Genomic DNA, 144,179 nt, shown 5'->3' on the forward strand with positions numbered 1-144,179 from the left:
TGGTGAGGAGATAGTGGGGTTAGGGATGGGAGGAGAGGGATAGGATGGTGAGGGAGATAGGATGGTGAGGGAGATAGTGGGGAGGATGGAGAGGGAGATAGGATGGTGATGGATATAGGATGGTGAGGGAGATAGCGGGGATAGGATGGTGAGGGATATAGTGGGGGATAGGATGGTGAGAGAGATAGGATGTTGAGGGAGATGGGATGGTGAGGGAGATAGTGGGGGATAGGATGGTGAGGGATATAGTGGGGGATAGGATGGTGAGGGAGATGGGGATAGGATGGTGAGGGAGTGGGGGATAGGATGGTGAGGGAGATAGGATGGTGATGGATATAGGATGGTGAGGGAGATAGCGAGGGATAGGATGGTGAGGGATAGGATGGTAAGGGGATAGGATGGTAAGGGAGATAGGATGGTGAGGGAGATAGTGGGGGATAGGATGGTGGGGATATAGTGGGGATAGGATGGTGGGGAGAGTGGGGAGGATGGTGAAGGATGGTGGGGATAGGATGGTGAGGAGATGGGATGGAGAGGGGATGAGGAGAGGATGGTGGGGAGATGGGATGGGGGGGGATGGTGGGGGATAGGATGGTGAGGATATGGTGGGATAGGATGGTGGGGAGATGTGGGGGATAGGATGGTGAGGATAGGATGGTGGGGGAGATGGAGGGGATAGGATGGTGAGGAGATGGGATGGTGATGGGGGATAGTGGGGGGATAGGATGGTGAGGGAGATAGTGGGATAGGATGGTGAGGGGATAGGATGGTGAGGGGAGATAGGATGGTGAGGGAGATAGTGGGGGATGGGATGATAGGATGGGGAGATAGGATGGACAGGATGTAGAGGGATATAGGATGGTGAGGGAGATAGCGGGGGATAGGATGGTGAGGGATATAGTTGGGGATAGGATGGTGAGGGAGAGATAGGATGTTGAGGGGGATGGGATGGTGAGGGAGATAGTGGGGGATAGGATGGTGAGGGATATAGTGGGGATAGGATGGTGGGGGAGATAGGGGGGATGAGGATGGTGATAGGATAGTGGGGATAGGATGGTGAGGGATATATGGAGGGGGATAGGATGGTGAGGGAGATAGGATGGAGAGGGAGATAGGATGGTGAGGGAGATAGGATGGTGAGGGAGATAGGATGGTGAGGGAGATAGGGGATAGGATGGTGAGGGAGATAGTGGGGGATAGGATGGTGAGGGATATAGTGGGGGATAGGATGGTGAGGGAGATAGCGGGGATAGGATGGTGAGGGAGATAGGATGGTTAGGGATCTAGTGGGGGGTATGATGTAGAGGGAGATAGGATGGTGATGGATATAGGATGGTGAGGGAGATAGTGGGGGATAGGATGGTGAGGGATATAGTTGGGGATAGGATGGTGAGGGAGATAGGATGTTGAGGGAGATGGGATGGTGAGGGAGATAGTGGGGGATAGGATGGTGAGGGATATGGGGGGATAGGATGGTGAGGGAGATAGTGGGGGATAGGATGGTGAGGGATATAGTGGGGGATAGGATGGTGAGGGAAATAGGATGGTGAGGGAGATGGGATGGTGAGGGAGATAGCGGGGGATAGGATGGTGAGGGAGATAGGATGGAGAGGGAGATAGGATGGTTAGGGAGATAGTGGGGGATAGGATGGTGAGGGATATAGTGGGGGATAGGATGGTGAGGGAGATAGTGGGGGAGGGATGAGGGGAGAGGAGATAGGATGGTGAGGGAGATAGTGGGGGATAGGATGGTGAGGGATATAGTGGGGGATAGGATGGTGAGGGATATAGTGGGGGATAGGATGGTGAGGGAGATAGGATGGTGAGGGAGGTGGGATGGTGGGATATAGGATGGTGAGGGGTGATAGTGGGGATGGGATGGTGAGGGAGATGGGATGGTGAGGGATATGGGATGGTGAGGGAGATAGTGGGGATAGGATGGTGGGGAGATAGTGGGGGATAGGATGGTGAGGGATATAGTGGGGATAGGATGGTGAGGGAGATAGTGGGGGATAGGATGGTGAGGGGATAGGATGGTTAGGGATCTAGTGGGGGGTATGATGTAGAGGGAGATAGGATGGTGATGGATATAGGATGGTGAGGGAGATAGTGGGGGATAGGATGGTGAGGGATATAGTTGGGGATAGGATGGTGAGAGAGATAGGATGTTGAGGGAGATGGGATGGTGAGGGAGATAGTGGGGATAGGATGGTGAGGGATATAGTGGGGATAGGATGGTGAGGGAGATAGTGGGGGATAGGATGGTGAGGGATATAGTGGGGGATAGGATGGTGAGGGAAATAGGATGGTGAGGGAGATGGGATGGTGAGGGAGATAGGGGGGATAGGATGGTGAGGGAGATAGGATGGAGAGGGAGAGGATGGGGGGGGGGAGATAGTGGGGGATAGGATGGTGAGGGATATAGTGGGGATAGGATGGTGAGGGAGATAGGATGGAGGGGAGATGGGATGGTGAGGGAGATAGTGGGGGATAGGATGGTGAGGGATATAGTGGGGGATAGGATGGTGAGGGAGATAGGATGGTGAGGGAGATAGGATGGTGATGGATATAGGATGGTGAGGGTGATAGCGAGGGATAGGATGGTGAGGGAGATGGGATGGTGAGGGAGATAGGATGGTTAGGGATCTAGTGGGGGGTATGATGTAGAGGGAGATAGGATGGTGATGGATATAGGATGGTGAGGGAGATAGCGGGGGATAGGATGGTGAGGGATATAGTTGGGGATAGGATGGTGAGAGAGATAGGATGGTGAGGGAGACGGGATGGTGAGGGAGATAGTGGGGGATAGGATAGTGGGGGATAGGATGGTGAGGGAGATAGTGGGGGATAGGATGGTGAGGGATATAGTGGGGGATAGGATGGTGAGGGAGATAGGATGGAGAGGTAGATAGGATGGTGATGGATATAGGATGGTGAGGGAGATAGCAAGGGATAGGATGGTGAGGGAGATAGTGTGGGATAGGATGGTGAGGGAGATAATGAGGGAGATAGGATGGTGAGGGAGATAGCGGGGATAGGATGGTGAGGGAGATAGGATGGTTAGGGATCTAGTGGGGGGTAGGATGTAGAGGGAGATAGGATGGTGATGGATATAGGATGGTGAGGGAGATAGTGGGGGATAGGATGGTGAGGGAGTTGGGGATGGGATGGTGAGAGATAGGATGGAGAGGGAGATAGGATGGTGAGGGAGATGGGATGGTGAGGGAGATAGTGGGGGATAGGATGGTGAGGGAGATAGCGGGGATAGGATGGTGAGGGATATAGTTGGGGATAGGATGGTGAGAGAGATAGGATGGAGAGGGAGATAGGATGGTGAGGGAGATGGGATGGTGAGGGAGATAGTGGGAGATAGGATGGAGAGGGAGATAGGATGGTGATGGATATAGGATGGTGAGGGAGATAGCGAGGGATAGGATGGTGAGGGATAGGATGGTAAGGGAGATAGGATGGTGAGGGAGATAGTGGGGGATAGGATGGTGAGGGATATAGTGAGGGAGATAGGATGGTTAGGGAGATAGGATGGTGAGGGAGCTAGTGGGGGGTAGGATGTGGAGGGAGATAGGATGGAGAGGGGGATAGGATGGTGAGGGAGATAGTGGGGGATAGGATGGTGAGGGATATAGTGGGGGATAGGATGGTGAGGGAGATAGGATGGTGAGGGAGATAGTGGGGGGTAGGATGGTAGAGGGAGATAGGATGGAGAGGGAGATAGGATGGTGAGGGAGATAGTGGGGATAGGATGGTGAGGGATATAGTGGGGGATAGGATGGTGAGGAGATAAGATGGAGAGGGAGATAGGATGGTGGAGGGCTAGCCGGGGATAGGATGGTGAGGGAGATCACTTGGGATAGGATGGTGAGGGAGATAGGATGGGATGGAGCTAGGGAGGATGTTGAGGATGGTTAGGGATCTAGTGGGTGGCAAATGCCATAAAAGAAAGCCTAGGATGGTGATGGAGTTGGCAGTAACGAATAACGGATGGTGATGGGAGATTTTCGGGGAATCCAATGTGAGGGATACAGTGAATGCAGCACGAGATGACGCTAGGATGGGAGAGAGAGGGGGATGGTCAGAAGGAGATCATGGGATTTTGTTGCTAACTGGCCATCACCTCCTGTTGGCATTCCGCTGGATTTTTTTTTTGAGGGACTTGGTTAATAACTTTACATCTGAAGGGTTAAAGACTCTATTTGTCCGTTGTTTAGTTCCAATGGACAATGGGAAAAGGGATTACCTTGATGGTGATGGAGATAGCAGGATTTTGTAAAAATAGGATGGTGATTGTGGATAACCAAGGGACTTACTGTCGGATAGTAGAGGAATTGGGGATAGGACAGGAGAAGGTGCAGGGGATACATGAAATGTTTAGGTTTAAGATAATGTTAACTAGGATGGTGAGGGATAGGTGCCCATGTTATCTCCTTACATACATACAGGATGGTGATGGAGATAGAATGATTGAGATTTAGGCACAGCTACCAGAAGAGATGGGGATAGGATGGTCACGGAGATTCTCTCAGGGGAGATAAGGATGGTGATGGAGGATAGGATGGTGAGGGAGAATATTGGTCCATTATATACTGTCTATGGAGAGAGCCTGTTGGGAAATGAGTGGGTGAGGGGAGGGAGCCAGGAGGATGGTGAATGGAGACACAGAGGAGGATGGAGGTCAAAACGGATTAACATGTATCAAGAAATGATAGGGTAATGGGATGCACAGTGCTAGCATAGTTGCAGTGCTGATTTTGAGATGATAAAAATCAGGTTGAAGAACATTACTTCGCCAATTATACATTTAGGGCCCTATTTTAACGATCTGAAACGCAAGTATGAAACGCAAAACGCAAGTATCTTTGTGGGCGGATCTCGGGCGCTGTTGCTATTATACTGGCGGGATAAATGAGTCTTGCGCCCGACGCAAATCTAAAATGGGTTGGTTTGAAGTAGCTAGGTGCTGTTTGGGCGTAACATGAAAATAACCAATCAGAGCGTCATCTCACATTCCCTTTAAGAGCAGGCGCGCTTGTTCCATGGCGGATTGCTATTATGACGGCGGATTTGCCTGGCGAACGCCAGCGGGAGCTGTCTGGGATGCGGCAAAGTAATAAATGCCCGTCTTGACCGGGTGGCGAAGTTGCTGCGGCCTCTCGGGCGCATCTCTTCAAGTCTGGAGAGGATTGCTGCAGCCATGGAGCATGGGCCTCCAAACGCACCACCTGCTCCTGTTGTGCCCCTTCCTCCTCCCCCCACTCCATCTCCGTCCACCCGCTCCATCAGGAGTGCATCGCGCATTACTCCCGGACCAGATCCCGCCGGAGTGTCCAATCCCACCGTAGTTCAACATCACGTCTCCTTAAGTCCTCTGATATTTCCTCATTTATGTCATCAACACATCCATTGATTCATGGAAATGTTGTGTAAAACACAACAAGCCACAAAGAATGCTGGGACTTTTTGAGGACTGCACTGTAAAGTTCCTCCTGATCTATCCAAACACCTGAAGCGCATTTTCAGTAATATTTTCCTTTGTAATTATGTATGGTTTGCAAAAATGGGAACTGCTGCGTCCGTTTAGATGAGAGAAGTGTATGCGCGTTGTGCCCACGCTACATTATGGCCAAGCATGCGCCCCTAAAATAGCATCTGAATAACGCGCTACTGATTTTAGATTAGCGCCACTGACTTTAGACCAGGTTTTTCCTGGTCAGTGGTGGAATTGTTTTCTGAAACTGCAAAATAGCACCAATAACGTTAGCGCCGGAACACGCCTCCTCTTTTCGCTGAACCGCCCCCGGGAGCGCAAATACATTCCCTATTTTACCGACGTGCGTCTGTGGAGGGAAAAGTCCGCCATGCGTCGGGTGCAAAATAGGAATGATACATGCGTCGGTGTACAAAGGCAATTGCGCTGAGTGCAAGATAGGGCCCATAATGTTAGTTAGGTCTGACGTTTGTTCTGTGTAAAGTAGGCTAAAAAATCTAATATTGATTCAACGTCTGTCAAGGAAAACATTGTTACTTTAAATCTTACAGAAATGAAGAGGAAAGGTAGTATATTCAGTTTTTGTCTCCAAAGAGAAAGGCGAGAGAAATAGAAAATGAACAAGTGAGCAAGGTAGACGGAGAAGATGAGGTGGAAGGAGAGAGAAAAGAGGTGGAAGGAGAGAGAGAAGACGAGGTGGAGAGAAAAGGGCCACAGAAATGTAACAGAGCTAGGATACAAAGCCAAGGCGACCAGGGCCAGGAGGAGGTGGGAGAACACGACAGCGGTGACGATATGGAGGGAGAGCATCACCAAGATATGGACGGAGAAAGCGAGAGACAAGATAACGAGCAGGGCTAAGACAGTGAAAGGGAAAGCAGAGGGCCTGGGCCATCACCAACCATCTCCAGTCGAGCTGGTCCACAAGGTATGGAAACTGTTGCTGCATAGTATACTAAGTTACATATGATAAGAACAAGAAATGACTTGAATAATTAGGGAAAGTTGTCAGTGTGAAAGTGTGATGAGATGGGGAGATGAGTTTTTATATTTTGTGTAGAATGTATTTTAGATCTATTGCTCAGATTAAATATAAAAAATATATATAAATAAAACAAAAAATAAACAAATGAACCTAAAAAATACTCTCCCAGGCTAAAATGTTAGTGTGTGTTAACACAGTCTGATGGTTATAACTAATTCATGACAGTTCCTAATCTTGTACAAATGCTGCCTGCATCGCTGCCTCTCTGACACAGTCAAAAACTGTTTGATTCCCCTCTCACACATCTGCCACTCATCGCATGTGTCTTACCTTAATGCCTTTCCTGTGATAATGCCCTTTACTTCTATCATACTTCTATCTCTTAAGTGAGATTTTATTGTATGGTTACTTATTCCTAATATGAACTGCTTCAAATGAAACCTCAAATGCAGGACATTGATTGCATGAGATTACTGTAAGTTTGTCTGTATGAGTTTGTAAATGGCAGCCTGTGCCCTTTTGTACTGTACTGTGTAGCCTACTGTATATACTATTTCTCATCAAACTGTGATAACTGATTAAATTCAGTATATATACGTTTGCCATACGTTGCCACCCCTCAAAAATTCCTGCCCCCCTCTCGCCACCCCATAAATATTTTTCTAGATCCGCCCCTGCCGATCACATCAAAAAGTTGGCCGAGCAGTTCCATGGTCTCACTCCAAAGAAATGCTGTGAACTGGCATTCCAGTATGTACAGAAAAACATCCCTGTCCCCAACAACTGGAAAGAGAAGCGTCTAGCGGGTAGGGTGTGCAGGAAATTACACTATTCATTAAGACAGGAAAGGCTGACGTCTGGTTTCGTGCTACAGTATCTAAATAGAATTAATTCTATTTTGTTAGGTCGAGATTGGTTCAAGAACTTTATGGCACGCCACCATCTCTCCTGTCGTATGCCTGAAGCAACATCTTTGGGAAGAGCTACAGCCTTCAACAAATACAGTCAGGGAGTTCTTTGACAATCTGACCAAAGTGATGGACAGGTGACAGAATTAATAATATTAATACAATTTAACGGCAACTATAGGAAGATACAAGAGTAAAGTATATTTACTGTCAAAGAAATTGGCATGTTAACTTATCAGCCACAGTTACCAGGATATGTATTCAGGGCTGTTTTAGTATATTTCTTTTTTTTTAGCATTGTTTGAAAAGTTTAACAATTTTCTTTTTTTCATCATGGCTTTTGTCTTTGTTTTTATAAGTTTAAATTCCCTCCAAACATCACTTCCCTGGATGTGTCTCCCACTGAAATTCTACCCTTACCCAAAAGTCAGCAGCCTAGGGCACAGACAAAGAGAAAGTGGGTGAAGACAAGGATCCTGACTGATACAACTGAAAATCAGGCAAAAGAAATGGAACATGAAAAGAGAAAAAACAAACTGAAGGGGAAACAAGTAACCAACATCAAAGAACAAGGAAAGTCCAAGAAGAAACAACCCAAGAAGAAGTTACAGTATACAGCAGCTCTGAGGAGAGTGATGATCCCATCCCATCTCAGATCTGTCAGTTGGTGACTTTATCATTGTGAATTTTGCGACCAAATGCAACAGCTACCAGTATTCAAAAATAGGCTAGTAGCTAGGCTAATAGTGATCTCAAACAGTGGTCCTGGTGACACCTACGCAGGAACTACCACAAAGGCGGTTTGGAGTACTTTGCCAGGCGTTTGTCATTTTTCAGATTTTGTCACCGGGATAGCGTCACAACCATGCAAGATGCAATCACGAATCTTTACAGGTGTCTAGTTGAGATCCAAATAGAGGCAGAGTTTGAAGATGGGTGTGGTCCGAGCAAGCACACCGGAAGTAGAGGGGTAGGAAGGAAATGGGGCGTTGCAGCTAGTGTGATCCCAGCACTTGCTTAGTCTGGATCAACAATAGTACACTTCCAGGATACTTGCCGGATGTCTCTTGCCTTCCGCTCGATGTTGCCGTTCTCAAACTCCATTCCCTTCGGGAAACAACAAAAAACCGTCGAACTAGCAAGCTACATGCTGAAAATGGCAAGTTTTGAAGATTTGGATCGTGCAACAAGGCAGTCCTGCTTGATTCTTTCGGGGAATGATTGTAAACCTTAGTTTTAAAATTAAGGTTTACAACATTTACTAATTCTAACTGGGACATTTTGGAACCGATTGGTGGGATTGCGGTCAACGAAGTACACACGGCAATACACTGGTAAGAGCAAATTACGTTTAGCCATGTATCCAGCTAATTTTAAATAGCTCCCGTTACTGTATACTGTACCCCCAAATGAAAACAGGTTTTTGTTTTTTTTCCTATCCTGGAATGTCTGTGTGGTGTAGCCAGCATTGCCAGAGATAGGTCTGGCAATGCGAGACTAGCACTTGTTTATAAAGGCAGGACTAAAAGCATTGCTTCATACCTTCTTAGAATGGTGTATTAAAAATGAATATAATGCAGTTAATATTGAAAAACGGCAACAAGCTGATGTTTTTAATTATATTTATGGGTCACAGTATAGAAAACAGTAGTGACATCCTGACTTCAAACACATCACTCAGGCACTGCAAATGTTCAATATATTACATCTCTGCACAGCAGAGGAAAATATGAGAGAATAGAGAAGGGAGAGAAACTTGGATAACTGCTCTGTAATAAACACAAGCGCAGATGCAGCCGATCTTTTTAAAGGTTAAGGATTAAAGACATGATTTAGTCTATAATCTTACATTTTTTTTAATAAGACCGTTTTTATAAGGCACTTGTAAATCTCCCAATACGACATACAGCACATGTACTGTCTACTGTTAAATGATTAAAGCTTGACCGCAAAAGAAACTCCACAAATTATCAGCATTACAAACTTTTTTTCTTCTATAACTTGTAGGCAACAGACACAAGAATAAGTACAGTTCAACAAGGAAACTGTAAAATGTAAATACTGATGATTATGGCTACAAATATTTGATAAATGTTCATAAAAATGGGTTCAGCAGACGTAGTGTTTGAACAATGATTTCATCGTTATTAACAGACTGCTGAGATCAAGTGCAGCTTAAATCAGATGAAATGCACAACAGACCACAGCTAAGGAGGTTTAGATCGTGTTTTTCTTACTTTAGTGTTAGGCAGTAAATTACTTATTCTAAAAACATTAGTTTGTGTTTCTCCCCATTTGTATATTTCATTTTGTTATATTGTGTTCTCACATTTTGGCTCAAAAGCTATGAGAACGCAAACAAACACTCGCACAAGTCCAGATTTAAAAGAGGACTAATACCACTCATGTCGGAGTATGTGTCCACCCTCTTACAGTGTTAAGAAGAATTTCTCCCAGAGGTGTGTTTGCCAGATCTCTACCCCCCCTCATGTGTCACAGTCTCTACTTCAGTCTCTGAGTGTTGCTCTAGCTGAGCGGTCAGGAAGGGGTTGAAGAAGAAGTCAAAACCAAACTGCAGGGCGCTCTGAGCCGTGCGCCTCCAGTCGTGTTCAATCTTGAACTGCCTGCTGCTGGGCAATCGGGCATCGCCGCAAGACATGCAGTGAATGGCTTTCAGTTCAAACACGGGCCATTTGGAGCCTAAATGACCCTCCAGTATGGTGCTGAACTCCACCAGGCTCCCTGTTTTTAAGTATAAAAGCATAGACTTGAACTCATTACTAGCCCGCAGAACTATGTCTTTAGTCGCATCTTCGTCCTCTATGATTGTCCCGTTCTTGGTCTTCCTCTCCAGCGGCATACCCATTGTGACTTCGAATTTGTATCGATCAAATCGTTTGATGTGACATTCGTGCTTGGCCAGTTTTTTAAGTTTACAGAGGGGATCTTCTGGAGGAGGAGCCGGGGCAGGCAGAGGCTGGGGCTCAGCCGTGACGTTTTTCACCTCCTCACACAAAGGATACGGCTCACCATACAGGCACCGCATCCAGTTCCCCATAAATACAGGCAGCAGGTTGACAACCGACTGTGGCCCATTCTCAATTTCGGTCACACGGACGTATTTGAAGCGTCCAGTCCAGGTGACACGATGTCCCTCAAGATGAGAGCAGAGAATCTGAGTTTGGGCCATGTTGGCCTCTTTCCAGGCCAGAGGGCCGCAGAGGCTGCTGTACTCGGGCCACGTCAGGGTGGAGTTATAAACCTTCATGCCTTCAGACCGGTAGACGTACATCCAGCAGAAAAGCACCACCGCACTGAGCCAAACTAGGATGAGCTTCACGATGCTGCTCCGTGACAAAGACCGAAAAACCCCGATCGGGTTGAGGCTGAAGCGAGTCCAAAGCCTCAACACTACTGGCACGAAGCAAATGGTCAAGGTGACCACCATCTTGGTCACCTCCAGGGCGAGAAACCACTGCAGTAACTGGATGATGAGCATCGCAGCCATTCCCAGTGAGAGTATAGGAAGGGCAAACAGGAAGAGGAAGTAGCCAACGCATGTGCGGATGAGTCCTATTGCAGTAGCGTTATTAAGGAACACCAAGCTGAGCTCACACCAGGTGAAGCAAACCAGGTAGGGCACCAGGCACAGGTAGCTGCCCTTGTAGCCTCTCAGCTGGGCCATACGAAAGAGCAGATAGAAAAGGTGTCCATATAGCAGACATGGCACCCCAAGGTTCAATGCCACCATGTCCCCTAAAGGCACCGTGATGAACGTCATCCCAAAAACCCTGAGGAACCAGGGGAGGGAGTCTGGCAGGAGGTGGGTGAGGGAGCACGCTCCGGAGAGGACCTCTGTGAGGAGGGCTCTACGAGCAAACAGCTGAGCAGAGGCTTGAAGGCTGAGGAAGGCGGTGACGGTGAAGAAGAGAGCGACCGCAGCCAACTCTGAGCAGGGGATCCAGGATTTATCAGCAACAGGGAAAGAGAAAACCACAAAGACCACCGAGAGCAGGAAGTACCTGGAACACAAAGATACGGGATCTATTCATTTTGCTGCAGAAGCATTTTTTTTTATTTTTTTTTATTTTGCATAATATTTGTATTTATCATCTTGCTTTCATTAATTTTAATTTACATCTTTTCTACTTCTGTTTTACAGTTCTCTTCTTTAAAACAAATGAGCCTAAACTGAAGCAGAAACTGCATGATTGTATCAACAAGACCATGTCAAGTCTTAATCCTAAATGGAAATTTTATCAAAACAGAGTAAACTAAAGTAAAAAAAGGAAAGTAATGGAAATATGGAAAGAACATGGCTTCATGTGAATAGATGTTCTTACAGATAAGGCTCCAAGTGTGTCCATCCAAAGTTGGTCTCAGCCTGCTCCAGATCAAGACCAGGTTCAAAGTGAGACAGCAGGTCTGTCAGGGCCCGGAAGTTTTCCCATGCTTTTGAATTCTGTAGAAAAATATGCAAATTAATGTTTACTTTTACCTCCTCAAATCTGTACTCTAGTACACGAACCTAAAGGAAGTAATCTGCTTTAAATAAAAAAGCTTCCATTTACAAAGATTCAATAAGGAAACAATAAAACTGAGCTCTATACAAAGTGTACATCTTCAACAGGAGCCATCGCTAACCTGAAACACCCGCAGTGTGCAGATGACCATGGAGAAGAATGAGAGGTAGAAGACCAGCAGAGGGATGAGGAAGATGAAGAACTCGACTGTGAGGTTGGAGATGATGAAGAAGAAGATAAGTGCGTTGACGTGGTGCGTGGGGATCAGGGTGCTGAGCCACTGCATGCCGGCCCGTGACGCCCAGTCAATGAGGTGCTCCTTGATCTCCAGCAGAGCGAACAGAGGGAACTTCAGCATCTGGGGGAACAACAAGAATGAAGGACTTTAGTTATTTAGAGAGCTGAAACAAAAATTAATCAGAAACCAGTTTGCTGATTGTCAAATGTCAAACAAAATGCCAAACGTTCACTAGTTGCAATGTGAGAATTTGATGCTTGTCTTTTTGACATTTTTGAGTGGAGGGGGACCTCAAACAAACCCACACAGAGAGCATGGAGCCTAATGGACAGCAGTCACATCCTTACACATTCTGAGAGCTTCCTACCTTTTGGTGTAAGGGCAATTCATCTGGATTCTTCACTACTACATCATCGTCGTCGTCATCATCACCTCCTGCTGCATTCATGACTGAAGGTGCAACACCCTGAGCGTACTTCTTAGTCATCTCAACAAAGTCGTCAAGACCCACGTGGCATCCGGCTACAAAGACAAAGATTTTTTATTTTTATTTTTTTTCTATTGTAGCTGTGATTTCATCTCTTAAAACTTGAATACACAAATAGGTTTACCATGTTTACGTTTATTTCACACGTCATCAATGTATCATTAAACACAATTTCATAAGGTACAATGATCATATATAAGCCGCATGAAATGGGGGAACCGCAAATAAGCTAGGGACCGTTCGGTATTTATGGAATGGACCACTGGAGGAAAATAGGGGAGGGTCATGTCTTTTTATCTTTTGAGGGGAGGGTCATCCAACATTTTTCAGTCCAGGGGGGGTCACCCAACTTTTGTATTCATGAAACAGCTACATTTCAAAGTGGCTTGTTTGGTGCATATTTTTCCATGTAGCTCTTAGTCTCAGCCCCCGCTACCAGATGGGTCTGACCCATGAGTTTGCTGGGGGCAGGGGGAGCTGTCCCCCTGGTGGCTAAAACGGAAAATTGCATTGTTTAAAAAATGAGTGGAATAATTAAGTCTGGCGTGATCAGATATTTTATAAATATCTTATCTTAAATAACACAAAACAACTAAATGGTGGTAGGTAATACATCTGATTTCATATACTGCTTTAGTAAAAAAAAGTATTTCCTGGCTGATGATGGAAGCAGCAGGACGCAAAAACCGAAAATGACTGTTACACTATCTGACATTTGATGTCAGCTTATTAACTGATTGCGGGTTTTGTGTAGATTTTGACTTTTATACGTTTATTCCACTTTGTTTAAACGGCGAAGTGGAGGAAGCCTAGTGACGAGTCCATAGCAACCAGTTTGTGTGTTGAATGTTACCCAGAGTGCCTTGCTGAATGGTCTCAATATTTTATTGTTTTATTTCATGTGAATACTAGTTTACTAGGAGGAGTAACTTAGTATTTGAAGTAATGCAGTAATGCAGGAAGTGTGCATTTAGTGTCCATGCTTATTGTGTTTCCACAACAACGTTGGTGAGTAAATCTCCTGAAATGGCCACCACACCATAACAGAGGAGTGAGATGTGTCAGATGAGAATGCAGAGGTTTAGTCACGTATGTCATGGCTGTAATAAAACAATGGGAATCTGTATATATTTGCCAAGCGCAAACCAGTACAGTAGGTATCATAAGTTGTTGGCGGCCAAATCGTTTTGGAGAGTCAGAGAAATTTTTTTTTACTGGTGAGGGGAAGGTCATGTCTATTTTGGCTAAAGGTCCCAAAACTCCTCCGGTGGCCCCTTAAATAAATAACAAACAGTCCCCTACTTAAAGCTTTTTGGAGGGGGCCCGATAACAAACATATAATATACAAACCAAAACTCAATTTACCATAGACACAAAATTGCCAATACAAAATACAGATCCTTAGACCAGACTTAGACATACTTAGACTAACATAGACAAATACTACAGACAGTCCCAGCACAAACTATAGCATTTAAAGAATAATCAACAATCATATGTTATTAGCAATTTTTCCTTGAGAATTTTCTTGAAGATGGAGACAGAATACGACACTTTCAAGTTTTCCTCAAGCTCATTCCAAATCTGCGGTCCCTTACAAACTATACTCAAGCTTGTACACTTTAACCGTCGTTTTTTGCCAGTGATTAGGTGTTTTTTCCTTGTGTCATAAGTGTGCAGGGGATGACTGATTGAAATAATGTATTTACTCCCCCCTTAGGCAAGAGGAATAAGCTACAAAGTAAAAATTGTATTATCAAACACTTTTTACAAATTGGAGTGTTTTTTTTTTTTCTTTTTAAACCACACCCACCTCCACTGGTGACCATATTCTCCAGGACTCTCCTCTGTTTCTTGGCAGAGCTGTTTAGTGGGCCTGGGGACACTGGTTTGCCTGTAAATGGAGGGTAAAACAAATCTCCTTAACATACATCTAGTCTGTATTTTTTACCTCTTTAAAACAATCTGGACCTTGTTGAGTATACTATTATTACTACACAATTGTTTTAATAAGCAACAAAACTGTACAAAAGCAGTGTTAAATTTCAATACATCTCCTCCCGTACCCGGCTCTGCATGGACGTGTTCAACGTTCTCGAGCATCTCAGATACAGCCACCGACTTCTTCCTCTCTGGGTTCAACTTCCAGTACATTAGCAGAGCTGCTTTCCTGACTCCTCTCTCAAAGCGTGTCTCCGTACACAACTTCTTCACCTCCTCAAAGTTCTCCAGAGTGATGCCTGAAAGAAAGAACACGTGATGATGGACAACTATTCTCAGCATCAGTTAAAGGGTAGTCTAACCAATTCATAACACCAAACCAATGATACTACAATATTTTTGCTAATAGCCATAGATTGATAGCCTAGAAATCTAGACTCCCCCTAGTGGCAGCAAATTTATTTGGCAGCCAGGGGGGGTCTAGGCACTCTCCGTTGACTTTCAAGCTGCAAAAACCAAATTTTGGTCAGGCCAATCACATTGTGTATAGAGTCGGTGGGCGGGGCTTATGGCTGCTGCTGCTGGGAACAGCGGTCTTCTGGAAGACTTGGAGTTAAGCTTTTCTTTGATAAAAGAACAAAGAACGACACAGAAATCATTCTTAAAAAAGGAAGATGTGTTCTGAGTTTTGCCGACCGGATACGGCAAAAGTTTAATCTATCAACTAGCTTCGCTACCTTCTTCGTTGCTCTGCCTGGTTGTAGCGCCATCCTATTACGTGCAGAGGGAATTTGAAAGACAACCGTTTATCCCGCCCCTCCGATCGAGCTCCGTCAAAGGTGAGATCCCAGACCCTACATCTGGATGTGGGTCTGGCTTGTCAGGCTAATAGATTGAGGGTAGCAGTGGGAGATGTTGGTACCTTTTCTGGAGGCTAAGCACTGCTGCAGCTGTTTGACGGCGTCCTTGCGGCCTTGTTTAGCAGCCTGGACTAGCCAAGTGACCGCTGTACAGTTGTTCAACTCCTCATCTCTTTCTTCTGCCAGCGCCAGAAAGTAAAGACCCATCTGGACGGACACACACACACACACACACACACACACACACACACACACACACACACACACACACACACACACACACACACACACACACACACACACACACACACACACACACACACACACACACACACTTAGACTTGCGAGGCAAGCATTTCTGTGACTTTGTGACTAATGATCTGTCTTTCCCATCAAATGTCCCTCTAAAATGACATGTCATTAGTTGGATGATCTGTTCTGTGCCCACCATATGGTCATTAAGGTCAATAGTATTTATATCGGCAATATGTTCATCGACACTGACCTTGATCTGTGCTTTAGCATCTCCTGACTTTGCTCTCTCCTCCCAATCCTCAAGACTGACCTCTTCTGGCTCTTTTGAAGGAAACAGAATTATTTACAACAACAAAAAATCAACAAAATGCCTGATTGTGTAACATTTGTGGCCGTTATTGATTTAGTAAACACAAAGGGACAGTTAATTCAATATTTATTTCTTCTTGTGGGATGTAAAGATTTGAACTGAACATGAAAAAGTGATGTCTTTGGTCCCAGTTGCAGCTGTTCTTGACATGGCAAGTGTATTTGTACAGCACCTTTCAACAACATGAAGACACCATATAAAATAACACCAGACAAACTAAGCTTGGGCGCCCACAACACACACCCACAAACATGACTTCCTGACCCAGCTGTCTAATTACGACACAGTGAAGCGAAAGCGGAGCGTCCAAGTTACTGAAACTGTTGACCAAGCTGTTTCCATTTCAAGTTGTGTCTACAAATAAACGATATGACTGTGAAAACACTTTACCTTAAACTAAATAATTTATTTGTCATGCCTATAGCCTGAAGTTTAAGAAAAATATTTTAACTTAATTTCTTCAAGTGACTAAAGTATAATCACTCTTGTTTGGTTTTAAAATACTCGGCATATGGAAACAGTCCCGATCTGTGTGCCAGTCGGTGGCATGAGTGATCCTCAACAGAAACCCTAAAATAACAGCAGCTGCTAGCTTCCCTGATGTAACGCACACACTTACACAGTGATACAATTTGTCTCCCGTTTTTACTTTCATTTGCTACATTATGATTATCTAAACAACTGGACACCTGGTGACTGGTGTGTATTTTATTTTTGTAGAGACAAGACTGAGTGTGAGTCCAAACTGTGGTTCAAATTAAATGACTGAGGTGTTAGATTTCACGTTCCAGTAATACTCCATATTTACATATTTAGACATCACCGCAAAGTCATGCAACAATTTAAAATGGAACAGATCTCATACTAACTACTAGGAGTTGAAATAGTCTGAAAAGACAGGGATGAGACAGGGTTTTTCCATTAAGTCAGCAGAGTGGGAGGGGCTGCTTTACATGATAAATAAATGTCTATGGTTGTCATGGAGACACTGCAGTACACACTGTAAACTGGGAACGTTGCCTGCACTGATTGGTGGAGGAGAGTGAGACAGTGAAGAAAAGGTTTTGTAATAAAAAGTGTAAAAGGTCAAAGCTCAGAGTTTGAGTCTCACCTGGTTCTGGTGTGGGGGGAGGCTGTGGAGCCATGGCAGCAGCTCCAGCAGCTGTAGATCCAGTCGGGCGAGTCTGCGTAGAGGCTGCATTAAGCTGAGATCTGCCCACCTGAGAGGGGCTCCTGATGGGCTGGCGGAGAGGGGAGGCAGGCGGTGTGGACAGAGAGGAAGAACGGGAGGAAAGACCAGGAGAAGTCCGAGGGGAGGCGATGGAGGGAGAAGGTGAGGGTGTGGTTAGAGGTTTTGGCATGGTGAGTTTAGGTTTAGGGCGTTCGGAGGTTGGTGCGGTCGTGGTAGAAGATGAGCTGGAAGAAGAAAGGCCTGGCCTCAGGATGGTGGGAGATGAGGGGCTGGGTTTTGGGGTGGCTGGGTTGCCGTTCAGCGACGGATCCATGGCTGAAAATCCCATCAGACAAGAAAATCAGTCAAAAAGAAAACTCTAGGATTTAAGCACATGTTCAAGGGGAGAGGGTATGAAGGAGAAGGGAGGGACAGTGTCTGCACTGACACCTGTGGTGAAGTAACAGCTGTTGTGAAACAGCCTTTCCTCTTTTCATTTCAACACTGAACGGCCTCACCAAAAAACTCAGTCAGTCAGTGAAATAATATGGATAAATCAAAGGTATTACATTTTGTGTGAGGATATTGTATTGATACACCAATGCCAACAAGTGAAGCAAAAAAAAATGGCATACAATATAATTATTTAATTATCAAGTGATTATTAAAACTCGAGTTTACAATAATTAGATACAAGCTACAAGGTCTTTCTGATGGAAACATGACTTAAAGATAATAAACGTACAGCTTCAGCATTAACACAGTACTATGTGCCAGCAGATTACTGACAGCAGATGAGTCATTAGGCTGGAGAAGTGTTTGCTTGAACAGTAATTGGCCTGCAGAATTATCTGCCTCCACATAGCCGAGTATTGACCTGTGCTGACTTTACAGCCCAATTCCTTTTTACTTAACGGTTAATATCCTTACTACAGATCCATGTTGTGTTTGAGTTTAGTTTAGTAAAGCTGTGTAAAACCTTTTGGCATGTGGTCGGCAGTCTATTTTAGACATCTGAAGTGAGCCCTGAGCCGCTATATTGAGAAGGTGACATCCTTGAAGTGCCCTGACTGGAAACGTGATGTGTCCTGTTGTATTTTAGGGGAACCCCCTGGCCAGCAAAAATAGGCTCCAATTAAACTGATTTAACCTGCGGAGTGGACATGCAAAAATCCTAATTTAGCTACAGTTTATACACGTTTTTTATTAATGTAATGCACGTGTTTATACAGCGCCACAGTCATCATGTAACCGACAAAATAGCTGACAGTGACAGATGTAGCAGGTAGCTAAAATAACCGGTGGTTTTGTTGCTAATATGCTAACACGTCAGTACTGTCCGCTCACCTTTCCCACGAACACACCAGTTTATTTTAAATCCTCCAAGTTAAATGGACTCGAGAAATATCTGTTTCTTTGCTATTCCGTGTCCCAAGTCATTCTTCTCTTTCGCTTTTGTAAAATCAGCCTGTCCGCTGGCTCTATGTGGTCAAACTCAAAACACACACAACGTACAGGAAAGTCTGCTGTCAGCTGCTCCACTTGGCGTCCACGCCCACTTCGTCTTCTGAGTTTTGTGATTCGACAAAGCTGAGGACACACTTTTTTTTTAAGTAAATTTGATTGGCTGTGAAGGTAGGAAGTTAAAATAAATGATCTCAGCCAAGAGCAATCAACCGTCGATATGCCTTATTTTACGTTTTGCTGAATACGATGTAATTCCTTGAACAGTTTTTAAAGTTGATTGGACATATAACACCCGTTTAAATGGGTTGAATTCTAAAACATGTTTATATAATTGAGATTGAGGCATTTTAACGTCTGCTTTGTTTTAAATCAATTATGTTTTCTGCAACAACGTAATAGATGTTTTCTACCAAGAGATGGCAGTATACGACATATTTTAATTTACAAATATTAAAAGAATACATTATTATTTTTCTTGAATATTTCACAATCGTTAAAATTACATAAACGAAAATCTAATTTAAAATATTATAAATATATTATATATTTTTTGTAATTGGTTTTCTTTAGGAGAACGTTTACAGTTTTGTTCTTTTGCTAAACGACAGTGGGCACAATTGGAGTCACATGTGCAAAACTCAAACCACAGCCTGCACTACCAACAGTCACCTGAGCTAAACAATTCACATCACCTGCAAAACTCATTCCAAGCAACACAACTCTTAACACACGTCTCCAAACAGGCTCAGTGCAGCCAAACATTATGCACAGTCCTCACTGAGATAACACACACTGTCACAAACTTTCTTATCTTTACAGTTTGAACAATTTGAGTGACTTAACACTACTCAATAGTTTATTTAAGGAAAAGATATAGATTGTATAATATACCAATTTTTACGTAAGGTAAACAAGAAGGAATGAATATCAGCAGTTGGCTTCAATATAGTATTTTGTCTCTAGTAATTTATGGAAAAACTAAAGGTACATACGTAACAACGTATTACGTGTTACAACAGTAACAAAGAATAGTGTGACTACTGTAATCCTGCCTCTCTCCAGCATAATTTGGCAAGTTTTCTTCATCACATTGGATGTCTGCATCATCTCTAAATACAAATGAATGTGGTGTTTCCATTGCTTTCACCTCCATTATTTTCTGAAAAAACGGTAAGAACGCAGTTTTACTAAAGATATAGTATTTTCCACTTTTTTATAGCTGTGTACATAACCTCAGACATCTTACCTGGACATATTGGTATATTTGCTCTTTTACCTGTTTCTCTCAAACAGTACAGTGTATAATTGTTTCATTCTTATTTGGTGTTTGTATACAAAAAAAGGCTTTCTGAGCTTCTCTATATAAATACCATATATGTTCACTAACTAGTCTAAAACAAGACACCTGCTTAGGCTTTCAGCTAAAATTCCAATCAGCAGTGTTTGATAGGCACCAGACTGAAACCTATTCTGTTTTGAATGTGTGGTTAACAGTTTTGACAGCAGTGTGTTAGCATTTGAACAAAGTGCTGTAAATCTACAGTGTTGTGCACGTTGTGGTTAAAGTCATGGGATAATTGTGTAGAGTTTTGAAAACTGTGTTCAAGCAATGAGAAACAAACTAGAGTTTGGTCCACATGAACTGCTGCTGTGCAGACTGTAGTTAGAGTTTTGCACATGTGACTCCAGTTGTGCCCATTGTTGTTTAGCTATCGAAAAAAAAAAACTCTGCAGTATGATTTGCTCATAGAGTACAGGCAAAAGCAGCTCAAGTTATTTATTCAGCAAAACAAACCACTAAATCTGGGATTTGGGTGTAATATTTCTGACAATAATATAGGCCTATTTATTGTGCCCAAACATAAGGGTATGTAACGATGCTCGGGAGTATAGCTTGTTTTGTTTATAGGCCTATATGTAAAATGCAACCTGCCATAAGGAGCAAGAGAAAAAAGAAAGGAAAACATTAAAAGAGGGGGACCCAGGCGATAAAGGAAGGAGAGCAGACAAGGATTTACAAAGGGGGTAAACAAACAGACTCGGGACAGGAGTGAGATTAAAGTTTTAGTCTGGGAATGAGGGTAGATACCACATTGTGGGGAAAATGAGGAGATGGGGACAGTAATTGCTTAACTGCAGCTGCATTGAAGCAGTTATGTAAATGGCTCTCGATTAGTAGATTAACACAATCCAGTTGAGGGGATAAGCATGACCCTTATACTGGTTTTGGTCTTTCACATGCACACCTTTAATCTATATTAGGCAATCTGTCTTTGACTTAGACACACATGCATTCACAGACGCAATTCCCATTTAAATTAGGCAAAGCAGCTCAAACAAGATATTTATAATAATGAGCTTGTTATGAGTCCAAATCTTTTGATTATGCAAATCTCCAAGTAGCTGCAGGTTTGGACTGTGATGTCATTACTTAAAAATTGAAACAAGCTGGTCTTTTTACTTCAGTCTGCTTGTTTTCTTTCTCTATATCCTCTCAAAGTAGTCATGACTTATTCTACAGCTCAAGTGATGGAGACTTTCCCATCATCTTTTCTAATATCATAACTCACAAGCCTACTATGTCATTTACACTCATTAAAACACAACAAAATAGAGAGAGTTGAGTCCGAAATGCACTCAACCCTTGTTATACAGCGCAGGCCTCACCCACTGTCTCACCTGGCATTACCAATGACTCTAACAGAAAGAGAGACCTGAAGAGGTATAGTCAGTAACCATAGCTACAAAAAGGGTTATGTGAAAACCAACATTGACTGCAGTGAAGATGAGTATTTCCATCACAAATGCAACCCAGTAGCTATTCTGACCTTAAACGTTTCTCTCTGCAGGCAAATGGGATGTAATGCTGGATGGATGTTAGCCAGCTGCTACTTGTCTGGTCAAATTCCTTCTAATCAAACAAACTATGTATTCTATAGATATAATACCAGCTGATTTATGTTATGCTACTGATAAAAGAACAGACAACCTGTTGTCATCAATAATCAGCTACAGATTTCACTTTGGGGAAATTCTCAGACATGGAGATAATCCAACTCTCGTAATGTTGGTGCCACTGACTAATCATCTTAGAACATGAACCATCTTTTATACAAGCCTGTTAACTCTTCAATGCTTAAATCATTGGTACTTCCTACACACTTTAAGTGGGGAAAACTCAACTCCTTCCTGTGGCTTATGTCCCTTCTTCAGCTGCCAGCCGATGTATGATCTGTAGCTATTTTTTCGGCCTGTGTGGAAAAGAAGAAGCAGAGAGAGGAAAATTAAGTAAAAGAAAAGATGAAGAATTATGAATAACTGTCTGCATAGTGGCCTTTAGTCCCAACCCTTTAGGTCTGGGATCATGTTCATTTTGTCTTAAAGGGGTTCCCAAGAGATTTAATATTGCAATATATTTAATATTGGGTTTTTTAATTGTCAAAATTGAAGGAGCAGAGGCCAAGATATCCTGACTTTTAGACTCTAGTAGGCCTATGGTCGAGCTCCAGAAATGCTGGAACCTACATGTTACAATACATTGTTTATCTATATTTCAGGCCCCTGGAACTACACTGTAATTCTAATACAGCTATATAAATCTCCTTGTTAAGTCATACTAATTGTACTGTGGCTACATTATACAGCTTGTATTATGATTCTGGGTGTGGGCAGTCATAGTGTACTTGGACAGCAAAGTACTAGACTGTCTCATGGAACATTTAACAACATTCCCAATAAACACATAATAGCTTAACCAGAAGGTCAGAAACAAAAAAATCCTTGTCAATAAATGCTTTACAGATCAAAAAAACTTCACTTTACACACAGGGTTGTCATCTTGCTGTGTTTATGTTATGAATTAAGGTTTTTGGGGATTCACAATGGAACATCGGGCTCAGATTTTTTTACTGACTAACAGTGGTGACTCATGTACGGAAACCCTAATTACCTACATATGAAAGTTTTACGTCAACACAAGCACTCCAGACTGGGGGCTTGGGGTTACACTGTGGAAAATAGGTCAGTTTGGTGACTGGCTTCAGAAATGGATGCAAAAGTGTCTAATGTTTTTTATCTATATGCTCAAAATAAATGCTGTATAGATGGAACATTAGCTATATATATATATATTTCTCATTTGATCCTCTGGCCCTCTCTGAATACCAAAGGCGGGCTCTAAAAAGCTATAATAAGTTTAATCTGCCAGCAGTCATGAATATGTTAAGCTTATTATGGACAGCTCTCATGGATATTCAGAAAACCTAAGATGATTATGTTAAGTTAATAAAAACAGTGACTCCTGTTACTCATAACTGGGCTGAAGAGATGGAAATAGGCTGACTGACTAGAGATAGTTTCTTTCTTACCATTAAAAACAATCTGTGATTAAGATGCTTGTATAACTTGACCATTCAGTGTAGTAAGTAAGCTTTCTCTATGAAGCATATAACAGGCTCAGAATGTGTTTTACCTATACCTACCGTCACATTTAAACTATCACTTAACTATCACCAATATTATCACCTGAATCTTATAACACCTCGGGTTGTTCTCTTATCACAAGACATCACAAGGCCTAATCACAAGGTTATTGTGACGTCAAAGAAAATAAAGTTTCCTTCATCCTTTTTTTCTGTGAAATCTCCTGTTCAGAAAGAGCATGATGCAAATACAGAAGACCCACTAAATGCCATGCTGCGGAGAACAGTAAAGATACCTCAGGCAAAAACAATTAATAGAAACGCTCATTACCGCTCTCTGACACACATTCACTCTCTGAATCAATCTTTCACCAAAACAAAGCAGGGCACACATCCCTCCCTCTCCTCATCTCTCTCTGCCTGCAAACACAATGTTTTTTCACTTTATCTCTCCATCTGGATGTCTGTTTGCTGGCGTCAGCAGGAACCTGAATGGAGTGCAGCTTAATACTCCAAACCCACCCCCTTTGCTTCTCTGCTTTACCTTACTCAAAAATGTTCCATACATATGAAGAGCACAAGCCTATACCTGGAAAAATGCCCACTGGGACTCCAATTCTGGATGAGTGAGTCTCCACTGCAGGAGAGGACATGATGTAGACAATTGAAACTTATCAATGACTGTGTGCTCTTCTTCCTCCACTTCCTGGCCTACGTTGCCCTGCAGCAATGGGCTGCATATGCTGCATCTATGAAAGGGTGTGTGTGTGTGTGTGTGTGTGTGTGTGTGTGTGTGTGGTGCTGCTTGTGAATGGCAAACGGACAGGCGCAGTGTGGAGAGGCAGAGACAGGCAGCTGTGCGTAAGTAATGCATCCTCCAGAATCTGGGTCACACTCGCATCACTTTCATATTGTCAGATTTTTTTTACCCAGTTTTATGATTTGACGAATCATTTTGTCCTAGATGAATATACCGAATTAGAAGGCCCGCGCTACCTGTAATTTAAGTTTATTAGTTACAATGAATCACAATTACACAAAAGAAGACGATATAGACAGTGAGTTTTTTATTAATGATGATGATGATGATGATGGTTATACAATGATGGCTGGCAATAGGCACAGTGGTTCTTATTTGGCCTAAAATATATTGGTAGGCTAAATCATCATCATCAACTCATGTTCAAAGTGTACACAGCACATCGGGTACAAAACAAGTACACAATACAACATAAAGGAGTGCTGATAGCATATTCCACATAATAGTGTAAAAGTATTCTTACAATAAAATATATTAAATAAGTAAAATACTGTATCGACAATTAAATGAAAGACAAATATGAACAAAGAAATACATTATAGCTAAAAAGGAAAACCTAAAAATATATTTTAGCTTTATAAAGACATAATTTGTTGCTGTAAGTAACCAATCAATAAAATATATTGAGTTTCTTATTTTTCAATAAACATATTATTCACATACAGAAACGTCGGTTCCCAATCTTCTTTCCATCCTTTGTTAATTGAGTTAATAACTTACTATTTAATTGCTCTTACAGACCATTAAAGCAATTTGTCTTTAAAATAATTATCTTTCTGTGTGAGTGGTCTGTAGTCTGTAGCCCTTACGCCCTGACGACGCACGTTTCTCCCTCACCGGCGGCGTGTCCACGCATTAACCGCGCGCGGTGTCATTCTTGAACACGCAGTCAGGTGTCGCGCTTCTATCACGCTACCGGCGACGCCCGACCGGCGTTTTTCCCCTCCCCATGTTCACGTCGACACGGGCATCGAGACGGTCTTAATTATTTATCTATTTTTTCACTCATGTGTTTGAAATGTATAGGGACGGATGACGTCGTGCGTGCACTCAAGTGTGTGTGTGTGGGCGTGGATGAAAATGCCAATGTGCGGCGCGAGAGAAGGAGAAGCGTGAAGCTGAATCTGCAGCTAGAGATAATATCCAATATCACTGGGGGAAACACAACTTCAAAATGTTGGTGATATCTGAGGAATGAAGTTGTAAACGGTCGCTGTTTGCAGTTAGCCGAGCTCGGCATCTTTGAAGAGCTGGAGGGGAGTTAATTCAGCTCGTCACTCACCCAAGCCTCTCTTCCTGAATGGGAAGCAAATAAGGCAGCGACGCTTCTTCAATATCAGGCCACTTGCGACCACCGGACCTCCATTTCAGGTAAGTTTGCTCAGTCTGTGATAATAAGACAGCAAACGGGACGGATAGACAGGGATGTGAATTTTGTCTGTACCGTGAACCTGTGTGACATCTCTGCTCGACTCTGACAGCTAGCCAAAGAGGAAGTATGCAGCGTGATGATAACGTTACCCGACACGAGTGATTAACGTTCAACTGCTTTCACTGTTCTCGTCTTCTTGATACGTTACTTAGCCGTTACAGTGCCGATGTTTCTTCCCGTGTCCTGCACATAGGTCCGGCACGGTATAAGGGAGGCCCCCGGCCCCTGGTGAAATATGGACCACATTAGTGTAGGTGGTCACACCAGTGCAGCACGGTGGAAATGCTACATAACAGTCCCTTACACAGAAACACCAACACATTACAGCCTGAGAGTGCAAGGACATCCGACCTCTGTGGCTGGAGGATGCTGCAGCAGCCCCCCATGCATGTAGCCTATCCGTGGGGTGTGGTTGGCGAGCTGGACAGGCATGCTGTCAGCAGTGTAAAAGCGCTCCCTGGAAGCATTCTAGCCTATAATCTCCCATTTGACAGCTCATTAGAGAGCTGGCCACCTCGCATTAAGCCATCCCCAACATCTCCACCATAACCCTTTTACCACACAGTCCCCTGGCATGCATGTAGGCTGCTGCCCCTCCGCTGTGTTTACCGGCGGGGTCTGCCTGTCATAACAGCTCTGCAGCTGCAGCGGGCGGCTCCAGAGGCTCGTAAATCTGCCCCAGTGGACAGCCAACATGTGTTGCACACTCACTTCTGTTTGATCAGCCTGCTCAGGGCATACTGTAAAAACGATGATGCATGCTGTGCTCATTGTAGGCCTATGTGTTGTTTTAACTGATCCTAAGTAAGCGATGGCTCTCATGTGGAGATTGGAACAACATCATTATTATTGTGACAGGAAGATGGGATCACTGTCTATTTATGTTTTGTTTGTTTTTCTTTTGTTTGTTTTTCACCCTGACCTCAACCTGTCAGTCTATGTTAGGTATAACATCAATGAATACAGACATTCATCCTGCTTACATCATAAGTTCCCCCCCCTTTTTTCCCCTCACCCCTACCTTTATCCACACTCCTCTCCCTAACTTAATTCATCCCAATTATTCTTCATTCATAATCCTATCTCTGCCTGCATACTCCTGCTTTCCTGAGCATAACGCTTTGAGTAACAGGCTTCTATCAGTATAATCCCTGTGTGCATACCTCTCTCATTGCTTCACTTCTTTCTTTATAACCCTCTCTTGAAGGCATAGGATAGTTCACCCTATATTGTTAATGCATAGATTGAGACAGATGGAATAATACTGTGCATTAATGTTTGTGTAAGTCAGTGGGTAAGTAGTAACTAGACAATTCTGATTAATGTGCTGTGTACTCATAGAGAGAGGCAAGGTTAATCACATCTCTGAATGTGCTATCATGTCTTTCTGAGGGGAGAGAGTCCATCACTGCTACACAGATGCACCCAGGCATGCTAAAGCATACAGTACATGCGTGCATAGATGTAGGCTACATGCACAGACCAAAAACACACCTCCATCAATGCATGACAAGGGTGACCAAATTCACACATTCGTTGGTACTAAATCTAATAAAACTAACAACAGAGGCACAGCGCGACAGAGAGAATTATTGTTTATCTGTTTGGGTTGACTAGTCAATGAGGTCAGTAACTTGTAGTCATTCTGCTGGCATAGTAGTTTGTAGGTCATATGCTGCACTTGGCTGGGTTACTCACCCTCTCAGTAGGATCTTTACAGTGTCTTGGAGTATCACTAGTGTGTGTGTGTGTGTGTGTGTGTGTGTGTGTGTGTGTGTGTGTGTGTGTGTGTGTGTGTGTGTGTGTGTGTGTGTGTGTGTGTGTGTGTGTGTGTGTGTGTGTGTGTGTGTGTGTGTGTGTGTGTGTGTGTGTGTGTGTGTGTGTGTGTGTGTGTGTGTGTGTGTGTGTGTGTGTGTCATGGCTGTGGAGGGATGTCTGAAGTGTGTTCAGACCTGTTCTGGCAATCTACACTCTCCTGATGCGACCACAATGAGTATATAGTGTGTTATGTCCGTATATAAGCCTATGAGGCATTGTAACGAATGTGCCATATAAACAGGAGTATATCTCAGTCTGTCCTCACCCTCCCTATTAGATTTTTTATCTAGACAGAGAAGCAATGACTCTTTGTTTTAGCTCCTAGTTGCAGCTCTTTTATGTATTTATTGGGCCTGCATGTCTCACTGAAGTCTAGTTAATGTTTGATTGTGTGTGTGTGTGTGTGTGTGTGTGTGTGTGTGTGGTCTGTCTAGCTTCGAGGAGGTCCATCTGTTAGTGTGTAATAAGCTTGAGTTGTGACCATTGCAAATACGTCTGTCTACCAACATTTTATAACCCATAAAACACCTATAATTACAAAAAAAAATATATATATATATATATATATATATATATATATATATATATATATATATATATATATATATACACACACATACACACAGTTTACTTAACCTCTGCTAAAGAACAAAGTTAGCATTTATAGTGCATTATTACATATTTTGATATGGCTTAATTTTTTTGATGTCCATCAAGGACAGGTTTATTTCAAACCTATAATTTTTACCGCACTTGTTGTAAATAGATCACTTCATTAATAAAGAATTAATATGACTTTTGAGGGGTGATAAAGTCACTTAAAAACAGTTAGTTTGTGGAGAGCAATTTGCATTTTAATAGGAAGCAACTAGAACTGAAACAATGGACCTTTTTCACAGGAGACATTTTGACTTGTCATAGTAGGAAAAGCACAGCTGAAATTGATAACCTTAACGATGGCTCAGTTCCATCAAGTGTCCCAGTAAGATATTTCAGTGAGTCAGCATGTACAATACCAGGGCCGCTCCTGAGTGGAATGCAGCCATCAACGATGGTTTTGAAAACAACTGTGCTTTTCCTACTATGACATGTCAACATGTCTGCCATGATAAAGGTCATTTGATCTATTAGGCGAACGGACAGAAATGAATCGGCAACTATTTTGATAATCTGTTTATCATTCGAGTTACTTTTCAAGAAGAGATGCCAAACATTTGATGGTTGCAGCTTTTTCATGTGAGGAATTGCTGCTTTTATCTTTGGGGTTTGAACTGATGGGTGAACAAAAGTCATTTTTTGCTGTTTTCTGATGGTTTATGGAGCAAATGACTAATTATGATTGGCGGATGCAACAACATAGGACAAAGTGGGAAAAAACTTTTTCTTTTTTTAATACTGCCACTATATGTTTTGCCAACCGGTGAGCGGACATTTTTCTTCTTGTTTCAAACAATCAAAACAGTCTCCAGCTGTTGAAGTAGGTTACTTAAGAATGTACTGCCCTACCACTTGCTTTTTGCAAACTACCACTGTCCACTATATTGAACAGTTCACTGCTGATGTTTATTGCAAAATTCCTATTGCAGAGAAGAAAACAAACATTGTCACGTTCTACATTTAAATCTTCCAACTAAAAGACAAAGCATAGGAACCCCAATCTGCCACTGTACTGTTGTAACCCTAAACAGGGCAGTGTCATCATTTCACAGAGAGAGAACCGGAATTTCCTGAGGCACTGATGAAACTACCTCTAAGTTTGTCACACTTTTCTCAGCCTCGTTTTGAAGGTTTTAAGATTTCAACATCAGCGAATCGTAGCTAGGTACCAGCATAAAGCCTTGATTACGCTATGCTAGAATTAATATTCTTATGCTGTATTGATGCTGATAGACAGATTTTGTTTTTAGACTTTTTTTAGGGTCTCATTCTCAAGCAGCAATTAGCTTAATTGTTAGCAGTTGCAGGATTTCTTAATCACTTTTTTTCTTGCAGTCACCATCGAGTGATTTAGCTCCATTGTTTGTTTAAGCTGATTGCATCAGCGCTACATTCACTGCATTTACTGTAAATAGGCCTTTGTTGTTAAATTTGTTGTTGCTGTATTATCAAATGCATCTTTTACCCGTTGCAAAATATGACTTGTGATTGAACTGACGAGTCATAGTCTTTTTCTTGAATTACGAACACTGGATTATATCGGCTATATGTGGGTGATAGCAGGGTCAATGATGACTCCTCGGTCATGGCCATCAGTTTTATCTGTTAAAAGGTTTTTGTTTTTAACATTTGGGCTTTCTCGTGCAATAAAAAAGTAACTGTAGTGGATCAGGTAATTTAAGGTCTATGACCTGTGCTGGCTTTTGTTTGCTTCTGTGAACATTAAAGGAGCGTGTTTGCTTCTTGGTGCCCCTATAAAATGTTCCAGTTTCCCCTATAAACACTTAGAGTTTGGTTCTGCCTGGCAGCTTGGGAACATGTGGCTCTAGCGGGTGGGGGTTTGTGGTAACTGTGTGTGGTTGAGAGATAGATAGATAGATAGATAGATAGATAGATAGATAGATAGATAGAGATATATATATATATATATATATATATATATATATATATATAAATATAAATTCAATGTGTTTCCTTTATTTTCATGACTATTTCCATTGTAGATTCTCACTGAAGGCATCAAAACTATGAATGAACACATGTGGAATTATGTACTTAACAAAAAAGTGTGAAATAACTGAAAACATGTCTTATATTCTAGTTTCTTCAAAGGAGCCACACTTTGCTCTGATTACTGCTTTGCACACTCTTGACATTCTCTTGATGAGCTTCAAGAAGTAGTCACCTGAAATGGTTTTCCAACAGTCTTGAAGGAGTTCCCAGAGATGCTTAGCACTTGTTGGCCCTTTTGCCTTCACTCTGCGGTCCAGCTCACCCCAAACCATCTCGATTGGGTTCAGGTCCGGGGACTGTGGAGGCCAGGTCATCTGGTGCAGCACTCCATCACTCTCCTTCTTGGTCAAATAGCCTTTACACAGCCTGGAGGTGTGTTTGGGGTCATTGTCCTGTTGAAAAATAAATGATGGTCCAACTAAACGCAAACCGGATGGGATGGCATGTCGCTGCAGGATGCTGTGGTAGCCATGCTTGGACTCATCAGACCAAAGCACAGATTTCCACTGGTCTAATGTCCATTCCTTGTGTATCTTGGCCCAAACAAATCTCTTCTGCTTGTTGCCTCTCCTTAGCAGTGGTTTCCTAGCAGCTATTTGACCATGAAGGCCTGATTCGGGCAGTCTCCTCTTAACAGTTGTTCTAGAGATGTGTCTGCTGCTAGAACTCTGTGTGGCATTCATCTGGTCTCTAATCTGAGCTGCTGTTAACTTACGATTTCTGAGGCTGGTGACTGGGATGAACTTATCCTCAGCAGCAGAGGTGACTCCTGGTCTTCCTTTCCTGGGGCGGTCCTCATGTGAGCCAGTTTCGTTGTAGCGCTTGATGGTTTTTGCGACTGCACTTGGGGACACATTCAAAGTTTTTGCAATTTTCCGGACTGACTGACCTTCATTTGTTAAAGTAATGGTGGCCACTCGTTTCTCTTTACTTAGCTGATTGGTTCTTGCCATAATATGAATTCTAACAGTTGTCCAATAGGGCTGTCGGCTGTGTATCAACCTGACTTCTGCACAACACAACTGATGGTCCCAACCCCATTAATAAGGGAAAAAAATCCACTAATTAACCCTGACAAAGCACACCTGTGAAGTGAAAACCATTTCAGGTGACTACCTCCTGAAGCTCATTGAGAGAACACCAAGGGTTTGCATTGCTATCAAAAAAGCAAAGACTGGCTACTTTGAGGAATCTAAAATATAAGACATGTTTTCAGTTATTTCACACTTTTTTGTTAAGTACATAATTCCATATGTGTTCATTCATAGTTTTGATGCCTCCAGTGAGAATCTACAATGTAAATAGTCATGAAAATAAAGGAAATGCATTGAATGAGAAGGTGTGTCCAAACTTTTGGCCTGTACTGTGTGTGTGTTGTGAGTCAAGTCAAATTGAGCTCCACTAAATAAATATATGTTTGTTGAGAGCTTTTGTGTGAATAGATGTCAGCTGTATCTGTCCCAATGTTGTTCTGTTTAAGACTCATGTCAGTGCTTTCTGTGTGCGAATGATCTCTCTCTCTCTCATTCTTTCTCTGTGAATGGGAGTGAGATCACTGATTGCTTCAGCTCGGAAACATCCCCATGCCAGCAAGTGGGGGTGGACTTGAGGGATGTAAGAGGAGAACGGGGAGATGGTTGGAGGTTGGTTTCTCTGGTAGAGGTCTGCCTGTTTTCTTTTCCACTTTGCTCCTGCTCTTTCCTCTTCTCTGCCTCTCTCGTATTGGCTTAATCCTCCTCCATCCTGTCTCTCATTCTTTTTCTCTCCCATCCCCACTGGTTCCCAACGTTTGACTGTGCGTACTGTGTAAGAACCCATGTGGAAGAAAGCTTCCTTGCCCTCCAGTTTAAATGCATTTCTGTCTCTCAGTCAACCTCGTCTCAGAGATTGAACCAGATAACGAAATCGTGTGTGTGTTTTTTTTTTTTTCTTTCAAATGCCGCTTCTGTGTGTGTGTGTGTGTGTGTGTGTGTGTGTGTGTGTGTGTGTGTGTGTGTGTGTGTGTGTGTGTGTGTGTGTGTGTGTGTGTGTGTGTGTGTGTGTGTGTGTGTGTGTGTGTGTGTGTGTGTGTGTGTGTGTGTGTGTGTGTGTGTGTGTGTGTGTGTGTGACTACCGTGAGACTCCTCCCGTCATCCTTTGCTGTATGAGAGGAATAGAGTTTTTAAGAGCAATGGTTGCCTTGGTAACTATTGCTGCATTCTGTGTGTTGTATGAATGTTTGGTGATTTGTGTGTAAAAAAAGATGGCGGACTTAATGCTTTAGCTCCCTTATCGTTGCATTATTTATTTAATAGTCAACAGAAAGACTGGAAGGTTACTGGGTTACAATCTATTGCAGGAAGAGATTAGAAGATTCCTCTTTTAAGATCAGTGTATGTGTGTCATAGTAACAACAAACCCATAACAAAATGTTATATATGTTATAAATACACCTGCTACTAAACTAATCATCAATTTAAATCCGTGTTTTTCTTGTGTTTTTGGAGGTCACCCTTTTTTCCAGCTTAGCCAATGCATGTCAATGATAACCTTATTAGTTTGACATTAAAGCTCAGGGGCGGGTCTAGAGGGGGGGCCGTGGTGGCACTACCCCCTCCACACGCCCCCCCAAAACATGATTGCCCTCCCAATCCAATGGGCTATAGTGCTGTTAAATTTGATTTCCATTGGATCAAAGTACTTTCACTTTGCTGCCTGTTCTGCCATTGGCTAAATGGATATATACTTATAATACACATTGTATGGCAACTGTGCACTTTGTTAAAATTTTGAGGCCAGTTTAGAAGTAGAAACATATTGAACTCACTGTAGAGCACTTGATGCTGTTAGAAATAAATTGTGTATTGCACTCCCGGCCCTTGTCACGTGACCAATAGATGTTTCCATGGTGACTATCCATATTTTTCCTTTAGGAGCCCATAGAAAATGTGTATTATATTTGGACACACAATGTGTTTAAAGTGCTCATTTTCAGGTTCATAATTGTATTTAGAGGTTATATCAGAATAGGTTTATGTGGTTTAAAGGTCCAATATGTAATATTTGTACTGTAATAAATCCAAAAATGACACCAATGCCTCATCAGATATTAAGGAAACATGTTAAACTGAAATACTATCTTTTCTGACAACAATGCTAATGTCAGTATTTTTTCTTTTTGAAATTTACATTCCGTGACGGAATTTATGTTTATGTTTTGATCTGTGTGTTGTTATCAACGGCCCAGTTTGACAGGCAGGCCGGGTTGCCAGATATACCTGTAAAAATGTAAACCCAGCACGCTACAGCTGTAACGGTAGTACAGCCATGAAAGCAGCAAACAAGCAAACAGGATCAACGGAGATAGATTCTACATGACATAAAAAAAAGAAAACAGCATGTTTCTAACAGTTGCGTGACCAGAGACGTAACAACCCCCTGGTAAATATTGGAGATGTATTTGAAAGATGGAGACAGCTTAGATCCCAAAAGGACGCAGAGTTGGCTTATTTTCTCCTGAACAGGTAAGCATTAGCTTCATGCTAATTTATCACAGCTACTAGGGACGGCATTTTTTGTCATTTCAACATTTGTGTACTCACATTGAATTATATAGCAAGAGTACCCGAGTTGGTTACTCACAAAAACAGAGACATAGCCAGTAAAGTTATCCCGACTGGTCCTGGCTAACGCCGCCATGCTAACGTTACCGGGAGGACCAGGGAAGCAGCCCATGGCTGTTTACAGCGTGTAGCCTCTTCAGCGACTGCAGCCGACAACGGTGAGTTATTTTAAACCACGAGAGGGGGGCTGTAAATCGGAAAGAGAGGACTGTGAGTTTGCAGTGTGTTTAGCGATTGTTGCCGTAATTCTAAGCCAATGAAGTGTGTTTCGTCGGCAAGGTAGTGGTATTTTTAGCGGTTCGTATTGTAATTCTAAGCCGAGGAAGTGTGCCTGACTGGCGTGTGGAGAGGACAGTGAGGTTGTTGTGTTTTTAGCGGTTCATACTGTAATTTTAAACCAAAAAAGTGTGTCTGTCAGTTGGTTACAGAGCTCCGCGTGAGCACGGGCTTTTATGACTGTCAATATAGCCAGCATCTACCGTTAGCTACTCCGCTGTGCTGTGGAGTAATGTCTGGCTATGTGAGAAAAGTGTCTAGCAACATTGTTGTGAATGCTGCGGTCTTAGCCTGGCAACCCCCGTGAACTTCGAGTCTGGGCAGGAGGGGGCGGGGGAGACAACTCTCCAATATTTTGAATTGGTAGTGCAGTAACTATTTTAACTGCTAGCTGCCAGTATTACATACAATATTACATATTGCACCTTTAATTTTCAAAAAACACCATATTTTTGTTGTACTGCACATTGCTGCAGCTCCTCTTTTCACCCTGTGTGTTGGGCTCTCTGTTTTAGCTACAGAGTGAGGCATCTCACTTTTGTTCCATCTTTGTTGGGAGTCGCACATGCGCAGTACCTAGGTCAGCACTACAAGCTAGTCAGTTGCAGAGTAGGAGGGCGTGCCATGCTAGCAGCTAGGCGAGCATTATAACGTGTGTTACAAAGTGACGCATGTTTGTCACGGAAGTAAAGGCTGGACTACAATAGAGCTGTTTGGAGCAGTTTGTGAACAGCGTTTTCTGTTGGAGATGGTAAGTCCCTTTGGGGTGGACTTTGGGCTTTTTCACTTTATAACATGCACAAAAAAAGGAACACAATAAAGGAAAGGGAAAAGCCAAAAAACATAATATGAGCACTTTAAAATAAAAACCAGGAAGGAACATTAATAATGAATGCAATGTTTTATTTAGCAAAATTACATTGTGTTGTTCCATCCTATCCAATATTTCCTATGTTTCTAAGCAGATTTTCTATGCTGTATTCTGATAAAATTCCCCTTGGTCCCCCCTGTGCCACCCCACTTAAAAAATCCTGGAATCGCCCCTGTTAAAGCTGAAACTATTACTCAAATAATCTGTTAGTCGAGCGTCTATTTTGGATCTAATTATAACTACAAAAATAATACCAGTGGCCACTCTTTCTGGTATATCCAGCATGTTTAGAAAGTAGGGCTGTCCACGATTAAAGAAATTCTTATTCGATTTTGTCGACTAATCGATTATTTGTTTTAATCGACAGATCTGTAAAGCTAAGTTTCTCCACAAAGAATCCTGCAAAAGCACCACTTTACATCTTGTGTGTTTACCACAGCTGAATAATTGACTAAAGAAATGACCGAAATGACCGATTAGTCGACTAATCCACTAGGAGGGGGCAGCCCTATTAGAAAAGGAAAGGTGGAGACAAATCTTGCAATTGTTTGGCACTGATTGATAAATAATATCTATTTGTCATTTATTTATTTAGAATGTGGGAAGACCAAAAAAAGGCAATAGAAAAGAGACAATTGAAGCAAAGATTTCTCGATTCAATTTTCCAAGAAGACTTCTCGTGAACGTGGAAAAACAAATCATCAAAGTAAATCATTCATTTATTAGTCTACTGAAAGAGAGACGTGTTAGAGAGATGGCGGTCAGACACATTTTCATGCACTATGGTGCTTTTAAGTACAGCCCAGGGACTGGAATGGGATGATGATAAATGGCCAACGTGTATATGTTAGAGAGGAGAGGGTGACAGAGGAGAGTGTAAATGTTAGTCCTAAAAATAGTCTGTTTTCCCCAGGCTGTAGTGCGTCATGTGGCTTGGGCCCAGTGCATTGTGCAGAGTAGTTTGTTGTATCCCAGTCACTTACTCACCCTTTTTCTTTTTGTCCGTCTATCTCTCTCAAATAGAAATTCTCAGTAACCTCCAGCAATGATGTAGACTTGACAACGATACGATGATGATGCAGGGCCTCGCACGGAGGAGGAGCAGCGACTGACTCTCTCCTCCTTTTTGCCACACCTGGCACTCTATGTCTGTCCTGATTGGGCGGCCAGAGAGCGATGTCCTCAACCACACCTCTTGCAGCCCCAACCCTTAAGAAGGGAAGGAAGCCGGAGAAAACAGAGGTAATGACTGACTCGGTGCCGGCCACCAACGAGGAACTGAGGAGCAAACTCATGGACACCCAAATTGAGCTGCAGCAGGAGCGGGCCAAGGTGAGCGGGAAGATGTGGAGGCCTTACTAGAAAAATGATGACAGTGACCGTAGAGAGGTAGTCCCCTTTTAATCATCAAAATAGAGGCAGAAAAAGGAGAGGGTGGCCAATTTCAATTAATTATTTATATACTATTTACTTTTTTATGCAGGGTCACGGTCACAAAGTTGTAAATACTTATTTTCCACTGCAGCTAATATTCAATACAAGCACACATATTAAGAAGTAATTATTATTTAAATGTTTTTATTCACCCTTATTTAACCAGGAAGAGACTCAAGATTAAAGATCTCTTGTTCAAGAGTGTCCTGGCCAAGAAATTGAGCAGTACAGCCACACATACATACAAACACAAAATACACAAACCCTAAAAACATAAAACAACTAAAACAGCAAATCCCTCAAAGTCAACCACATTCCTAAACGTATCAGGCAAAACATCTACAGCCAGATGTGGCTGCCTCCAAGTCAATCAACATCCTCTTAAAAGCAACTAATGACACCTCATTAAGTTTAATGGATTTCTGTAACTTGTTCCATGTGAAGGGAACAACAAACTTAAACGCCTTTTTCCCCAGCTCAGTTCTAAACTTTGGAACAGACAGAAGGAAAAGATCCTGGGAACGAAGGTTGTAAGTCCCGATACTATTTACACTGATATAGGTCAGAAGGTAGGATAGAAGTAGACCTAAAATAGCCTTGTATATGAAGATATGCCAGTGTTGTCTCCGTGTTGATAGAGAAGGCCATCCAACACGTTCATACAGTTCACAATGGTGAGTGAGGGCTTTAAAGCAGTGATGTACCTCAGAGATCCATGGTATACAGTCCAGTGCAGAAACTTTGAGACAAAGCATGCATGTATAAAGCATCACCATAGTCAAGTACCAATAAAAGGTAGGATTGGATTCTAAAATAAAACCCTAGTTTAAGTTTTAATCTTTTTGCTTGCTGCTGAATATGAAGTGTAAATAAAGAGATTCACCTACTTCTAGTAGGAGCTGTAATAATGGTGATTACACAGTATGAGATTATACCTATACTTAGTTCCACAAGTTGGACTTTCACTAGATGTTAATAGTTGTTTCCAGTGTCTCATTACCAAGGTGTTATTGATGCACACATTGTCATCAGTGTACACACATGGCCTACCAGCATTATATGTATTCAGTGCCTGTTTGGCCTGCCCTTCTAACCCTGTACACAGTTTGGAGAAGGTGTCAAGGTAGTTTGTCTTGCCTTGTGTCTTGTTATTGACACAATATGCTCTCCTTCCCCTTCTTTGCATGGTTGTACTTGGAGAAGGGCAGTAACCGTATTGGGATTCGGTTCTTACAGGGAAAAGCCATGCTTTAAATGTATGCATTAAAAACATCTGCAAGATTGCATCTGGAGCAATACATGTAAGAATGTCAACAGCAGTGCATAAAGTATAATATTGACAGTCTGGGTGTGACAGTTATCATGATAAAATTAATCTGAGCAGATTAAGCTATAAGTAGGTGCATGCAAGGAAAAATATATTTATTTAAGCCTTCCCAGGCAACATAACTGTTCTCCATTTGAGTGTCTTCCTAATAAATATAATACAGTGTAATAAATCACCACTCAATATAGCTGTTTATCTGTTTTGTTTAAGACTGCCAGGTCTTGAAGCACAAACTTGCAAATGAAGTCATCGTAGTGGTGCACACAGTCTGGGAGCAAATGGATGAACACGCTGGCGGCCTGTAATTGGTATGTCAATGTCTGGTAGATTGGATTCTTATGCAACTCTAATGGCAAAATGTTTTCGCTCTCCCAGATATGTAAGCTCCGTGAGCGGCTCCAGGAGCAGCGGCAGGCTCGGGAACTTGAGCAGCACAAGCATGCTGTGGCACTAACTGACCTGCGCGCCAAACTCCATGAAGAAAAGCTACGTGAGATAGCAGCTGCCCGTGAGACCCTGGCACGGCAGCATGAAGTCGAACAGGCCCGGGCCATCAAGATCCGCGATGCTGAGGTGCAGAGGCTCCAGGGGCTTGTAAACGCACTGAGAGATGGAGCCGCTGACAAGCTAAAAAATGCTCTTCTCGGAGAGGCTCGGGAGGAGGCCAGAAGAGCTTTTGATGGGGAGAGGATAAAGCTACAGCAGGAGGTAGGTTGCAGCACGTATTTAGGGGACAGTAATGCACCGTACCATATTCAAAGCACTTAGACTGTGAACTGTGGTGGTTTGTTTGTTTTTCTGTTGTATTTAGGCTGAGACCTCTCAGGATTGTAAAATATGTGTTGCAGATTGGACATCTTATGAGGGCATTGTATGTTATTTGATAAAGAAAAACATTTTTTAACGTGTGTGTGTGTGTGTGTGTGTGTGTGTGTGTGTGTGTGTGTGTGTGTGTGTGTGTGTGTGTGTGTGTGTGTGTGTGTGTGTGTGTGTGTGTGTGTGTGTGTGTGTGTGTGTGTGTGTGTGAGTGAGACTGTGTAAACCTTGTAAAATTTGCTGCTGAAAAACAGGAAGCAGGATGGAAAAGCCCGTTGCCAAGCTATTGTTTCGTTGTAGTCTTTCCAGACAAACAGGGCATCTATCATTCCAACTGTTTAATGAGATAGGATGTGTGTTTATAAATGCACAAGTGTCACTCTCTTTGTTGTTTTTGGATTTGTGTGAATTCATATTATTGTGTATATGTGTGTTTTTTTTTTTTTTTTTTAGATCCAGGAGCATAAGACAGCCAGGAAGCAAGCTGAGGAGGCGCATGCAAATGCTCTGCAGGCCGATAAAGCCAAAGCAGTAGATCTCCGCACGGCCTACCAACAGCACCAGGATGAGGTGAATCGCATCAAACGGGACTGTGAGAGAGACATCCGCCGACTGGTGAGACCACATGCTGCTGGGAAGACACACACTAGAGACACTATACAAGTCTTATCTTAAACTGGCATGGTCACTAGCTAAATCTTTAGATAAATCTAATAATTCAAAAGATTGCCTAAAGACACTGTTGATGATATACTTGCTTGTGACTCTATAATATGATATAATATGTTACACAACAAATCCTTTAAATTTATTAGAAATTAGAAATTATTTATTCTATTTAACCTTTATTTACCTTGGTGTGCCAGTTAAAGTAACTTTAAATATTCACGGCCAAATTAGAAACAATCCCGCCCTTGGTGTTTAACACTGAAGAACTGAGCTAATGTGCCTCATCAGGACTTGGTGGGTGTGGCTTGATCACATTTCATTGCCAGTGGTCTGGCAAAAAAAGCCAACCAAACAAACTCCCACAACTCTCATCACATTTAAATTAAAATGTTGTTAAATCCCTGTTGCAAAAAAAACAGACAGAAATCTCGGAATTGAAATAACCAAAACTCTTCTAACTTTACAGTAATGCTCAGTAAGTAAGAAGCTGATTGATAAAATTTAGTTTTAGGGCCTTTAAACTTCAACACCATATATGATTACTTCCCTGTTGAGCCTCTGTTGGAGAGTGTCCTGTTCGTCCATCACAACAAGCTAACCTTAATTAAATTACAAAATGTGGAACAACTAAAAACAGATCTTACATTGCCCTATTGGCCTGTAAACCATCTATTATTATTCCTTACCTTGACAAACCTAGCAGCTGTTATTTTTATAGTCCTTGTCTGTCTCAACCACATTTGAATATCACCAAGAGTCCCTCACACGCTGACATCTGCTTTCCTGCTTATCTCACGGACATTGTATGAAGGTTAGAGGCTAATTGCTGTACTGTCTGTCTTAGCCTATCTCACCATGTGGTGCTTATCTGCAAAAATAAAAGTCTGAATACCTGCCGCAGGTACTCATTGACCCTTTTACATACAGTAGGGCTACATCAGGCATTATTGTTAGTAAAGGAATGTTTGAACAGGGAGACTTAATAATATTTGGAATCAGAGTGGTAAAAGAGTAAAGCATGGCCGGCTCAGTGATGGATAGCAGGCAGCGCAGGAAATACCAGTGTTAAAGAACAAAATACGGAGGGAAGTAGTAGCGGGAACATTATCAGAAGAAGTTGTGTGAATGCAGAGCAAGAACAAAGCTTCATAAATTAATAACCGCTAAAGCACTTTATTTTAAAAGTTAAAACACTGTCGCTCTCTTATTCTATTCTCGGCCATACAGGTGTAGACAGTGTTGGACTTAAGGTCACATCACATTAAACCTAAGTGTTTGCACATAAATAACAATAACAATGTATTTCATGTAAACAAGATACTCACAATTTTTGCTGAATTTCATAAACATTTGTGATGTACTGTAACACGATCTCAGAAATATCTGCACTATGTATTATTTATTGTGAAAAGTTTCAGTGATTAATATGGGCTGTAACTGGATTTAATGGAAGACAGACTCACTCACTTACTCTTTCCACCACCCACCATCATGTTCTTATCCATCCCTTTTTTAGATGGATGAGTTGAAGGCAAAGGACCGGGTGATGTGTGCCCTGGAGAGGGAGCTGGGGGTGCAGGCCGGCTTCACCCAGAAGCTTCAGCTTCAGAAGGAAGCCCTGGATGAGCAGCTGGGTCAGGTACGGGAGGCTGAGAGACACAACCACGGCAGCCCCAAGAGAGAGCTGGTGCCTGGGCTGGGGGACAATTCAGACCTGCTCAGCAACCAGGTATACACGTGCATCTGTACATGTGCATAATTGCATTAATATTATGGGCACTCTAAAAGTGCACATGCTCTACATGCATATATATTTTCAGGGATACATTCCGACTTTGAGTTCATAACTATTATTTTTTTTAATGAAAGGATGCAAAATATTACATTGTAGGTGGCAAAACTATGATTGAACTATAATGCTATCTAAAATAGCATTGAAATTAAAGTAAGAACACTGGCTTTAGATTGGTTCTTCGCATTAGCTGCCAGTACCTTGACTTTAGGTATCATAGAGTAAAAGTGTAATTGTTGTAATTCCTGATTGAAAGTTTAATTAGACTCAAAATAAATGTAAAAAAAAATAATAATAAAATTATACTGCATGTGTTCTTGTTTCTTTAGCAGGTCTTTATGGCAGGCAGACTCATCCCGCCATTTACATTTTTAGGGATACTTTCAGACTTTAAGTACATAATTTATTTTCCCCTAGTGACCAGGAAAAACCTCAATCATATGTCATATGTAGATGTACAACATCGTATATATGTACATTAAGTCACACCTGCAGATACAGCTCATCCATTCATGAGAAGCTGGATGTGTATGCTGCACATACAGGTTCACAGTGGCACAGTGAAATGGCATCTCATCCTTTATCCCATCACTTCCTCTTTCCCATCCACCTCAATTAATTACCTGCCTGTCTGCATGTACTCCCTTTTTTTAGTTTTTATCTTCCTCCTCCTCTCCCCTCCCCCCTGCTCCACAGGAGGTGGAGGAGCGTGACATAAGGAGGTTCCAGCTGAAGATTGCAGAGCTCCACTCGGTCATCAGGAAACTGGAGGACAGAAATGCACTGCTGGCGGATGAGAGGAATGAACTAGTGAGAAACACACACACACACACACACACACACACAGTTACACTAATACACTTAACGAGTACTTAAAACATTTAATTTTCTAAGCTGTCCAGCCTCGATCTTGCCCCTCCTGCTCAAACTGGAAATTCTGTCACTAGAAGACTTAATACTACATTGTTTCCCCTCCCTGTTTCCTTCCTCTGTCCAGTTGAAGCGGGTGCGAGAAGCCGAGAGCCAGATGAAGCCCATGTTTGAGAAGAACAAGCGGCTGTCCAAGAAGAATGACGACCTCCTGCAAACGCTGCAACGCATGGAGGAGAAACTGAAGAACCTGAGCCGAGACAACGCTGAGATGGTGAGATGCACCCAGTAAATGTTTTACTACTTCTACTCTCTGTTGTTTTCTTCTTCTCTCTAGTTAAAGATTCATCCAAAGTTCAAATACTACTAGAAAATAGCAGATATTTTAGATAGCAGATGTGTTGTAATCTGTAAAGGAAGTGGGATTGTGTTACTGTACTTTGAGTGTCCCTGAAATTATGATCAAAAAAGGAAGCAGGACCTCTACTGGCCATTTGAGGAGAAGCATTTCTCTGCACGACCATAATTTGGCCTCTCTCTCTGTCTCCCTCCCTCAGAAGGAAAAAGCCGCCTCCTCTCGGCCCCCCTCACAGCAACAATCCATTCAGTCCCAGCTGAAGCGGCCAAGCTCCCTCACAGACCTGAGCCATGCCCACGAGGAACAGGAAGTGGAGTTCCTCAAGCTGCAGGTTTCTGAGCAGCGTGGCATCATCGATGAGCTCACGCAGGTCAGGATTTTACTCAAACCAGATTCAATTTTGTGACGAAATCAATCAATTCTAATTGGTTTTAGTGTGTGTCAAGTTAGTGTCACTGTTTTTAACATAGGAGTATATGTTTCTTTTATGAGGACTGATATCTCGCACTTTGTTCTCTAAAATAATCAAAGATTGTACTAAAATGGGATAGGGCTGGGCGATTTAACGATATATGCTGTCAGATAATATGAATTTGTCTCCTGTCAGACATTTTGCCATGTGAAAGCACTTTTCCTGCTCCTCTCTTCCTTTTGGATGCCTCTGGCTTGGGGAATACTTTATATTTTCAGAAGGAGCAGTTGTAGCGTTTGGTGGAATGTATTATTGGTTTAAGAACCTTTCTACACAATCTCTGATTCAGCAGAGAATGTCTCATGTATTCATCTCCACCCGTCTTTCCCCTCCCACACGATTTTCTTTACCTTCCCATCACAGCCCGACTCATCTAAGTGCTTCAACCCACATTCTTGATTCTATTGATTGAATTGTTTGCTGTCCACTGTTACCACTAGAATCTCAATTATCAGTACAGTTTGATTTTCAATTTCCTGCATTCTTATTTGACCTGCAATTCTGTAGAAAAAGACCAAATTTCACATGGCTGCATGAAATATTTTGATGACAGTTATTGTTTTGATTGAGTTGTGTGAAACCTTTGCAGCTCTCCGAGTCTTGATCTTGATCTACTGTGCGTTTGTCTTAAGGAACGTGACCGATTGGTGATGAGCAAAAAGAACAGGAGGAAACCTTTCAAACTGTCTAAAGTAAGTGTCCATGAGTGTTTTAAAATCCAGTGGTGCATAACTAAGCAACTACCTTATCTGTGGTTGACTGATCCTAAAGACCTGTTTTTAATTGAGTGTGTGTGCATCTCTTTGTGCATACGTTTGTGTTTAATTGGGCTCAGGAGACAATGATGGCAGTTTCACTCAACGCTGAGAGCATCACGCTGAGCACACACGCAACTCCTACATCAATCAATCACCACAGCTAGTGGAAATGTTTGTTCATTTCGGTTTTATTTTATTTTATTTTGTGTATTTAGTATTATTGTGGTCATGAATACATGTTATTGCAAAAATGGCAAGCTTAATTTGTGCACAACAGTTTGTGTCTTTTTTATCTGTGCTTCCTTGTGTGTGTGAATAAAGAGGAGAAGGGATTATGAAACCTAATAAGGTGAGGTGACTATGTTGGAAAAATAAATGACTGTGATATGGGTGTGTGCATGTTTGGGCTAATACACCAGGGGACATTTTAGTGTCTATGATGTTGCTAGGAGGGGGAGTTTGTAGATACTTGTCATATATTTTCTCCTACCTCTTCTGCTGGAACTAGTTTGTCACCTTGGCGAGGTTGGTACAGGGTTGGACACAGCGGCTTGGCTCTTGGACTTGCACATGGAAATTTGTCTCTCTTTTTTTGGAATTTTTAATGTAGTGGGTATATGAGTTTGGAGACAAAAACCACAAGCTGCCTTTTTGGTTTTTCTGGAGGAGTACTTTGATTGTAACCAGAACCTTTGTTGTCTGCTTTTTCATTTTGTGTTGGAGTGCAACAATTGTGCTTTTTGGACGGCCTGCACAGCTCTATATAAATCAGCTAGTATAGTCCAAGATAAGACCGACGTATTTTGGGAAGATTCTTTATAGTATTGTGTTGTTTTTGGTCTCGAAGCAACATGACGGAGTACATTCTCCTTGTCCTCTACTTCTCGTCCTTCATTTGCCTCTGTGCCTTAGTCTGCCTTTACTTCTCTGGTTGCCAGGAGATGACTTATAAACATGATGGTAAGGACTCTGTGGGGTTTGGAAAAGTTAATAAGAAGAAAGACGTAAACAAACACCCAGAGATATGATCAGACTTACTTTGCCTTTATAAACCGGTACCTAGTTTGGACAAGTTTTAGACAGAATGTTGGTGAATAAACTATTACTGTAAAAAATAAGCAGACATATGTGGTGGATTTAAGAGCTTTATTGAATTACAAATATTTTTTTTAAACCTAAATCCGGAGGGATATAATCCGGATGAATGTTGGATTTCTAAACAGGCAGTCTGGCTTTCTATAGCTTGGGCAACAAAATGTAAATCACGGTTTTATACAACAATGTGCATATCTTCGGTTCTCCTTCTCTGCAGAGGCATGTTGTGGAGACATATTTTGGATTTGATGAGGAGTCGATTGACTCTGAGACCTCCTCTCTGACCTCCTACAACACTGACCTCACTGACCGCACGCCTGCAACCCCAGAGGAAGATTTGGAAGAGGTAAGAAAATCATACATTGAAATAAATAATTTAAACTATATTCTATACAGCTGAAAGATGTATTGCATTCATGAGAGATAGCTGACAGGACAGAACATTAAAGATAATTTAGGGTTATTTAGGTAAAGGTTTGTGTGTGTGTGTTTGACCCGGTCTCTTTTTAATGTCTTTCATTTCTATTTTTCTTAAATAAAGATTATTTCCCGTGAAGAGTCCGAGCTTCGCTTCCGTCAGTTGACCAGAGAGTACCAGGCTCTCCAGCGGGCCTACGCCCTTCTCCAAGAGCAGACGGGGGGCTCTGTGGACGCTGAGAGGGAGGCCAGGGTACTATTACTTTTTACCTCTCTTCCCCGTTTAGCCATGGTCCAAATGGTTCTCAAACATTTTTCTTTACAACAAAAACTATACATACTTGGGGCATAAGAAGTCAAAATACTGTAACTTCCAAGTCTAGTAAATTATTGAAATGTATATTTTTCAGTAATACCACATAAAGTTTTTAGAATCGGTTCTTGTGTTGTCTAGCCAATTTTTGAAATTGGTCCCCGATGGCTCATCTTCCCTTCCACAGACACGTGAGCAGCTGCAGATGGAGCTCAGCGGCTGCCAGGCTAAGATGGTGGACCTGGAGAAGGCCCTGGCCGAGAGGGGGCAGGTAACAAAGAAAAGGGATGGTGACAGGAGCTCACTGGTCCTGCTCTCACTGGCCCTCCTGCATGTCTGTCTGGCTGCTCTGCTCCTGGGCTGGCTTCTATGCTGACCAGGTCTGCCGCAGAATTCTGTGATGTCACGTCTGCATGCTCCTCTGCACCCTCTATCCCTCCTTGTTGGTTCTGTTCATTATTGGGCCTTTCAGCAATGTCGAGCCATCAGAGGAGGCTTAAACCACTTTTGATTCCTGTCAGCCATAGATTGATATACAAGATCATAATCCAGTAGTGTCTCACCTTTTTTTGATATGAAAATACAGTTTACATTGATTTTAGTTTATTTAATATGTACAAAAGTCCTAATAAAATATCTTGGTCTCGGGAACCAAATTTAGCATTTTGTGTAGTAGAAAAGCCTCGGCTGTTTTGTCAAAACTAAGTAGATTGAAATAACTTCTGACATATGGCTTAATTATTACCTATACTGAATATCACGAGGATCACTGAAATTATTCTGATGAATTCATATCACTTCTCTTCACGTTGCCTGCTCCACTGTGGCTTGATCCAGCTGTTAATTTGATTTGCTGTTCGTCTGTTTTTCACCTCTCCGATCTCATTCTTCTCCTGTTACTTTGAACTCTGGATAACTGTGAATGCAGTTCCTTTGGCTGTTAGCTCAGGAGAGGTCTTCATTTCTCTGGATCAATAAACATGTGCCACTGCCACTCTGTTCCTGTCTATTTGTATCTATGGTACATTTGCATGTGTCATTTGGAAATACAATAGATGTTATCGGGGATAACATTGGGGATCTTTTCCCACTTGTGTCATTTCTTGCTGATGTTGTGTTTGATTGTTATGGCAGGATTCAAAGTGGGTGGAGGAGAAGCAGTACTTGCTCAGGACCAACCAGGAACTTCACGAGAAGGTAGTTTGCATTAGCCTGTACTGACTTCAGATGCATCACTTTATTGACAACCGATACTATGTCACGATACTACATCATTGCAGACTTAATGCCATAGAGCTTGGTATTGTTTAATATTTTTCAGTTTTGCTATTGCTATAATAAAAAGTTAGAAACTATTTTAATAGAAAATTAAAAAGATCAAAACCGAAACTGATGATGTAATTCCTAGGAAACAATTATGAGTGTTTAAGGCTAAATCAGAAGCAGAGTTTAAGTAAACCTAATAGTTTTTTAAAGTGGATTTAAAAGTTTTGAATTTTATGGAAGTTTGTTCCATCTATAGAGCATAGTAGTCATAGACAAAATAAATAAAAATAAATACGATCCCAAAAAGCTTTGAGAACCAGCCTTGTGGTGAGTGCTGACGCTTTGGTGATCTATGACCTTCTTATATGATAAACCAGAAAAGCACAACCAGTAATATAAGTTGGCCATATTTTGTAGATAAAAGTGAATTCAAATTTGAGCAGATTCAATGCTATTATGAGATTGTTAATTTGGGATGATTCTTGGGATGCTACCTGAGTTTCTTTTAAATTATGATAACTTCAGGACATCCATTATTCAGAGTATTCATAATGCTTTGTAAAACATGCCAAACCATTATAAAAGAGGGTGTGTGTGTGTCTGTGTGTGTGTGTGTGCAGATATGTGCGTTGCAGCAGGCGGAGTCGCGGCTGCAGGCTGAGGTTCAGGACGCCCACGATCAGAATGAGCTGCTGGAATTCAGAGTGCTGGAACTGGAAGTAAGAGACTGTACCAACATCAAACTGTCACCAGGAGGCGACAACAACAATCTCAGTTCCAGGCGCAAGACCTACATACAGTGACTCGACAGACAGACAGACAGACAGATGCACTGTTCACTTATACACACTTGAGCCCTCCTCTGTATGCATCTTTGTTTTGCATTGTTTTGCATGGCAGCTGTGTGCACACCCCCTCCACTGAACTGGAATATTTTTTAAATGAAAGAATGTTGTTTTTAAGATGAATATAATTTTTAATTGAATAAAATGCATTCAGTTTCAATATTCAATCCCATCGTTGTTCATTTTGTTTATCATTGTTGCATGTGTGTCCTACATTTTGTTTACATTTTCCATAAGATAAGAGCTTACTGTATGTCCATGGATATTTACGGAACAATGTAGTGTAATTTAGGGATTTTTATAGTTTATCTGCTCAGTATTATTTCTTTAATTAAAGTTAGAAATGGAGATGTACCAGGGAAAAAAATTAGGTTACTGACCTAAAGGTTTAATAGGCATGTAGCATTGCTCATATCCGTTGATATTGCATCTATTAATGTAGTAGATGTGCCTAAATTTCTGTTTGAGATCACGTTCTCAGTTTTGAGTTTCAGCATGCGTTTTCATACTCCCTATTGGTTTGGTTTGGTTTCCCATTTAAATCTATGGGTTTCCACCTTCCTCATTTTGGCAGATCCTGACCATGTTTTCAGTGTCATGTAAGTAAATCCCTCATTCACTCCCTTTTCACTCTCATTTACATTCAGTATCTGTCATTCACTGTACACTGCCATCACTGTTATGATGAACTATTACGCGACTGTAGGACTTGTAGAAATGTTAGTTTGGCTGATGTCATGATGTTTTTTTTGTGTGTGTGTGTGTGTGTGTGTGTGTGTGTGTGTGTGTGTGTGTGTGCATATATTAGTATTAACATGGTGTGTACTTTCTGTAGGAGAGGGAGCGCAGATCTCCTGCCCTCAATCTCCACATGTCAGCTTTCCCTGAGAACAGTAGCAGCGCCCTGCAGATCTACTGCCACCAGCAGGGAGTCAAGGTGATAACACACTTACACAAACGCAGACTATTTTCCTTTTAAGACTGTACACCGTCAATTTGATGTCTGACTTTCACTTGCAGGATGTAATCATTCCTGACCTGATGAAGAAACTGGATATCCTAGGGGATAATGGGGTTAGTTCAAACATACTGTTAGATTAAAATAAGATCTTTTCTTTTTTAAATATATTGTATTCTTATAATGTCTGATAACTCCTTGTGTTTTTTTTTGTAGAATCTCCGAAATGAGGAGCAGGTGGCGGTGATCCAAGCAGGGACAGTGATCTCACTGTGTGAAAAGGTGAGTGAAAGTGTTTTTACTGGCACTCAGTGGACTCACATTGCCATAACACTTCATTTATTTTGAAAACAGCCAATACATTTGAGTCATTTTTGTTAAGTAAAATATGGATGAAAATAATAGTTATCTTAGCTTCTGAGAAAGCATTAATCCCTCGTCTTTCCTCTTTCGCTCCAATCCTCCCTGTACAGTGGTTGAAGCAGATAGATAGCACAGAGGTTGCCCTTACACAGAAGATGATCGACCTGGAAAATGAGAAGGTGAAACATCTATTTACCATTAGAGTATGCAATACTCTAACATTTTGACTATCTGTTTAAATTTAAGAGGATCATATACCTGACTTTTCACTGTCATATACCCAAAACAAGCTGTTGATCTGTTTTCTGCTGTTTTAATGTCAAAAAGCCTGCCCAAATGTAAAATGTTACCACTCAGTTTTCCTGATTGTACAGTATGTTATGAGCTCTACCATTCAGTTGTGATACCACATCATGTATTATATATTATCACATCTTGTTGCAGGAGCTGTTCAGTAAGCAGAAGGGATTCCTCGAGGAAGAGTTGGACTACAGGAAGCAGGCCTTGGATCAGGCCTACATGGTACGCAGCCTGAAGCAGTATGACCTTGTCCCTTTATATAAAAGTTGGCCAAAGCCTCTCAAACAGACAAAATGCACTCATGTATATAAATTGCAAGAATAACCAAGGTTGTGTACAAGAAATAATGGTTCATGAAAAAGTGAGTGAGTAATGCAGGGGTGCCACATTGCCATTCCAGTGTGACACATAAACATTTGGAACCCCATTAAACATCATGAATGCAACATCCTCCATAAAGATTTGTAAATTTGTTGCATTGTGTTGGGATACTGCATCTTTTACCACTGAAGTCTAAATTCAACAATGTAAGCCTCTGAAATTGTATTTGGCTTCTTGTTTTTTGGCCGATTGCTCTTACATCTTCTGAGGTATCACTGATTAAAAAAAATCACTGATTTACTCTCTAAAATTGTAGAAAATATGAAGATATATTGCCTTTATGAATATCCTGTGTAACTTGGTTCAAGTAGATAACTATCAGAGTTAAAGAAAAATGTTAGACAGAATGGGTTTAATAAGATTTTAATGTTAGATTTTGTTAGCATTAATGATCTTAAAACATTCTTCCCTCCCAATGACCATAGACCATACCCAGGAAACCGAAGTTAACACTTGCGTCACTTTCCACATAGTTCTAACCATTAGATTTGGTCAGTTTTGGGTTTGGTTTGTGTTTATGGTCCCACTTTATATTGTGCTGGTGAAAGCTTGTTTTTTACATGGTAACTTTGCAGGAACAGTCAGGCATCTGTAGGAGACTGAGAATAAAAAGATGGTTTGTGTTGTTAAAGTTACCATGTGAAGGTCAAGCCTAAATAACCCCCAATTTAAAGTGGAACAGTGTTCCTCATATCTGCCATGGTCACAGTGGTGTGTGTGTGTGTGCGTGTGTTTGCGTGAGTATGTGTATCTGTTTGTGTGCGTGCCTCCATGTGTGTGCTTGTGCATGCCTGTGTGTGTGTGTGTGTGTGTGTGTGTTTTGCATGCGCATGTGCACATCCACGTGTGTGTCTGTGTGTGTGTCTGTATATGTGTGTATGTGGCTGGCTGTGCAGAGGATCGAGGAGCTGGAGGCCACGCTGTATAGCGCTCTGCAGCAGGAGCAGCCAGCCTGCCAGGCGGTGGCCGAGTCGCTGACAGACAGGCAGAGGGAGGAGCTGAGGCTAGCTGTGGAGAAGCTGCGGCGTCAGATTCTCCGGCAGAGCCGGCAGTTTGACAGTCAGATCTTACAGGAGCGCATGGAGCTCCTACAGCAGGCCCAGGAGGTAAGGCTTAAAATAAATCGAGTCAGGTTACTGCGTCCCGCCATCCCTCAATCTGACCCCTGGTACCTGTCTGAAATGTCTGACCCCACCAGACCTCTGGTGCTATGAGAAAGATGCAGTATCCCTGTGCGCTGCCCTCACATTAGTTTTACACCCATGGCTCGAACAGTATATGTGATTCATTGAGTACGTCAACAATCACTGCACCTTAAACTTCATCTGAATCAGTTCTACTGTAACATACTAACATTGCTTTTTAATCTCTAACCACAAAACACTTAAAACAATATACTAACTAACTAAATACATCTATGGGAACTACTGATTTGATAATTTATAGATGGATCCAAAAGTCCAGTAAAATTGTTCCCTTTCTAACAGTTGGGCTTTAGTTTACACACTTTCACATTCTCCTGGCTGACTCAGTGGTCTAATAATTAAGACTTAAGCCACTTGTTTTTATGAAAGATTAAGCTGTGTTTGGTTGTAGCATTTAGCATCAGCCCCACCAAAGATTCATTTGGAGCAGATGATATTAAATTAAAAAGCCAGTGTTTTAGTTTTATAATTCCATGTCTGTCCTTTTGTGTTTGCCAATTAATTTGCATCCTCCTTTTTGAACCCTGAACACACTTACAGACACTGTAGCTAGGTAAAAGGGTGAACACTATGTTATTCCGCAGGTTTAAAGTCTCAAAGATGGAGTCACTTCCACTGTTCAATGTTAAAATTGCTCTTCAGTTGCCATGGCAGCTCATTCTTACCCAGCACAGCTACCATGGAGACAGAGGCATCATGGGAAAGAGGCAGTAGGAGTATTTGGAGCATATACAGGAATAGTTGGATCACGGTCTTATTAACAGTTTAACAACCGTTTCTTTTGTTAGATTGTATGAGATCTGGCCAAATGGTCTTAGTTTTATACTAACCTATACCTAACCGCATCTGTCTTTGCCTTGCAGAGAATTAGAGAGCTGGAGACCAGGCTTGACTTGCAAAAGAGACAGATAAAAGAAATAGAGGAAAAGGTACATATTAACATATTTGTTTCTTTCTAAGAAAGCTTTCTGTTGTGGCTGGTGGAGTATGTGTGAACTGTAACGTGACTAGACAAAGATTAGCAAGAGAGAATGTGAAGGAGTTTACATCTACCGTACTCATGATGTGTGTTATTTTATTAACAACTTGACACTCTTTTTCTTCTCTCCCTTTTTTTCACCTGCTTATTAAACCCCTTGTGTTCGTTTTTAGTTTTTGTTCCTATTTTTGTTTTTCTCTTTAGCATTTATTCTTTGGCCTTAATGAAAGTGACCGTGGACCCACATCAGGTAGCACCTTTATTCGCTGTATCATATCAGTTTTTTAACACAGTTATAGTGGTGATGATAACAGCGCTAATGATGCGGGAATCATTTAACAATTTTTCCTTTCTCTTAGGTATTAAGGTGCTGTGGAGGCAAGCGAGGACGGAACAAAACCTAATTGTTTTTTATGCATTTGTAGACAGCTCACAAAAACCCCATGGCCTTTTTGAAAAATGTGCACTTTTGACCCTTACCTGGAATGCAGACATATTTGAAACTATAATAAGTAAACAAATATACACAAGATTAAAGTGAGATTTATTTATAAATAACATATACTATAGTGGTTCTTGGACCTGGAACATAAAAACTCCTCTGTGAGAAGCAAACAAGTGGATTTACTGAGAGAAAACTCTGAATCAGAGGATTTATTAAAGGGAGAAGAGCCACAGCCTCGGTTGAAAGAATGCCCAGTCGCACAATAGAAAAGGAGAGATGGAGGGAGGAGAGGAAGAAGAGCGAAAACACAGTGCTGACGAAGGGGGTGAACAAGCTGAGTGCCAACTGGATATGGAGGCTTCTGGCAAAGTCCAATGTTCCGTGGTGTTTCTAAGGAAACAACAGCAAAACTAAGTTCACAGAGCAGAAGCTGAACTTTGTGGAAGTTCGTTGCTGCATTAAGGAGTTGAAACTACAATCAGTGGAGCGCAAAAAACAGGTTGTTATTTAAGTTTACCTTTGAGAATTTACACCTTTTGTACATGGATTTTTACAACAGCTTATTTAAGTTTGTGCGATTTTTATGTTTTTAGAATACAAAATCTGCAAATTAATACTTTTCTCATTATACAAACGTGAATTGGTTATTCATTGACTTATGTTTTCTTGCTTGTATTTAGTTATGCATTAGCCAGACTTGCTTGCTAGCTTACTTGCTTATTAGGTAGCAATAGTCAGCTACCCATATCTCTTAACGGGTAGTATGAATGGGGAATGATTACAGCGACAAGAAAACTTCGGTGCACATACGAGCACGTGAGTACAAATGTGAACCTATCCTTTGAGCGTTTTGGGTTGGAGGGTTTGTGAGATGTGGTGGGCGGTGCAGGAGGAGACAGGGTGATTAGGAAGCAGGGTAACCTGAGAGATACCTGTGCTCGACAACTTGCTACCAAGCTGTTGACTTGGTGAATAATAGATGACTGTATTTTATGCTTGTGTATCTTTTCCTATGTCTGTTTTTATCTTTGCCAACAGCTGTGGGTTTATGACGGATGTGTAGATACAAACCAAAACAAAACCAGCATCACAAAGAACGTGTAACAGTTTTACTTTTTTTGCTTACTGAACTGAGTAAGTCTGACTCCATCAGTTCCTGTGCCATAGGTACATAGTTGGCACAGGCTGACCAATGGAGGATCACAAGACCTCATCAGACGTGATGAGCACCGGAAGCAGTTCTGTTATCGTGGTAACAAACTCAATGTTAACTGAGCTGGAGCATAGTGCACATTCAACCCTCCACTTTGACAGCTACCTGAGGAACAGGTGAGAGACTGGGGGAGAGGGGATCCAGTGACACACACACACACACACACACACACACACACACACACACACACACACACACACACACACACACACACACACACACACACACACACACACACACACCTACCTGCTACTATATACTCACTTTTGGCCAAGGTGATATCGCATATCACACACACACACACACACACACACACACACACACACACACCTGACTGCACTGCACAATTGCATGCGAGCACGCTGCTACTAACGTCTCCCCTGGAATTAATCGCTGTGGGAGATTTTATTTGCATGTTTTCATCTGTTCTTCTCGCATTGGGAGGTAAAACTGAATCAAATTTGTAAATATTTAGATTGAATTAAAATATTAAGTTATTCAACCTTACAGCTTTATGTCAATGTGCAAACTTGTGTGAACTTATTAAGATGATGTAATGTTAGCTTGTCTGTGTTGTGGTGTGATGTTAGGATCAGAGAGTTAGAGAGGTCAGAGAGGAGCCTGCTGCTACAGCTCTATCAGCTAGCCTCTGCCTCCCACCTCCCCAGCATGCAACACTCCCAGAGGCTGGACCAGAGACTCCACATGCTCAGGGAGGAGGTCAGGACCATGGTGAGTGCTTGGGATCTCAAGCATCAATAGGCACGGGTGTACAAACTGAAGCTGTAAGGGATGTGTGAGTCTTGTAGGTTAACTTTAGTCACACAGGTTTTACCTTCCATAGGTCTGGACTAAATGCCTGTTCAGTGTACAAAGGATATAGACAAAATAATGGACAAGGACCTTCACTCTGGAGTAATTTAATTAAAATTGCAAGCAGTGCTACAAAGGCAAGGTTATGTTAAAATGGATTTTGATATGCAAGTTTAAAGCTAAATGTGACAAATCTTTTTTGTCTGTAGATCAGTCAAAAACATGGCAAAAAGTGACAGATACAACATATATAGTATACGTTTTTTGTCTCTTCTTATGAATTGATAAAGTATTTATCTTATTTTGTTTTTGCCATATAAAGTTTAATTTTGCCTGAAAAAAAAAAGGAAAAACACTTTCCGTTTCCAAGTAAAATTTTCCTTTTCAATTTAAAATTTTGAGACTTTCTGTAATTTTAGGGATAATAATCATATATCTGCATTTAAGTAATTACACTGTGGTGGTTCAATAGATAGATAACTTTATTAATTGCCAGTGGGCAAACTGGTTTGTTTGGTCATGCACAGTAAAATAGACAAAGGTCACAACAAATAACATCTACAGTAAAGACAACTAGTTTTGCAATACTAACACCAACACACAAACGAATCCATATTCTAAGAGGACATTAATGTTCAGGAGACCATCAGGGTTAAAACATGTTGTAAAGCAAGCTTTGAGTAACCGTGTTGGCATAATGAGGATAACTCAGGAGCTGGTTTTCCAGACTTCACTGTTGTATCTCTCTCTTTAATATTTCTCTCCGTCTCAATCCTTCTCTCTTCCCTCCTGTCCAGACCCAGGACAAGGAGCGAGGGGAGCGGGTTTGGAGGGATCGACTGCAGCGCTGTCAGAGGCAGCTGAAGGCCAAAGAGGAGGAGATGAGTCGCCAGTCCCAGTACTTTGAGAATTATAAAACCCAACTCCAGCACAAGCTCAGCCTGGCCCGGGACAGAGAGCAGAGCCTACAGAACCGGATCTACACTTTAGAAAAACAGCTAGTGGACATGACTGTGAGTGCCGCCACTGGCATGGCAACAATCAGTGCAGTCAGATTTACTGCCGAGACTGTAACACACTGGGAAGAACAAGGGAGGCTGCCTCCCATGAGAGGAGAGGGTGAAGGAGAGGAGGAGAAAAAGGAGGAGAGGAGGAGGCAATGGCAGCCAAGTGTGGGAATTGAGAGGGAAGGAGGGCGAGGAGTTGAGAAAGAAATACAGGGGGGGAGAGTTAAAGACCCAAAACAAAACTCAAATGAAGCCAGGCTGCAGGGCTTCATCCTGAGCCTGCAGGAGGATCTCAGGGTGCTGCTGGAGAGAGAGGAGGATGGGATGACAGAGCGGAGGGGACTGGTGGAGCAGCTCCAGGAGGCCCAGGAGAACAGCCACTTCCTAGGCTGCAAGGTGGAGGAGATGAAGGCAGAGGTGCACCAGCTGAAGCTGTCTGAAAACTCCTTGATGGAGGAGGTTGAAGAGCTGAAAGAGGAGAACCACAGACTCCAGCAGAGTCTTACCGACGCATCTAACCAAACATCCACGGTGCCTGAGTTCACATACCTGGGTCCTGGGTCCAGCACTCTCTCCTATACCACTGCCATGGGACTTTCCTCAGTGGGGAGTTCTGGAGAGGTCTGTAAGACATGATTATTATTAGAACTTTTATTTAAATCAGTTAGTCTCATTGAGATCACTACCGGAGTACAGCAAAACAACAAAACAGCCATCTCTAAAAAGTTCCAAAATTAAAGTTTGAACTCATCCAATGTGATGAGACTTTATAGTTTTAATGTCATATTTAGTTCAAAGTACTGGAAGGCAGTCTTCTCATGTTCAGTATTTATTTGTGGGGTATCTAGATTCAGCTAGTCCTGATCTTCATCTGATGATCTGTTGTTTTAATCGGAGAAGAGATGTGATATGCTGAGGTAGCTTTAGTAGGAGACATGTATTAACAAACATGCTAGTGTGTATAGCTCAGCTTCTTGTTGCTAGTGAGGACCAGCCTACTTTTTCACACAATACACAGTGATGAATACAATATTTATCTCCTATAATAATATGCAGGGCACAGAGGTGAATGACATAAAGGTGGAATGATTAGCGTGAGAGTACAGGATATCTCACAAGCACAATTCAAAAACAGACATGATGGTTGACTGCACAATGGGTGTCCTGTTCTCAAGAGACAAACATGCTCTATCGTGATATTAGAAAGACATTTTCTATTGTCAGATCTTTCCACATGTCATTTAAAAGTAAAACTGCTACTGTATCTAACCAACTTCACATATTTTTATAATACTGCCGTGTATATATTTATGTATGTCCATAAATATTAAATCTGTTGTTATTTTTGGCTTAATGTAAATTCCTTCTGGTTATTTCATGAGAAGGTATTACAGCATGAAAAGGGTGAATGCTCCCGGAGAGAGAACGCTCTGTTGCGAGGATTTAGGGTTACATAACCACCACCTCTATTGTAAATGCTTATACAGGTGTATCCAAATACCAATATTTCACTATAGTTGACTGAGAGACATGCATTTGGATTATGGAATATTATTAAGTGTTTTGTCATTTTAATTTTTACATTCATGATTCACAACTTTTGACCCACAACTGTGATCCCTGTGTAGGAACATCTTATGTCGGCTGAGGGAACAGGCCAGCCTCATTCCTCTGCAGTTCCACCTGTTCACCACCAGGCCACAGCAGAGATCATGCAGAATAACACAGAGGATTACTCCTCATCTGCCAAATCAGAAACTCCATCTAAAATCTTTCGCCACCTCGGTTCCAAAACCAACCCAAGCCTCCAGTCACTCTCCCTTACTACAGAGACACTAGATGAGTTTAAACTGGGGACCTGGTGCTCCAAAGGGATGGTAAACCTGGAGGAAAGCCCTAGTGAGGAATCTGATGCCCTTAGGGACGCCTACAGGAGCTTGGGGTTGGGGGAGGATCTTGAAGCACTTCAAGATCAACGTGACCGGCTGGAGGTCTCTCTGGAGCACATACAGGAGCAGCTGCAGAGGATGGCTCAAGAGAATACACAACTGAAATTACAACTCAGGAAAGAGGAACAAGAAGCAGAGGCGGAGCAGGGGTCTTCAAGAGAAAAGGTATGTCACAGGGGTTGCATTGTTCCCAAATTTCTTATACAGCTGAAATGACCAACTTACAGTTACACACTATTCCAGTAAATGACAAATTGTATCTCTTTGCATACTCAGATTAGCCTACTACCCACCAGTGTTGGAGCTGAAGATAACACCATTCTCGCCTTCGCCCAGGACGATCTCGTCCAGGCCCTGAATCGGGAGAACCGGGCCTTGGCAGACCGGATCCAGGAGCTTCTGGCTCACATTGAGCTCAGAGATGAGGAGCTCAAGAGGAAGCAAACACAGCTGAGGGAGCATATCTCCGAGCTGGAGGCAGACAGAGTCAGGCTGGAGCAGGACAACCAGGAACAAGAGTGTTTGATTACTGAACTCAACAAGAAGACTGAGGATGATCTTAATACCATCATGGAGCTACAGCAAAGGTTACTGGAGAGTGAACAGCGTACGGAGGAATCACAGGTTGGCAAGGAACTTGGTGGATTTCAATTGAAAAGTGAATCTACAGCTGCAATATTAGGACATTTTCAACAGAAGAACCTAGAAGAATATGGGGACAGTTTGGTGGAAAGTGGGCTAAAAGAGGAAGAACCACAGTTGGTGTCCAGTCAACAACCAGACGATTTGAGTGCAGCTTCTGCACTTGGTTCTCAAAATGTTAATCACTATGATCCGTTGCAGAATAGCCTGCAAAGCAGTCTGCATGTTAGTTCACTGACTGATCAAGTGGGCCAGCTGACCAAGTCTGTCCAGAGTCTCAAAACCGAAGAAGAGGAACTGTCAGGCTGCATAAAGGCTCTCAGGGAGCAGCAGAGAGAAGTAGCTCTTTCAGTCCAAACACAGACAGAAGTGAAACAGCAGTTAACCCGGGCAGTTTGGGGACTGAAAGAGGAGAAAGACAGTATCTCTCAGTCTCTGGCTGGTCTCAAACAAGAGAGAGAGCAGCTTACCAGGACAGTCCGTGGGCTTAAGGATGAGAGAGACCAGTTTAAACGATCTATGGGTAGCCTGAAAGAGGAGACAGAGTCTTTATCTGGTCTCGAAAGAGAGAAAGAGAAACTGTTAGAATCTCTCTCAAGTGGAAAAGAAGAGAGAGATCAAATCATGCAGTCACTGCACCGTTTACAGAAAGAGAGTGACCAGTTAAGCCAGATGGTGATCCTTTTGAAACAAGAGAGGGACAAACTAACTGATTCCCTTAAGTGTCTGAAGGAACAGAGAGACAAGGAACCTTCACAAGAAGACCGGGACAAGTTAGTAAAATCAGTTAGCAGTTTGAGAGAAGATGAAGAACGAATTGAACATTCAATCAGTTGTTTGAAACAGGAAGAAAAGCAGATAAAGCTGTTACTTCAAGGCTTAAGAGAGGAAAGAAACAGCCTCCCCGTGGCTCTGCCCAGCCAAACACAAACAGAGGGGAGGAATCAGAAGCAGCATCTGCTGAATCCAAACAGTGCTGTTACCACAAAGAAGACTGAGACTCTTGATGGAACAGGAGCTGCACAAAGATCTCTGACTCATGACCACAGGGAAAGCTCTGCACAGGTATTAAGAGTGGTGTGATTAATGCATGTATGCATTACATTAGTGTCACTTTTAAATATCCTTTAAGCAATGTGGTTCATCGTGTATCATTATGTTGGATCACTTTGTACTTATGCAACACGGATGGACTACAGGAGCAAAGTGATCTGATAAGGGAGATTGAAGATTTGGGAGCAGAACTAAAGATGTAACGAGACAAACTTGACCAGAGCAACGTAGATGCGAGTTTACACATAAACATTAACCATTTGTGGACATTTGTTATAAATGAAGAGAATATTTACTTGAGACACAAGAATACTAGTTAGACCAAACAACCCTGACTCAAAGTCCACTCACAAGCTTTAGGGGATAGAGAACTCAGTAGAACTTGAGATGGGATTGGAGATTTCACTACGTAACTTAATGTGTTCGTGTTTATGTTTGTGGCATGTTCAGACCAAGAGGCTGCACAGTGAATTGTGTCAATCAGAAGTCAGGAGGGAGGAGGCAGAGAGAAAGTCAGCCCAAGCAGCTGAGAAGGTGGTGAGGCTGACAGATGTAGCCAATCAAATGGAAGAAACCAGAAAGGAAAATGACAGCCTCATAACGCAGGTATTTAACCAAATAGACATTACAAAAATGCCAAATCCCTCACTCTGACATCTCTCCATTAGTGCATGTATAGGTTCTGAGCATGTGTGTGTAATTCAGACCTGTGTGTAATAACAATCGAGTGAAAACATTGGAATTTCCCCTTGCGGGATTAATAAAGTATAAATTATTATTATTATTATTATTATTATTATTATTATTATAAGCAAAAAAACAAAAAACACAACATGCACACATTACATATACACACATAGAGTTAAAGCTCTAAATATGCCGCATATTTCGGACTCCCTGTTGTTTTTGGTATTGCTTTTCACCAACTTTACCTCCAGGTGTACACCCAAAGTAATGCATTGTTATTTGTGTCTGTCTCTTATTTATTTGTTAGACCTAACCGGTGTTTATGTCTGCCGCAGGTGAAGGAGCTGCAGAGCAAACTGACAGGCCTGGTCAGGGAGAAGACTGATGCTTTGTCACTCAAGGCACAAATAGAGGAGCAATACAACATCCTTACAGCTCAGCTCAAGGCTAAGGTAAGGAAAGACAGAATATCTTTCTTTTTCATTTGATTACATTACATTATATGTCATTTAGCTGACGCTTTTATCCAAAGCGACTTACAATATATATGTCAGAGGTCGCACGCCTCTGGAGCAACTAGGGGTTAAGTGTCTTGCTCAGGGACACATTGGTTGATGTATTGCAGTGGGAATAGAACCCGGATCTCCCACACCAAAGGCATGTGTCATATCCACTGCGCCATCACCACTATTTACCATAGATTAGCTCTAAGTGCCTGTACTGTATATACAACGGTTACAAATTTGATTCTTGAATCTGAACAAAGACTATGTAAAACATGTGTGGCACAAAAGCTGGTCCAATGTGTTCCTCCTGTTTTAATAGAAATGTATAGAAAAGTCTATGGAAACCTCAAATTCATCTTCGAAATCAACCTTGCAAGACTCAATTTTAATCAGCAGCATGTTTAAGTGTTGATGCTTCAAACATACAACACATCCACTGTAGTGCAGACAGACCAGATTGTAACTCTGTGTGTGTGTGTGTGTGTGTGTGTGTGTGTCCACGTCCACATCCACAGACGGTGGCTCTAGAGGAGCTCAACTCAGAGTATATTGCTCTAAAACGAGGGCAGAGCAGCAAGGATGATCTGAGTGCTGTTCTCATCTTACTCAGGACACGTTACAACGACATCAGAGCTAAGGTGGCAACAGTCAGTTGTGGCTTTGCACTCAAAGCAGTTAGTTGTGTGTTATGTGCTGATGAGTTGTTATCTGTATCTTGTAAACAGTAGTTATCATGTGTGTTTTTTTTATTTGTTTTGTTTGTACTGTAGTATGATGCACTCCTGAAAAAGAGGAGCCAGACGGATCTGGAAATAGCTCCTTTAAAGGTGAGGAAAGAGAGATACAGCTTTTATTGTCATGTGTCAATACCTCTGTTGAAACTGCTCTGAGCTGTTGAGTTTGACTGACATCCAATAACAGGCCAAGCTGTCTTGCCTGGTGGCGAAGTGTCAGGAGAGGAACAGCTTGTTGGTTCAGATGATGAAGGCCATGCACAGACGAGGCTGTGTGGACTCTACACTCACGCAGCAGGTTGAGCAGCTGCTCAGTGACGCTGCTCTGCAGGACTACACTGCAGCGTTCACACCAGGGAGCAGCGGGAAGACCCAGGATTACGGCACTGGGTTTACACCAGGATTTATTTCCAAATTCCAAGACTACGCTAGTGGATTCACACCTGATCAGACCTGCTCTACTATATCCCCACTTGTAAATCAGCAACACCAAAATGGACTCACTTCTGAATCTGGGGTAAACTGTAGAGAACTAAAAAGTGATAAACACACATCTTTAATCACAGCTAAATCCACAACAAATCGTGAAGACTGCAGTAGTGAAGTCACTCATGCACCAACAGGACCACTAAAGAAAAACTCACCTGTGCCAACCTCAGCAGTGGATGAGCATGCCCGTGTCCAAGCGACACCATCACCTGTTCCAGCACTGAAAGAGCGCTTCATCAACAATACAGCACAGGTGGGAAATTACATACTCATTTATGTTCAAGTATGTTTTCATTTTCAAAGCTTGTTTCATTTCTTGGGCTAGCATTTTAACAGCAATACACCATAACTGCATTCATTTTGTCAGGACAATCACTTCTGACATCTTTATTATTTTAAGTACAGCAAAAATCTTTGACTGTCCAAATATTTTTATTGAGCATGTTAATATGCACACAGTGAATGTGAACCAGAATGTAAAATGCTCTCTTTCGTTTTCTAGAACATATAAAGAACAGAAGTAATATCTAAACATTAGCTAAATAATTAGAAACAAAATATAGAAAATACACTCCTCCTGCCACTATGTGGCATCAGAAAATATATATATATATATATATATATATATATATATATATATATATATATATATATATATATATATATATATATATATATATATATATATATATTGATGCCATATATATATATATATATATATATATATATATATATATATATATATATATATATATTTGCTTTGTGGTAGTTTGTATTCACTCTGTATCTGCACAAAAGAAGCAAAGGTGCCCCCTCGATGTACAGATCTCCTATTGTATGGACGCCCGCCTTTTTTCAGTTTAAAAGTATTATCTAAATTTGCTGATGCAAAGGAAGAGTTTCTAACAATAGGTAGAGCATAGAATATGGGCTTCAGATTAAAATGTGATTTTAATTTGTTTCCAAATGCGCAGGATATTGTGAACTACTACATTACAATTCAAAAATCTTTGACCAAAGTAGCAAACATCCTGTTTGCACCTGGGTTTATGGGAAATGTGGTCCTAATTAAAGCACTGGCATTTTATGATAAATTCTCAATTTTTCAAGTATGTCTTAAAACAGTGATCAGATGCCAACATTGAAACAGGTTTTGCTTGCTGTAATCATTCCCCTTGTTCATAAGCAAAAATGTTTCTATGTACATGTGAGCACGAAGCTGCCGTAGAGTAATTTCTTTTCTGTCATCTTTACAAGTTATCACAGTTAATTTGACATTAACATATCAGTGTTTAAAAATGTTAGACATCAATTGTTTGCACTTTAAATTGAATTGGGAGAAACACTATATGCACACTGAAGCAGTGATATGCCTTTTCTTGATCCCACCACAGCTGTCTGCCTCAGCCAGTGGACCAGAGAAATTTGGATTTCATCACCAGGATAGGAAAGGGAAGTCCTCCCCTGATCCGCCCAGTTCGACTCGATCCTCACTGAGTCCGACTCCTCGCTCCTCCAGCACACCTGTCAGTCCGAGCAGGAGGCTCAGTAGTCCTGAGAAGATCATCAATCTACAAGAGCAACTGCAGAAGACTCTAATGAGCAGCTATCAGGTACACTGAAGCGCATTTTTAACATTTGTCATTACACAGACGCAGCTTAGTATGTAAGTCTCACCAGACGTGAAGATGTATGCACACAAGGTTACATTTAGCCAGATTTTATGTTTGTATGCGTCTAATAAATGTTTTTCTCTTCATTTCAAGGATCCAGTGAACAGAGGAAGAGGACAGCAGCCCAGGAGAAGTCTCTCATTTTCAGCTCCTGCAGACCTGAGACCAGCCTCTCAGACAAAGAAGCAGGGCCTCGGTTCCAATATACCACATATCAACTCTCTCCCAGTCTCTGCTGCTGCGAGCCAAGCTAAGCACACTCCAGCAGCAATGACCACAAATAAGTCAACAACACTTTTTAATGCAGTCGCCTCTAGATCTGCTAATGTTGCATTCAGTCCCAACATGTTTACTAACCAACACTTTAAAGCAGATACATCTAAAGCTACAATATCTGCTCTTTCTAGCGCTTCTAACTTTCCTTTTGCCACTATGGCGCCTTGCAAAGCCAAATCCACCTCAAGCAGTCACATTAATGTAACAACATCCCCAAAACTGACACTGAAAACAACTGCTATCCCTGACATATCTGATGCTAAACATACAGCTTCTACTCCTCTAACTCTGAGGACCACTACCTTTGACTCTGGTGTCTTAATATGTTCTGACACTGATCCGAAAACCACTGCCTCAGACACAACTGCCCCTAACATATCAACTTACTCCGAGGCTAATTGTTCGAACATGCTTTCTAAAACGGATGGTGCTGCCCCAGCATTTCATGGACTTGTATTTGCTGCATCCTGCACTCAACCTGCTCATTGTTCTCCTGAGAGATCCAACAAGTCAGCCAGAAAGTCCACTGCTGCTCTAGAAAAGACCAAGACTGCAAGACCCAAACCAGGTAATGCACATATTCAATATTCAAGATTATTTACACAAAGGCAGAACACACCATTACTAAAAGTCCTGGTAGAAGAAATTCTTGTTTTTATAAAAAGTTGAAATGCCTTTATTGATTTGACAATAAAACAGCATTTGCTGAAACTTTGCACATGTATGAGTTATATCTTCGGTGCACAATATTGCAGTTTACGATTGTGGAATATTACTTTTTGCTTGTACACACCTGCAATGTGATTATACCCAGTTTAGATACTGTATGGACCATTCTCTGTTTCTGTCTCTTGCATTTGAAATGTTGTATAAAATGCCAGCACAAATTCGGGCAGTTTGATGTTGTCCTCTTTATTACACACATACAGTAAGACACTGGAGTACATGACTAAACATTTAATAAACCGCTTGGCTTCATTAGCAAGCTCTTTTTTCTTTGTTGGTATGATTTATTTGTGGGATTTTGAGCATAACAGGTACATATTACATCTCATCCATGAAGTGAAATTAATACAAAGATTCATTCTGTGAAACAAGGTACTAACAAAGAGACGGTTTACCCCCCAACAAACCACCCCCCACCCCCATTCCCTCCCTTTTCATTAGTAAATTCAGTATACAGTGAGTCCTGTTATATTATTTTATTATGGTATAATTTTAAAGTTAAGATAGATAGATAGATAGATAGATAGATAGATAGATTAGAGTGCCTTGTATTGTACCCTGTGTTTACAGTATTACAAGCATTGTACAAGCAAGAGAGGGTAATGTGCTTGATCTTTCTTTGTCTGATCACCTCCAGAGGCTCCAGCTGAGGTTCGCTCTGTTGAGGTCATCAAAACAGTGGGCCAGAGCAGCCTCATGATTGGCTGGGAGAGGCCGCCACTCGACGAGCTGGGCTGCAGCAACGGCACATTTGTCTATGGATACAGGGTAGGCAGAGCGAACTACATGGACTTTATTATTAGTTTGTTCTTGTACTTATTATTTCTTGTCACCTCTCAGGTGTTTGTCGATGGGGACTTCCACAAATCGGTCATGAGCTCAGCGTGCACCAAGGTATCGCTCTCTTTAAAAGCTGTGCATTATTGTGTCCTGTTATCACTCTAAAAAATTAAACGTGTTAACAGAAATTCATGTACTGCATACTTGGTTTCTCTTTCTACAGTGCATTCTGGAGAATGTCGATCTGAGTGTCCCAGTCCACATCAGTGTCCAAACGCTGGGCTCTAATGGTCTCAGTTCAAACTTTGTCCACACCATGTACAGGACTTCAGTCAGAACAGAACACCACTGCCTCTCTGTGTCCTGACTACAACAAAGGTAATGTTCGCAAAGGTCAACAAGGAAGTATTTGCAAAGGTAGTTCTCAAGCTGTGGGTGGAGATACTCAGAAGAGGGGCGACATGTGACATAGGAAAGGGAGCCAAATCTGAATGGCTGGCGGAATGTCATGTTTCCTGATCTAGGCAGCTCACACAAAATTGACGGGTTTTTCTTATATCACAGATTATGGGTTGGTAGGCACTCTAGATACACAAATGTGTGTGCACAGGCACTGAAAATTGAGTTTTTCATGATGTGTCCTCTTTAATGATACATTTTCATACCAACACTATTCATTCTCCTCTGTTCTGTGTGATAATCTATTTTTCCCTTTGTCCTGTGTCCGCCCTTCAGTGCACAGCCATCTATAGCTGCAGCTCTCTGAGGGGCCGTCCTAACCTCCACCTCAGCAGACAGCGAGGGAGATACACCGTCACACTGCTGGGATACCCTCAGGCTCAGGTCAACCAATCAGAGAAATCTCACGTTGTCTCACTTCATACTTTATTTACACATAGTGACCAGTGGCTGGCCGCTATACCTCAAAACAATGTCATACAAAATAAGACCCTTGTTTTTGCGCTGAGAGTTAATCTGCATTTAAAAGCAGGTGAAAATTGCTTGATCCTTGTTGGAAGAACATCCTGATTCAGAGTCCCACCCGCTGGATTCACCTTTTGAATGGTTTGGGATGTTGTGACTGCCAGGTGAAAGGCCAGAGTGGCTGCCAATCAAACAAATCCTGACAAACTGATAACAAAAGTCAATCACATTGTCAAAAGCTGCGTGTGACACCAACATTTGCTAACATTGTTAGAAAGAAAATGTTGGTGGGACGTCTGCATCTGCTGCACATTTTAACACTGTGTTTAACACCGAGAGATCATGTGTCATGTTGCTTCATCGGAGATCCCCGCTGCTGCCTCTCTGGATTCTGGGACATTGAGAGCTGGCTAAAGGGACTCTTACTGTATCAAAAGCCTTTTTTAAAGCAACACATGCTGTAAAATGTGCCGAAGCAACATTGTACCCGCAGGTCATCTTACTTGATTTTTTTACACATGAAGCCAAATATGAGAAAAAAAATGATGCACTCCAAAGACTTATGTTTCCTTCTCCTCACAGGTCTATGGGATTACTTCAAACACAGGTTTATTTAAGTTATGAAATTTGCACACAGTCGTTACTGATATCTAGAAGATTAAATAAAAAAAAATGAGATTGTCACTGATATTTTTTTGTAAAGAATATTATAAAAAATATGTACATGTACCACAAACTGTATGTCTTTTTGTCGGAGTGACACTTTTTTTCATACCTAATAGATGTCATGTTTGCACGCTCCTATTGTTTAATACAATGTTCACAACACATATGATGTTCTTTTGCTACTTTACTGGATGTACGGGTGTGGAGTGATCATGGTGCAGCAAAAGTATTTTTCTATCAGTAACAGAAAATATTGATTCCTTACGACTGTACAGAGAATAAATGTTTATATAATATTAACTGTCATTCCAGTGTCTGTGTGTGTGTGTGTGTGTGTATGTAAACTGATACAAGAGGTGAAAACATCCGTTTTGGTTCACGGATTTTTGTGAAAATCAGAGTAGAATCAATAGAGTTGAGATTTGGCAATAGGATTAATGTGTTGCTGTCCAGAAAAACAAACAAACATGCATCTCGCAATTTGGTGATTAAGAATTTTTCCAATAAACTGAAGTGTTTATTTTTGGGCTTCTTAAGCTAAATAAACCATTTTAACCCCATTCGATTATGTGAAAAATGCATTGTCACAAAGCTGAAAATGTGTCTTATCTCATGAAAAGTTGATGTTTGGAGATGTATGGTTTTCATATGACCGGGACAATACATTTGTCTAATTAAACTTGCTGTGTAGTGTAGATTATTAAATATGAAACTCTTAACTTTACTTCTGACTATTCAACCTTAACACTTCCCACTAATGAACACTAGATGGCAGGTGTGTGTGTGTGTGTGTGTGTGTGTGTGTGTGTGTGTGTGTGTGTGTGTGTGTGTGTGTGTGTGTGTGTGTGTGTGTGTGTGTGTGTGTGTGTGTGTGTGTGTGTGTGTGTGTGTGTGTGTGTGTGTGTGTGTCTGTGTGTGTGTGTGTGTGTGTCTGTGTGTGTGTGTGTGTGTGTGTGTGTGTGTGTGTCTGTGTGTGTGTGTGTGTGTCTGTGTGTGTGTCTGTGTGTGTGTCTGTGTGTGTCTGTGTGTGTCTGTGTCTGTGAGAACTCAGTCACTTTATCTGAAAGGTGCTTTTACCAGAGCAGAGAGATACAAAGACATGCTCAAGTAGTCTAAAACATCTTAGTGTCTGCTCTCCCATTCAACACAAACCAGGCACAACACCAAAAACCTAAGTGAGAGAAGAAGAAGTATCCGCAGCTATTTTAAAAAAAAGAAAAAGAAAAAGGAGCTTAATAATCACCTGCTTGTCTCATCCACTTTGGGAATTCCTCTGAGAACGTCATTGCTCATGCTCAGCAGCTCTTCTTGCTCTTTTCCTTTCTTACTCTCAGTATACTCTGTATGAACATCACACACAACAAAAACGTCTCATACAGATGAACCAAAAGATTTTAAAATAAAAGTTAGACGTCTTATCCCTTATGTTTCTACACCATGTCAGTTTATTGCAGTGTTGGAAAGTAAATAAGTAGTATCTCGAGTACTGTACTTAAGTACAAATTTGAGATACTAGTTGTGATTTACATTTTATTGCACTTTATACTTCAACTCCTATACAATTCAGAGGAATATCTTGCAATTTCTTCCGCTATATTTATTTGACAGCTTCACAAAATATGATGCAGTTCTAGATTAAACTACCTGACATGTAAAATAGTTCAAATTAGCTCCACTTGGACCACGTACAACACTAAAATGCTACTGACACATTAATGCATCAGTATTAATTATCCAATAATATTTTAAATAATACACACAAGGGCCATTTTTCTGCATTATGAGTACTTTTGCTTGGTAAAAATACTTAAGTACTTTTACTTAAGTGATTTTTTTATTACAGGTCTTATACTTGTAATGGAGTATTTTTATATTGCAGTAGTGCTACTTTTACTTAAGTAAAGTATTTTAATACATACTTCACCATGCATGTATGAACATCACAGAAACAACAAAAAATATCAAACTGGAGATCTGTAAAGGAAGCCCGATAGTGTATTTACCTATTCTATTAATTATATTGTATATTATACAGTATACATAAAACATTTTTAAATTTGTAGTTGCGTATTTATTTTCCGTACAACAGTTGTCCAAATCCTACATAAGTTGACCTCATTTATGCAAAAGAATGGGGTGCATTTTTTGCTGCATTGCATGTTGGCTCTTTTACACCTGTCATATACCTGCTGGGTTTAGTCTCGCTTTGCCAGACCCTTCTAGTGGGTCCTGCACTGCACCAACTAAAGAAGCTGCAATAAAAACTGCAGTGCAGTTGCTTGACACAACCAGCCCCTGAATCAGCCTACAAAAAGCTCAGCTGGACCCACGGGACTCTCATTACACTCTCCTTCATTATTAACACACAATCCAACATATAGGATACCATATAGGATATGGAGCTTTGACTCTACCCATGTAGGCCAACATTGGAGTTACAGTAGAGAGTTATAGAGGAGATGGGAGGAAAACAGGAGCTGTAGTTAAAAGTAAGTGTGCATGCATGACTTGTCAGGGGGGTGTCAATGACAGATGGGCTCAAGCTTCCTGTGAGAATATTCTGCTGTGACGTTTAAAGACACTTCTGGAGCTTTCTGTGGCTGTGTGTGTGTGTGTGTGTGTGTGTGTGTGTGTGTGTGTGCTCTGCATATGTGGCTGAGAGTTTATTAGCACTTCAGGGGATATCTCCCTCTTGCAGGAGAGTGTGTGTGTGTGTGTGTGTGTGTGTGTGTGTGTGTGTGTGTGTGTGTGTGTGTGTGTGTGTGTGGTGTGTGTCATTAGCAGGGTGGGGTAGGGGGGGCAGATAAGAAAGAGGAGAGGGAGCGATGGTGTGGTGAGTTTTTAATTTCATCCAGAGGGGACGTTGTCACTCCATCATGCCACAGACACCCTGAGCGTCCTGGGCTCAAGTGGGGTGGCGATCTGAAGTCGACTTCCGGACCTCCAGGGCAATGTTTGCTGCTCACACCCACAGATAAACTCTAAAAGTGGGTTTCTCCCGCTGCTGTGTCTGGGCAGATGGGTCTTGATGCTGGAAGGTTTTGTTTTGGTGTGTTGAGTTGGCATACAGCAGTGTTGTGGTTGTTATTCTGTTGTGTGTAGTGAATGCTGGAACTTGCATGGATATTGTCACATTACACAAACACATTATGACACAAAAAATGTCATCAAAAGACAATTACCAACCGCCGAGCACTTATGCTTTTTGTATGTGAACAGATGCCATTTTGTATCCCGTCTTTCTCTCCTCGGTGTTAAGATGCCTCTTTTATTCTCACCATTTCTGTGTCTGTTGTTGTGGCCGTATCAGTCCATCTCAGTGCCTGTTATATTTAGAGGCAAAGCACTATCAGAGCTTACAGCTGGCCGCCAGTGATTCAATTCTGACAGATCTACAGCGTTCAAAGCAATCTCCTCTCTTTTTGTCTTGCTCATTTTTTCTGCCCATTTCCACCCTCCCCCCCCCTTCTGTTTTTCTCTCACTGTCCTCTGTTCTTTTCACTCTGTCTCTTCTTCTCGTCCTCTTCTTCTATACTTTCACCTTCATACTTCAAGCCAGTCTTCCTTGTTTGCATCGTTTCTTTATACACCTTAATCTCTCTATTTCAACTCATAGACTTCATCTTTACCATTTTCTCACCCAAGTATTTTATATTACTGCCTTTTTTCTCTTTTATTTGCCCCATTTTTCCAGTTCAATTTGAAGGGCTTTATTGCCGTCATGAAACTCTATCTCTCCTCCAGCTCCTCTTGTTTCTTCTCTTCTCCACTCTAGTTCTCTTTTAGTTTTCACCACATCTTCATCATCCAAAGTGCCCATCAGGTATTCGCCAGCTCCTACCAGGCCGAGAAACAAAAGCTTTATCACTTTGAGCTAATCCATGTTGAAACAAACATCAAACAGTGCAACTTCTAATTTGGGAAGAGACAAGCAATTAGCTGCTATTACATCCTTGAATCTGTGCGCAAAGGCAACCCAAATCTCATTAATCATGAACAATGGGGGCGGTAATAGAGAAGCATGTTTATGCTAATTCCCCCACACAGTAATCTTCTTCATGCTTAATAGCCAAAACAGCAGTGGCGCCTCAGAAAACAATCCTCCCCCTTATTTTTCTCCGCTCAACCGCTTGACTTGTTTCTATTTCCCCCACCTCTCCTCTTCCTTTGATGTTTTCCTTTCACTCTGCTCTCATGTTGTCTTTATCCCACCTTCCTCTGCTTTCATGAAGTGTGGAACTTCAGAGTCTGCCTAACCATTCCATGGCAAACAACCCAGAGATTGTTTGGGACTTTTACAACCCCCTTGTTTTGGCAGACCCCACAGCTCCTTCCCCTTCTTCTCCATTAATTCTCTCTATTTCTTCTCTTTTTTATGCCTTTCATTTGCATTTATATTGTTTCATTGCTTGCCTCTCTCTCCACCCCATAGTGTCTGTTTAGATATATTTCTTCATTTCTCCTCCTCTTAAATTTGCTGTTATTGCCGTTTTCCCCCCACATTTTGCGTGCTAGCCCTCAGTCCAGTATATGTGATGCAGGACTAAATATAGCCCAGAAGGACATGATAAGATTACGTCTCTGCATCCTCTTTCTCTGTTCTTCTCTCCTCTTTCTTTTCCATTTTTTAGTCACAGTATTTATCTTGAGTTATGTGTAGATTGATTAGAGGCCTGGTAAAGGTCAACAACATGTGGTGCATTACAAGATCTGTCAAATACAACTTGATACATTGATTGGCAGTCCTGTTGTCTGGCTGGAGGTATATTAACGAGCTGAGATTGGGATCAAAGGAATCAATAAAGTAGAGGGTTTAGTGTAGGATTGTAGCAGTGGCAGAGAGTAGCTATGTACATTTACTCAAGTACTGTACGATTCCAGGCTTCCTGTACTTGATTTTTTCCATGTTGTGCAACTTTTCACTCCACAACATTTCTCTCAGCCACAATTATAGTTACTTTGCAGATTTTACACACAAAATATGTGATCACCTTTTAAACTTTCCTTACATTGTAACCTTTTTCCACCACAAACTTAGCTATAAGTCCAAAGCATAAAATACAGGCTCCTATTAGAAATGTACAAATACCTAATCATAATTACACCAAATATTATTATATAGCAGTTCTACTGAAAGTCTATGTATGCCTGTAAATCACACATGTTGATGATTTAAAGACATGAGCAGTTTCAACTGATTTTCTCTGCATGGCTCTACATGCTACTGTATATAAATACAGTTTTATTATTTTAAATTAAACCTGCTCAGTGTTTTCACAGATGAATAGATAGATTCCAGAGGGTTAATGTAATAATAATACTAACCCAGTAGGATGATATATATATTAAAAACACCCTGAAAAGGTGCCATTCTGCCTAATAAATACTTCTACTTCTGGATACTTTAGGTTTATTTTAATTATACTATTTTATGTCTCATAATACTGAGTATAAGAAGTATATAGTAGTATAATAATTCTATTTTGTATTGAGGACAGTATCTTTACATTGCAGTTTTATGTAAATGATCTGAGTACTTCTACTATATTTAATGACCTTACTGTTCCTGGTTATTCTTTAAAAATATTATATATATTATTTCTTTTTTCACTTTATTTATGCAGCAATCAGCTCATATGTGAATAGTATGTCAAATGTTTTTTCCTCTGAACACTTTTAAAAAAAGAAATTATTTGTGAATGTATTTAGTCATAAGTATATGACTTTAAATAGTCATAAATAGACACACAGCTAATTTTTCAACTGATGAAGAGTATTTATGTGTAATAAGGAATGTGGGAGGGGTTGAAGGAGGAGGCTATGTGTGTGTGTTTGTGTGTGTGTGTGTGTGTGTGTGTGTGTGTGTTTGTGTGTGTGTTTGCCTAGAGAGAGAAACAGAACGAGCTCAGTGTGTTTGCTCTGCATTGTGAGGAGCTGTCCATTGTCACTGGTGCTGAAAGTGGATTACTGCTTCCCTATTTAAAAGGGGGAATACATTTGATAAGCAGGAGGAATGAAAAGAAGAAGATGAAGGGAGAGAAATCCAAGAAGAGCTCATGAGATTGCTTCATTAAAATGATGCAATCTCACAGGCTGCCTGGAGATTGGAAGGAAGTTTTCTTTGAAACTTAGGTTGTAACTAGCTATAGTTGTCTCGCTTTGACACTAAGTTTATTTCTTCAACACACTTCCTCTCTCGCTCGCTCTCTCTCTATCTCGCTCTCTCTCTCTCTCTCTCTATCTCTCTCTCCATGCTCACCTCGCTCCCAAGCAGTCACTAACTTGGCCGTTGAACATTCAGAGGTGGGATGGAGAAGGCGGAAAAGAAGGAGTGGGGGAGGGAAAGCAGGGGGGGATCATTGTTTCCTTTTTTTTCTCCCTCCAGCACAGCAGGACGAAAGGCGACACAGTAAGAGGAGCACGCTCTCCTCTGCTTCTTTCACTCTGTTGAATTCATATACTCCACGAGAAGAAGTTGTATTGATTGCTATTTTGATCTGAAAGTGCTGATTTGGACCTGGAAACCCCTGGCCCTGCTAAGCCCGCCGTGTCCCAGGTCGCTGTCAGGATGGCGGGGTGCGCCAAGCGTTGCAAACAGGGACTTGTCAAGTTTGCTTTGTCCCTGCACAAACTGGTCACTGGGAATCTCAATAAAGGTATGTCAGTGCTTAAATATGTCTTTATTGGTTTGTATTTGTGCAAGTGCACGCACATGTTTATGTGTGTACGTTTTTTTAACATGAATTCATATTAGTTGCAAGCACTGAAAGAAGTCCTAAGTGTTTTGTGAACAGTTATTTTGTTGCAGGCATTAGTGTCACAAAAGCAGAAGTGAAGTCCAATCCACCTCATCTTTCACCTTCAGCTCGTACAACTCTTTTCTTTACTCTCTCCGTCTCCACTCTTGTCTGCAGTTGACCTCGTTCTGTTCAGTATGTTCTCCAGAGAGGACCGAAAGAGACAGAGATGAAGGGAGTAAGCAGCTAATAGAGAGGAGAGATAAAGTTGATATAGGGCAGAGAGTGTGTGTGTGTGTGTGTGTGTGTGTGTGTGTGTGTGTGTGTGTGTGTGTGTGTGCGCGCGCGCGCTTGTGATGAATGTGAGTAATAAAACGGGGAAGAGGAGCCTGTACACACATTGCTAAGAGGAAGGGGAGGGTTTTAATATTGTGATTGGTTGTTATTTGGTGTGTATGCCTGCCATGCTTCAGTGCCTATATGTAAGGGTCCTGTGTTTTTGTGTGTGGATGCAACATTAGAGTGGTATTTGTAAAACAAAATCTCATTCAGGTGCTGTTACTGTCGAAGCAGTGCAGGGAAATACACAAAAAAGCATCAGAGATTTTTTGCAACACCATAGCAGCCTGGAGGCACACACACACACACACACACACACTTACAGTATAATTCTCTTTGAGCCAATTGACATTTTGTGTCCGGAGGGATGGGAAACATCATTGAAGTCTGTTACACACATACAGTAGATGCACAAAGACTACTCACATGCACACAACCACTTACACACATTTTAGGATGGTTCAAGCATTCAGCCACTGTGGGTAGAAATGCCCCCAAGGTCTCTCTCTCTCTCACACAAACGCACACAAACGTACACACACACACACACACACACACACACACACACAGGAACTCCTCCTGAGGTTTGGTTGTGTAACAAATTACTACTTAGAATTAAATGCATACATAGTCAAAAAGAAGCAGCAGTAATAAAGTATTTCTCTATCAGACACACACACACACACACACACAAATATAGAAAGACATGTACATACTGTACATATGTAAAAAACACACATGGCACTAATACACAACCATTAAAACACCCACGTGTCTGCATCTGCTCTTTTTCAGAGCTCCAGTGGGAGTGCGAGCTACATCTGCAACATATCAGATTAGACAATGGCCATAAACGCAAATGGCCTACACACACACACACCCACACACACCCACAATCCAGTTCCTTAATGGGCCATTACAATTTTGTAGTTTTATATTGTGTTTACTACCCATTGCTTTTCAACTTGGGACATTGGCGTTTTTATTGGACATGAAGAGAAGCTGCTCTGTGCCCTCTTTGTTTAAATCGATGAACACCAAGTGTGATGAAGGACTTGTTCAGTCACGTCTTATACTGTAGTAGGATGGAAGTAACTAATTACATAGACAATGGTTCTGCTGGTGTAATTTAAAAGCAAATAGTGAACATGTGATATTGAGCATTTTTTTTGCTGAAATTTAAGTTTTGCTCTAGTTCTTTACTGAGTGCTGTGCATTTTAAATATCTGTCTGCAACAAGAGTCAAATCTAATGTTTGTTTTTTTGTGTTTTTCTAATGGCGCCTAATGATATCTAAAAGGGTTAGGGTGTGGATATTTAGTTGTTCTAAAGATCAATTATCCAGATAGCTGATGAAGGCCAGATGACACAAATGCTGAGGAGAATGTGCACAGCTTGTTGAAGGACTTTATTTAATCTAGATTGAACACTCTCTTCTTAAAGAGATAATCCATTGATTTAGTATTGCAGTTCCATAACGTTTGTGAACTTGTGAGAGACAGATTAAAACAATAATGGTCAAAATTGAAGCAGCAAAGGCCTAGATAGTTTGACTTTTCCTACATCCTACACTTCCCATGATGTAACTTGTTAGCATTTTACATTAGACACCATTAGCTCTACAACGCTCTTTATGATGAGTAAATTGATCCTCATGTGTACAATTCCCCTGCTGCTACTTGTTCTACAAAAAGTGTTTCTTTTATTTACTAAAAAATAACAGATATGCTGCTGTATAGGAGCTGTAGGCAATAATACAAAGGTCACAGCATGAAGAATCCACTTCTATAAAGGCCAAAGTACAACAGTTTTACTCCAAAAATGAAATGTGAACTTTCCCTTCAGAATTCATGTGTGATTAATTATAAGTATGTCAGTGACTGCAACTTTTAGGGTATTGAGCCGAGCATAGCCACCGCATGTTTTTCTTCGGTAAGATGCTGACATTAAAAGGGTACACAAGGCCAGTACTGTTTGTAGCCAACGGGCCTGGCTGCCTTTTCTACACTTCACTGTAACTGAAAGACTCTTTTTCAGATTACTTTTAACAGTTAGTGTTTTGGGACATATTAAGAGCCATAGTAATACATTCTCTTAACTCATTAGCAACAGGAGCTGCATGAAAAATACTGAAGTTTTGTGTATTCAGTGTACTAAAAGGCATTTCAAATACAGGTATACTCACAGGATTCAGCTCTGTGTAGAGTGACTATCAGAGCAGCATTGACCTCTGCTGGTTGCACTAGAAAATACAGAAAGAAAATCACATATGCTAACCTGATGGGCTGTCATTATACCTATCAAACGCACTTGACTCAGATTTTGCTAATCTTGTTTCCTCTTTGAAATTCATAGCACAAATTTGGTGTTTTTTAGTCCGCTCAAAAACCTGTAAGAAAACAACTGTGAAGAGACAAACCTTGTATGCCTAAATCAGACTGGAGCTACATGTACCCACCAAACTGGGACAGTTTTTTTTTTTTATTATAGCTATGACACTATATTTTAGCTATAAGCTAAAGCTATAAGAACTTACTTATCACTTATACCAAAGGACCCACTGTCAGTTAAAATATCTGAAACACAGATACTTGGTCGATTTTAAAATAGCAAAAATCACGTAAGTGAAAAACAAATGACTACCTGAAAGTATCTAAACATTTAAAATGGGAGAAAATCAATATGATTTGAGAGAAATGAAGAAGCAAAAGTTCAGGACTAATGTAAATCACTATTTCAGTCAAAGGGGTGAATTATGAAAAGATTTTCTGTATTGAGGAACAGAAAATGTGTCAAACACTTTGTACGTTTAAAAATAATATTAATGGACGATTATAAAATGTATGAGACATGGCTTGTAGGTATTAATATGGTAGGGATAGTGTTAAATGTTGTCTGATGTTAGCTTTTGACCTGTGTATTGTAGAAAGGGTAGGTAAAATAAGCTGTAGCTTAAATTTTAATGAAGAGTTGCATGGTTTTCTACAGTTTTGTTGAGAGTTATTGCCATTTTTGTGTTATCCTAAATTTAAATTTCAACAATCATCTTGAAAATACCTTAATGTTCTTGAGGTAGGTGGTGTGGACCGGGCATGAGACACTAAATCATAATTTAGCTTCCTGCTTCATTGTAGCCAGAGACATTTATCTCTATTTCCTGTCAAGCTCTAGCACAAAATATGTATTAAAGCTAAACCTATCAGTAAATAATCTTATAAGACAACCACACAAGCTAAATTTCTGATTGGTTTGCCTCTATTTCACAGAATTCTCAGGCTGGAGTTTCCAGACCTCTTTTAAGCTCTGCTCACTTCCTCTAGCTGCAGGCTGATTAGCCCAAATCCTTTTAATCACTTCGGTTTTCCACTTAGTTTATCTCTGACTTATAGTATCTGAAGATTTACAACTTTAAGCTTCGGTTTCTGCTAGATGTTTTCATGTTTTTCTTGACGTTTAGGGATATTGGGGTCTAGGCAGGGCGAGCTCCTTTTTCAGCGTCCAATGGGTTGACTAGCCTGAATTTGGACATTGTTTTGATTTTATTTCGTTTTCTGAGGCTTTCATATGTATTCAATTACACCATGACATTACATGAATTGATAAAAAGATTTCTAATTGATCTGGAGTACTGAGGTGGTCGCCAGGGGCAGAGGGGCTGTGAGAGAATTTTCCTGTCTAGATTGATTGATGGACATTTGGAAAGAAAGCTGCCGGACAGGTTTTTCGCTCTTACACTCCATAAAATTTTTGTTCACACTTCATAAAATTTGTTCACACTCTATGATAACTTGTCTTATTGCTAAGGTTATACTACAAGAAACCTGATGTAATGGAAAGTGTTATTTTGTTATAATCTTACTCTTTTTGTTAATTAGTCTCAAAGGGGGGAAATATGTAGTATCTGAAGATTTACAACTTTAAGCTTAGGTTTCTGCTAGGGGTTCAAATGAACTTTACCACACTTTTGCTGAAACATCTGGACAGTGTTATCAGTGGGGGCCCCCCTTAAAACAGAGATGTCTTTGTTGGACCAGTTCCATGTGGATCATAGCTATTGGTCAAGTTCTTGCTCCTACCCCCACCTTATGTTACACAATGCACAGAATATACAGTATACCGTGTTTTAACAGCAGAACTTTAGAGCGACCATTTTGAGAATTGGGATCTGTCGTTTCTCCAGATCTTCTGCAGGGTCTGTAAATTGATGCTGAATTCTTTGATGTAATAAACTTTTATAATCAAGAACAGTGTCAGCGGATTTCCTCTTCCATACGTCATCACAGCATCGCTACTAAAGATACCACAGACTGACTGTCACTTTCTGCTCTGCCTTAGCCCTAAACTTGTCATCAGCTTCCCTTCATCCATGAAAACCCTGTAAACATCCTGTGAAGCCATGCCAGGCTGAAAACAGCCTGCATGATTTCACTTATCCTAGCCATACAGCCTGTCCTCCTCAGGTGCCTCCCTCTGACATACAACCTGTTTGGATGCAGAACAGCATGCTCTGTGGTGGTTCAGGCACCTGACAGCAGCTATCAGCAAACAAAACCGTCTGGGAATTCATAGCAAAACATAGAAAATACAAATGAATCCCTTCTTTTCTTCAGCCAGACCATGACCACAATATGTCATCAGATATTAAGGTAACATGCTAAGCTGAAATACTATGTTTTCTGACAACAATGCTAAAGCCAGTATTTTCTCCATTGAAATGTACGTTCTGTGACGGAATTTGCTTGTCGGCTTGTGTTTTGGCCTGTGTGTTGGTATCATCTGCCCATTCTGACAGCCAGGCCGGGTTGCCAGATATAGCTACCAGTAAAAACATAAACCCAGCACACTACAGCTGTAGCAATAGTACAGCCATGGAGGCAGCAAACAAACAACGGGATCAATGGCGATAGATTCTACCAGACCTAAAAAACACACTTTCTAACAGTTGCATAACCAGAGACATGACGAACCTCGGGTAAGGGAGATGTATTTGATAGATGAACTGTAATGTTATCTCCACTAACGTTCGCAGTCCATGAACTATGAGTCTGGGGAGGAGGGGGCAGGGGAGATGACTCTGTCCAGTATTTTGAATTTGGACTGCAGTAACTATCTTAAACGCTAGCTGTCAGCATTACCAGTTGGACCTTTAAATCCAACTCATGGCCTGTATTGCATCCCATTGTGTGTATGGTTTACCAACTCACACAATTTCATGAAGCAAAAATGGTGTAAAAAACAACTGAAATCAACTTAAACTTTTCCACATTTGTCCCCAGAGCTTCTTTGGCAGAAACAAACCCACTTCAGAGGAAACTTACCAGAGGAACAAAAACTTAAAATGTGCTGACTCCTCTCAGTCTTCAAAGCGCTCTTGTGTTGGAGCAACATGCAATCTTAATCATCCTTTTCCTCCTTCCTGTCTGTTTACTGACTCGACTGGAGTCTTTCCAAAAGGAAAGAAAAAAAATGTTTTACTCATTGACAATAACATACAAAAGCAAAAAATGACCCCACTGTCCTACATTTTAATGTGGCTTAATACCTGAGTATTAACTTCTGTAAGTATTATTGAAACATCTTATTTATATGCCATGGCTGATAGTTTCTATTATTGGGAAAGTTTTTCAAAATGTTAAATTCTTTACTAAATCTCAGTATTTTATGCCTCTTTTCTTCACATTCATGAGTAGATTGCTCAGCAGAGGGCACCAGATTCCTCTTTCTCATTCCTCCCAATTACTATAATCCCACATTGTCAGGGAAGCTCAGAACCAAAGTGAAGTTGAGTTTTAACCAACTAAAGCATTAAATATGCAGTGTCTCAAAGTGCCTGCTGATGAAGCAGCTCTTCCTCTGATTGTTGATGAATGAGTGACATTGAGGTAGATTTTCAAACTGAAGGTTCACCATGGCATCAGGCACAAGTGTTTGTCATAAGTGCTTAAAGTAACTATATGTAACTTTTGAATGTTTCTAAAACTGGGTCATTTTTCATCTGATGATCAAAAATGACCTCTAAAAGCAAACAACACTAACAGAAACTAAATGATTTACGGCAGGTAGACGGTGCTAGAGAACACCTTCTGATGGGTCACAGATTTTGGTTTAACACCGGAAAAGCCATGTGTTACAGAGTATCCAGCCAGGTAAAGGGTAGTAGGAGATTTCTTTATATAGGTCTAATTGTATTTTATTTTTATTTTAGACGTTATATGTTGTAGTTATGGCTGATACTGGGGCAGGGTCATCACAGGAAAAAGGAAATAATACAAAGAGCAACTAAAAGCTAAAAAGGAAAGTGAAAGACAACGGGTGAAATCTCAGTCACACTCGGCCGGGCTTTCAACAGATGGAGACAATTACGGTTTTGTAAATGATTGAAAACCGACCCGAATTGTCCCTCAGGTAGGCTATGTAATATGTTATTTTCATTCATAAAATAACTTTACAATGCGCAATATGTGGTTGTACGCCAGTAGCCGACATTAAATTATGTCCCCCTTCCATTTAGCTCCTGGGTTTTTATTTCTTTAAAGTCTGTTTGTGTTAGCCTACTATTTTCTTTTTGTCCCCCTGTACTTGTGTAAAACGTCCCTGGGTTTCATGAAATGCGCTATATAAATCTAAGTTATAATTATTATTAGTATTAGTATTACGTTGGTTGCTTGCTACAACAATCTATTAATGCTTTGACTTGTGACACAGTGACAGTGAGACCTGGTTTAGCTCATGATACATCCAAAGTAGGCTAAGTTACCTTATGCACTTAAGGTAACAAACACTTGAACTACAACAATGCATCTCTTATGTATTCTCTTATTGTAAATTTATGATTTTCTGTCTGAGCAAAACGTTCATCGCAACTATATATGAGCTCCTGGTAACACTAACTCAATAATATACATAGGGTAGTCTCGCATTGCCAGACCTTACCCGACAGCGCTGCAGAGGAGGGTCTGGCTAGTCCATACAGCAACGTGCTCTGATTTATTGCTATTTCTTTAAACCAATCACAATTATCTTGGGCGGTGCTAAGCGCTGGGCGGAGCCACGATGTCACTGTAAAATAGCCTCGGGAAAGAACTTGTTTCAGTGGAACGTGTGCCTTCAAAGGTTGTTTTAGTCTTGCTACAGAAAACTCAGATTGGAGAGAGAGTCTAGCTAGCTGTCTGGATTTACCCTGCAGAGATCTGAGGAGCAGTTAACCATAGTCTTCATCAATAGACCGGAGTTTAAAATTACAACACAAAAAAAGCAGGAGGGAACGGACATCTGGCGGATCTGGAATTTCCGGCGGCACTGGGAGCAATCCAGGAAGTGTAACGTTGTAAATATAGACTATACATAATGTAATACAGCACCATAAAGAAAAGACCTTTACGACAGCCGGTGTGGTAAAAACACTACTGCTTTTGTCCAAAGCGGTCGCTAGAATCAACACAGACTGAAAGCACAAATAGACACTTTAATGAAACATTCAGCACAAAGCTCCTTTTTTTCTTCATTAGATATTCTATTCTATAAGCTATTCGCTTCATCCCTCTTTGAGTTGGGGGAACTTAACTGCACTTCTGTATTCAGAGAAGGATTGGAAGTAGGATAGATGAGTACATGAGAACAGAGAGCTGGGAAGAAGGGTGTGTGTGTGTGTTTGTACATTAAGTGCATGATAGCACTCTTTGCACATTTGTAAGTAAGCACATGTATGTGTCTTTGTGCACACAAGCTTTGATGTGCATACTAGTGTGTGTGCCTTTCCCTGTGTGTGATGCTGCTTAGCTCCACAATGCTGTCATAGCACTTTTAATGTGCCATAGGGGACACCGTGCATGTTTAATACAAAATATAATGCAACATAATTCATATGGATAAAGCTCTCAGGGGTGGAGACACCATTCTTGCCCCCCAGCGCTGTAATCAATCCCCAAGCTGCATACAATTAACACTGCCATCACTCTCATCTGCTGAGGAGGCAGTGGAGGTGTTTGTATTCAGTTCACAGAAACCAATTGGGTATGTTAGGTAAAGAAGAAAAGGCTTAGCCGCAGTTAACAAAAATGTAATTTTCATTTGAACTTTTGAAGAAGTTAACAGCCTGGTGTATCATGTGCTTATTGTCTGCGTCCAGGAATAGTAGTAACAGGGCTCGAGTACAGTAGCAGCCACAGGCAAGGTGATGCTGTCTGTAAAACATTTATAGCAAAACAAAAAAAACACAGTAAATATTTAAAGCCAGCTGAAAATGGAATGGTTAACAGCTTGGTGTTAGTGTGTTGCTTACTGGTTTTATGTCCTATGCAAGTTCACCTCGAGCTGACTGGGTTTTGGGGACCAAAAGCTCTGTTAAATGCGTCATCTGTGTATCTACCAGAGAGAGTAGGTCAGATGGTGGAAGTAAAGTTGAGTTTTTCACATCTTGACAGGTCACATAAAGTATGTGGGCGGCGTACAGCAGTAAATCTTCCTGAGAGATTCACTGCTGAAAAAAAAAAAGCAGCCATGGCCTTGAAGAGAGAAATAGACGAGAGAAAGCTCAAACACTCACCCATACAGGTCCCTGTTCTTTCAGATATAACCACTGATTAGTCTGTTAGAGCCAGGGGCACCAATACAGAAAAGACACCAGACATCTTGTTTTGAATCAGTTAGCGTCAGCTCACCCAAATTTATGGTGAAAAAGCGGGTCTCCTCACTTTTTTGTATGTAGCCACACACACATAGTTTTAGTTTAATTTCAACAGGTATTGATTGAGGATTTCTGCCATGGTGACAGAGAATTTGTTTGTGGCCCTTATTGAAAATGCTAACATCAGCATGCTAACATGTTCATGATAACAATGATAATATGTTTAGCAAGTATCATTTTTACCATCATCATCATCTTAATTTAGCATGTTAGCATGCTAATTTGCCAATTAGCACTAATTAATACAGAAACAATATTAGCAACAGACATATCTCCCCTTTAATCTGGATCATTTACATCATTTTATGCTACAAGCATAGAAATAAAATGGATGCAACTAATGATTATTTTCATTATTGATTAACCTGCCTGTTATTTTCTTTATTACAGTAACTGATTAACTATTTAGTCTGTGGGACAGCTGTAAACACAACACTGTCATATTCTTACCTTTTAAGGTGTACAATGAAAATGCCACTTTAATCATTATTAAGTAGCCTATCCTTTTTTTGATCAAAGTTTGTTTGATGTGAATGGAAAGCCAACAAAAAGATTTGACTGATCTACAAAAATATATAGGCTATTGATCTGTATTACTTATTACTTTCCTTGAACATTTTTGTCCGTGTCTGGATCCTGTAGGAATGATCTTTTCCAGTGCTGTGATTGGTCAGCGGTCGGGTCTGACGTTACCCGGAGCCATGCAGCATAAATTATCATAGTGATCTACACTGGCTGAAAGTATGAAAGTGAGCCAGCTTCGTATTACTGGAGAACTTGAGTTAAGCTCAAAGATAAATGGATAATCTAGCTTCTTGGTACAGGCCCCTAGCAAACGTGACTCCAATATTTAGATCTTTCTTGGTCTCCACCAACTCCTGAGGGAAGTATCTGGTTCTTTAGCTGCTACATGCTCCACCATGTTCGCCAGCTGGTCTCTAAATTTGTTTGGCAGCCATTTGGTGCTGAGCCGGTAGTGTGCAGTGGGTGTTAAACCCCTCTCGCATACATGTGGTCATGTCATTCATTGTTAATATAAAAATGTAGATTCATTTTCAATGTTTTTTGCACCACAAGCAAATATACATTCATCTCCATTGTGCTGGTTTAATAAACAAAACCAAGACTAGATGCATGGCTTGACACTTATAGATGTACATTTTTTTGTAATTTGGGTGAAATGATCCTTCAAGTGATGACGATCAACATTTGTAGCACAATGGCATTCTATAGGCAAAATGGCTTTGGCAGCGTTAACTCCTCCTCTGCACATTGATTGCTGCCGGCCTTGTTGCACAGCTTGGACTGTGTAAGTTTGTATTCTAGGTAGCAGCGCCTGATCTCAGCGGCATTACACCTCATTCCCATGTCTGTCAGCGTCTCCTCCACTCCTCACTCCAGTAAATCAATCTGTTTGTTTTGATGACTCAGACGACACTGAGCCCGTTTGAACCAGTTAGTGGCCAGGTGCAGCTTTCCCTCCTTGTACACCACTCGATCTCTGTGTTCTGCCTTGCCTACCTCCCCCTGTTCTGTCCCGCCATCTTGTTTCTGTCATTTTCTACTCTCCCTCATTCCATCGACCCCACCCCTATTCACTTATCTACATCAACTTTGTCCTTCCAATTCTCTGCTGTAATTCGCTTCTCCCCACCTTCCCTCCCTAACCTCCTCCCATCTATCCTACATTCCAATTTCTCATCTCACTCTCTTATTCTTCCTTCTTACAGTTATTGCCCCCCTGTCTCATTTTCTTCACTCGCTCCCTCTTTCCTTCCCTCCATGCTGCCCTCCCAATCCGCTGCTCTCATTGCTTTAATCTCCTCTCCTCTGTGTGGTCATCACTATGACAGTTTCCATCTTTCCTTCATCTGATAAGACCGGGCAGCAGCTAACCAGCCAATTTATTATTCACTGCCTGCCTGCCTGCCTGCCACATTTCCTCTGCTTGTCAACACCTACTTCCTCTGCTGTCAAATGTTTTCTACCTTTCCCCCTTCTTAATACTCCACTGTCTAACCCCATCCTTTTCTTCCCTTACCCTCCATCCATTCATCCAGGCAGCCATCTCAGTCTAGTAAAAGGTCCATTGTGTAATGGTTAATAAATGATGAAAGAGAGGTAGGCTTGCACTGAGAATGATCCACAGCACCCTGGACAGGACTGTGTAGCAGCACAGACGATGTCAGGCTTAATGTCTTGGAAGAGTTTGGCACTCGGCCTAATGTGATAAACCTGTTGCCTTTTAGTGTTATTGCACTACAAGTGCAGGTCTGCAAAGCTATTTTGGTTTTCTTGTTTAAACTTAATTATTTTGTCTGTTTGTGTTTGTCAGCAGGATACCTCAAAGATTTTATTCCTTTAAATTAAATTAAATTCCTCGGAAATGATTACAGTAGATATTGCTGAAGATCAACTCAAGTTTGACTTACTCGCTTAATTTTACTGATCCGTAAATTCCTAATAATTTACAAAACACTCTTAATACGTTCCCAGGAAAGAACCATGTAATTTGGTATTATTTCTAAGTAAACTAGAGAGTCAGTTAGTACACTTCCAATTAATTTCCAGTTGCTAAACATCTAATTCAGCATATATGAATACATGAGTAGAATTTGCAATAATAAATTAACGATTTATAAATATTTATGTGGGATTAAACAAAATTCCTGTGGAAGTCAATAGGGGGCTCAGAGGTAGAGCGGGTTGTCCTTCAACCAAAAGACTGGTGGTTCGATCCCCACCTCCTCCTGTCCGCATGTCAAAGTGTCAGAACACGAGAAGTTGCTCCCCGGGCGCTATGCGGCACTTCTAAGGCTGGGTTAATCGCAGAGATTGAATTTCACCACGTTGTGCTGTACCATTGTATGTGACGAACTGTCACGTCCAGTTCCGCTCTTATTGTGTTTTCTGATTGTTTCTTGGACTTTTATTTTGACATTTACTGTTTTGTCTTCATTCCCTTCACTTCTCTTCCTGCCTTTGTTTGTTTCCCACCATTTGCGATTACCTGTCCCTGCCCTAATGTGATTCACCTGTGCGTAGTTGATTTCCAATCCCTGTGTATATATATATATATATATATATATATATACCCCCTTGTTTCACTTGTTCCCTGCCAGATTGTTGTTACTCCTCGTGTGTCTCACTCTCCAGCGTTTACTAGTGTTTGTTTCCTGATTTATTGCCTGCATTTTTGACCACATCCTGGATTGTTTATTCGTTAATAAACATACTCACCTTTTACTCCGTGTTGAGTGGAGCATTTGAGTCCGACATTGTACCCGTGACATGAACAGGCTAAATAAATAAAGTCTTAATAAGCCAACACAACAACTTAAACTAACTAAAAAGCAGTCTCAGGACTTTGTCTCTATTTGCCCTGTAATTATAATAATCAAATACAAAGTTTATACCAGGAAACCTCCTGTCTAGGAAAAATGACCGCATTAGTTGTTTCAGAAAATGCCCCAAAATGACATTTGTTTAGAATTCAGGGACAAAACCCTGTTGCGGCCACACTGTATATATTCCACCCATCCACTGACCACTGGTCAAAGACTTTGACCCCTTTCCAATTGATGCTGTGACCTCTTTTGGCCATTTTTTTTTTTTTTTATGGACAGCTGATTGTTGCTCTTTCACTCCCAGGGTAACTCAGGGCCCTTGCCATTTCACCGATGTAGTGTCTACAACACTTAGTACAAGTAAAGCACCCAAGTCTTCTTCTCCTGGGTTTACTATCTTGAGGGTGTAAGCGGAGATCCCACTTATTACCACTTATTACTTTATGACCAGAGTTCTGTACTTTGGTCAGCTCCATTTGCTGAAGAAGCTTGTGGGATATGGTTGGAGTTGCCAAGTTCAAGAATGAATCTCCTTGCTCAAACAGTATGTCTGAAATGTTAGTTTAAGACAATTCTAATCCATTTTTGCTACCGCTTAGAAACAAAAAAAAGGATATATTTTAGTGTAACTCCGAGAACAATTCACCGTTGTACAAGGTTTATTTTCTTTCAGTGCCTATGGGTTCTGGGATTCAGTGTTTAATATAGTTCTATTCTATTACGTTTGACATACCAATCTCACCACAAAGTACATTTAGAAGCTTAGTTTTACAGTACGTTGTATTACACCATCTCATCTTCTTTAGGTTAGCGTGTGAACTACGTTTACCAAGGTCAACCTCCCTGTTCTATTCTATCTCATTTACTCACTGATTGCATTTTTTCCTCTCCAAATAAGTTCATTCAGTGCTGTTTGAAAACTTGGCACCAGAAAATGTCAACTTTGCAGAGCCTAATCAAAACGGCCTATTTTTCAGCTTTTCCACTGTTTTTTTGTTCAATGTGTTTGATCAACCAAATGCTTTCTCTCCTCTGATAGATGTGTATGTAACCCCTCCACCGAAGTTAAACATCAGCACTACAGCAAATCACGCTCCCTTATCTCGTCTGTTCAGCCGAGCTTTCAGAATTTAATCAGCGTGTCTGTGTGTCGCCGCTGTAGTGTGTATTTAAAAACCTATTTTCTACATTTATGTATTGCCAAGCTTACATGTGGGTGTTTGAATGTGTGCTTGTGTGTGAAATGTGTTATTGTTTGATTTTGAGAAAGAGGGTGTGTGTGTGTGTGTGTGTGTGTGTGTGTGTGTGTGTGTGTGTGTGTGTGTGATGAGGGTGAGCTCCTGCATACCCAAAAATGTCTCTCATTATTCGCCTTGCTCTCCTCCCCCATTGTCACTTTCTTTGTCTATCTACCACTCTCTGCCTCTCTTCTCTTCTTTATTTTCTTTCTCTCATCTACTCTACACCTCCTTCTTCCATCTCTCTTGTTTTTGCTCTGCATCGATCCTCAGCGTGCAGCATGCAGTAGCTTTTAATGAATGCTATGGCCTAATGGCTTTATCATTGGCCTTGATGGCCTCAGCTCAGCCACAGCGATGGCTAGGCTGTAAATTGTTTTCTCAACTAAAGCCATGTGAGGAATTTCAATAGGGGCTGCAGTCGATGGTGTCGGTGCAGCATGCCAATCTTAACAGCAGGGTGTTACATCGAGGGCAGCAAGGGGTTAATTGTGATTAATAGAGTAGTAGGCTACATGTGTGTGGTGGACTGGCGTGGTTGTGTTGTCGTAGAGGGCGTGTGGCCTGGTTGTGTGATGGATTCATCAGCAGACTCCAGAGCAAAAACATGTCTGATGAAGCACTTTGATGCCAGTGCTGCGAGGCGGTGTTTCTGCAAATGTAGTGGTGGCAGATGTACAGGGCTTTATGACACACACACACACACACACACACACACACACACACACACACACACACACACACACATCAGACTTGTACTTGAGATAAAGCAGCAAATAACCCTTTCCACAGTCAGACCGTTTGCCTGCTGAATAGCAAAGCGGAATGGATCAGTCTAGCCCTTCCTTATCTCCCCTCACCTCTGGCACTCTTCATCCCTCTCTATCTCTCCTTTTCACCCCCCTTCACCCCCCACCCCCCACCCTCACCACCTCACTTTGCCTCCCCCGCCATTTGTGAATCCTACTAATTTATCTTTGTCCCTGCCTTCTCTTCTTCTCCTCCCTTTTTCTGTTCTTCCTCCTCATAATTTTCTCCCATGAGTTTTGTCCTCCCCTCCTGTCACACACACACCCTTCTCTCCCTCTCCCTCTACAGTACCTCTACCTCTCTCTGTCTCTGTCTTTTACTGTGCAACAGTGTGCAATCCCTCTTTCCCCACCAGACAGACAAAGAGAGTGACTGAGACGAATAGTAAGGGAAAAGGGAGCAGAGAGAAGCAGAGACAGAGGGAGGTAGATACATAAAGAGGCACAGAGAAATTGATGAAATGACTGGTGGCGGGGGGACACACTGAGAGAGATAGAGAGAGAGGGATGATAGAGAGGAAGAGGAGGAAAGAGGGAGGGTCTGCGAGAGAGAGAGAGAGAGAGAGAGAGAGATCGAAAGAATGTAAAATAGGCAGCTTCAATGACGGCGTAGACAAAGGTAGCTTCAGAGTGCGTGTACGCCCTCTATTTCATTCACGCTCCCTCTCTCTCACACATCCTCTCTCTCGCTCTCTCTTTTTCACTCACTCAGTCAGTTACACGGACACACGCACACACCCTCGAGCAGAAGCAGCAGAGCAGTGTGGTTGTGAGGCAGCATGAGAAGTGATATCTGTACTTCTACACATACAACAGCTGGCTGATGGTCTAACTTAATTACAACACACACGCACACACACACACACACACACACACACGGCTACACTCACTAGCACTCCTTGATTATAGGCGGGCAGACACACACAAGCTAGCACACGCAACCTGTTTGCGGCCAGAAGTCAACATGGGTGTCGTGATGGGAACCTTTACCATGCAATCCAAGCAGGTGAACTACCTCAAAGGTAAGATTTTTTTTTTTTTTTTTAATGATCACATTTCTCTCGCAAACCCACATTTAGGATGTTTGTGTGTGTGTTCACATGCATACGGCTGTCATATGAGAGGAGCACCTATCATGTTGCGTGTTTGTGCCTTAATGACGGAGTTGTGTAGGCTATATTTGCTCTGAATCATTATTATTGCACAAAAAGTGCATTATGGGAATAAGCTGAACATACAGCAATGTAAAGTCGGAAAACAAGTTTTATTCATTATTGGTTTATGATGCAATAATCTCCAGGCCATCTGCCCTGTGGATTTAGGAATATATATATATATATATATGTGTGTGTGTGTGTGTGTGTGTGTGTGTGTGTGTGTGTGTGTGCGTGTGTGTGTGTATGTATGTGTGTGCAGCTGTGCCATTGGGCATGTCTATAAAAGGTGATGGTATTTACCCCTTGTCTGCTCTCCAAACCAACCTGCTTCCTGTCTGCCCTACTACTGTTTGACAGGAGGAAACTGGCACTGACACTTGGCGCATGCATTCTAATATGTGTGTTCATAGACATAAATAAGTGTGTGCAGCTTTGTCCATGAAAATATTTATGTCATACTTCACTCATGAAATTTAGGAGTGTGTAAGTGGGGCATGGATTTTGTGTATATTGTGTGGCGGCTGTGGCAGCTGTGTGTGTGTGTGTGTGTGTGTGTGTGTGTGTGTGTGTGTGTGTGTGTGTGTGTGTGTGTGTGTGTGTGTGTGTGTGTGTGTGTGTGTGTGTGTGTGTGTGTATGTGCGCAGTAAACCAGTGTGGTGTAATCCGTCAGCCTTTGGCCATGGTCTGTCCTGCGTCTGTTGACCTTAAGCCTGATGGTTATCTCCAGCAGACACAGAGCTGCATCCCACAGACTGAAGAGACAGAAAACAGGACTCAGATCATGTATCACCACACTGTCACATGTAGAAAAAGAGGAGGGAGAAAAATGCAGAAATTCCTTATTGGACCATTCACCCACAGTGAGATCATTCAAAACAGGCTGTGAGTTACATATGCTATGACAAAAACTGTGGAGGCGATGTAAGTGATGTAAATTATCGTCTGTGAATGTTGTGTAAGGAAAATGCTTCTCAGCTGTCTGTATTTTCTGGGGTATACCTGTCAAACACTGCAGTCAGACAACACAGAGTATTCGAAATAGCTGCAAAATCACTTTAGAGAGCCAATAAATGGTTTTATGAAATACAGGCATTTATAGCATCCTGCGTGGGTTGTTTATTTTAATTCACGACCTGTGCCTCTTTTAAGTGCATGGCAACAGGTCTCAGCAGATAATTCAGATTTGTGCCTACAGATACTTGAGACACATTTTCAAAGTGGAGCCTAAAATATGAAACCTATAGAAAGATTACTAAGACAACAGATAAAATACACAGCCGTGTTGTCTTCCATCCCATTTACTAGTTAGGGAAGGAAACAATGCTTACAAATCAACTGAGATTTGTTTTTAGCATTTATACGGGGGGAAAGCTCTCCTCTAGTTCGGGTAACTTCTAAATAGCAGCCACCTTGAAGTTTGCACTGTAAGGGTGTAAGGGTGTAGAGGGCGGTAGATGAGTAAAAGTGGGAGTGAAAAATTGAGAAAAGTTAAGGAGAGGAGGCAAGGTTGCTCCTCATGGGGCTGCAGTGTGAGTGTCAAGTGAATGTGTGTGTTTTTCACCATCTGCTGCTGTTATAAAAAGGGTCCAAATGAAAGCAGGGCAGGATTCATTTTACATGAAAAGATGTGATGAGACAAAATCAAAAAGACTGTGGATTGTGACATGACTTAACTTTACCCTAACCACTCCTGACGTGGAATGACTCGATTTCCTGCCATTGCACAAATAATGAAAATTATACCAAAAAGTGTGCAGCCAATCATAAATGTAATATTTTCCTGACAAGAGATAATAGATATATTACAGATATATTTTTACTAAGGTGCGTTTGGCAGTTTCGACCAACAGACATACAACAGATGATATCTGAGATCGTCACATTTAGATGTTGAGACTATGCTGTGGTCAACAAAAAACAGTATATTTACCAAGTGTTCATTATTTCTGTAAATTGTCTATACTAACTGTTGCTCTGTTAACAAATGTGGAATGGCAGTGGTGCATAACGACTTGTTTAGGACTCGATTTTGGATTTGAACTTGACTTAAGACCTGTTAGTTCAAGACTTGGGACTTGAGTCAAGAACAAAGAACAGGCCCCTCTGACAGCATATAATACAGTGCAGTTACGTAAGATGATTAAACAATAAATATGTAACTATTTATCAAACTGGTTTACAGAGCTGCTTAGTTATTTTAAGAAATGACTCCTATCTGAACTATTGTGGAGCTTGCAGCATGCATTCAAACCTGTGGGAAGGCGCCTTCACCTGTGTGTCCATGTGTTGATTATCTATGAAGAGGGCAGTGCTTTGCCAGGGTTCAACCATGTCTATGTAGACTCACACCACTAACACCTCATGCTAGGTGTTTGCGTTGTTGTTAAATTAAGCCTATATGTTTCACTGTAATTACCAAAGAACATAATATCTCTATAGTAATTACATTGTTTGAATTGAGTCAGGTCAGTTTGTGTTAAACAGCACAGGGACATAATGCTAATCCTATCCTGGGCACAGTGAGCAGTACTACGCAGTGAGCTCTTCCTCTCTCATCTCCATCACCTTCTCTCTTTCTTTTTCTTTCACTCTTGTCCCGTATGTCTTCCCTTAAAAGCTGAGATGTGATTGACGTGGTCATTTCATTACACAAACTGAATTGAAAGAAGAACATTTTAACTTTTGTTGAATTTTTATCAATCCACTATTGGATCTATGGACCGCAACAAGGTAAAGGTAGGTCTGGACCTCAGTGACCTCAATAGTGGGTACGGCCATGACTCTGAATGGCAGGGTTGGTGGTTTGATCCCTAGCGCTCTTGTCTACAGTTTAAAGTATCCTTGAGCAAGACACTAAACCCCAATTGCTCTCCATATCCAGGCCTGTGCCGTACATGGTGAATGAGAGGCACTCTGTACAGTGCTTTGGTGTAAAAGCTCTAAACAAATGTACTCCACTTACAGTCCTATTCAGAGCCGTTTATAGTGATGAATTGACTGAAACTAATTCCAGAGAGTTTTTGTACAGACTGAAGCAGGTGTTTTTGTTTTTAGAGTGGCGTACTAAAGGAAGCTGATGCTGTGGCCTGCATAAAGTCATAGCTTTATATACAGAGATATTAGCCAGAGTCCTGACCAGCTCATATGGCTATAGGTTAACATTAAAGAATCTATCTGTATGTGTTGTCACCTGGGACAAAAAAAGAAATATATACACTGTCACTGTGCCCAAACTCTTTCCCAGCGGGTGTGTTATAAACTACAAAACCTGCAGCTTGCCGACACATTCATCTCCCTGCTGTTCGCTCCATTTGTTTTTGCCTCTATACTTTCATTTCTCTGTAGCTACTCTTTCACTCCTTCAAGTGAATTTTCTCCCTCTCTCTCTTTGTCTTGCTCGCTCTCACCTCATTTCACCTCATTTTGTCTTTTATGTTTTCCTCCCCTTCAAGTTTTTCTCTTCTATTCCCAGAGCCGCTCTATCTTCTTGATCTATGGCTATTCCTCTGCCTTTGCTGTTTATCTCGGGGTTTCTGTCTCTCTACGTGTGTCTCTTTCACTCTCTAGAACCCTCACATCTCTTTGTGTTCTGAGTTTTTGAACAGAAGATAGCCTTGCCCTACTCTAAGATCCTTCTAACTGCTTTCATGTAGAGTTTTAGTTTGGGGCCGGCAGAATATATGTAAATGTGTTTGTGAGTGTACGTGAGTGTGTATGTGGGTCTTCTGGAGAACAAGTATGTTTGGTTCAATTTTTCCATCTGCTGCAGGGCTAAATAGCTGAGAAGAGCCCTGTTTTTTTTAATATGCTTTACAGTTTCCACCCCTCTCTCTCATCCCTGCACATCAAAAGAAGTGCACCAAAAGGGCCAATTAGGACAGCAAAAGAGCTTTATTAGGCACATGGACACATGAAAACGGGTTTCTGGTTAATCCCATGCCAGAAGCATGTTTGTGTAAGTGTGTGACTTAGTATGAGCGTGTAATGATGGAATTGTGATATAACAACCTCATATCACATATTTCTTTACAATCCGGTCTAAACTAGATTTTTGCAGAAAGCATAATTTCCATTTAAAATAATCTGTCTGTCAATTAAGATTCTCTGTCAGCGTTTGATCTTTCACTGTTGCAAATTAAACCCACGTTGGAGCAGTTTATTAAATAAAGAAATCAATATAAATAAAGATAGGCATACTTTATTTGCATAATATTTGCATGCAAATGCTTTGTTCACTTCTTCAAAGATAAACAACATTTTCCATGCAATGTATCTCTTTAGACAGCTCAGCCCTGTGCTTGCCTTCAGGCCTTTGTAAGACTGGAGCCAGTGAGAGAAATGCAGTTGATGAATATAGATAGCTACTCCGACTATATGGTCAGGCCTGTATGCACAGTTATGACAGCAGTGACGCACATCACTTGCAGTCAGTTGAACTAAATGAATGTGACTGTTGAAATGAGACTCAACTGTAGATGTTGCCAAAGTAGCATTTTACACCACATACACTATGACAAACTGAAAGTTTGAATTCAAATCAAAATTGTTCTCTTTTTAACATTTACTGGACATTAATAGTAAGCAAGCTGTCCATTGAGCATGTAGTCAGTATAGCTTTTGGAATCCATTGAGTAAAACAAAAATAAAAACACTCCAAACACTTCCTCAGACTCACTTTTGCTTCACATTGGAAAGATGTGTTATGTTGTTTTGAATTTTATTTAGCTTGCATTCCCATACCAACCTGTACAGTGTCTGTGTAATATAAAAATGAGGGGGTAAAGGTTATTCAACACAACAAATGTAATTAAGCCCTATAGGAACGCTTTTTTAACTTCTTTTTTTTTAATGTGGCAGCAGAGAAACAAAATATTTAATTTTTTGAAAAAAGAAGCTATTACTGAGGGGACCAAATGTCACCAAAAATCTATATATCTGAGTTTGGTTTGTGACCGCTGAGAAATACAAATCTGTTGCCGTGTGAAGGAAGGACAGAGGAAAGATGAACAGCTTCAATTATCTGCTAGATACAAAAAAACTGAACTGAATGTGTAAGAAGAAATAAGCAATAGGGGGCCATTTATCATCTCTGACATTCAAACTTTATGTAGTGTTTATTTCACTGCTCCGCTGAACAATTTACACTGGAAGTAACCCACTGACATGTCATCTCATCTGACTCTAATCATTTATGTAATAATAACGGTGTGTGTGTGTGTGTGTGTGTGTGTGTGGTTTTGCTGTAAATAATGATGTATCGCTGTGCCCTTACAAGCATCAGGTCAGTGACTCATGGTTCACAGTTGTGTCATGCACTTGATAGATATCATATTCATCTCTACATGTGTTAAAACAAAGCAACAAATAATTAGAAAATTAGCAAGTTTACAATTTAACACTTTTTTTTTTCTTTCCAATTGTTGCACCGTAGGCCTGCAGCTAACTTATTATTTGGGCAATTATGTTTGTTTGGGCAGTCATTTTCCCTAATACATGATGTCTGACAATTTAAGGGTCATGCCAAGGTGGCATATTTAAATCGGTTGTTTAGCCTACCATCGGCCCAACAGACATGTAGTTTACTATCAGATTTTGCAAAACATGTTTAAATCTTCTCATTTAAGGTGCAAGTCGATTGACTAATGGATTTATCAATTAATGTACTATTTCAACCCTACCCAATACGTACTCTTGGACTTTAGTCACTTTGAGCTCTTTATGTTCCTTTTTCAATCCTGCAGGAAAGAAATCTCTTTTTTGTCCCATGTCAAACTAGTTATCTATTAGGATGTGTTCCAGTTGAACTGGGAAGTCGGATTTTCCCGAGTTCCCAGTCAAAAAATGTCAACTGGAATGCCCCCTGAAGTCGGATTTCCCACTCAGAAAGTCAAGAGAACCTCACTAACCCCGACATTACAATCCAATATGGCTGCTCGGCGCGTCAACCGTAGTGATAGCTGTATGAATATACTGTTTCTAGCACTTCTGTCTTATTTGTGTCATGTTGCTACAGTGTTTGCATGTGCAGAATACCACTTAATGCATTGTTATCAACTGGTATTGCTAACAATGGCTAACCTGGCTACAGCCCCCCTACCCACATTTTTCCGACTTGTAACTGGAACGTGATCAACTCGGGTGTGTCCCAGTCCCGACCTCGAGGTAAATGAAACCCAGCATAATGGCGGAGCAGAAACTGCGTTGAATGGGAAGATGACTCTATTCCCTTTGCCCAGTCTTTCTCTCTCTCTGTCTCTTTAGTTTCTCTCATTGGTTCCCTTTTTAATCACTCTATAGCTCCTTTTCATACTTTATCTCCTGCTTTCTCTCATTCCACATTATTTCCCCACTTCACACCCATCACCACTTCTTACATTTATCTATGCCCCTCCACCACTCTTTTTCTCTTTTCCTTCTCACCCTAGATATTGACAGATCAATATCGGAGGCTCCTTTAATTATTCCCTTTTTCATAATGTGATGGGAGCTGGCAAGTGTGAGAAGTCATTTGGACAACACTAGATATTAGTATTGATTTTCCCAATAGATATGTTCTTTCCTTTCCAAAGCCACGCTGTCCCTGATGAGTAATTGCGAAAGCCTGGTGTGCCAACAAGACAGTGTCATGATAGATTCATAATCCATAATTGTTGGGATGAGCCTTTTAGGAGGAAAAGGGGAAGTTTTTATGTTGCAGGCCTGCGGGTTAGCACTGAGGTTGGTCTGAATGTGCTGCTTTGAAGACCTGAAGCTTCCATCCGGTGGTTTGATCTTAATAAAAGCTTGCGACCCATTATTTTTCCCTCATTCTCTTTGTTCTTCCATCCCCTTCTCTGGAAATGTAGTATTTGGATGTCTCAATCGTTCTCTTCTCTGCTTTTTCTTTTCTGCGATGCCATTCGCCCACTCTCCTAGCTCTTGTTACCCACTTCTTTCTCTTTCTTTCGCTCTCTGCATTGCACTCTAATCTCCCGTTGGAAGCTTTTCTTGGTGTGTTTCCTCATTCTCCTTCATCTTTCATTGCCAAATATGTTTCCATCTCTGCCTTCGCTGCTTTTTTCCTTCCTCCTGATGCGCTGCTGTCCTACCTCTTCCTATTAATGCTGTTTGCTCCTCTTTTCTGTCTCTTATCCTCCCTTTCCTCAAAAGTGTGACAGTGACGGTCTTGTAAAACAGTCTGCAGCCTGTCCCTCATGCCTGCAGGGAAACACCAACACAAAAACCAACACACCTGCACACACACACACACACACACACACACACACACACACACACACACACACTTACTCCAACCTCTGGATCTCTTTATCTGCTCTACATACATACTTTGAAGTGATTACTAGAAAGAGAAACATTTCTGTCAGTGTGTTGAAATGGGCCTGTTAGAGACCGGAGAGAGATAGAAGGTGATGGAGATTTTGAGATTGGAAAAAGCTGGGAGCTGTGTTTGAAACTACAAGAACACTAGGCTGATATGTTCACAGAGATTTATAGGGAGAGATGGGCAGATAAAGGTGTGTCGGTGTTGGCTGTATGCCTGGAGACAAATGTACAGATAAGAGAGGGGAGAGAGATGGATAGATATGGTTTAAGGCTAAAGATGAAATGGGGTTCAGTGAAGATAGGAAACATTTACTTTGATAGCCTGTAAATTCATATAGGCACAAAACAGGCAGTGTCTCATATAGCAGAGAGGAAGAGATGTGTCTGTGTAGCAGGAAATGGTCATGCTCCATGGTTCTGCACACCGATGCCACTACATTCTACCTCATCCTATAATCTGCTATTCTTTCTGTCCACGGCTGGTGAATGTGCAGTATGCCTTATGCAAGGTTCCGGCTTGTTTTAAGTCATCAAGCATTATTCCAGTACCGAAGAAGAACAGCGCCGTGGGCCTGAATGACTACAGACCGGTGGCCCTTACATCAGTGGTCATGAAACGTCTTGAGCGATTGGTTTTGTTTCATCTCAAACCCATCACAGCTCTCCATCTTGATCCACTGCAGTTTGCTTACAGGGCAAACCGCTCAGTGGATGATGCAGTTAACTTCGACCACCTCGACACTCCTGGCTCCTATGTAAGGATGCTGTTTGTGGATTTCAGTGCCGCCTTTAACACTATCCTACCTGAGCGGCTGCAGTGGAAGCTGTCACTGATGGGGGTGAAACCCTCTATCTGTCGCTGGATAATGGATTTTTTTAGCAATAGACAGCAGGTGCGGCTTGGCCAGCACATGTCTGATCCCCGGTACACCAACATTGGAGCACCTCAGGGGTGCGTGCTGTCACCATTTCTCTACTCACTGTACACCAATGATTGCACTTCCAACAGCAGTTCCATCAAGTTGATTAAATTCTCAGACGATACCACCTTGGTCGGCCTTATTAAGGATAATGACCAGTCTGCTTATAGGAAGGAAGTGTCTCATTTGGTTGGATGGTGTGACAATAACAATCTGGAGCTTAACCAACAAAAGACAGTGGAAATGGTGATAGACTTCCGCAGATCTCCCTGCTCTCTCTCACCCTTAACCATCAAGAGCTCTGTTGTGAAGGAGGTGGAGTCATTAAAACTTTTAGGCACTATTATCACAAACAACCTGAAATGGGAGGAAAACAGTTCTTCCATTATTAAGAGGGCTCACAGTGGAATGTTTTTTCTAAGGCAGTTAACCAAACTAAACGTTTCCAGCTCTGTTTGGTCTAGGTTTTACAGAGCCACTGTGGAAAGCCTTCTGTCAACATCCATTTCTGTATGGTTTGCATCAGCATCTGGACAGAGGCAGCTGTCAATCAGTGACCTGTATGAGGCCAGAGTCAGGAAGAGGGCAGTTAAAATTGCTGCTGATCAGTCCCATCCAGCAAGTGATAGTTTTAGGCTGCTTCCCTCAGGAAGAAGGTACAGCGCAATGAGGACAAGGACCTCACGCCACCTCAATAGCTTTTTTCCTAGAGCTTTTTCCCTTTTGAATAGCTGATCAGGTCTCCCCCCCACCCCCCCAACGTTATTATTTTATTTTTGTACTATTTATTAGTGATTGTTTTTAAGCATGTCCATGCAGCTATGCACATATACTGTTTGTTAAGCTCTGTGTTACTGATTGCCATGTCAAATTCCTGTGTGTCTGCTGATGCATTTGGCGAATAAAGTGATTCTGATTCTGTGCGTACATATGTGTCCTTCTCCATGTGTGTGTAAGCATGTGTGTGTGTAGGCAGGGTGAAAGTCTTACTCCCTGCTGCTGTCCATTCTGTCTCTCTCGCTGTTGTGCAAAAAAACCACACACATCCGAGCATTCATGAGCAGATTTTCACAGAAGCAGATTGCAGTTTTTTTTTTACTCACCAAACTAAATCTTTCCAGCTAAATCTTCCCATATGGCTTCCAAACAATCACGCCTCGTTCATTATTCACCATCAGCAGACAAAAAGTGGCCCATATTCGGAGCGGTTGCCACATTTGCAGAAGCATTATTACGGATGACTAGCTTGATGGAAAAGCGTGTCTATTCTCTAAATCAAGTATAAAAAACTTGGCTGTAAAATGTGTTATGTTTTGCTCATGTGTTGGCAAAAATAAGATTTGAAATGTTTTCACCCTTGAAGCAAATTGTAACTTTGATCATAGTTGACAGTGACATTTTTACATTTCCTCAGGCTGGTGGCTTATATTGGAAAGCTTGTGTCATCAGCCAGTAATGAGTGGATGAGATCTGAGCATCCAGCACACACACACACACACACACACACACACACACACACACACACACACACACACACACACACACACACGCAGTTTATAAAATATGACCAAACATTGTATAAGGAAGTTAAAAGTTTTTCTACCACAACTAGCAACTATGCATCTCTCCCAGTACTGCATTGATAATTATGATAATATAATATAATTATCTCAGTTGCAACTTTATTAGGCATACCTGTACAATCTATTGCAAATCGATTCAACAGCTCTGCCATTAATTTGACCTTAATAGTGTTCAGTTTATGTTGACATTGTTGTAAATGTGTAAATTTAAATATATTTTCATTATTGGGGTCATAGTTAAGGTGTTGTACTGGACATCATTTTGAGAGGTGTTTCTAATTCCTTTGTCCTCCCTGTTTACATACATGAGGAGGGCAGAATATTAGAAACCTTATAATGCAGTCCAACACAACACACCACTAGCTATGACATTGATGCTAACACATGTAATTAAATTCAGAAAAACTAGGATTTTATTCTTTTAGTCATCATAAAAGTAGACTTTATGGCAGAGCAGTTGTATTGTATCGCATTAGATTGTACTGGTTTAATAAAGTGGCCATAGAGTGTAAATAGCAATATAACATTTTGAAAGGGACCAGTCAGCATTCACTCTTATGCTTAAACCTACATTGTGTAATTTGTTTAGTTGATTCTTAGCAAAAAAAAACTTTGTTCTTTCACAAATATGTGCTCATTCATGTGTAATTGCTTCCACCAACTAATCAGAGTATTCTCTTAAGCTTAGAATCTGCCATTCGGAATCATTCAGAATACATAGAGCGAGTCGCTCGAATGACGGCAGCCATGTAGCGCCTCCATCTTTAAAATACATTAGCCAAAGAGGGACATACCTCCGCCTTTCGCAATTTTAAACTCAGTGGCACGTGACAAATGCCTGAGAGAGAGATTACTCGCAAGGGAAGCGAAAAAGAGAATTAAAACAACAACGCGACAGGCAAAGCAACAAGACCAATTGGAGTGGCTAGAACAGCTGCGCGTAAACGATGGAGATACTAAGAGCTAATTTTGGGTTCGGCCACCAAAGGAGTTGAAACACGATCGGAATGGAAAGGGCTAGAAAGTAATATTCAGTTGGTTGTCATATACACTTTCACCACTAGATGGGAGAAATTCTTACACAATGTAGCTTTAAGATGATTTTGCTGTTACTACTTTGGTACATTTACTTGAGTACAAAATGCAGGACTTCAACTTGTAATAGTGTGGTATTGCTATCACACATGTTGTCATCCGTAACTGTCTTCAAATTAGTTTGTACTTTCATCAAGAAGACCATGTTTGTTTCGATCGGGCTTTAATTAAAATGTGATTTAATCTGGTGTGTGCAGTTCTCACAGGCAAGAGCACACTCCTGCAGTATAATCTGACACTTGTCATGATCCCTCTATTTCTACCCTATTAAATATCTCATTCTTCTCATGTCTTGCCTTTTCCTGCTTTTAATCTCTCTCTCTTCTTACATCCTTGACTTTAAGCCTTTTCCCTCCGTTCTACTCTCCTGCTGCCTGCCTACCCGTCCCTTTTCCTTCCTTTCTTCCTGTCCTGGGAGCCAATCTGCCATCACTCACACACTCTCTCTGTCCCTTTATCCCTGTTAACGTGTGTGTGCGTGTGTGTGTGTGTGTGTGTGTGTGTGTGTGTGTGTGTTATGGATGGATGAACAAGAATGATGGATTTAGTGAATGAAGGTGTTGATGGATTGAAGTGGCCTTTTCATGAACAAACCGTGATGATGAGGGCCCTTCATAATTTTTGTCACATCCACATGTTTTCCCTTTACTCCATAATTCATATTTACCTCTCAAATCAATATTTCAGGCTGCATCTATTGCATATTTGTCCTCCATCAGAGGGATACAGATGTATATAGGTGTGAAATGTAACAGGGCATGTTTGTTGTTTTTCTCAGAGTGATTCCCGGAGTGTTCTCAAATCAGTGGGTAGCCTACACTCATATTCATTTATAATTTAGTGAAACAAGATCCTGGCGATTTCATATGAATCACTGATGGTCTGCTTGGCTTTTGGCTTGCGTGTGTAGGTGGGAGGCAGCTAGAGAGAGGGAGAGAGGGAGGGAGGCTACAACCTCTAATGAAAAACAAGGAAATTGGAGGGAGGGAGATAGAGAGTGGGAGAGTGTGGGAAGAAAAAGAGGAGAGAGAGAGAGAAAAAGAGAGGAGGAGCGCTGTGAGATGGAGTGAGAAAGCGTGAAAAGAGGGATGATAGAGGGGTTTCTGTCGAGAGCAGCCATTGAGAGAGGGAGGGAGGGAGAGGAGGATGATAAGAGGAAAGAGGGCGAGGGAGTATGTGTGCGTTCTAACCGTCCAAACACGTGTCAAAAGAGATACAGACTTCAGCATACAGACGCGCTTGTTTCCACGACGACGACAGCAAGCATGGGGGCTGTGATGGGTACGCTGACAATGCAAGCCAAGACGAGGAGGCTGTCCAGGGGTGAGGGACTACACACACACAAACACACACACACACTCACTCACTCACTCACTCCAGTACAAATATACTGCGCACGTACGCAAGCTGCAGACCAAAGATTAATAACTGCTCGTATTTTAGGATGCAGTGAAAGAAAGAGGGCATTGGTTCGTAGTGTTTGTGTGTGTGCGTGTGTGTGTGTGTGTGAGAGAGAGAGAGACCAACAGGTGTTCCCAGAGGAAAAAGAGCATCCTTTTATTCCACAACAAAGTTTTAGTGCGACAGTGTGTGCGTGCAGCCACGTGAACGTTGTCGAGCTTATCTTTTTTTTGACAGAGCAAACCAAAGAGAGAGAGAGAGAGAGAGAGAGAGAGAGAGAGAGAGAGACGGCTTCTTTTACTGTGTTTGAGTCTGCTTGCGTGCGTGTTTGCATGCATGCGTGTGTGGTTGAGTATGTGTGTGCTGCTCTCTGTCCAGCAGTGTGTGCAGATGTGGGCATCAACGCTGGTAAACACGCATGTCGAAGGTATTTGTCACTCTGCTCACACACTGCTGTTCCTTCTTGCTGTTACCTTGGAAGCACGGTAGCCATGGCAACAATAGATGTCAGTTTTTGGGTGGGAGGGGTAGGGAGGTTTGATGAGATTGGGGTATTCCAAAGTAAGTCAAGGCCATGTGAAAGAGATAGTGAGAGATGCAAATATGCAACAACAACAACAACAACAACAACAAAAGTGAAGACCTGTTGCCTCTGAGAAATGTTTTTAAGCCTGTAAACCTCATTTATATAAATAACAAATCTAAACTGCCTGCTCAAGTGAATGGGCACACTGAGCAGAAGACCACTGTCAGAGTGAAAATATCACCTATTAATTGTGTGCAGTCATTTAAACTTATTAAAGGCTATTATCAGTTTTTTAGTGCAAATTAGACCATACAGGACAACTTCCCAGTGAGTTCATATGGCTCGTTTCTCCTTCTTAATGAGCCTTTTTTTCTCACCTAACCCTGTGGGTGTTAATAAGGCAAGGCATAAATGTGTTGCTATTTTGAATAATGAGGTGATTTTAGATGCACTTGCATTGTGCAAACGGGTGAAATCTGACTCACGCAAATGAAAAGCAAGCTTATTTACCCCAACAAATGCCTGGCAAAAAAACACGAAAGAATGGGATGTGTAAAGCTGGGGCTATTTGGAGGTTATTTGTAATTCTGGTGTTGTGTTGTGGTGCTTGAGCGTCTCCCCCTCTCCCGCTCTAACATGTTGGATGTATGCAGGATTAGTGCAGCAAGGCTTGTTTGTGTGCAGCCCCCTATTCTGTGGTGTTGCAGATAACTTGTTATCTGGGATCATGACACTGACAGCGACACTGAAAGCGAGTAGGTGCACGGCTGTAATATTGTGAGATTAGATTCCTACAATGATTGATCCTCTGAGCACGAGCTCATCACTGTGCTCTCAAGAAGAAAAAAGAATTGTCTCGCTGAGTCCTGCGTCTCCCTGAATATTTTCATGCCTGCTTGTCTATTCTGTCTGTTTTCATCAAGGCTGCTTGTTGTTCTTTATTTTCTGTCAAGTGTTCTTATTCTTCCTGACAGCCCTTCTTTGTCTGTTGTTTCCTCCCACCTGTTGTCTTGTCTGCCTGGTTTTTGTCTGGCAGGCTAGCTTCTGTGTTTTCCTTCACATCTGTTGTGGTGGCCTCTGACCACTCATCTCTCCCGCAACATTCTCACCTGGCATTTTTTTCCCTTCCTTGGTGAATTTTTCATTTGTTTTTCAGTTCCTATATATCTCTGTCTCCCTCACTTACTCCCTGCAGCAATGTTGTCTCAATCATCTCCCTGTCTCCTGTACTTTTCTGTCACTCCTCTGGTTCCCCCTCTTATCTTGCTTTCTTTGTGCTTTCTGCTTCCTCGCTCCTCAGCCCTCAACCTTTTCTTGTTTTTTTCATCATTTCACATCTTTTTTCTTCAATTTACCCTGCTGCTGTCTCCTCTCACTGTTGTTTCCCCCCTTTTCTCCCTCCCACTCCTTCTCCACGCTTGCTTCTTTTTATCTTGACTTCAAATTCCCCCCCACTCACATGCCACTGCCACAGTTTGCTCCTAGCTTACTCTCTTCCCTCTTCTCTCTCTCTTTTATGCCTCCATTCTTTCTCTCATGTGCATCCTTTCTCCATCACCCACGCTCCCATTAGCTGGTGTGAGTGCTTATTAAGTCATCTCGTCATTCTCCTTACTTGGCATCCAGCAGTGTGTGTGCACGTGTTTGTGTACTTCTGCAGAGTCTAGACGTGTATTTACTCAAAGATCAATATTGGCATACTGCTACATGTGTGTACATGAGCAGCATTTGACTCACTCTTCTCAAACATACTTAGTAGTGGCACACTAATATGTGAGGAAGTGACATAAGGTGTGTGTGTGTGTGTGTGTGTGTGTGTGTGTGTGTGTGTGTGTGTGTGTGTGTGTATGTATGTGTGTCAGTCACATAACACTGCAAACACCCTCCAGCACTTCAGTCCTCAATCACGGTGAGGGTTAGTAAGCAAACTGTGTTTGTGTGTGTGTGTGTGTGTGTGGGGGTGAGCATGCAAACATGGGAGTGTATATTGTTTAATGCACACGGGTGCCTAATATTTTATCTATGACCCTAGAAATAATGTGCTCATGTTTGTCTTGTTCAAGGGTGTGCGACTATGTGTGTGTGTGTGTGTGTGTGTGTGTGTGTGTGTGTGTGTGTGTGTGTGTTTTAAAGCAGAGTGAGTCATTGGACTTTCAGTGAACCACCCAAAGGCCACTCAGGGATTGGCCCCATGGCCACTGGGTTGGATATTTACTGTGGAAAACAATGCCTCTCAGAATGAGAGCTTGAATTCATGCTGTGGAACATGATTATGTTGTGCAGCTTTTGCATGGCGTTAATAGAACTGTTGCAGACGGAATCTATTTTTAAGTCCTCCATATCACCAGGGAGCCCTTAGCCAGTAGAGCTGCTACTTTCTTGGAGAGCCCTCTCCGCCATTAAAGAGGTTGGTGAGAGCGAGCCCTCTCCATCGCCGCCAGGACAGCAGATTAGGCTAATTCAGATTATGCAAATGACACACTCTCTGGCAAGGATTACAGGACACTGTATGAGAAGGAAAGAGAGAGCATGGCAGAGATAGACTGGCAGAGTGAGTCAAGAGAGTTTGGCAGAGTGAGAGAGATCAGAAATGGAGGAGAAAGTAGGATTGGATGAGGAGAAGCTTCAGTTTCAGAGCCAGAGCCAGCAGAGGAAAACTATGAGTTAAATCCTGTTTCTGGGCTGGAGCAAGTGTGTGTGTGTGTGTGTGTGTGTGTGTGTGTGTGTGTGTGTGCGTGCGTGCGTGTGTTGATGTATGATGTATTTTTTGTGACAGGATGCTGGCTGGAGACAGTGACAGGCAGTCTTTTCTTTGCTGACAGTTAAGGTCATGGTTTAATACTCAAAACAAGCTCTGAAAGAAATGGGTTCTGGGTTTTGGTTACTGTCAAACTCCATGCCTTATACTAGCTTGTTTAACAGATGGAAGTGAAGCTGTCGAGGTGGCGTTTTATGTAGATTTTTATCTTGGTTACCATAACCTCCTAAGTTTTTAGGTTTGGAACACGAATTGTGCAGGTTTCTAACAATTAAAAAAAATTGTAGTAGTAATTATACACTGCCATTTATTAATGGTAATCTTACACTTTTAAAAGAGGTTTCTTATATCAAAATCTTGCAATTAGACCTTGCCAATTATCTTCGTTGAGAACCAAATTATTCACATTTTCAACAATGAGAAAAACAGAATTGTTTCTGTGCACTTTGACTGGAAGAGGAAAGCAGGAGCGAATCATCCGCTCCCTAATATCTGTGAATGGATTACTGAACAGGCAAAGGCCCAGTGGGTCAGGGGGACACTAAGCAGGAGCCTTCCTTTGAAGTGACTGTTTTAACATTTTTGTTTGAAAGTAAAAGCGCTCGTTCAGGAACGACATTTATTTTTAGCTAATCTCAGACCTGCAGCCTGCTGCAACCACTTTGTTAACAAAATAATCATGTTATCACGTGGAAAAGGTCTAAAAATCACATTTTTAAATTCATCACACTTGAAATGATGTGTGAAATGTCCAAAAACCACACGCGCCTACGTGTAAAATAATAATTACTTTTATACTCTGCTCTGCTTTATTTTTAATTAGCATCTGTCTTTTATGTTTATATGTTATCACTGCACATTCTAGTGCATTTTTTGTATGAAATATGCTATATAGATGAAGTTGTAAGCACTCAGGCCACATTACACAAATTTAATCTGTTTTAAAGGTCTGCTTTGGGAAAACATAACATGCGTCACAAGTTTCCTTTAATATTCTGTGGTATCGTATCCAGCTATACCCCAGTACTATCCATGGAAAGGAAAGGAGTGTCGGTGTGAAAAAAAAGATTTCTCCTTCACCATGTCTGTGTGTTATACCATGACAGAAATGTTTCTGATTGGTCACAGTGAGAGACAGCTGAAGGCTGATTACTTGAACGAACACGATATATCATCCTTAACAAGTGATGTGTACACTACGGAGCATTTTTTAAATGTCTGGCAAATTAAATTAAATGCTACTCTTGCCACTAAATTTAATTTTACCCAGCAGTTCTGCTTTAATCCCAGAACGGTAAATAAAGCAAACCTTCAATTGACAACTCTGTGGGAAACCTCTCGATACAGCAGAGCCCCCTGCAGCCTGCGAGTCAGTGACTACACACTTCAGCTCGTTGGGCAACCACAGCTCCTTTTTACATTCACATTTGGACAAGAATTAGTGCCAGCTGGTCACAGTTCAGAGATACTACAGAAAGTGTTTATTTAATCATTTCATGCTTTACATGCTAAGAACATGGTATGTTTAATTTTTGACATTTTGTTCAGATTTTCTGAGCTTTATCATGTTATGACTGAACATATCAGCTAAATCTGAGGTAACACATGTAATGAAATGTGCAACACATCTTTATTAGAAGCTGTGACGCACACTGGTGTCCTATGTGTAAGTTACTGCTTCCCCCTGCTGGAACTCACAGGCTATAGCAGGTTATAGCTATACTCTTCTCAGTCAGACGCATTACAATATTAAGACATTATAAGGGGGAAGGATCCTGTTGTCTCACTGGATGTATTCATAATTACTGATTTAGATAAAAGTGTTGTTTACATTGCAGAGTAAGTCATTTTAAAAGGACTCAGTCATGTTTGGTTATAGAAAAGTCCCTTTGTAGTGAATTATTAAGCCTTCTGTTGTTCGGGGATGACTGTGTGTCTTAATGGGGCCAATTAATCAAGTGCTGATCTGCTCCTAAACACGCACGCATGCACACACACACACACACACACACACACACGCACACACACGCACATGTGCGAACAGTCACAAGACAAACATGCGGTCGTACAGTAGAAGGTGAGTTTATCATTGTTACAGTGTGCTCAGGTCGGACCCACAAGTTAGAGCTGCGTTCCCAAAGAGTGAAGGACACAGTGACTGTAACAGAAGGGGGGGAGTTAGTGGGATGGAGCGAAGGTCAGGATAAGAGAGGGAGATACCCCAGGGAGTCGAGAGACAGGGGGATAAAAAGACAGAGACAAAGAGAGGCAGGCGAGTACTGATCTCACTGTAGGAGAAGGCAGGATGGATAGAAAGTTTAAAAGCATGAGAGAGATGTGAGAGAAACAGCTTCCTGTAGCTAACTGTAGTCCGATTCGGGTGAAAAAGCTATAGCAAGTTAAAAAGTTTAGAATGTGTTTGTTCTTGCATATTTCTACAGAACATGGTAAAAGTCCAAGAATTTAGAAAAAAAACTGGGCCACGTAAAGGAATAAGAGGTGAGTTGGAGACAAAAAGCTTCTAGAGGCCAGTGGAAAGAAATAAGTGAATCAAAAATGGAAAGAGAGGAGCAGAGTGAGAACAGCTTACATACTATAGCCATCATTCTGCTGTGCTGTGGGGCCGTCAAAATGCTGCACCTACTGGGAGTCATCACTGTAGAGGGTGAGTCAATACTACAACTACCATCACCCGAACAAGCACTATCAGCAAAGTTGGAAGGTTTTTACTACTGTCTGTCTGTGAGCAAGTTATTGATTTTTTTTTAAAGATCTGGATTAGTGTTTGATATGTGGAACTTAGATCACTTGTATTCAGCTGCTACTTTCTGAGAAAATCAACGGAATACAAATACATAAACAAACAGTGAATTAATGTAAATCTTAGAAGCTGCAGACTGACTGTTTGCACTCTCAACTGCATGTACTGTAATTAATTCTTAACTATTGCCTTCCATCACTCTTAGTATAGGCTTGCTGTAGAGGGCTTGTGTGTTTTTGCTTTTGATATTTTAAATCTCTCATACTCGGTGAACATTTACTTCAATATCTAGTGTCATCCAGTTTACAAAAAACTGAGTCTAAAACAGCTACAATTAACTGAAAGTTAGCAGTGTTAATACATAAATACTAAAAGTCATAACAAATGAGATAACTCATGTTCATATCACAACTTGCTGGATGTGTTCCACAGCTTGTAATTGTACAAATCTTAAGTTGTATAGGTCTGTGTGTCTTCATGTATGGATCCTTTCTAACCAGTGTTTTTAATGTATTCTACATACCTATTTGTTTTCTTAATATAATCATAACTTTGCATTTATTGCATTATTTCACCTTCTGGGCTTTTTTTAACGACACGCACATATATCTTTGTACATGCTGAAAAGTGTTTGCTAACCGATGTGATCATAACGGATAATGGACTGAGTGAAGGTGAAAACCATTTTAAACCTGAATACTACTGTAACTGATCCTGACTCTCATGCGGCTATATATTACACTTTGAGATGTGGTAGTTTTTTTTGTGTAAGCAGGAATTGTGCCCTAATTGGGTGTAAAGGATCTCACCTTGAACCATGATTGTGAACCTCCACCCTAATGTGACACTGAAACGCTGAACTGCCTTAGTGATGAATTGAATGGCTTTCAGGGGTTTGTGTGTGTGTGTGTGTGTGTGTGTGTGTGTGTGTGCTATGTAAAGAGTGGCTGCTTAACAACTAAACAGAAGTTATACAAAGTCATGATGCACCCACAATGTAGAAAACTAGTGGGCATAGTGCAATAAGCTTTTGCTGGAGAACATACTATATTATTGTATTTTATGTGAGATGTTACAGTTCAAAATTAGTTGTATTTTGTTTTGCTAAATAATCGTATCAGCATGCACAGTGACACCAATCTCATCAGTACCTGGTGTACAGTGCAACATTAGATTAGAGGGATGTCATCATCATTTACATACCATCATAATTTACATTTAAATTCAAACCCACTTTTGATCTTAAGTCAAGATGGCAGCACTTCTACGCAGCCATGAAAAAGTCTGCTAATGTATTAAATGGGATCACTGGATTGTTGACTGAGGTTTAATTAAGCAGTGAGTTGTCTTTGCCTGGCACGGTAAAAATGCCGACCTGCTACCCATGATTCTCTGAGAGAATAGAGCTGAGGAAGTATTGGTGTAATAAAGCTTCACAAAGCGCTAATGGTCTTGGCACACATTCTATTTTAGGACTGTTGATGTTTCAGAATCTGGAGTGCCAAGGACAGTGTGAACACTGCACTCTGTGACACTTCATTAAAGCAGGACAGGAGCCTTTTTTTTTTAAATGCTTTAGCTCACTCACTGTACCTGCGCCACCAGCACCCATTCAAACCACTGCCTGCTTAAATCCTCTGATGACAGTGCTATAATTTACTGATGACTGTAATTTTTTAATGCTAAAAAGACAGATCACCATGCAGTCCTATGAATGGGAAGTCAGCTCTTATAAATAATTAGAGGTCTATGCCAGCAGCAATCTAAACTGACACACCAACTGTCTATTCTCCAAAACATTCATATCACTCTACGATTATATAACAAAATAAAATGACGCAGGAGAAGATGATAACTTCAGGTCTCTCTCAGATGCTCCACACTAAAGCAAACACAGCTGATCAAGCTCAGGCAGGTCAGTAATGGACAATCAGACTGAACAAAGTGTATCGTGTTATTAACCACCTGTGTGGGTTTTTTAATGTCTTTCATTTTACCACTGCACATTATGACCACTTTATCATATTCTGAATTTGTATGACTATTATTATATTAAATTATGCATAGTTATAGTATTATGCATAATGATTACATTGTAGATTGCTTCAGGGATTATGTGTTTGGACAAATGTGCTTTTATATGTGTGTGTGTGTGTGTGTGTGTGTGTGTGTGTGTGTGTGTGTGTGTGTGTGTGTGTGTGTGTGTGTGTGCGCGCACGGTTTAGAGTCAGTGGATTGTCCTCTCTCCCCTCCCCTGTGGCGGGGAGAATAATGAGTTGTTAATGATCGGGCCGGTGAGAGGAGGAACATGGAGGTGTTAGACTGACCTCTACCTCTCCCCTTGTCTCCTTCCCTTTTAAAACTAGAGTCTTATTATTTCTGCCTTATCCAGTAGAATAGATATTTAAGATATTCAGAACACTGTGTCTTTCTTCTTTTTTAAATTTCTTTTTTTTTAATCTACCCTTCCGTTCTTTTGCTCTCTCAATCTTTCGTTTGTTGTGTATGAATTATGTTAAGGAATATTGCTTTATGTTTCTTCAGACAAAACTGATGATGACTTGGAGATAACCATGGTGTGCCATCGACCCGAGGGCCTCGACCAGCTAGAAGCTATAACCAACTTCAGCAAAAGAGAGCTCCAAGTGCTCTACCGGGGCTTTAAGAATGTAAGTGACTGCACTTTCTTTTATATATTTTACTATTTATATTTTGCTATGTTTTATTTTGTTACTTACAGTATATTGTCATTCTGAAGAGCTTCTAAACTGTGTTTCGTTGTCTTAAAACAATGACAATAAAGATCTTTTCTGTCTATTCTATTCTAGGTGCACTCTAAAGGAATTAGTCCTTATACTGTACATACAGTAAATACCCAAAGTGTCGACGTGTTGGCCGGTAGATCGGTTGCTCTAGTGCTGAAATCCTGAAAGTTTTCTTCTGAGCAAGCAAACCAAGAGATTGGCTTAAAAGAATAAATAATACTTCACCCAAGAATTCTGAATTATGTTTGAAAATGATTTAATTCATGTGTGAACAAAAGATTTACTAAACATCTTGAATCATTTAGTGTCGTCTCTGTCTCTAAACTGAGCAAATAACAGGTGCGTAACAAAATCTGGTGCTTCTATAAAAGAATATAAGCTTGCCAAAGTTCCCTTTCTTTGGGTGTGTAATGCTTTGACGAACACTTGCTTTGACGAACACTTGCTCTTTACGTAATATAAATGAAGTGGTTTTACTAGTCACCTGTTTTTTTCCTCTGGTAAATCAATTAGACTTTATATCTGCACCAGGAGCTGTCCATAGATTAAGCCTGTATGTTTCTCCAATGAAAGTCACAGATTAGAGGATGAATTAAGGGCGTTTTCATTGGATTAAAAATGACCTCATGACCTCTTTAGATTTCATTGCTGCTATTTGTTTATCGCTACACTTGGTGCTTTTTTTTCTTCATTTTATTATTGGCATTGTTAATTCTATGTCGCTCTTGTTTGCAATAGTCTTTTCTTTTTTCTTTTTTTAACCATATAAATATGCCTTTAAGTTGTAATACATGCTAAAGTATTAAAATAAAATCAAGTGTCATCCAGGGACACTTTTGGTGTCTCTTTTGCAAACTTACAGCTAAATTAAAGCTCTATGTAAAAACTAGACTCAGTAGTGACACCCTGGACAGACGGACATATTTTGCAACTGCAGTCTGTTTTACTTTTGATGGTATTACACATGAATGCTTTGTGCCAACTACAAACTGGTAATATTTAAAACTATGTTGTACTTCAGAAAAATGTATCACATAGAGGTTTAACCAACAGCCAATCTCCCATCAACGTTTGATTTATTCCATCAACACTCTTCATATGTTAAACCTTTCAGTCCTCCGTCAGTCTCTGTCCAGGTTGGTATCTGCACTTTACATCTCCCCCCTCCTCACCCTCTCTTTCCGTCTCCCGCTCTCATTCCAGGAGTGTCCAAGTGGTGTCGTGAATGAGGATACTTTCAAGCAAATATACTCCCAGTTCTTCCCACAGGGAGGTAACGACAGAGAGTGTGTGTTGTGCTGTTTGAGTCTACACTTGTCTTGGCCTCTGTATTGTTTCTACCCAGTGTATTGACACACTAAATTCTTCTTCCTGCAGATGCCAGCACCTACGCACACTACCTGTTCAACGCATTTGACACAGCACAAAGCGGCTCCATAAAGTTTGAGGTTTGCTCGATTCTTCCTATTCAAGTAATATTCTTATTTTTATTTCCAAACTAGCCCTCCTTTGTCGGTGTTTCATTCTATCCTTTTTGTCTCCATCAGGACTTTGTAGCAGCTCTGTCCATCCTGCTGAGGGGCTCCATCACTGAGAAGCTACAGTGGACCTTCAACCTTTACGATGTCAACAGAGATGGATACATCAACAAAGAGGTGGGTGTTTTGTGTATATGCACATGCCTTTTTCCAATTGTGCTTATGTATTTTTATGTTAATCTCACACTTACCGTCTGTTTGATAGGAGATGACAGGCATCGTCAGAGCGATATACGACATGATGGGGAAGTACACTTACCCTGCCTTGAAAAATGACGCACCCAAACAGCATGTGGATGCCTTCTTTCAGGTAACAACATCTGAGTACTTTATTTGGGTCTAATAAAAATGACAACAATGACAACAACACCACATTTTTGATGATTAAGCAAACAAGGATGCATCAGTCAAACACATGCTTTACATTTACGGAAGCAGCACCAGCAGAAGAAAAAATGGGTATTTAGCATGAGCAGCAAAGTACACCATGAAAAATAAAAGAGTGGCAATAGACTAAACTAAACAAAAAAAAACAAAAAAAACAGCGGAAACAGCACAGCAAAGAGAGCTGAGTAACAAAGAAGTTGCCAAAATGACACGATGACACACTCACAGAATAGGCCACTGATTTTAGTAGGAGGTGTATTTATTTATAAAAGCTTTGTTGATAGCGTTTGTACCTTTGATTAACATCTTAATTTCTGACACACCTTTGACAAATGGATTGACAGTATGTGTGTTCTTCTCCACAGAAAATGGACAAAAACAGAGACGGTGTGGTCACTCTGGATGAATTCATCCTCTCTTGTCAAGAGGTACTCTCCTTTTTTCCTTATTAAAGTTACATAATCCTAAGGATCCCTCTTCAATCAACCTTTTTCACTGAAGACATTTGGACATGTCTCAGTAGGAAGACACAGGTGTAAATTATTAAATTAATGATGGCTGAATTTTGTTAAAACAGGGCCATCATTAATATAATTCGGATCACCTGTGCTTTTCTGCTGTGACAAAATGTCTGCCGTGTGAAAGGCCTATTGTAATATTTGCACTTACTTTACTTACTATTTACACAAGGTTTCTCAGATTCTTTGCTTATCTTCCTCCTCTGCAGGTCTCACTATACTGGCTATTAATTATGGCCTTTGCTACCTTTTATATCAAAGTGTTTATCTGCAGAGAGATCACTGGCCGACATTTTACAGGCTTTTACTGCCCCCTAGTGGCCAGAAAACTGAATGAAATGGTGGTTGTTGGATGACTCTCCCACACTCCACTTAATTTTCCGTCTTCATTGCACAGGATGAAAACATCATGAGGTCTCTACAGCTCTTTGAAAATGTCATCTAGCACCAGATGAAAGCGCCAAGCGAGAGAAGAGAATGGAACAAAGAAGGAAGAGAAGCAGGAGAGATGAGAAAAGGAACAGCATAGCTTGAGACAAAACATGGATCTTGTAGCTTTGTGTGGGACGGTTGCCACAAATCTTCATGGAAGGCATCTTGCTGTAACAAATCCTAAGGGACAAACGTTTTGAAAAATGTCCTTTGGACTTAAACCCTTCATTTGACCTTTCTGTAACAATTTACCTTGTCTCCATCGCCCTCGTTTGTTGCTGTTGTTACGCTTACGGTTACAGTCGCCTCAGACTTTATTTCATGGCATCGTGTAAATACTGATTCTCACACATTTGATTGAATACTTCTCTGTATATTGAACCACATTCTCAAGCAGGACTGGAATTCCTAAAAGCAGCTAAGCAGTGAGATCAACCCAATGCATACTTTGTGCATTAGAGGTGTAATTAATAGCTGTTTTCATCATGAATTTCTGTGTCAATACAACAAATGTGAGCAATATTGTGAAGCATGCAAGACAGAGGCCTACTACATATTTAACATACATGTGCCATGAAAAACTTGGTGGCAATATATTCAGCTAAGTAGATACATTTGAAAAGCTAAGGTCTGGGTGTAGCATCTCACACAGCCACCTCATCCGTTTCTGAATTCAGACACAGGCCTGGAAAGGTTTGCAGAGCTGAATTTAAGCTTGCAGTCTTAAGTCTCGTGACAGCTTGCAGCAGTCTTCTCTACACCTATTGTGGGTGTTCCAGTGGTGTCAGTCAGTGTTTCAATGTTGTAACGACTCAACTGTAGATATTTAACTGTTGTATTGTATTGTGGCCGTGTGGAACAGTCTTGTCTGCGTGTTTCTGATTCTGACTATCTGTCTGTCTATCTGTCAAATTGGATATAACTGTAATTATTCTACCTGACACTCTTTGTTAAATAAAAAGTCAATTTAGAGGTTTACTGGCGTACAGATGCAAAGTGATGTGTGTGTGAGTGTGTGTGTGTGTGTGTGTGTGTGTGTGTGTGTGTGTGTGTGTGTGTGTGTGTGTGTGTGTGTGTCTGTGTGTGTTTGTGGTGTCCTGATGTAAAGTTTATGTTTGCCTGAATATTAACATTTTTTTCGAGCAATTAGCTTCATCTTGTGGACACCACAATCCGTCCAGAGAGGAGAGTTTTGTCGTCTGTTTTGTCCATTAAAAATGTTGACTCAGCGCGACCAACCTTTCACTGTGAGGGAGAGACAGGAGAGGGGAGCTAGATGGAGGGATTGTGGAGAAAGAATAGAGGAAGATGAGAGAGACCTTGTCACTGATTCGGAAGGAATGGAAGCCATGTTTTGAACAAGAGCCATAGTTTGGAAGATTGAGCAGGACAAAAATACAGATTTATAAATGATTTACTGTCATGCCCACTCACTGTGCTACCAATGAAAGCCCTTGCTGAGATGTGTTGAGGCTCATCTCAAATGTACCCAGATAGACTAACAGACAGGAAGACAAACAGATAGACATCTTAAAACTGTCAGAATGAAATAATGTGTGTAATGAAATACTGTATAGAATCATTATATTTATCAATAAAGTTTTCAACAAAAAAAGAATTCATGTCAGCTTGTCACTCCAAAATTTGTTTTTTTTTCTAGCTTATAATTATGGTGTAATAAAACCTTAAAAAATATTTTTTTATGGTGAATCATAAAGAGATTGAGCAAAAAGGGTCACAAGAACAGTTTATATTGTTATTTACACATATACAATGAAAGTACAAAAAGAGTTGTACATTTGTGCCTCTCTATCCCAAAGGACACACAAATAAAGCATGATAATGTGCATATGAAAAAACTTCACCACCATCACTGAACATGCATCACTCCCTTAATTTCCCAACTTACTGCCTCTTTCATATTTTCTTCACTTCTCTCTCTTCTTATCCTGACATCTATTTTCCTTTTATTACTTCGCACAAAAGCATTTCTCCCCCATAATGTAACATTTTAGGCATAATTTTCTTGGGCTAAGGTGGTGCACCACACCTGTGTATGTATAGGTGGATGTGGTGGTGCATTGTAGTTGGAGTGGGTACATTTATAAATGAGATCGGAAGAATGCTTAAGCACCAGAACAATTAAAAAAAACATTCTGAACCCGCTTTTATCTGCATTTTCGTGAAGACATCTTTTTGTGTATTTTGATAAAATAGCAGGAGATTTATTTAAAACTCAGACACATTTTTATGCAAGTACTCTATTGTATATGTGTTGGGGTGTAGGCCTTGCCTTTATATGGCTGGTGTTCTTCCCCTAAAAATACAGAGCCAACCCTTTCAAAGTGTTGCAAAGTCTGTTTCAGAATAAGGAGTTGGTTGTTGAGAGCAAGACTTTCAGAAAACACTTAATCGTGTCTTACTGGGAAGAATGAATTGCCTCCTTCAAGCCTATGGGGTAAATGATCTTATTCTTATGAACAGAATAAGTACAAGCATTACAGGGTCACGAGAATTTTGAATGACAAGTATTGTTTCCTTTTTGGATTTAAAAAAGTCTCAGGGTTCCCAAGTACAGACTTGCAAGATTTATTCCAAGAAAGTTCTGTTTCTCTTTCAGAACAGGCATCACTCACCCACATGTCAGGTCCATTTTCACAACCGTCCAATCAAATGGCTGCCTGTGACCCATTCTTCAGTTTACCTGGTCCAACATTTTTTTTTATCCATTGCATGGATCAAAGTAAGTCCCACTGTCCTCATGTAGGCCTAATTTAATGTATGTATCCTCCCAGGGATATTAGATGATGCTTATTGATTACAGCGTTGTGGCTGGTCTCTATTCCCTCTCCTCGGCCCAGGGTTGGAGGTTCTGCAGGGCATACAGGGAGGAGTTATGCGCGCACAGTGGATCCGACACCGCTGATTCGCTGAGGGACTTCTGGAGGGCGGACTGCTGCAGCTGCAGGATGAGGCGATTGGCCTGTTGACGCTCCGCCTCCCTCTCCTCGGCTGTCTGTCTCCTGATAAAAGACAGGAGAAAAAAATGTAACATTATTAAATGAATAAATATATAAACAAAAAGTGAAGTTATGTAAGCTTAAAGGACAGCAACAAAGACTGCGAAAATTCCCATAAGCTGCATAAAACAGCAGTGATAGGTTCTTAGAATAAAAATAAAAGGTTGAAGTGATAAAAGAATGTTAAGGTTTGTTTCAAACATGAAAAATTAGCCAAATAAAAAAAGATAAAGCAGCGAATTGACTCTCTGTAATAATAATAATTCATTGGAAAAAAAATGTCTCTACTTATTATTTAATATTAATATTGAATTGTAGAAGACGAAGAATATGAAGAGAAAAAAAGAAAAGATAATAAAACTATATGAACGCTGATTTAAAAAAACATACATATATGTATAAATTATATATATATATATATATATTAGTACTTAGGAACCGTGAGACTTTTTTAAATCCAAAAAGGAAACAATACTTGTCATTCAAAATTCTCGTGACCCTGTAATGCTTGTACTTATTCTGTTCATAAGAATAAGATCATTTACCCCATAGACTTGAAGGAGGCAATTCATTCTTCCCAGTAAGACACGATTAAGTGTTTTCTGAAAGTCTTGCTCTCAACAACCAACTCCTTATTCTGAAACAGACTTTGCAACACTTTGAAAGGGTTGGCTCTGTATTTTTAGGGGAAGAACACCAGCCATATAAAGGCAAGGCCTACACTAGGGTGACCATATTTTGATTTCCAAAAAAGAGGACACTCGGCCTGGCCTCGAGACAAATCCAGACAGTGGTGATTCTCAGAGGTTAATGAACATGCTTTATTATGCCTCAATTGTGCAAAAATAACTTCTGTAATAAAATAAAATCTGTAACAACATGTAACAAAATAATAGCTCTCTTTTAAAATAAATAATATGAAATAATGTTCTAAATATGACCTCTGTGTTAGAAAATCCAGCTTCAACAAAATATCTCTTAATACCTTTTCAATGTAGATATATGAATGTAAGATAAATAATAAAGACACTGAAACATATGTGCCAGCTTTGCACACGGTGCAATATTATTATGCTATATTATTATTATTGTTTATCCTGTAGTTTTTTTGTTCCGTGTCAACGGGCTCAATGCACAGGAAATGGCGCGTGGGGTCATTTGCAGAACGAGGAAAGTTTGATTTTTGAGCAGGACGCCTTAAACAGATGTAACTCTTTGCGGAAGAAGACTGTAGTGCGGGTTTCTAACGGTGAAGTGTGATGAAATGCGATTACAAATGTAAGTACAACTTAGACTTGAATATGAAACGTCATACCAACCTCCACTTGGTCCTGCGGTTCTGGAACCAGGTTTTGACCTGTGCGTCTGTCATTTTCAGACTCTTGGCCAGGGCTGCCCGCTCGGCGCTGGCCAGGTACTTCTGCCGGTGGAAGCGCTTCTCTAGCTCGCAGATCTGAACTCTGGAGAAGGACGTGCGGGGCTTTTTCCGTTTGGGCGGTGTCCGGTTCTGGTACGGGTGTCCTATCCGCCGCGTAACGGCGAACGGCACCAGAGCTGCTGCAGGCAACAGAGAGACACACACCGGTGAGTGGAAGATGAGATTTCCTACAGCACCAAACCGACTAATTCACTCCCCACTCTGTATGGAAATTCAAGGCCATATATCACAGATATCTGCCCTGTTTGACAACAATTCCCTATTTAGACTGTGTAAGCCATATGTGAAATATGTGAGATGAAATTTATTGTGAAAGATGAGTCTGGCCAAGTATTGGAAACAATGCAATTATGAAAAAATGAATGAATACTCATTTTAAAGGTGTTTGAGCTTTAACGGATAATATCCGCACTGCTAATTACAGAGAGGGCAGCAGGCCTGTTGGCCTATTTATCTTTTCTTCACATACTATATTATAGACCTTTTGCTAATGAAGGCTCCCGTTCATCTTCAAGACCATATCACACCTTTTATTATTTTAGATTAGACCTAGTAGGCTATTTTTTATTTTCCTTTTCTCTATAATATCTAAAGTAAATTATTTGGCAGCCTAATAGGCTTAATAGGCTTATTCTGTCCTTGGCGAACCTTATTAGGCTTTATTTATCTTCAATTTAGCATATTAATAACATTTAGTTATGTTTTACTACAGAAATAAATCATAACAATTCAGCTCTTTGGGTATTTAAAAAGAAAGCTTGATAAAAGTGTGATAGTACATTACGATTTGTTTTGCTTTTCGTAGAAATTACATATTCAACTCCTAAAACACAAGTGAAGTCAGTAATAACACAGGGCGTTAAATAATAATGTGTCAACGTAGTATAGGCTACTCCAATTTAATATAAATATTAAAAGAAAAACGTAGGTCATGTTTCAACGATAAGCCATTTAAAATAATTAAAGTGACAACATTTCAGTTGGCTGTAAAGCCTTTACAAATATTTGGCACAGGTGTTTTTTTAGTCAGCAGCAGTTACTATTGTTTTACACATGATACAATATTAATGAGGGGAACTCGTTAGGTGGAACAGCTGGCCTACCTGATATTCTGTCCTTGGCGAACCTGTTTCCTATCCAGGGGAAGCACAGCCCTCCAAACCCAGGGACAGCGCTCTGGACGGGGGCCGGGGGTCCCGGCGCTGTCATGGGTCTGTGGGCCGGGACTCGAATTACTCCCCGGCTTCCCAGACTCCTGCTCTCCCCATATGAACCTGACGCCTCCACCGGAGGCATTATACCGGAGAGGGAGATAGACAGCGCGGTGTATGAGGGCGCGCTTGCCCCGGTCGGGCTTCCTAAACTGTAATAACCGTCCCCGTTGCTTAAATCGGATCCACTTTGTCTTCCAGACGCGCGCCCGTTTTCTGGCTCTGTACCAGCTCCCAGGATCTGGTCGATGCCGAAGCTGATGGGCTCGTGATGGGCCGGTTTTGGTGGAGGGCTCGGCGCGCTGGGTGCTTGCTCCATCCCTGTCGATCTGTCGCAAAAAGCACGAAAAAAATGAACAAGATGTTTTCAGGGGGAATCGCAGCAGGGTCAAACTGTACCAAAAGTAATTGCCAGTAGTGTCTCCATCGCTGTCCAGCCGTCTGCCCAGAATCCAGCGTGTCCTTGTTGTCTCTAACAGGCCTCTTTTAGAGGACTGGGTCCTCTCTACATGCTGTGGTGAAAGTTTGATGGGCGTTTGGAGAGATGCGACGCTCTGTCCTCCTCTCAGCGCGTCAAAACGCTCAGTCTAGCAGCTCCGTCCTCCTCCATCCCTCTCCACCATTCATTGGCTGGCACCGGAATGACTGATTGAATGTTAATGGGGGTATAGCCCACAATTTGGCACAATAACCAATATTTCCCATAACAACGGGCGTCAGCTTGTTATATATATATGGCAAGATATGGCATCGCCATGCCTTCTGAATGAGTGAGAATTTGATGTTGTTAATTTCGACAGCTTCATGGAAATTTATTTGGCATATGTAAAATAATTTCACCAGGGATCACTGAAGCTCAATGTTCTTTTAAGCGTCTCTTATCGTTTCCACCGAGTGGTGTTTGGTCAGCCATCTGTCTTCACGGGTTTATAAGTTTTGGTGACAAGTGATATCCAATGGAAAAAGTTTTTACACACCTTAGTATCCGATGAATTGAGGCTTCTACCTATTACCACTTTTCAGTCGAGACACAAGTGCGCATCATTTGTCCTCTTGCTGTCTGTGTCACCTCCTCAATCCGTATCGTTTGACACATGTGGAATACACGTGACGTGAATAATAAGTTTTCATGAAAACTGGTTGAAAGCTATTAGGAAGTGCTTTATAACCGGAAGACTATTCGTCATGGATGTATTATAAAGGAGAGACCAAAAGGAAGAAATGTCGGTCTGAATTTCTACTCCTTCTAATTAAAATCCTTCCCATCGTCCACGCCTTATAATCAAATGAAAGTTATTTTTACATTTCTTTGACATCCGCCTGCACTGTGGAGTTTTATTGGCCAACTGTTTCAAAATGTTAGATTTTTAAGATCAAACCAAAAATGATGAAATGTTTTTCCAGTATGCGTCAAATGTAACGCCTTAAATGTTCACATCTTATAACCAGTTGCAGAGCATTCACCCACGTTCATTCGTGATGGTTTGAATGTCTAGTTATGGAAAAAATAATGTCAAATCATTGAAAAACATTTACTCAATATTCCATTTCAACAGATTTTATTAAATATGGTACGTGTGAGATTATTGAGACAAAATACAATTTATAAAGTCAGATTATCATTTTACCGGTGCGTAATTACGCACACAAAACCCATCATATCTCTCTTTAAAATAAAAGGACAGCAGCCTAATTGAACACTGGCAGTGAATCACCAGCACCTATTGAGCAGGGTAAAGCATTGTGTGGCCTTATTTCTTGGTGGCCAGTGCCACATTAAATGACCTGACAAGGGAAGGCCATGGGCTACTTCAGATAAAGTGTCCGGGCTCTGGAAGCTGCTAACCGCTCAGATTCAGTGGAACAGGCGCCCAAAGTGACCGGATAATCACATTTTCACTAACTTGTCGCAGGGACAGACGAATGCGCGTCGGGTTCAGATACGGCAGGTGGCTTTTTAGGCTATCACATTACAGTACTTAAACAAGCTAACGCCCAACATATTCATTTAGTGACAATGGGGTTTATATTCGTAGGCTTTTAAAAGATCTGCTCAACCTTTTCATCAATCATCGTTTTGTAGGCATGTGTTTGAATCTCTATGTAAATAATTAATTTTTGGTATTTGGGTTTTGCTGTATTCTTGTCAAAATTTTTAAGCGGGCTATTAGTGTTTAGTGTTTTTGTAATCACAATCCATTTTTTAAATGCAGCCTGAATTTACCTGATTTGTTAATCTGCATTAAAAAAAACATCTAAAAATAAAGTAGATGAAAATGGTTGATTTGTAATTTGTGAGGTTATACGCCTCAAAACCACACGGAAATGCAAAGATACTGTAGTAGGTAATATATATTTTAAAAAAAGATCCACATCTCGCCCTTCACAATAAAGTCTTATGAAGCAATATGAGATTGGACGAGGCCCGAGGTGTTTGTTTGGCAATATGGACAGACTCTGAGTGCTGGCTGGTCCACCCTGCCATATGTGAGCTCACCGGTGGCTTTTGATGGGGGAGAATTGGTCTGTTATAGCTGTCATCTTTGTAGACATTTTTATGTTTCTCTTCATGGCATTTGCGAGAATAATTCCCCAACAATAATTATGTCAGTTGGTGAATCGAACAAAACATATATTTAAATAGTTTTATTTTATTTATAACAATTACATGGCCACTTTTAGGACGACAACCTACAGCTTCATGAAAAGTATTAATAATTGCGTTTATCGTGACTCCTCCACAGAATGAAGGCAGTCCCTCCAGCCTGTAGTACAGCAGACGGGGCCCCACTGGTTGCAGATGTTGGGTGTTAGTAATCCGTTGTAATCCAATGATTATGAGTGATTATGACACATTAGCTCTGACCTACCGAGATACCACCGTGACACCGGTTATCCAAAACCCACCAGGAGAAACCCCAACCCGCCTCCAGCCAGCCTTTCTGAATTTATTGATAGTCTGATTGTTATAGACAGTGTCGGATCATTTCATTGCTTCATGATTACAGAAGAAAATGTAAAAAAAATAATTGATACCAAGAGTCCACTTAGAAAACCCCACACAGCCCCCTGTACAAAGCAGCCTTGAGGTTATCTCGTTTAGGCCAAAATATTTAGCTCGTGTTTCTGAAAAGCCTGCAGCCCACACGAACAATTAAGATGCGCATCAATCCTCGTTTTTTTCCACAGGCAATATAAAAGCTGACACCCTGATTCCAAAAGTCCAAAACGAAACGACAACAAAAGAGTGAAAGAGTGCGATTTGTTTGAGAAATTACCACTTGATCTGCATAATCGGGGGTCTGGGCTGCAGCTCGGTACCCGGGGGCTGCGTTTTTATTGCGCGTCTCTTCGCCGTTATCAATTTCAGCAGCGCGCCTGACTTTTTAAAAGGGGGACGAGGCCGGCTGCTTCTGAATAATGAATGACACGCTTTTATATTGTCGCTAAAGTGCCCGTGATGTTACAATATGAAAAGGCAGCGGTAAGTAATAGTGCATTTAAAGGGGATGTAGTGTATTATTATGATGTAAAAGAGAAGGAGAGAGGCGGTAGAGAGAGAGAGAGATGAGTGGATAGCAGCACCCAGAGAGAGAGAGATTGTTTTATTACAATAAGAGGAGATGAGTTTGCCTCGCAGCGAAATGGGGACCAGTTAATGAAACTTTACCGCAGCTAACGATTTCCCCTCCCTCACTCTAAAACCCGCCCTTATGAAATATTTAAACTATTTAATATAGGCAGTATTAAGCTGAAAGACACTGGCATCGGCCGTCTGACAACATTTACAAGGCTGTGGATTTTTAAAGTTGGGTAAACAAAGCTTTATGGCCCGTTTTCCTTCAGCCCACATACAACAAAAGTCATGTAGTAAATCACGCTCACGTTGAGTGCAATATAGAAAATGTGTTTTACTTTTGGGAGACTTGATTTAGTCTAATTTACACTTTTCTCCATAGCAGGCCATGAATCTTCTCACACACAGATGCAGCAGTTTACAGGCTCATCCTATCAATATAAGCCTGTCTTGTCTGTAATGGGAGGGATAGCCTAGCACGGTCCCAGTGTAGGGGGGATAGTGTTTCATATTGACATGCTCAGTGGGATTGTTGGATGAGAAGAGAGGAATGGGATCCCCCATCAGGGACTCAGCCAGGGCCATCATCATCCTATCACAGGACCACTGCTCTGTACACTGTGGACACAATCTATCTGCCAGACACTTAAAAAGCAGATAAACCATGTAAAATGTCAGTGTAAATGCCACTTGGTAGATATTAAAGGATTTTAATTACCAAATATGAAAGCTGTCATCCCTAAAGGTTCTCTTTACTGTATTGGATGAAAGCAAAAATATTGCTCTTCAAATGTAGCATCTGACTATAAAAACATAGTGGTGGATTATTTGATATATTCTTCACATGGAGTCAAACAGCAACCAATAGACAGACTTTCAGTGTGATTTTCTTGTATACAAATCAGTCATGTAAGCTTTTCTTCTGCAAGTATCAGTATGCACATTTAACCACATAAAGATGCCCTGATATGGTAGATATTTGTTTCAATGAACATTGCATTCTTGTTACACTTGAGAAACAATATGCTTTGCGTGTGTGTGTGTGTGTGTGTGTGTGTGTGTGTGTGTGTGTGTGTGTGTGTGTGTGTGTGTGTGTGTACCATGTAAGCCTGTCTGATGGTTGAATGCATGGCTGCCTCTTCACGCTGGTTAAAAGTCAGGGAGGGGGGGAGAGGAGGATGGAGAGGAAGAGAGTGAGAAAGGGAAGTAAGTAAACCGCACAGACGTGAATTATAGGGATGGACGGAGAGCAGAGAGCAAAAACAGGATGGAAGGATGGCTAAGACTGAGATGTGAGAGAAAGAGTTAAAGCATTAATGGGGATCATTTGGGGCTGATGATAATTGAACACATGGCTTTAGTTTGGACGAGAGGATTCCCATCGCATTGTCTTGTGTTTATGCGTGTTGTACTTTTTAGAGCTAATCTCTGTCTTTATCTATTCTGAGTGCTAAGTAAAAGTTTCTCTTCTGATATTGTGGAGACATTTTTAGTCTCTCATCACACTCAATGGCCTTTTAGGGGCATCCACAAAATGACTGATGTAATTAATAAGTGCGTGAGTTTGCTATTGCTTTAATGACTTATGACTGATTTATGTGTCTGCGTGTGAGGGAGCGTGCCAGTGCGGGTTTGTGTTTAAGAGCAGCTGAGTGCTCCAGAACGCCCCTGGTCGTGGCGCTAATGTGTTAATTCATTACGGCTTGTAGTCAGTTGCATTGTGTCAGAGCTGTGTTTCCCGTCTCTCTCTGTCTGTGTCCTCTCCGCTTCATAAAAGCTGATTATCCTGCATGTCGCTGCCATTCCACCCATTCTCTCCTGCCTCTTGACCTCCTCACCCCTCCTGTTGCCTGCCCGCGGGGCGCTCATGCAGGGGAGGAGGGGAGGGAGGGACAGAGGACCAGCTGCCACCAGTTCATAGTGCTCTGGTGCCTGGCAGAGGGAGCTACTCCAGCCCCCTGCTTTGCTGGGCCTTCTGGCCCCTCAGGGTGGAGGGGGGGCACCAGCCTCATGCCACCAGCTCCACCTGTCTGGCCCGAGGCGCAAGAGTGACCGATTAGACACACACGCTCAGATATACACAGCCACATATGCATATTACTGCCGGATGACCCCAAAAATGTCAACTCTCCAGTAGCTTTGATTTGATCCAGTGTGCTTTTACCGTGTTTTATAATCTACAGAGTTTTTTCAGTAGTCCTTCAGTTAAATTACAAAACATGAAAATAAAAAGTTATATACGTATTTTGGACAGACAATGGGCCTTTATTTAAATTCTGCTCCACACACACTGCAGATTTCCTTGATACACACACACACACACACACACAGATAAATACACAGAGGCACTTTGCTGTGAGGCGTGAAAGAGCGAGAGCTAAGTGAGGCCACTCCAGAGCGCTATTCTCTGTATTGATTTCCCATTATCAGACCCCAGTCCCTGTGGAGTCATTAGTGCCGGGATCAAACAGACAGACAGAGAAGGAGACTAATACCAGTCACTTACACCAGCACAGGGAGATCACCTTACCTCCCTGAGGGTAGGAAGGCCAGAGAAGAGCAGAGAAGGAGAGGAAACGAGGAAGAAGGGGGGGGGGGGGTTAGTGGACGGACGAGTGCAACGGGCTAACAGATGGAGACGGCTATGTGTAGAGAGAGAGAGAGAGAGAGGGGGGAAGAGGAAAGAGGAAAGAGGTGGGGTTTCGCAGTGGAACGTTCATGGGCAAATGGTAGACACTCTTTGATCACTTTATTTGGCCGTTCTGTTTTGTCTGTTGTAGCGGAAATGTCTTGTCTTGCTTTCTTGCTCTCTCTTCTCTGTTCTCCTTTTTCAGCTCGGCTTCTACACTGTCCCAAAAATGGTGGTTACCTTTTTGTTATTGCTTAATTCAAGTTTTCATGTTTTCACTGATGGGTGACTTTTTCTCTTTGTCCAACCTTGTAAAATGTAGCCAATAAAGCTCCTTGTCCTCCTCTCTGTCAATAATTTCAGGGTAAAGATGCAATGATGAATGGTTTTCATGTTGCCAGCAGCTGTCCCCAAACCAGAGAGCGACAAAAGCGAGAGAGAAAAAGTAAAGGAGCAATATGAAATGTGAGATACTCATTTTGGTCCCTTGCTTCATAATTTCTGTGGATGTATTTATTCTCTATGGATTCAGGGGGAGCAATGAATTCAGAGTATGAATCAACACCATCCATCTTATTTACTTCTGCCTGCCACTGAGCCCTGCAAGTGGTGGTCAGGCTACACACATAGAGACTGACTGACACACACACACACACACACACACACACACACACACACACACACACACGGCTCAGATGGGGGTGACCCTGGCCTGACCCCCCTGCTGACCCCCAATCTGTTCCCCAACCTCACACCATGAGAGACCGGGGTACACCAGGATAGGGACACACACACTCAGAGACACACACATTGGCACAATGTGTAATCTGATGGATATCTCCTCAGACAGTACCATGTGTGTGGGCAGTGTCCGTGTGGACAGCGTGTGTCTAAGTGTGTGTGGTGCCGTACCCTCTGCCCCCTCCCACTGGTGTTAATTGATTCTTGGTGCGCTTTGCTGATTGGTGTGAGGACCCCTAGAGGCGGGCCCAGTCTCCACCGATGCCCCCATCCCATTTGTGTAGCACCTCTCTCTCTCACACACACACACACACACACACACACGCACACACGCACACACGCACACTATACAGATACTGTATACAGTCTATTGTATATCTCTATATATGCATGTCCATGAACTTCATAGCACATGTTGATTGTACATGTACTAGTGAGAAAACACATGCACACACACTCATGTCTTTCAGGGGGTTTTCACACCCCAGTAAAGAGGAAGCTGGCTAGCTGACATGAGCAGATTGCGGATCATATGAGTCGATCCACACAGAAAAAATCGGTCTTACAGGAGATTCATTAACAATATAGGTGGGAAAAGGTGTGTGTGTGTGTGTGTGTGTGTGTGTGTGTGAGAGCGAGATAGAGAGCCAGAAAGACCGTAAGAGAGATGAATCTCCGGTTATTAATTTCCAGCCGCGGCCCCTGGGTGAGATGTTAATATAGGGCTGATTGTGACTAATTTCTTATTAATTGCCATCAGCGATTACACTGTGGCCAGTAATGTGGCTAATTTGTTGAAATGAATTTGGGTTTTCTGAGGCATTTTAATTGCTGCAGGTGGGCAGCCTCCCCTGCACACTGTCACTTTTGTTTTTCATCAGGAAACTTTTGAAGTTCTGCTGCTGCTGTTATTGTGTGAATTATAGCGCCTTACTATAACTGTAAAAGAATGTGTACACATGTCTCTTTCTGTCTGAAGCTCACAAACAAATCTTTGCAGCATCACTGTAAACACCATTGATATTGTTATTCATCAGGTTTATGCATCCCCCTACATCCATATATCTCTACACGTTCATGATCATTACAGTGGGGACGGAGGAACATTTAAGTGGTTGGCTTTTGTTTGTTGAATGTTTATAGCTTCCGTTAGCACAGTCTCAACGACCACTGAGGAACCAGTAGATACAAAATCCAAATCCCCCTATAAAAGAGGAGATGCCCTCTGGGCAGCCATAGCTCATAGTTGGCCTGATTTAGTGGCAGCCAGGAAGCTGGGCTTGAATAAAGACAGAGAGAGTGAGGGCAGAGTGGGAGAGAGAGAGAGAGAGAGAGAGAGAGAGGGAGAGGGAGAGAGGAAAACATAGCTCCCTGTGTGATAAATAGCCCCAGCTCTCTCTATTGCATTAGCCGTCCGGGCCGATAGATTGCGAGCCCAATAGACCCAGACGTATGCGATTGGTTTCTCATATAAAAGTTGCATATTAAATTCCTTCACAGGACTGTGCCCCCCAAGCATGAAGGAGGGAAGGAAGAAATGGGAGTGAAAAAGCAGAAAGTAGAGAAAGGAGTGGAAGAGCAAGAAAAAGGCTTTTTATGAGAGGCGAAACGCTGGCAGAGAGTTGGGGAAGCCGGAGAAGAAGAGGGGAAAGATAATGGCAGCAGAAAAGTAGCTTGATGGAAGAAAAGACAAATGGTGATGTCATGTATTTAATAGGTCCACGGATATTGGGCGATGAGTGTGACCGTACGTCCATTTAATCAGCATTGCTTCCCAATGAAGATTTCTCTCTTATTTTGTGCTTACTCCCCCCTTCTTCTGTTCTCAGCCGTTCTCCACATGCTAACGACCTCTCTAATTGTTTCCAAGCTCATTAAGATGCTGATGTTTTAATAGTAATTAATCCGTCATTTGCCGACATGCAAACACGGGCCACTGAGGTTTGTTCATCGCTGTTTCAATACACTGATAATGCAGTAGCCTAGTCAAAGGAGACAATATCCTGCTAATTTAGCTCATCACTGTTAATTGGTTGTTAAGTGCCTTTAATTACCAAGCAGGCTTTGGGATTTAGGTTGGCAGAAAGAGGGGGATCGCTAAGATCGTCCCCACCGCTGTAATGGATCTTGTGTGAACTTTGAAAACTGGAATAAATGACCAAAGGGGGAAAAGAGACACACGTTGACCCTGTTCTGTTTTCTATCTCCTCATTTCCTTTCTACTTTTCCTTCCTCTCTTCCGTCCTCCGTCCCTTCCTCCATCTCTGCCTCACTCCCTATCTCTTTCTCCATGATATTATTAACTCATTAAGTTTTTTTCATTATTTTTAATAAAAGATGAGTTATGGCTTTAGCCTCACTGTGGCAGCATCCCCCCACACCCTCCTCCTCCTCCCTGCTCTCTCCTTTCCCCTTCAACCATTTACTCCCCCCCCCCCCCCATCCCCCCCCTCCATTTTCTCCGTCGTTCTTGGCCATATTGTGCCTCCTCTGATACGTTTGACCCTTGATCTGTGGTTTCTGACCTCGGTGTTGCTGGTTACAACCTTCTGGCCATCTTCTTTGCTTTCGCCACAGTCACTCACATCTATCAATCATTTGTCTTTCTCATAGCGCTGAGCAGCAGTCTTTAGATGGCATTCATAAGATTTATGATTCATGATTCCCTCTCTTCTGTGTGTGTGTGTTTGTGTGTGTGATAGAGAGAGAAAAGAGGGAATGAAGAAGGGAGAAAGAGAGACAAAGACAGAGACTGGAGCGAGAGAGAAGGAGAGGGGCTTGTCGATGACACAGTTGAATAATGACAATATCTATGATTGATAGCTTATACAGAGCTTGCCGGGTTTGTGTACTGTATTTGTGTGTGTGTGTGTGTGTGTGTGTGTGTGTGTGTGCCGCATTAGAGTGACAGAAAGAGAGAGAGTCCATATGTTTAGTTTCCCGCCACATTAATCTAATGTTAAAGAAGCAATGATGAATGGTTTTCATGTAGTTCGAGCTGTCAATGGTCAAGAGACGGAGAAGAGTAGCAAGTGACCAGAATTACCAAGAGACACATGATATTATGTAGGAATAGAGGGACTCAAGGAGATAAAAGCATTATAATTGTCACATTGTTATAATTGTTACAGTTAGAGAGCACGGGGCACAGATAAGACCAACGCTCTGAGTTATTAACTACTCTGTTTTTCAGCCATAGAAACCCTAAATGAAACATTTACTGCATCTGTTTGTCATTTTCTTCTCACTGTGAGTCAGATTTAAAAGAAAAAGCCTTTTTAAACGCTCTTAAATGATACATTGTTTGTTATTATGTTAATAAAATATTCACTGCTCAGAACATGGAAAGAGTTGTTCACTGCAATCATTCCTCCTCAAGAAGTAATCCCTTCTAGCGCTGCTATACTGTAAGTGATGGGGGACAAAATCCAGTCCTTGTTCTAACGTACAGCCGAGCCTTTCAAAGTTTACTTTGCCATGCTGGAGAGATACCTCCTGGTAGTTGCATGTCTGTATTTTTCCCAACACAATAACGCTACAATCTGCCAGGCTTAAAATATGGACACATTACCCTTCTGTTCAACGAAATTGCCTTGCACACAGCCCGAAAAAAGACATAATGTCATGTTTCTGATCCTGGTAATACATAAATATTGCTCAGAGCAATCACAAACTGTAAACAGTGTTTGAGAGCGACCCTACAATTTGTTGTCTGGTAGTGTGTTAGTACTGTAAAGTATAAACATGATAGAATAATACATTCTTCAAACACAGTGCATCAGGGTTTCTATTGGCTGATCTTGGTCAAAGTTAAGCAAAGGTGAGCCTGCTGGAGATTGCACTGAATCAGGAAACTATGTACTAAGTTGTGTTTTTAAAATTGCAAGTTTTCACCTTTATCCTGCTGATTACTAATGCCAACATTGCTTTCTGCTGCTACCTCCTCCTTATATGATTTAGGGTTTGGTATTGTTGTTTTGCTAAGCTGTAATGTTAATGTACGTTTACAGCTATCTCTTCTCTATTCTTTACCATTACTGTTTGTGTTGGGGGTAACTCTCCCATAAAGAGCAGATCCTTTTCCACCAAATCTAAGCATAAAATTGCTCGATGTCTCTGACTGACCGAGGACTGTGCATTTTGTCCTATGATTTTTGTGCCTCATATTTTAATGTGTGAGATAGGGGCCGGGCCGCTTCTTAACAGACAGGAGGGATGGTTAGAGTAAAATCTTTGGATCTGAATTGAATAAATGCCTACCCTAGTTGTTATAAATTCCAAATAAGTGTTTCCATGTGGTTGAATGGGTTGTAAAACCCCCTCCATCACTTGTTTCCAGCTGGTACCTGACATGCAGATGGATATTATGTACAATTCTGTGTCAGCCCTTAAAGGAAATAGCTTAAAGTATGGAGAAGGTTAAGTGTTAATGTGGCAATATTTTGAGGCAATGTGTGCTGACAGCTGTGATGAATTGTTTACAATGTATGTTTTCTGCATCATCCCACATGATAATCCCTGTCCATACTTAACTAAAGCCCATGTGTATTGCCTCCAAAAATGGTAGTATATATTCTATTCTTCATTTAAGCTGCCCTTTAATGGTACAGTATGGTTGTAATTTTGTATTTTGGAGGAACAGAACATGCCATTTATTCAGTCCACGATTACTTTTACAGTATGTATATACAATACAATACATAATACATTTGCCACTGAATGAGCAACAGTAAAGACACAAGTCTACATTCTTCGAAATAGACACATAACATTAGTTTGCATGCTACACATTTCACATGCAGAGGTGTCAAGTAATTAAGTACAAATACTTTGTTACCTTACTTAAGTAGACATTTTGGGTATCTATACTTTACTGGAGTAATTATTTTACAGTAGACTTTTTACTTTCACGCAATTATCTTACTTACTTTCTACTCCTTACATTTTAAAAATAGCCTCGTTACTCCTATTTCAGTTTGGCTTGCTTTCATTCCGTCTTGTCATCGTTCAAAAAAACCCCCAATAAACCAAAAACCTATCCAGATAAATTGTGCCATCCGGATAGAGGGAATTTGATTGTGGTTGGATGAGAAGTATAAACATACAGTATACCATTGCGACACCCTATTGGTTTGTACGCGATCCATCGCACCTGCACATGACACAAATCACGTCACACTCCAGCAAGGAAATAGCAGATGTATGTAACCTAGTACGAAGATGTCTGTGGCAGAGACTCGAGAGAACTCGAGCAAAATGTCCCAACCAAGCACCAGCGAGGAGGTTGGTAGCCAGGAAGACCAGCCAACCCTTCTACATCCCTGGCCGTACCTGGAATTTGTTTCCGAAATGGTTGGAAGAACTCCTTTCGAATGCGCTGCAAGCTCTGCGCGCCCAGTACCACGAGCTAATTGTTTCCAAAACTCGCTGTCTAATTTGAAAAAGCATATTGATATTATTTTTTCCCCCTTACATTACTTTTACTTGTATACTTTAAGTAGTTTTGAAACCAGTACTTTTACACTTTTACTTGAGTAAAAAGCTTGAGTTGATACTTCAACTTCTACAGAAGTCTTTTTAAACCCTAGTATCTATACTTCTACCTGAGTAATGAATGTGAATACTTTTAATACCCATGTTCACATGTGACACATTTCGACACATTCTACATAAAGACGTAAGTGTAAGTCCATTCATCACCTTTTTCCCTTGAAGAGCCACAAATATAACTTTAACTGCTAATATTCTACACTCTCCATTCTCTAATTTTGTCAAACATCTATTTCCAATTACTTTATCCAGGTTGAAGTTGTGATACGTTGTGTTTCCACTGGAGTGCACTCTTGAGTCAGCATAAAAAATATAGTTTATGAAGTTGATGACCAACAAGTTAATCGGCTGGTCTTTAATACTATCCACAGTTAGTTCGAGAGCATATTTGGGCCACGTGTTGTCCTGTGTGATGGTTGGATGCAGTGGAAGGATTTTGTTAGACCATTTCTACGTAGAAGCATCATCATTTGTTCGCTCCTGGACAGGTAGAGGTCAGCTGTGTGCGTACAGTTGGTTCTTGCTGATGAGGTGTGGAGTTGCTGAGGTTCCATTTTCTCCCATTTTTGTTCGTTGAATTATAGATTGAGTGGTTGCTAACAGGTGGAAGAGACACACAAATCAAGAGGATTCAATCACTTTGGGTGTAGAGTATGCAGGAAGAAAAAAATCATTCACTTAACCATTGTGGGGAGTGTGGATTAGCTCCTACTCTCGGTAGAGAGATTAGTCAGTTTGCTTCATCAACAATCACAATACAGGGCTGCACATTCATGTTTAAGGAGGTTAAAAGTTGTGTGCACATAGACTATTAGACATAAGACTATTGTAGCACTCAAACTGCTGTAATAATATTTTTTCTAAGAAACAGGTTTTTTTAGCTGTTAAAAACAAAACAGAGAATCTCTTTGAATAGTTTTATTTTATCAATAAATTCACTAGTAAGTGAAAAATTAAAACAAATAGTTCAGAAAAGGGGAGAAATTAACTATAAAAGATGAATCATAATAAATTATGACCTTTAGTTGACCTTTAGAAAAGTTCATCAACTAACTGCGGTATTGGCTGTGGAGAAATCCTTCGCCAAAAAGATTTAAGACAGTTGTAAGATATAATGGTAAATAAAAAGAGTGCTGTGAGGATTTCTCCTTTTAAAGTCATAATGAGAAATCATTTGTTTTAACTGTATCTGGCTATATAAAATATGGCAAATATTGTACCACTGTGCTAATGTTGGCAAAGTGTTGTATAATGTTGCACCTTTAATGGAGTTTAGGTATTTAAAGTGTGTTACTGATCTCAAGATTAAATATGGCAATGAACAGGCAGCCTTTACAATGTATTGGTAGTCAAAATTTTGTTATTTTGTTGCTTTAACTAATACACACTTTACAAAGCAGCGCATACAAAGAGAAAACCACTTAGTCGATACAGTTCACAAAGTGCGAACAAAGAAATGAGAGCAGGATGTGAAACTGGATAATGTATCTCCTCTCTGCTGAAAGCAAATTTCTTGGCCTAATAAGCATATTGCCATATGGCCTGATGCACTGTGGATGACACCGCTAGGATCTGTGTGTCACAGTTCATTTGTTCTGGGCCTGACATGGTCTGTGGGGGTTATAGGGATGTCGGTGTGTATCTACTTACGTGGTGTGTTAGGGTGCTTCTACTGCGGCAATGAAGGCTTCCAAATAGAGGGGCTGTAAATCTCCATCCATCTTTCTTCTAAGGCTGATGGATTCTGGTTCTTGGTTGCAACTGCAGAAAAGTCAACAAAGCACCCACCTCACCAGCACAGGCTCAGCATGACCTGCGTTTATTGAAAGGAATGAAAGATTAGAGAACAAACATTACCATTTTTATTTTATTTATTTAAAACCCCTGAAAACACATTGAGGGAGAACCCTCATTTTCAATGCTCTGAGGTACATACAAATGCAGACACGTCAAATCAATGAGCAACAAAAGAATAATGCATGGCTATATCAATTAAAAAACAACAACAAGTCACAGCAATAAAATCTATCTCCACTGATGAAGGCTGTTTAATTTATTTGTTTGTGTGACTGATCAGATCTTGTGTTTGAAAGTAAGAAAGAGACAGACTAGAAGGGCAGTCAGAGAGCGCAGACCTCTGACAAGGCATGCACTATCCCCCCAATGTTAATACAGTGTGAATTTTCCCAGTCGGGAAATCATTTGTTTCAATTATCCCCACACCACATGAATGCAGCACAAACGCCCTATCTTGCAATGTTAATGAAAATGAAATATAATTTCTGTATCCGCCCCGTGATTCAGATCCGCTCCATTATTTAATGGGTTCTTCCTTGGCTCGTGCTACATTCTTTCACCAAGTTAAATGAAAATTGGGCCAGTAGTTTTTCCATAATCCTGCTGACAGACAATCAAACCAACATCAAACAGACAAACCGAACCGAAAACATAACCTCCTTAGATGAGGTAAATATATGAACCAGTGCATTCACATACTGAGAGCGAGGTATTGTATGTATTTCCTTGGTGGAACAATTTAGTATTTCATAGCATGGTGTTTCACTCATTATGAGTGAATGTGAGTGTTGTAGCATTTTCACCTCAATTTGGATGTTAAGTATTACACTTTTTAATGTAATTGTATCATATTTGATGAGTTTTGAGTCAAGACTTCTCTGCATCATGTCAAGTGATGTCATCTTGTGTTTTTGTTCATATACTAAATAAAAATATACCTCTCATTGCCATTGACATCGGTGGCAGCAGTGCCATTTGCAAATTGAATAGTTGCTGTGGCTGTCGCGCTGTTCATTTCTTGAAGCATTAGGTTTTGCTCTGTTAGACCTGCCCTGCAGGTGGCAGGGGTGTGGCCACACAGCAGTGTCACCTCTGTAAACTGGTCTCTGGCTGAGAGGGGGAAAAGAAAAAGAAGACAAAAAATTGGAGAGAACATATAATGTATTCACACAACTATTTCTTGGTAAGAAATAAGTCTGGCTAACCGGATGTATAGTGCTGGGATAAAGCCTGACATCTGGCGTGTGTCGCTGCTTCCAGGGCTTAGGACAGCCCAGGATGGTTGTGATTGGTTTAAAGAAATACAAACAAGCCAGAGCATTTTATTCCCCTATCCCAGAATATATAAATGGTGTAGCCAGACCAGAAGATAGGTCTGGCAGTGTGAGACTCAGAAAAGTCCTGATTCTTAAACTGAAGAGCTTTAAACTGCACAGATGTATCTGCACACTTTAAGCTCTTTCTACAGCTTTACCTGCTGTCACAGTGGGAGACGGCTGTCGGCTCCTCCACCCACTGTAGGTAGGGCATCGGCATTTCAGTAGACGGGAGTAGGCTGACCTGAAGTCCCTGTTGAGGGCTCCATAGAGGATAGGGTTGATGGCCGAGTTGGCGTAACCCAGCCACAACACAATGGAGAATTCTGGTACAGAGCTTGGATCTGGATGCTCATTTAGACCCAACACTGTGAACAGGATGAAATACGGCAGCCAACACACCACAAAAGCCCCAATCACTGCTGCCAGTGTCACTGTGGCTTTGTGCTCCCGCAGAGCCACTGCTGTAACACTGGAAACCACAGTGGTACTGGTGGAAGGATTGTTCCGGCAGTTGTTGCTGGTGATGCATGTGGGCCGGGCACTGATAATTCGTTTGGCCTGTGCCCGTGCAATGCGAAGTATTCGGAGGTAGGTACAGCACATAGCCACCAGAGGCAGGTAGAAAGTGAGAAGAGAGTCTGTCAGTACGTAGGGTCTGTTCAGCTCAAAGCGACATTTCCCCTCTTGAGCCCCAGGCCCGTGGTTCTGCACTGTCCCATTAACAGTGTTCCACCCCATTTGGATGGGCAAGAAAGACACGGCCACAGACACTGCCCAAACACTGGCCATGGCCACAGCAACTCTCCATGGTAACACCAGTGAGGCGTATCTCAGAGGCCTAGTCACTGCCAGGTATCGGTCAATGCTGATGGCCAGGAGGGTGAGAATGGAGGCTGTGCACAGCATGACATCCATGGAGATGTAGAAGTTGCAGAAGGCTGGGCCGAGCGGCCACTCGTTGTTAAGCTGGAGGAGAGCAGAGAAAGGGAGGACCACGAGGCCGAGCAGCAAGTCTGTCACCGCCAGAGACACGATGAAGCAGTTGGTGAAGCAGCGGAGGCGTCGAGAGGCGCAGACAGCCAGGCACACCAGCACATTACCACTGACAGTCAGAAGGATGAAGAGGGACAGGGTAACACCCAGCATCACTTGTGACAACATTATCACTGGTGCTTCACTGGAGACATCCATCCATCTGATGACATCACTGCTGGAGCTTTATGCAAACAATCGTTGCATTTTTTTTTTTTTTCCAGTTTTAAACTAGATGAGAGGTCTCACTTTTTTGCAAACAGGACATTCATATGAGATGCCTCAGGCTCACATATGACGCTATTACATATGTTTACTCAGTGTTTGGATGCTCCAATTTATTAAGGTGCATACAATCTAATATCAATGTCTCCATGATCAAATGTGACTTAAGAGCTTGGCCACATGTGATCCCTCTGTCTATTTCTCTCCCAATATTTCCTCTGCCTTAGCTGCTAATTTACGTGACTGTTTGCTGTTCTTGATGGGCCTGAACCATAGCTTTCCTGTGACTCAACCACAACAGCATTTCCATTCATAATCATGACAATATTCATCAAAAAAGTTTTGCAAGAAGTTGGTTGAACAACATTTGTGTCTTGACAAATGCTGCTACTGGGAATTGCAAATCAGCACTATGCCTGGCTGCTGAAATGTTTCATGGAAAACCGCTTTCTGTCTGTGAGGCTGATTCTTGGTGGTCTTGGCTTCAACTGCATCTTCTATGGCTGTAGGGACACCTAGTGGACAGCGATGAGAAACACAGTTAGTAATCATTTTACCTACTATAACAAAGAGCAGTTACTTTCTTTTGGTTTGGTTATAACTGTAATTTTTGTTTTATATAACTTATTGATTTACTTATAGTTGATGTATTACAATCCCTGATGATAGATTAGGCTAGGTACAACAACCAAAACTGGATGAACATTTAAAAAACATTTATTGATACATTGATTGTCATCACTCTTGTTTGAAAAAATATTGAGATACAGTATTTTATCAGTGCATGTGTTTTTGTGTCTGCACAGGCAAGCTTATATCTTAGGCACACATGGATAAATACAGTACACTGATGAATACACTACATACTGTAGAGTATTCAAAATACTTTTGGATAAACAGTGTCACAAACTTTCATAACAATGGAGAATAAAAAGAAATAAAGTGAAAGAAAAGAACATTTTTATTATATTGACTTGGCACCAGGGATGTAGTAGCTGATTAAAATAATAAATTAGTAACAAGTTACAGAATGACTCACAGTGTGTTGGGAAAAAAAATATAGAAATCTCCTTTTGGAACACACTCTGAAGAGCAATGTTTAAACACTGGTTTAAAACTCTGATAAGTTTCCAATAAACTGCGTAATTAATTTAAAAGATTTTTCTCGAGACTAAGCCTTCCCTTAAGCACACACATACATGGTCAGAAAGAACAAGTCTTAAGCTTCAAACAGGACCGGCCAAAATGTCTTCACAATAAAGAAATGTCCTCACTATAATGGTTTAAAATGACTATTGGACAGCAATACCAGCACACACACATTCACACACACACATTCAGTTATGGCTTGCATGATTGCTGAGTTTTGGAACATTCTACGTAGTTTATGTCTGATTCTAAACTTGCCTTGCATGCTTGCATGATTTATGATGATAAATAATTAACTATGGGAGCACCATGGTTAATCCAGTCACAATTATGATTATGTAGCATTACAAGGACTTTGTTGCTTTTTAAAAAACAGAAAGACATGTCGCTGTCAAATGTATTGGTATTTGTATTTATAATGTTCAGTTATTTCATGTTGGTCATTTTCTTGCAAGCAAAAGTAAAGCTGCTATTTTAGACAGTCAGCTAATAGGAATTCCAATCTCTTTATAATAAAACCATGAACCAAGACAGTAGTTTGTTTAGCTCAGGACAAGATGTGCAACTGTGTAAACAGCCAGCATGGCTAAAGGCGCTGACACACCAACCCGATTATCGGCCGTCAGACAGTCTGGCGAGGTCGGTGACCCGAGTCTGTTTGGTGTGTTCCTTGCCGTCGTCCGTCAGAGGAGCCGTCGGTGTTCATTTGGACCGATTTGACTTGTTGAATCGGCCAGTGGACCGTCAGACTCAATGGCCAATTACCGGAAATGACGAGCGGGATGAGCGTGAAGAACGCCTCTCAAAATCTGACGAAAATCTTTTAAACTGACCTTTGTCCATCTGAAATGAAGACAGATTCAGCAACTGGATGGCCTATTTCTCGCTTAAAATGTTTTCAGAAACACGTTTCGGTTAACTATTTTCATAAAATATGAGATTGTATTCCGAACGAGCCGCCATTATGGTCAGTTTTGAAATTCGGGAGAAGCCAGACCCACATGACGCGTTCGTCCAATCATTGGGCGACAATACAGATTTGTTCCGAGGCACTTTTTTGACCAACTCGGGGAGGCAGTCAGTCCGACTGTCTTTTCTGCCGAAGGTCGGTCGTCGGGTTGGTGTGTTAGAGCCTTAAGTATCTCTGAGCAGTCTGCTGCAGCTGAAACAATGCAAAGTCTTGTTTTGGTTTCAATATCGTTAAATATGATTAACATTTAGATGCAGCAATGGCTGATGAGATGACTGATGAGAGCAACTCAGTCAGATATGATTAGATATGATTATAATAATATGATGATAAATACAGTACAGGCCAAAAATAGTAAAAGTAAACGTAATTTTGTAAAGTAAATACTTCTTATGAATAGTTTAAGTTTCTACCTTGTCGAGAGAGTTACAGTATTATTTGTCCTATGTGAACTCACTCATTTTAATGTGTGTTTGGTGGAATGAGGGTAAGTACTTGATATGTGTGGGTGTGTGTGTGCGTGCGTGCGTGTGTGTAGTACATGTGTTTGCGTCAGTGGGTGGTGGGTAATGTTTGCTCGTCTGTTTTCTAACACGGTAATGGATATTGGGACATTTGCCAGACATGGTCCAGAGCAGCTCACTTATCACCTAAAAGAGAGAGAGAGTGACGTGGAGAGCTGGGTGGCTGCGGGCTTTACATGAATATGCGAAAAAAAAGAGCATTAGACTATATAATGAAGAAAAAAAAAAAAACATAAAGGAAAGATTTTTATTAAATCTGGGTCTACGGAAACCAGAACACCATCTCTAATCTCTGAACTCTTCTAATCTTTGTTTCTGCGTGGACACATTTCTGTCACAGACTCGCTGCTTTGAACTTCATCCAAAGTAAACACTGATAACACAGCCACTAACCTGTGAAGTGCAGCTCTCAAATGCACATGACATCTCAGCCTTCGTATCTGACAGAACCAGACTCAGACTCACTGAGACCACACATTTCAACTGTTTTCATCATCAAAATCTGTCTCTTACACTGCCACTTTCTTACTTTGTCTCACACACAAACACACACACTTGCTCAGTTGGAATGAGTTTTTGACTTGGATCCTACGCTGCCCTGTGAGGGATGTCCACATATGGACATCACATCACGGTCACTAGAAGTTTTTCAATAACCTCGTCTCAACCCTGGGACATATGAGGGTGTGTATGTGTGTGTGTGTTCACACAGGCATTCTTGTTATCTGCTCTCAGCCAGAAGCATTAGTTCATTTTCCCATGTTACAGTGCATGTGTGAGAGCATAACTGTATTCATTTCCTGTTTATTTTTGCATAAACATTTGTGTTTTAATAAAAACTTTATTAATATACAACCCTGTCTACACACTTATCAAGAATCACAAATAAGCACAAGACCTATTTTAATAGAAGTAAGATGCAAATTACTTTCATGCTTTTTTGTTTTATCAAGTCACTGTTGGTCTGTGCAGACTACAGTTACAGTAGAAAGTCATAGTCATTTACCTTAATGTTAGAATATGATAAATTGTAAATAAATCATTCATTCAGACAGCATGCTCCTGTATCACTGACCATCTGTTTTCTTTCATAAACTTCTCATTAGTTGTCCCCAATGGAAAACAATGGTGAGTGTTACTACATCTGTATATATAATCACAGACACACAAACTTGCATGTGCATGCACACACTACAAAACAACCCAAAACATATGCCTTAGTAATGGATCTTGAGGACTGTAATGGATTGTAATGACTGCCGAGTGCTGAGTTTTCCACAGGATGTACAGGCTGCTCTACTTTTAGAGGTTTTCTGAATGTTGTTTCATGTTTTTCAAGAGACAACACAAGGTTCCATGGGTTTGTGGTGTAGAGGACAGTGTTTGAATGGGGTCATGCTGGGACAGGTCTACTGTGTGTAATACTCAAGATTTGGTGGACACAACAGAGATGAAATATTAAGTGATTAACCCTAAGGAGCTCGAAGACAGCTTCCTCTCATTGTCTCCTATCTTCCAGCATACACATTATGTAAATGAGCTGGAGAGACTTCATTGTGCTCCATCTACACCTTCCATTACTTAGTAAGTGGTCTGGTGAAAAGAGCCCAATTTTGGTATTGAGATGAAAGGCAGGCAAAAGAATTACTTGGGCTCGAACTTTTTACCAGACATGGTCTAAGCCCGGAGCTGAGTATAGAGGTTATTTACCTCTTAGCTGGGACTTGCTTACTGATTTGTGAGATCCTCCAAATACCATGTATTCAATCTCTGACCTTTTTTTACCAGCCAGATGTGTCTTTTTGAGAAATAAACAGATACGGAATATCTGCTCCTCTTTAGCCTGATCATCACATAAGTATCACATGTATTGCCACAAATGCAAAGAGTTTGAATATGTTTACACAGAGTCAGGAAATGTAATAATTCTGCCCTCTCAAATCGCTGCAATATTGGGATAAGCTCTAAATTGCCGGCAGGGTGTAAAATTAACTTTCTTTTATGCGGTTGCTTCAGACTAATTGCAGATACAGGAAATAACCCATTCATTCATTCGGCCCATTAAAACTCAATCAAAGTTAACATATCTGCCGCCTAACGGTTGGTAGGCAGTATAACAGTGTCCCAAATCACTTGCCTTGTCTCTGCAATGCTGCTGAAATGAGTGAAGAGCTTTGTGTCAGCAGTACTGCACATGTACAAGCAGTTCAAGCCATGCACTTCTCAGTTGGTGGATTAGACAAACATAAGAGTGAAACGGCTGGCAGTATACTGTAGCTGGGGTTTATTCTGAAATCTTCTGAACTTTTTTAGCAGAGCTGTAGCTGGTTTATTCTAGATTTACTATACATTAAAGAAAAGCAAGGGATTGTAACTGTTAGGTCAATAAACATTTAATTAGTGAGGACTGTCATACTGAAAAGGCATACAGATGTTGAAAGCAACTTTTGTCCCTGCAAGTAGCATTCATCAGGGCGAAATAATGCAACCAGGCATCTGAATTCTTCATTCATCCTACTATAATTCAATTGAGCAAAACTACTTGGCTCATTTGCTTCCTCTGCTTTTGCAAAGCAATCTATAGCTGTCTGCATTTTTGTGAATGTGTGTGTGTGTGTGTGTGTGTGTGTGTGTGTGTGTGTGTGTGTGTGTGTGTGTGTGTGTGTGTGTGTGTGTGTGTGTGTGTGTGAGAAAGAGGGGAAGGGCTCTGGGATGGTGGGTTGCTTGGTAACAGTTGTGTGTCCACCAGCGGAGGGCAGCTGTGGAATCTTGATGAAGCGTGAAAACAACACACACTGAGCGACAGACGTGAGCACAGGCAGGCACATAAAATATGCATAGATACTAACAGCATGCATGGCTGTGTCACAGACATACATAAGTTCAGGTCACATGGGGACAATGGATATATCCCTTGTCAATCTTGTCTTTACCAAACCTCTGTTATGTCAACATTACTGCTTCCGTATATAGTGCTTCAACTTGATGTAAATAGACACACATGGAGACATTTGTATAGAAAAACACACACTCGCACAGGTCCAGAATCAAGAAATGTCCTGTCATATCTTACAGTTACACTTCCTAGTAGCTATTTCATCTGTCTTCGGAGCTCCTCAGCACCGCATATGGTTCCCTGACCAAGTCATGACACTTAACCACATCCTCTCTCTCTTCTGTTGGCGGCTTCAGCTAATACACACATTGCAGGTTCACTTTCGTTGTTCACTTGAGTTAGCCCCATTTTGCTATCCTGTAGGCTGCTGCCAGGGGCGTCGGACTGGGGGTAAAACCGATACTGATTACCAGGGCCCAAGGGGAGAGAGGGCCCTTGAAAAGTCTGGAATATATTTTATTTCACCTGGATATTTTCATTTCCTAATTTAATTTCATAATGCATGTCAGGTGAAATGTAAAGTTAGTGTACTGGCTGAATAATTTGCTTGATTGACTGACTACCGTACATGTTGTATACAAAAAAGACTATCTAAGGTCTCACCCACCCCTTGCTAATGCCCCAAATGGTTTGGTCCATCTGCACGCATTTTGTTTACGTTAAATCAGTTGAGCGTCTGGTGGAGCGCAAACTTCTGCTGTAGAAATGTCTTTCTCAAAGAAAGCCAAATCAGGCTACCAAAAAGAAAGGAAAGACAGGAGGAGGAGAGACAACGAAAATAGGGGAAACAATTGGTAACTGACTTATTTTCAAAGAAAGGTGAGCACAAACTAGAAAACGAAATCCATGGTGCTAAACTGCTTGAATATCTCCGCGACCGTTAGCGCTAAAAACGGACTGAGACAACCCATTGAAAGAGCAGAACATAAACTTTCAAATGATAATTTGGTTATACGTAATCTGAGCTAAATAAATAAACTACACTAGCAATATTGTTTGCATACAACACACCATTGTAATAGCCTAATTTAAAACATGTTTAATTTTAAATGAATAGGCTATAATGTCTATAATTAACAATAATAGGCTAATCAGTGTCATAGGTAGCTTGGTAGCTCATCGGTAGATACATATCATGTCAACATTATAGTTATGTCAGATTCAGCAGATGTTAACATTGTGAAACACATGGCCCTCAGTTTCAGAAACTGTCACACCAGGGAGCAACAGACCCCTCATCATCCTCTTTGGATTTGAGACAAGGTGAGCAAATATCAAAATTAAAGCAAACCATGTTTAGCCATTTTGACTGAAAGGTGTTAAGTAACACTAACATCGTAGTGTGTTTTATTATATTAAGTTACAGTTAGGATAAGAGGTTAATATCAAATGTATCCTTCATAGAGAAAGATGATAGAGATGATCTGATTGAGGATGATGGGAGTTCGCACAGCAGGGAGCATGAGTGTTGCTCTGAGCATGTGAGCGTGTGGAAATGCGAGATGAGGAACTGTAAAGTAGGCAGACCAGTTTTTGCCAGAGGATCCAGGACTATGGCCAGATAAATTAACAGATGATCAGATAGACACCATAGTACACAGGCTGGCAAGTAAAGGTACAGAGAATGATCAGAGTGCCAGTTTATAAAATATTCTACATTTCTTGTTTTTAATATCTAATGTCGGATAGTACTACAGAAGAAAAACAAGGTGGCTAGCATTAGTTAGCATTAGCAGTGACAACCACAATTTCTAAACATATGAAATAAACAGCACCAGCTACAGAAGCTCAAACTTTATCAACATAAAAACTAAGGAAAGGGATGTCACAGTAGTGGCCAGATTATCTGAGTAATCTCTCAGGAATGCAAGGCAGGAAAACCATCACAATAAAGATTTTTTTATCTTTGTGGCCAGATGTGGCCAATATGAAACATAAATTAATGACAAAATCAGGGAGCTTGTGAATTAATGCTTTAAATAAAGATGAAATTCTCCTGGATGTCATTATTATGCTTTAGATCCCAGTACTCCAGTAGAAAGGGGGGATATTATCATTCTAATTGGTCTGTGAGCAAGTCATAATAAACCATTCATATCAGCTAATTTGCAACTTTGATATCCCATTGTCCTAAAGTACAAGGAAATAAGCAAAACAACATTAGTACCAGCTCCTCTGCACTTTTTGGGTCTGAGTATGTTCTTTCTTTCTTTAGGTCTATCTATGTATGCATCTGTGATGATCTATCTGTCTACCTATGTGTCTGTCTGTCAATGATAGCAATTCACATTGTATTTGTGTTAGAATATGAAACTGGAAAAGTGAAGTTCAAATGTAGAACTTGAAAGTATGACATGCAACAAGTGCAAGATAAAACACACACACACACACACACACACACACACACACACACACACACACACAAAATAATCTCACTTCCTGATCTTCATTACTGATTAAATGACCCCTTTTGTATATTTGTCATTGTGCAGAGTTCACATACTCACACCTGGATCAGGATTGACTAACCACAACCACAAACCTATGGATATGACACTAAACTAAAACACAATTACCAAATAAGGAATTAATTGTTTCCCTACAACTGAGCTGACACACATTCAGAGTAGGAACTGATGCTTTAAGCCTGAGGTCATATGTCACTAACCACACACATACTTCTTCTATATATTTATTATTATATTTATCGTTTACATTTCTTTGTCCTGTTCCTGCATTTTAATGCTAATATAATGTAACACTGCAAAGCAGAAAGTTTCTAAAAACTTGATATCTACAAGTGATAAAAGAGAATTAAACAACATTTTAATTATTTGTAAATAAAAGAGTTAGTCAAATATCTGACAAATATTGAATCAGTTTAGTTCATCCAGATTTTAAATCCATAATATTCTTGTATGGCTGCTGAAATGCTTACCAGCAAATCAATGAAGACTTAGAGCAAATATTGATGCTGTTACACCACGAGGACAGCTGGATGAACTATGGTTTTACACACAAATTTGATAACATATTAAATATATTTCAGCGAGTACAAAGTAGGAATTGTCAACTTACCTCAGTGCAGCTTGTCCTCTTCTGAGACAGCCAACACTCGCTCTGCTGTGCTCCCTGAGAGCAGAGAGAACCACAGTCTCGCTCGTGTTGTGTGTGCATAAAGAGTGTGTAACTGTGTGTGGGAAAGAGAAGAGAGAGAGAAAAATAATGAGGAAACGCCAGTAACTCAGAAACAGCTCTCTCTCTCTCTTTTTCTTTCACTTTCTCTGCTTCTTCTCCTATTCTTCTCTTTCGCATGAGGGTAATTTGCTTTAGAAATTATTTTAATATCTCTTCCATTCTCTTATCATGCCTTCTAACTTGCATGTGCCAGCTGCTGTGATAAAGTCTTTGGAGACTGGGCTGTTTTCCCTGAATAATCCAAGCAACCTGTTGCATTCAGCCTTACTGGAATCACTGACAAAAAAGTCCAGTTTGTAGTGGGCAGAGACACAGGAAGGCATGGTATTCACTCATGCATCATTTCTTGTCTTTTAAGATTTTTCTTTTCATGTCTCATGAAATACCACTGCTGTCTAAACTTTAAACAGTTTGATAACTCTCTTTAGAGCTTCACGCATGGATGGCTTTTCGAGTAACTCATATGAGAACTGGCACTAGTTGCGCTGGCGTGATGCCAATGACCCAATAGGTCATAGAGATTTCTAAATCAAACTATCTATTTATGGTGCAGCCTTTTTCCTTGGCCTCTGTATCTATTTTCCACGTCCTTTGGCCCCTGGTGTGGCTTCTCTATCATTTCCAATGTCAATTCATCTCCTGGGCTGCAGGCTAACATTCATAACTCATTATCACGTCTGTTTTCATAACTTTTGTTCATTTTTGCCTCCCTTTTCCTTATCTATTTAATCTGCGTCTTGTTCTAGGCTCAGTTCTTGTGGCCT

General features: G+C 41.2%; 6 protein-coding genes across 8 annotated transcripts; 3 read left to right on the top strand and 3 right to left on the bottom strand.

The window, feature by feature from the left end:
- Nucleotides 1–9,254: 9,254 nt before the first annotated feature.
- Nucleotides 9,255–18,791, bottom strand: wfs1b (Wolfram syndrome 1b (wolframin)). Of its 2 annotated transcripts, none has more exons than XM_028589149.1 (10): nt 18,757–18,791; nt 17,182–17,577; nt 15,951–16,021; nt 15,508–15,652; nt 14,711–14,884; nt 14,458–14,538; nt 12,525–12,679; nt 12,041–12,277; nt 11,740–11,858; nt 9,255–11,418 (listed from the first exon to the last, which is right to left on the bottom strand). In XM_028589149.1, exons 2-10 carry the CDS (start codon nt 17,573–17,575, stop codon nt 9,873–9,875), a joined length of 2,922 nt encoding a protein of 973 aa, XP_028444950.1. In that variant the 5' UTR covers nt 17,576–17,577; nt 18,757–18,791; the 3' UTR covers nt 9,255–9,872. The 2 variants fall into 2 exon arrangements, with proteins under 2 accessions (XP_028444950.1, XP_028444949.1); XM_028589148.1 differs by having other exon boundaries at nt 18,589–18,788.
- A 5,974-nt stretch (nt 18,792–24,765) lies between these two features.
- Nucleotides 24,766–47,217, top strand: jakmip1 (janus kinase and microtubule interacting protein 1). Its single transcript, XM_028589105.1, has 14 exons — nt 24,766–25,320; nt 35,642–35,950; nt 37,755–38,087; nt 38,649–38,810; nt 40,381–40,593; nt 41,353–41,466; nt 41,654–41,800; nt 42,084–42,254; nt 42,989–43,048; nt 44,427–44,555; nt 44,751–44,879; nt 45,127–45,210; nt 46,074–46,136; nt 46,826–47,217. The coding sequence occupies exons 2-14, from the start codon at nt 35,795–35,797 to the stop codon at nt 47,006–47,008; spliced, it is 1,944 nt and encodes a 647-aa protein (XP_028444906.1). The 5' UTR covers nt 24,766–25,320; nt 35,642–35,794; the 3' UTR covers nt 47,009–47,217.
- Nucleotides 47,218–52,873: 5,656 nt separating this feature from the next.
- Nucleotides 52,874–66,074, top strand: LOC114562385 (trichohyalin). Its single transcript, XM_028588765.1, has 16 exons — nt 52,874–53,010; nt 53,485–53,626; nt 54,505–55,335; nt 56,343–56,828; nt 56,940–58,370; nt 58,809–58,964; nt 59,381–59,497; nt 60,067–60,189; nt 60,322–60,378; nt 60,473–61,027; nt 62,169–62,387; nt 62,541–63,291; nt 64,087–64,217; nt 64,290–64,343; nt 64,453–64,607; nt 64,965–66,074. Exons 1-15 carry the CDS (start codon nt 52,874–52,876, stop codon nt 64,594–64,596), a joined length of 5,334 nt encoding a protein of 1,777 aa, XP_028444566.1. The 3' UTR covers nt 64,597–64,607; nt 64,965–66,074.
- A 21,614-nt stretch (nt 66,075–87,688) lies between these two features.
- Nucleotides 87,689–113,111, top strand: kcnip1a (Kv channel interacting protein 1 a). 2 transcript variants are annotated; one of them, XM_028589231.1, is made up of 8 exons: nt 87,689–87,997; nt 109,044–109,168; nt 110,468–110,537; nt 110,642–110,712; nt 110,812–110,919; nt 111,008–111,112; nt 111,555–111,617; nt 112,105–113,111. In XM_028589231.1, exons 1-8 carry the CDS (start codon nt 87,940–87,942, stop codon nt 112,150–112,152), a joined length of 648 nt encoding a protein of 215 aa, XP_028445032.1. In that variant the 5' UTR covers nt 87,689–87,939; the 3' UTR covers nt 112,153–113,111. The 2 variants fall into 2 exon arrangements, with proteins under 2 accessions (XP_028445032.1, XP_028445031.1); XM_028589230.1 differs by lacking the exon at nt 87,689–87,997 and adding an exon at nt 100,067–100,376.
- Nucleotides 113,112–114,881: 1,770 nt separating this feature from the next.
- tlx3a (T cell leukemia homeobox 3a) lies at nt 114,882–118,127 on the bottom strand. Its single transcript, XM_028588766.1, has 3 exons — nt 117,701–118,127; nt 116,479–116,716; nt 114,882–115,162 (listed from the first exon to the last, which is right to left on the bottom strand). Exons 1-3 carry the CDS (start codon nt 118,125–118,127, stop codon nt 114,979–114,981), a joined length of 849 nt encoding a protein of 282 aa, XP_028444567.1. The 3' UTR covers nt 114,882–114,978.
- Nucleotides 118,128–130,349: 12,222 nt separating this feature from the next.
- On the bottom strand, nt 130,350–143,379 carry hrh2a (histamine receptor H2a). Its single transcript, XM_028589868.1, has 5 exons — nt 143,296–143,379; nt 133,577–135,193; nt 133,041–133,212; nt 131,956–132,118; nt 130,350–130,901 (listed from the first exon to the last, which is right to left on the bottom strand). Exons 2-4 carry the CDS (start codon nt 134,610–134,612, stop codon nt 132,109–132,111), a joined length of 1,218 nt encoding a protein of 405 aa, XP_028445669.1. The 5' UTR covers nt 134,613–135,193; nt 143,296–143,379; the 3' UTR covers nt 130,350–130,901; nt 131,956–132,108.
- Between the last annotated feature and the right edge of the window lie 800 nt (nt 143,380–144,179).

The sequence above is a fragment of the Perca flavescens genome, chromosome 10, assembly GCF_004354835.1.
Source record: "Perca flavescens isolate YP-PL-M2 chromosome 10, PFLA_1.0, whole genome shotgun sequence".
NCBI lineage: Eukaryota > Metazoa > Chordata > Actinopteri > Perciformes > Percidae > Perca > Perca flavescens.

Excerpts from the sequence above, each read along its gene's own strand:
- kcnip1a (XM_028589230.1), top strand. The coding sequence starts at position 100,142 with ATGATAGAGGGGTTTCTGTCGAGAGCAGCCATTGAGAGAGGGAGGGAG. Across the intron at positions 109,169-110,467 it reads TCTACCGGGGCTTTAAGAAT|GAGTGTCCAAGTGGTGTCGT; the intron begins GTAAGTGACTGC and ends CTCTCATTCCAG. Across the intron at positions 110,538-110,641 it reads CCAGTTCTTCCCACAGGGAG|ATGCCAGCACCTACGCACAC; the intron begins GTAACGACAGAG and ends TTCTTCCTGCAG.
- wfs1b (XM_028589149.1), bottom strand. The coding sequence starts at position 17,575 with ATGGATCCGTCGCTGAACGGCAACCCAGCCACCCCAAAACCCAGCCCC. Across the intron at positions 16,022-17,181 it reads TCCCCCCACACCAGAACCAG|AGCCAGAAGAGGTCAGTCTT; the intron begins GTGAGACTCAAA and ends TTCCTTCAAAAG. Across the intron at positions 11,859-12,040 it reads GCACACTGCGGGTGTTTCAG|AATTCAAAAGCATGGGAAAA; the intron begins GTTAGCGATGGC and ends ATTTTTCTACAG.
- jakmip1 (XM_028589105.1), top strand. The coding sequence starts at position 35,795 with ATGTCCTCAACCACACCTCTTGCAGCCCCAACCCTTAAGAAGGGAAGG. Across the intron at positions 41,467-41,653 it reads CGGATGAGAGGAATGAACTA|TTGAAGCGGGTGCGAGAAGC; the intron begins GTGAGAAACACA and ends TCCTCTGTCCAG. Across the intron at positions 41,801-42,083 it reads GCCGAGACAACGCTGAGATG|AAGGAAAAAGCCGCCTCCTC; the intron begins GTGAGATGCACC and ends TCCCTCCCTCAG.
- tlx3a (XM_028588766.1), bottom strand. The coding sequence starts at position 118,127 with ATGGAGCAAGCACCCAGCGCGCCGAGCCCTCCACCAAAACCGGCCCAT. Across the intron at positions 116,717-117,700 it reads CGCCAAGGACAGAATATCAG|CAGCTCTGGTGCCGTTCGCC; the intron begins GTAGGCCAGCTG and ends TGTTGCCTGCAG. Across the intron at positions 115,163-116,478 it reads AACCGCAGGACCAAGTGGAG|GAGACAGACAGCCGAGGAGA; the intron begins GTTGGTATGACG and ends GTCTTTTATCAG.
- hrh2a (XM_028589868.1), bottom strand. The coding sequence starts at position 134,612 with ATGGATGTCTCCAGTGAAGCACCAGTGATAATGTTGTCACAAGTGATG. Across the intron at positions 133,213-133,576 it reads GTCTCCCACTGTGACAGCAG|CCAGAGACCAGTTTACAGAG; the intron begins GTAAAGCTGTAG and ends TCCCCCTCTCAG.
- LOC114562385 (XM_028588765.1), top strand. The coding sequence starts at position 52,874 with ATGGAGGATCACAAGACCTCATCAGACGTGATGAGCACCGGAAGCAGT. Across the intron at positions 55,336-56,342 it reads CAGTGGGGAGTTCTGGAGAG|GAACATCTTATGTCGGCTGA; the intron begins GTCTGTAAGACA and ends ATCCCTGTGTAG. Across the intron at positions 64,218-64,289 it reads CATTTGTCTATGGATACAGG|GTGTTTGTCGATGGGGACTT; the intron begins GTAGGCAGAGCG and ends GTCACCTCTCAG.